Consider the following 115,298-nt stretch of genomic DNA (forward strand, 5'->3'; position numbering starts at 1 on the left):
CTCAATAAAAAAGTGATGAAGAAGCACCAAATGCTACCAACAGAGACCCAGGAAAGGAGTTCTTCTGCTTAACCATGTTTGCCAGGTATGATCAGATATCCCCTCCATTCTGAGATCCTGTACATGACTGGCAGACAGGAAGCAGCGTTCCGATGGAGACGGTGCGACATGCTGATAGAGTGAGTGTTGGAAAGAGAGCAGGATTCACAGAGAGTTGATCCATATCACCAATCAATAACTACTGCACTACATCTCAGCATCCTCAACTCGCAGCGCCGCTGACAGTAGCAGTCGTTCAGATACTCTTAACCTTGTATGTGGACAGGTTGTCGGAGCCCCTGTGGTCTGATTTGAATCACATCTTGCGGTTATTCTTCCTTACAAGAATTCAGTACCGTTATCAGGCGAGAAGTTTTTTCCTGTGAAAAGTTAAGCAGCATCATAAATTTTGTCGTAGCTTCTATCTGTTTATCTTCCTTGTGTGTTTGCATTTCTTTTAGCTGCAGGGTGAGGTTTCTGACTATCATGCGTAATGATTTTAATATCTCTGTCATAACAAGATATTGATTTGACACACCATTGCCAACCGATCCTGACGTCCATTCAGTTATTTTTTTGCCTGAAGCGGTTGTCTGTTTTGGGATCAGCATGTTCTTCCACTGCATGCGAATAAGCTCTCACACCTTCAGACGGTTTTGTTCTCTTAATGTCACACTAGCAGGTTTACCAACCCTGTTGCTCTATTGTTTAAATTTTTTTATTCATTCGATGTTATAATCATTATCTGCAATGTCAAGTTCACACGATTAAAAGTTCATTTCGCAAGAGTAAGCATATTATTAAAACATGAAGCGTGGCTCCTTTAAGAGACACTCAAAGGGACAGTACACCAAAAAATGAAAATTCTGTCTTCATTTACTCACCACCTAGTTGTTTTGAATCTGTTTAAATTTCTTTGTTCTGATAAACACAGAGAAAGATATTTACACAATTGATTGTTTCAACCAAACTGTTTGAACTGTACCATAGTAAAAATTGCTTTTAAATGTCATTGTTCTGTTGAACACTAAAGAATACATTTTGAAGAACATAGGAAAGCATATTTGGTGGAACTGTCCCTTTAATTTCTTTTGCTTTGGTGTTTTTTGTGCGCTAGTAATTCAATTCAGTTTATAGAGTTTTGTTTCCTTATGCAGGAATAAAATATTTAAATAAATATGAAACCTCATAAAACTTACTTTGTTTATTTATTCTTTTTGAAAACCTCAGCTGTCCATCTCTTAGAAGAATCTGTGGCATCTGTATTTCTTTGTGTCGCTTTAGTCTCAATTGCTTCCTTCTGTTTAATTGTTTCTTCATTCTTGAATGGTCAAGTCAGAATTGTTTTATTGTTGCTGAACACATTGGTCAGTGTGTGCAGGACCTTGTGTGTAATTCTGTTCAAAGTGAGAGAAGTTTGTTTTGTTAATATGTGCACCCTCTGTCACCAATTCAGTGACGACCTGTGACGCCATTGTGCGCAAAAGCACTTGTATGTACATGCGTGTGCTTAACTTAATCCCCCCTTCGTGCTTCGGCACGTGTTTCAGAGTCGCTTTCTTAACCCTGTGACCTTTGTTTTGTTTCTACCCCAGCATGCATCTGTGAAATAATTGAGGCACACTCCACGACTTCTTTTCCCGTGTTTTCTCGCTCTCTCTTTCCTCAAGTGTGCTTTTAGACTCCTGTTGTTCATCATGCATTGCTGCATTTGTAAGCTCTCCACAACCATCATAAAAAGGTCAGGCAGGGTACAATTGAACAATATCACCTCGGGTTCACAGGTTCCCACCGTGCGACTCAAATCCTGATAGATTTATTTGTGTTTCATGTACACGGCTGATTATCGTAGATTTTTTGATGAAAAAATAATGTGAATGTGAGGGATTCTATTGCTTTTAGAAATTGTGAGAGATGCACAGTTTAGTTGATCTGTTTGTGAGAGCTGCTCATGTCTGGCTGGTAAATGTGTTCTGTAAACATGATTTTCTTCCTTTATTAGATGCGAGACCAGCTGCAGGTGAAGCTCGTACATTTTTCTGTGATGATCATACAGGCAACCTTAGGTCAAAGTGCATCCCAGGGTTTAGACAGGGAAAAATTCAATTTTATTATACTCACACACAGCTTTTAAAATGTCGAATTAGATCAAATTACACAGTGGTTTCACTGCAAAAAAATGACATTCTTGCTAAGCATTTGTGTCTTGTTTTTAGTAAAAAAAATATCTAAAACTTCTTAAATCAATATCCTACTTGACAAGAAAAGTGACCAAAGATATTAGGTCTTGTTTTATGAAAAATTATGTAATACTAGGTAAGTTAATGGTAAAAATAGGCAAAACAATTTGCCCATGGGATGAGAAAAATACACTTAGTTTGACCTTTTTCTCAAATACCTAATTAAACCCCATTGGCAGGTTAAACATCTTAGGTCACTTTTCTTGTCCAGAAAGTACATCTTGATTTAAGAATGTTTAGTTAATTTCTTCTACAAAACAGACAAAAAAAGAATTCAATGAGGAATGTGTTAAACTCTTTGAGCAAATGGATTATATTACATCTCACACTGTCCATTAATACTGTGATCAAACTTAATAAAAATAGCGAATTATTGCCTCACCCTGAATGTGACTTGAGTCTAACATTATAGCTTTTGACATTTTTATTGCTTTTCATATCATTCTCACCTTTTCATTTATTCCTTTCATCTTCTACGTTTCTCAAATCACTTAGAGGAAATAAAACTAAAAACAAATGATACGATTGTTTAATACATGGAGATGTAAAATGAATGTAGATTTGTCAAGGTAAAATAATCTGGGTACATTTGGTGAGAAATGTTTGAGTTCATATTGAGATCTTCAACAATATTGATTGCAGATATGACACATCTGAGCTCAGTTTGAGAGCTGAGAAACAAGAGAAATATTGGAGAGAATCTGTTATCAAAATAATGTTCTTATTTGATTTGGTTCCCTCATCGGAGGCCGTAAAGGAGTTTAGGACAATGTTATTAAACCTCTGTGTCTGCTTGTCTTTCTCTATGTGGTGTGGTCAGTAGTTGAATTCACAGCTTTTCATTACTGATGGAGAAGCTCTCAGGGCAGAAAGCCAGAGGTCAGATCGATATATTTGGTCTGCAGTCCCTGTTTCATTCATCTGACCTTCCAGCTCATGCACGCATACGTGCACCTCCCCACAGTGAGATAGACAACTTCAACACTCTGTGAATGTAAAGCTGTCTGTGGTTGAAGTCCATCCCATCCGTGCAATAAAGCAACTGAAAGCAATTACAACAAATGCAAAAAACATAAATGTATATGCTTTATAAGACAGAAAAGCATTTGTGGATTTGATTTCTCACTCCTTTATTTGTGAGAAAGAAGTTAAAGTCTCATTACGTGTTATACTGACAGTGTTTGATCATGTTGTAATTTGTAATGACTTCTGTCTTTTCTTTTGTCCCGAACACAGTTTGGGTGGAACGTTTGTCATCTAATCTGGTCCAAAGCAATGTGATTTTTTCTTTAATGTGTAGTTCCGTTCCTGGAAGCTGATTGGTTTATTCAGGAAGCTGCCAGGATGGTGTTTAAATCCGTCTCTGGTGATCACTGATCAGGTCACATGAACTAAAGGTAAAATAAGGTGTTTAAAGGAACAGTTCACCCAAAAAGAATACGATTTATAAAGCAATTTTTCCCACTAAGGTAGTCAAGGGTGGACAATAACCGTTTGATTACAAGCATTTTTCCAAACATCTTTCCCTGTGTTTATAATAAAAAAATATACATATTTGAGACAACTCGATTGTATATAGCTGGTTGTGTGGCCATGTAGACTTTGGACACATCATCATTTTCTCTATTCATTTTGATTTTGTCATTAATTGTGAAACTCATTTTGTCAGAACTGCTTGTTTTGGTCATGTTCGCAATATATTTGATTCTATATTGATTTGAGTCTGCTGTACAGTGACCTGAAAGTAAATTGGTTTGACTGAAATATAAAAGCCTAGAGCTTCATTACATAAAGATCAAAAAAGAGATATTCTTTCCCTATTACTGCTGATATTCTTTCCCTATTAACTTCCAATTAATGAAATGCGTTTCTTCTCATCTGACTTCTGTGAACCGCCTGAATTGAAGATGAGTCGAAATGATTTGATCAATTCAGCCTCCAGCCACGTCGTGTTGTGTTTATGAGCTTAATTTTTACTCCAGTTAAAGACCTGGGTTTAGTAAAAAGGCAAATGTTTTTTTTTTACAGTTCATATTAATAAACGTTTCTGTCTGATCTAATTAGAATTGGTCTTCTTAATGGCATTTATTTTATGGGAATAAGTCGATGTTTCTCTCTCTCCACATCCTTACATATAGACATTTCAACTGATGTAAAAATAATGAAACCAAATGTGTGAATAAAACCAAGATCGGGGTTTGATGTGCTGGAAAAATCGACATCTTCAAATTCACGCTAGTTTTTTGATACATCTTATCCACAAGGTTGCACCTCTCAGTCGTGTGTGAGTTTATCCATCACTTCGTTACACTTATGTCGAAGTGTGTTCACACCAACAACCATTTAATCACAGGGGTCTCGGCATTCCTGTTCGGCTGTTTCAGGGGGAAGATGACACAATAGTTCCGCGATCTACTCTCTCATTGGTTATCTCAGCGTTGCATCACCTCTCATTTGCATAGATCCGTGTTTTACTTGTTGTAGCACCATGATACCTCAAATCGCCAGTTCAAAATAATCTGAATAACAGTGACTATAAAACTGGGTCTCTCCTGATATCAGCAAAGCTGTTTGACACACAAAGTGTAGACTGTTGATTACAAGCCAAGGAACGTAGTTGTTCATCGTATAGTTGTTGTGAAAGTAAAAGTAGGGGAGATTAGGAATAACGTGCAACATTCCACAGAATACAGATACGATTGTGTGATTTATCATGTATTTCAGAATGCAGGTTTAAATGTGTTTTATCTTCTCTCATGTGTTGAAGATTTGACACCTTCCAGGACAAGCAACTGGATGCTCACATTTTTTAAATGACAAAAATGACAAAAATGGGAAATATGAAGAAGTAAATGTAATTCTGAAGTAAAGTGACACCAATGCAATGAATACCTACAGTATATGATTTGTGGAGATTTTTTCTCTTCTCATCTCTTTTATTTTCCTCTTGTCCTCTTGGCTTCTACATTTAATCATTTAGCAGACGCTTTTATCCAAAGCGATTTACAAATGAGGTGAACAATGGAAGAAATTGGAAAACATAAGGACAACAAAAATAAGTGAAGTAAAACTGGTCTTATTTAGTCTACCAAAGTATACACAGCTAAGTTTTTTTTAAGGATTGAAAGTGTAGAAAAGAAATAGAAGACAGAATTAATTGGTCAGGTGTTGATGGAAGAGATGTGTTTTCAGTCGACTCTAAAAGATGGCTACAGCGGGCAGATCGTTCCACAAATGTGGAAGTAATTCATTTTTTAATTAATTAAATTAATTCATTTCTTCAAATGTACAAAAGTTGCTGCAAAACAGGACTGACCCTCAAAAAGATTGAGTGGGTCCTGTGAGAGGAAAAAGTGTGATATTTCTTCTTTAACTCGCAATCTTTCAATACGCCCCCATTCTCAGGCTGGAAGACTCCTGAGAGAAGAAGCAGAGAGAGAGAGAGAGAGAGAGAGAGAGAGGAAGGAGCTGAGGCAGAGGAGCAGGGCCCTCCCTCCTACCTGCCTCCCACACAGCGAACACTTCCTGAAGAACTGGAGGAGGTAGAGGTGGAGGAATCACTCCAATCTCCATCTCTTTAAACTACGCTAATAACCTTCTTAAGCCGACCATCACAACTATTTTTAAGTATGAGTACATCCTACTCCCGACCTCCTCATTCAAAAGACTCACAATGTATGGGTTTTGCAGAAAGTGAAATGCTTTAGGATAGCCTGCTATTTTTCTAGCACACGACAAGAATTTAAAGTCATGGGCTTTCATACTGTAAGCAAAATCAGCTTTGGCCAAGGCTGAATTTGGTTTAAGACTTTGCTGCTATTTTCAAAAGTGGCCTTTTAAACCAATCCTTTTCAATCCATGTCTCTGCGTTCCCTCTCAGAGGGTGAAATAATTATTTTTGTGCGGTAACTGACGCTAAATATTAGTGATGAATCAAGTCTCATTTGCATTTTGACCACACAAAAGTCAAGTACTTTTGTTGGAATGGCACTGTGTCCGTCTGAAATGAGTTCAGTCAGGCTGACAACCTAAAATCATATTTGAAATGGCTTGAAATTAAAGCAGCGTGATTTTCAGCCACCAGAACATTATAAACATCACATCCACAATCTTGATGCTTGCGACGGCAAAAGGAAAACCAATGTTGTATTGACATCTCTAAGTAGTTTCCAGGGCCATTTTTATGCGTGTCCATCACAGCATCACAGCATTGACTCATTAACTGAATGTTCCTCGCAGATTTCACTCAGTATTCACAGGAATTTATGGGAAAGACTCATTTCACCATCTGCTGCCTGACAGGGATTTTTGACACTCTCTCTCTCCGTCTCTTTTTTCTATTCTCACACTTTTTTGTCACTCTTCTTTCCCCAGCAGGGTTTGATGGACGTGTGGATTCCTCCATCTTTTTTTTTCTGCTGCGCTGAGATCCTGACAGGCCGAGACACGTAAGTGTCCCCTCCGGCCCCCATTCAGCGCTTACAATTGGAGAAATATGTTAATTGCGTTTGGAGTCATCTCTGGTTAGGCTGACTTCTGAAAGGTTGTGATTTTCAGGCGTATGCTCCACCTGCGCTTTTGAAATTTAATTAAGAGACGGCTTTTTCTCAGCCTGTAATGAGGGGAGGACCTCAAACGCAAATGTCCGCGCCGCAAAGAATAATTGAATTTTCCAGCAATGGGTTTCCTATTTTTTCATTTTTCTGTAATGAATTTTGCAGACGCAGGGAAGAATTTCGTGTCCTTTTGAAATAGGGTAGTATCATTGTAATTCATTTTTAAAGTGAGAGAGTCAAAGCCTTTTTAAAACTGGCCTGTTAGTAGCAAATATGTTCTTAAGGTCTTTAAGGTGCCATACACACCTTTTAAAAATGCAAAACCAAATGCCAGAGACCACACTAAACTACAAGTCTTAACCTTCATCATTTTGCTAGAGGTGACCACCTACACCCTGTGTAACAAAGACAGTGAGTCGCTCCAGGAGAGATGACACAACGCAGCTGTATTTTTTCCATGCATTTTAACTTTCTAAGAATGTGTCAAATAAAGTTTGATTGTTAGTGGTCATCGAATCTTCAAGCTTTTCAGCCCTTTCTTTTCACTTGCTCATTTGAAAAGTCTTTCTGAACGCAGTCTCTCAATTAATATTCCTCCAAACACAGCATGCAAATGAACTGGGATAGGATGAGAAAAGTGCTGTTTGAGAAAAGTGTTGGATGGAGAATGTCATGTGACACTGGGGGATCTGTCAACTTTCCAGGATAGGTTCTGCCACAAGACGCATTGCATTCAGTTTATATCTCATTTTCAAGGTTTTAATGTACATTTTCGTTCAGCAACTAATTTGACTTTACATTTTTTTATGACCGTCCATTCCGAACTACGTCTAGCAAAACAAATTTACCAAATTAACAAAGTCACAGTTTATATACAGTATGAATATTTTGATTGTATACCATTTCGCAAATTGACATTTTGATTCTGTTGGATGTGTTTTGTTCTAGCATTTGTCTAGTGGTAGGAGAGGAGAGGTCGAGTTTGGTGGATTCATCTCGTCTCATGTCTCATTTCAACCGAGCACTCGTGCAGGGCTACGAAAATGGGAAAGGGGCACAGGAGAGAGAGTGAGATCATAAATGGAGAGTGCCAAGGGGAGATGGGGAAAGTCAGTGAGACAGTTGACCTTGTGAGTACTCTCTGCCTATAGATGCCATTGATTTGTTTACCTGAATTGAGCTGACAGCTCCTCATTACGGTTTCCTTTAGAGAATGAGAGAGAAAGTGTGAAAGAGAAGAGAGAGAGTTAAAGAGGCGAAAAGGAGGAAAGTAGATCAATGTCTGTGATAGATCAGGGCTTGCAAGATCATTCTGTTTGAATGGTCGTTTAACGGATTGGTGTGTGTGTGAACCAGTTGCATTGGATTAAATAAACGTATAAGCTGCAGACAAACTCGACAAAGCCTTACAACACTATATTTGGTTTAACCCGAGGGAAAATAAACACAGGTGTGGAGGGATTTCATCACACAGTGTATTTTAATTGCAGAACATGCAAAGTGCTGAAGACACAAAATGTTCAGTTTTCTCACAGATGTCAGATTCCATATGTCTCTCATCTTGTTGCTGAATTGCTTTGCTTGACAGCAGTGTTCTTTCACGGTAACTTAATTAAACTTTGATATAATTGGCTTTCATTTACTTTGTCCAAAGTCCAAAGTGTTTTTGCATCAAATAAATAATTGTTTTCTCTTACAGGTGTACGAGATCTTCATATTGGCTGCAGCCTTTAAGTCATCTTGGGAAGTTTCTGCTTATCATTGAGGATGTTGGAATTTCTGTATAGTGCAATTAACACGTGAAGCAATTTGTCTGTTCTCTTTTACAAATAGACCCTACATTTCAAAAGAACTTATACAACGAAAACGTATTAATATGCATTAGCTGTGCAAAGCTTTTTCTGTATTTTATCAGTCTTGTGTTGTTGCAGAGAATGGTTCACAGACCGGCTGTCTGGCAAACAATACCAGTGCTCATCCGCAGTAGCCTACACAAACCGCTTTGAAAAAACAGGGGTACAGTCAGCAATCACGTTTACTTCAGATCATAGGGTCGTCTTTTCTTAAAAATCGAATTATTGCAACATGTCTTGCAGACAGCCTAATACGTCTAATTGATTCACCTCAGCTTTCCTTCAAAGCACACTCGTCATTACCTCTTCTGGCCATAGGGAGCCAGTGTTGTCCCTTCTAAATTCCTTCACTGACTCTTCTCGCGTGCGCTTTAATGCTATAATGAGCGACTTAAATCTGGCTTTACGCGCACCGAATTCTCTCGAGTCGTGCGCGCGTTAACGGATATAAAAGAAGTCACGCTGTCTGTTAGGTGTTCCGGTGTGGTGGTAAAACTACAATTATTTGCAGAATATATTACAGCACTTCTCACTTGAATGAGACGCGCAGGATGTGAGGAAATATGTGTTTTCCTCGTCGAAGTATTCGTGTATTAAATTTAATAATGCAAATTTGCAAAACAAGACAAGACGAAGTAAAACAAATCAGATTCATTCAGATTCAAAAGACATTATTTGTGCCACATTACATTTATCCCAGAAAGCACGCACACTGGTGCAAAAACCTGCAGATGTTTAGCTTTTTGTTAAGGGGACACAAAGATTCACAACACCTCAGGGCGTCAGTCATTTCCCCTCGGCTGTGTAATTAACGCGCAGTTTACGAGACGGATATTAAATGAAGAGTTTCATGGTATCTCCCAGGCGCGCTCTGGCGCGGTAACGACCGGCGCGCGCGTCCACCGGGACAAATTCCGTCTCTGCGACCCACCTATCATAACCAACAACACTAACAGCAAAGTTTATTTATCGCTTTATGATGTGATATATTGCAATTAGGAGCAGGATGTAAAGACAAGCGACCATTAATGGAGCAGATTTATCTTGTGTCGAGACAGTGAAGAACATCACCAGATGGCAACCATATCTATAAATAAGTCATGTTTCAGAGGAGATTAGTGCTTTTGAGCTCGTTTTTAATGGTCCCTTGCTGAGATTAAACCATCACCCTTAAGCCACGTTAAAAACTTTTTCTCTTAGTGGAAAAGTTGTGTAAACACGGGTGTCATTTTTTCATAGATAACCCGAATGTTCTACACGCTCCTGCTGTTTGTTTTATATAAGCAGAAATGTTAAGGTGATGTGAGCCACCATCTCTACAAAAAAATATGTTTTACATCCCCGACCTGGCATACTGTATACATGCAACTAACTGTCTCCATCCCTTCTGTGCTGTTAACTTTAGCTGTTCCCAGAACTAACCTCTCCATATTCTCAACCCACTGCTTTCTATAAATACAAATTTCATCGATCGCTTCAAGCTGCCCATTCCACACAGTAAACATGCAGCGCATCATCTCGAAGTTTGCTGTGGACGAACATAAAAGTGCTGATGTTCTTTTTCCGGTCTCAGAACCCTGTATGAGGGTTGGTGAAGACGGAGCGAGTTTGGCTCATCAGAACTTTGACATTCACTGTTATGCAACTTTCGCTTAGTCTACAGTCCATACGCCCACCTAAACCTCCACCTTTGCGTTTTCCATCATAAATACATTCAAATAACAGAAAAGAGGAAAAGTACAGTATAGAATGAGAGAGTCAACTCACATTTTCATATTGGTGATTGATTTCATCTTCATTTCTTCCAACAGGTTTAAAACCCCCCCAAAAGAATTCATCAACCTAATGTCATTTGCATCTTTGATGAACTGTGTGTGTGCTGCTCCTAACTTGACCTCCTCACCCACATCTCCTGCACCCCTCCCGTTCTGAATATAAAGAGGGCACAGAGGTGAATAGATTTTTTCTCTTCCTTTGGCTGTATCTCTGTAGGGACAGCAATCTGAGAGCGCTTTTACCAAAACAATCCATTTTTCAATGACTGCATCTGGGAAACACACACAAGAAGCAAACCAGTGTCGTTTTTTCCCCTCCGAATAAGCCAACACATACACGGTGCCACAAACTCAATGCACTTGATAAGTGAGCCGATGGTTTCCCAGTGGAACACTAGCAGCATCTCCATCCGGCGCTCAATCTCTCGTGTTACTCGTGCATGACCTCATCAGGAAGTTCTGAGCTGGTACCAGTATTTTACACATTCATGACTCTCTCAGAGTTACGTTTAGACATCCTCGGGCAACCTGTGGAGAACAGGCTTTATTATAAAATGTAGAGATCTTAATTTTAACATATCTTGCTTTTCTGCAAATCCAGAGCATGCTTCTGACACGTCCCTTAAGGCAACACACATCAGATCTGACTGGCACTCCATCTTGCCCTGTTTTGACATGGAGACAGAGTAACCCTGTGGTTGGTAGGCCTGCAGCTGTGCGACCACTTTGACCCTACTTGGTTATTAATGTTGTGGGTTCCATAGAGATGTAGTGGGTGAAAGTGATGCCCAACAAAGTCTTGGCACTATATTCATACAAGAAAAAAGGACCAAGAGAAGTTTTGTTGTGCTTGGAGAGCAAACTTTCAGCTTTGGGAACAATTAAAAACTTAAAAATATTTTAACAGTTGTAGTTAATCTATGCTTTATTTCCTGCAAGCTTTTTGTTTTTCAATGCTTTATTTAATTAAAACAATCTAAATAAACGGACTCAATTAGAAACAAATAAAACCCAAATTATCAAAAGTGCTTTTGTTTTCACTTTTGCCAAATAATTTTGCAAATGCCTTAACCAAGTTTAATGTTGTCACCATTGTATATGATATTCTCATGGTGTCCTTAAACCCGCCGGATCATTAAAAGCAAATATCGTGCAAATATCCCCATCCAGACATCCCTTTTAGCCACCAGTAGATTTTTTTATTTTGTCTCTGGAGTCATTAATATCCATGTTTACCTGCAGGGAGGGATACACAGATCCCTTATGTTATTACTAACACTCTTGAAATTATGCTTTCCATATGTACAGAGGTCTCCACAGATCCCCACATTCTCCACAAATTGCAGCACCTCGGACAATTCCACCCGCGCCCCGCCCTCCGGGAATGATTGACATCTAGGTATCCGATATCTCGCCAGCCGCATCCAATCAACGGAGGATGTGGGACTTGCCGCTGTTGCCTGTGGACACAACAGGGGGAGCTTGAAAGCGCTTGTTTAATGTGGAGAGCGGCATTCTGACCGGAGGAGACGTGTGTGACGGACGCATTACCCGCAGATGGGATAAAAGCGAAGCGCATGGCACCAGTTATCCACAGCGTCGCTACAGACAAACACAAACTCCTGGTTTTGTTGTAGATGCTCATCGGCTGTTAATAGAACCTTTGGGGTTTTCCATTTCATGACTGGTACGTGTCTGGTGTGCTTTAGGACAAAAGAAGGATATCTGTCGTTTCGGCTTTGCCCGCAAGCTTTTTACTGGACCGGACGCACTGGTGAGATGGATATCGAAAAGTACCTGCCACAACTGATGGCGGAGAAGGATTCTCTGGACCCGTCCTTCCAACAATCCTTGCGGCTTCTGGATCAAGGTTTGTCCCGCTGTATCCCCGTCAAACTACGGCGCACCTCTTTTACGCAGTGTTTTGTGTATTTCGCGTATTACTGGCTAAAATCTAAAATAGTAGATGACGATTTTATTACCGTGTTTGCAACATATTTTATATTCGCTTCCATGAATATTTTAACATACGGTTTGCTGAACGTAATCACCAGTATCCTGTACCTATCCGTTGGAATGCATCAAACTAGAAGTACATGTACATGTTATTTGGATACATCGTTTGTATACAAATGCCTGTTAAATACACACATGTAAATGTAATCGACAAAGGCTGTAGTCAATATACTTCTATTACTCAATAAGTAAAACATACAATTCTGAAAGATTGAGACGCTGATAGAGAATATAATCCCTTTTTGAGCAATTACGCGTTTTCATTCCTCAAGAGCATGAGCTCATTCGCGCGTCTATTAAGAAGGGGATCAGATCCGAATCCAGTGAGACTGCAATCATTAATTAATCCTATTTAAGAGCGTCGCGCCAAAACGAGATCTGTCTGAAGTCAGATTGTAGCTCGCGCACTCGCGTCTCCGCAATGAAAGTCTTTCGGGTATTTCAAACAAATGAACAGAGGACGCGTTTAATCCGGTCCTAACGTTGTAGTGTTGGCCTTTTAAAGTATTAACAGCATGTAGATGGAGAGAAATGAAATGAAACGCAGCTGAGGTCTCCAAACTGGGGATTTCAAACTTTTGGAAAAAACATTAGGATGAGATCTGGGAGTCCTTTTTCTTCATTCCAATAAAGGACTTAGAAACCTAAACTACGGTTTTATTATTGTAAAACTTTACCGTGTTTTTAGTTGTCAGATTTAGATTATTTGAATTATGGTAGTTTTACTACAAATACCAACTGTAGTAACCATTAACCTTACTTAAGTTAAACCATGGATCATTTCCAAATTGGTAACACTGCTTTTTCTCTTCGGGTACGGTTTTGGTTTTCTGTATAAGTAGCCATAGGCAGAACAGAGAACAGTTTGAGTCACATTTATTCATGTTTTGGTATTTGTTGAAATGATAGTTAACAACTTAATGCTGATGTGAAGTCTTTAGATCTGCTGTAGTGGTGTGAGATGTTGTGTGCATCATGGTCAGTCTTGAATTAAAGTGACAGGAGTGACTTCGGACTGTTACTTTTCCACTTTGCTCAGTGGGGTGACTGAATGTCTAGCAGCTCACGGATGTGGTTTAATAAAGCATTTCTGCAGGTTCAGCATGAAGTGACACATCTTCTTTCTGAGCAACTGCTTATATAATAATGCTGTTGTGTTTGAGTTGAGACTCTTGTTTCAGGCTTATCTTAGAGCAATATTTCACCTAAAATGGTTTTACAAGGCATCTTTTGTTCTTTTGGTTGACTGTACAGTACCTCTCTGATGGACCCGCTCTGGCCTTACAGCTCACAAAATACGATCTTGGCCAAAATGTAGAATTTTGCTTCTCGGTATGATTATGACAGTTGAGCTGTATGGTTCTTCTTTTTTCTCTCTATCTCCCTCCGAGATGCCAGGCGAAGACTATTGTTGAGATATATTCAGATGAGGAAAAAGTTCTGTTGGCGGTAACCGAGATTTCCGCAGCGAAATCGGGTTTGGTGCGAGCAAGACAGAGTGTTTCTGTCAGGACGGACAGCCGGGGAATAACCAGCGTTGAGGCAGTGCTAATACATTTTCACACTTTCACACTCAGCACTTTCCCGTCCTATCCCCCCACTTATCAATGCCGTCTCTCTTTCTTTTCAAGAAATAAGCTGGCCATTTAGCAGGGGGACAGGAGGCATGATGGCACGAGGACAGATTTTAAACATCACCATTCTTGGACGATTCCTCTCACACAAATGAGTTCTCGAACCACCACCGAGAAAGAGAGAGAGGGACGGGGGTAGAAGCGAGCGAGCGAGGGACTGCTTCACGACTTTATTCGCTCGTTCATTAAGAAAGACGCAATTTGCAAGTAATTAGCTAACATCTCTGAATGTTTTATTGGCAGAAATCAGCTCAGGCGTCCTGGGGTTTGGAGATGTTTGCGTGGCTGCCAAATCTTCAGAATAAGACGGCGCTCTTATCTCCAGCACACCACAGATGGCTCACGGTGTCACATCGAGGAGCTCTCATCTTGAAATTCTTAACTAAATTATGTAATTGGCAGAGGAAGAGAGACGACACACTTCAAATACACATGGCGTAAACACAGGTGTTCGTGCGCACGTCGCTGAACAGATCTTGGCTGGTTGGAAACGGATGAAGTGGGAGTTTTAATAAACAGTCAATAAACCCCTAAATCTCACACGGTCTTTAACTCAATTGCTTTAGAAAGTGTGGGATGCGGTAATGAGGAATTAAGTGTAATTACTCTCCATTAAATTAAAAACTGATCCATAATTGTGGCTGAAAACATTTAATTCATTAGATAATACAAAAAACTCTAGGTTCCTAAATAGTGTATTTTGTATCTCTCGCCTCTAACATCACATTCAAATTTTGACCATTTACGTAAGAGCGGGATAAAAGATATAACTAAAATTGAATCCTTTAGCCCATCTTTTGCTCCAACCCTTAAAGACGGAATAAACAAGGCGCTGAGCACAGCACGTATGACGTAAGATGTGTGTAAGATATACTGTAGATTCAGGATGACACATTGATTCCATGCTATCGTACAGAGATCTGTTAAAAAAAAGAAAAGTTTTTTTCTTGCCCTCTGGTCCGTGGCTGTATGCCGGCTTTCTAAACCACCCACCAGCTAACAGAAACAGCGCCTGGCAATGCATCAAAGCCTGAGAGATATAGAGATAGAGCGATTGAGTGAGAGAAAGGGAGAGAGATAAATTGAGAAAGCAATGGCACTTGATTGAGATGATCATGGCTGTCTCACTTGCGCTCTGTGTGGCAGCTTTCTCTTCGAGTCTGTTTGGATGGCTGATTTGAGTTCAGGTTGGTTGTTAATAATACAATGGTCACGGTGAATTTAAAATACTGAAAACTGATCTGGGGTCAGCTCTGGCCGCTCACAGGCTTGAAGCCAGGTTTCTTATCACTTCGATGCATGACGAGTTATATAAGTAACAGATCTTTTTAACCAGCGGTTCTCCAACTTCTCCAACCCAAATAATGACTTAATAATCTTAATCAAAAACATATTCAGTTACACAATGCTGGAACATCAATTCTTTAGGTCTTTTACTAATATTTCATTGCAAAAAATGATGATCCATTTCTATTTTTCATAAAATGCCACAAAATCCGGCGTATCCCCAAATCCATCTTGGGGCCACCCAGTTTGAGATCCACTGTTTTTAACCATTCAGGCTTTGAGTCCACATTTCATTCTGCTCTCGAGTGTTCACGGACTGGCTTTGACTGTTCGGCATGACCTTTCAATATCATAAAAAGTCATTATTGAGGCATCTATGATAAATCTTACGTAAAGTTGATGAAACAGATAATGCATCTCAAGATAATATACTACAATGTTGGGTTGCAAAGTATAAATGCATTGCTTTGAAAAAAAACAATGAATATATTTTTTGTTATATGAAGTGACTTTTTTTTTTTTAAATTTGTGCAACAGAGGTTTAAAGTCATTGGTATTTACACTATAAAATAAATGCAAACCAAAAGAGTGCTACATGAAAATATATGCAGTTTTAAATGTTGTATGTGATTTGAATTGTTTTGTGCATCTCTATCTGTTATATTTTATAATGACTTGGTAGAAATTGGATGCATATTTAAGTAAATGTAACGCTATTCTTTTATTTGCTTGCTCTTGCGTGGGCAGCTAATGGCAAGGGCTTTATTGCAGGAAGTGTTTCTGCCGAAAGGATTTATATAGACTTTGTGTATTGAGAGCTGTTTCCTAAGAGACTCGAATCGTTCCTCATAAAATCTAATGACTGCTTGTTAACTGAAGTCAACACATTGATTTTACCCTTAACATCTGATTAAAGTTTGTAGTCATGTCAAAGAATCGGCTAGCCATGCGCTTTGGTCTCACGGTTGTGCCAGATCGCCTGATACTTAAAATATAATTAGTGTCAATAACAACATCAGTCGTAATTCCAATATTAAATCGCTCCCGTTTCCGTTCCAAAGAGTTAACCTTGCACAAACCCACCCTGTTAGTTGAGTCAGCGTTCTTTTGTTGTTCCTTCAAGTTTAAACACTTTAAACAAGTGAGCCACTTAAACAATCACGAATCGAGTTTGTTTTATGTGTAAGACCAGCCCATGAATGTCGGGTGTGACGTTGTTGAAAGAAACCGATTGCAATTGATTGCAACGCATTGAGCTTCACCTCACACATTCCCATTCTCGGGCCAGCACTGTTTCTCAAGCTCTTCCACAGGTGTAATCATCTTCAGCAGGCCTTGCGTGATGGGATGGGTGACTTTAAAGCGCTCTCATCCCCCATAAAACGCACCGATGTGGAAAACGTGCCGCGCTTCTCATTTTCTTGGAGGGTAGAAAAAAAGAAGACAGTTTTGTGCCCGCATTTGTCAGTCTCAGCAGTTTCCGCGTGGGGGCTTTCTCAGGTCAGCTCGAAAACAAATGAGCCTGGAATCTCAGACGGCGAGCAGTGATTCGACACCACGGGTCAGGGATAATGAGCCGGAGCGTGTAACTGTGAAATACGGTCTCTGCGTGTTTGAGCAAACCAAGGCACTCCCGTCCTCCCTTCCACTCTCTCCGACTTACCCTTGAGAACTAAAAAATCCGTGGTGAGATGTGCGGCACTGTTACAGAGCAATCTGTGCTACGCATAATCCGGGTGCTGCGGTGTTTCTTCAAATCACTGAAGGGACTTTAAGCTTTCGTCCAATAAAGAAACACTTCACCAAAAAGGTAAATTCTGTCATCATTAACTCACATGACTTCAATTTTTTGAAGAACCGCCAAGCCGCTTTGTTTATAAGCCTCCAGTTGTAGGGAGAAACTGACCCCAAAGCACTGAAAAGTGTCATCTTCTGAGAAGTGTCCTGATTTTGGTTATTTTCATGCCTTTAGGAACTAGAGCTGAGATGTGTGAGGTGTTTTATTCTGTCTTGTTTCGTTTTAACGCAGCGATCAAATGTACAAATAAATAATTATGCAGAACTAAAGAACGAGCACACATAATTGAATAACTGTTGATTCACTACAAGTTAATGTTGTTTACATAATGCACGTATGCACCGGTTGCATGCAAAACACAGACACATGACTCAGTTTCACTTACTGCATGCAGCTCATGTCCGGACTGCTCCATCTCCAAATCCAGCATTATATCCACTGTTTATATAAAATTCCGCACCAATATGCAGTGAACTAACAAACACAGCTAACATTATTACAACAAACGAAACGCATTGATGGGAGTGCTCTTTCTCCCGCTCTTGCTGGTTGACGTGAGGGCGTGCTTTCAATAAGGGTGAGTTATTCAATAAGGGACTAAGAAAAGTTGTTACATAAGGGAATTTCATGTTCGAAAAAAACTTTTCGAAACCTATGCAAATGTTAGGGGGGTGGTTCGAGCACAAAAATACTACGTGATACGTCCAACTCGTTGTTTGATAAGTTGACGATGTTAAGCATGAGAAGCCAGTACGTTTAACATTGTAAAGAAGTCACAATGCATGAAACCCTGTTGCACCACCCCTTTAAGTGTAATAATAAACTCATACAAAACTGTAGAATAACACAATTGTATCTTTGGCAATTATGTTGTGAATATAAAAGCTGAAATAAATACAAATTTAGATGTAAGCGTCTTCAGATTTTCCAAAAAAGTTATTTAATCAAGCTCCTTCTTGTGGTCTTGGCCTGAGATGCTTTTATAGCTGTATTCTGACCGGAATTCTGGTCTCTTATTGGCTGATTTTGTCAAAGTCATTTATTCCAAAAGTAAATGTTTGGTTTTGTAACGAAAGACGTTTATATGTTTTAACATTCAGATTTATGCTCTGGGACGGATTAATACCTTTATGTGCCCTGGGCATGGATGTTTCAGAGGCCTCCTTGGCAGCACATATTTTACAAGAACAGTGTTGCACCTATGCCGAAATTCACAGCACTTAGGAGTGGTTTGCACAGAACGCATCGCTCAGGAATGGTTTGAAAAAGCTTGTGGCACTCTTTCGGCACTCTTTTGATAACAGTAATTGCCATATGGCAAGTTGCTATTGTAACTGAAAGCTTTTGACACTTGTCCCACCTTTTGGGACTTCTGATTGGCCAACTACTGTAACTGACATTGATGAGCTGCGCTGTGTGTAATTTTTTCTTTCATTATTTCAACTTGACATAGCGTATTAAAACCATTGTGCTTATTAAAACTGTATAAAAATTGTTTTCTGTGTAAAATGCACAAAAAAAACTCACAAATTGGGTTAAATTTATATTTCAAAGTACTCAACACCTAAAAAATCTTCTGACCTCTCCAACTCATATTACATAGGAATAAATGTATGCATAATTTACATTTCCATATTAAGAAGACGTGCATTTAACCATCCATGCATTGCAAGCAATATCAATCACCAAACCATTTAACGTTATCTTAATAAAAAAGTTGGTTTTAAATTAGCTGAGAGGTACTGTATCTTTCATGATTTCCTCAGAGAAAACTCTTCCACAACTTAATCCAGATCCAGCTGTCTCACAAGACTTCATTCAATGGCCTGTTAACTGTCAGAGCCCTTATTGAGCCTACACATGAAAACACATGTAGGAATTTAAATGGCGGTAACTCATGAATTCTTTGGATTACAGACTTACGGTTGGTTTTGTTTGAAAAAAGAAAAGTAGCTGATTATTGCAAAAAATAAAATATCACACACACAAAAAATTAAAGGTATGTTGTAAGGTTTATTGTAAAATAATAAATGAAAAAGTTTGATTAAAAAATACATTAAAAAAATAAGGGATAACAACAAATCTGATCAAACTCTTTATAAAAAAAATAATCAATTACTCTCCATACATAAATGATAAAAAACCCACTAAAGAAATCTGTATTCTAGAGTCATAGACCTTTCCAACGATATATAGTTTGCCATGATTCGATTAGAAATTACATGCACAATATTGTCGCATGCTTAGGTGTCCCGTATACGGAACGGGTGACAGTTAACAGGCTACAGACATTGAACTGAGATGTCTTTGTCGCATTTCTGTGGTTTTAAACTCATTTTTGTATTTTTTTCCATGCTACACAAGACTTCTGCACGCTTATAGTACACAGTGTTTTTTGACTCGCCTCTAGATGTCCCTCTCAACATCGTGGATGTATGCATTAGGATTATTTATTTGATTTGTTTGTTGCTACGGTTAATACTTCACAACTGCAAAAATAATCCCTTTATTCCATAGTATTCAGCGCTTCTTTATTGATAAAATAAAATAAATTAAAACGTACACACATTAAATTTTCCAGGTCCCCCTGCTGGTCCACCGGTCACGTCACATCAAATCCGTCACATCAAAAGGGTTCTGCGATCATGAAAAACAGTCAAGTGACAATGCAAAATATCTGCAGATGTCTGATTCTGCTTATGACTTCAGAATATTTAAAATTCTTTCTAAATGATGCAATTTTACTTTTGGGTGAACTGTTCCTTTAAATAATGTCCAAGCTTCTTGTTTGCAGAAGGAAAGGCTTTGTACCAGACCGGACATGGGCTCAAGACAGCTCAACCGTCCTTAAAGCTAATCTACGCTGAGGAGTGTTCAGTACTTACAATAGTGGACTGTCTGCTAACCCTTCAACCAACAGCACACCGTAACGTTAATCTAGGCCACCAATCCCCCCCTGCGGTGCTTCTCTCCTCAATTATACAGTATTAATCTTTCACCGCTGCAGGATGTTAATGCATCGCTCAGAAGAGCACAGGACAGTACAACAGCAGCCCTGGATAACAGACGATAAGAGAGAGAGAGAGCGAGAGAGAGTCTGTTAATCAGTATGTCTTTGTGCTCCGGGCTACAGTTTGAATAAGGCCGCACTCCTCCGTAGGGAGAAAGTTATTTATGAAGGGCCGCCACCAAATTAAATTTCAAAAGGAAGGGAGAGAAGGCAATAGGCTGGCGAAATGGAAGAATGAAATTGGAAACGCAACGGATGAAAGGATAGCGGTAAACGGCGAGAGGGACACGGGCAGGATGTATAAGGGACAAATAAAGAAATAGACGAGGAGGAGAATATGACAGTATGTAAATTGGAGGGCTCTTCATAGTGTGTGTTGTTGGACTGAAGATGGCTCTCGGATGCAGATGGCGGGGTGCAATTGCTTCTGTCAGGAGGAGAGAGAGGATTGCTGGCGGACAGGCTGGATTTGTTGGACGGGGTATCACTGGAAGGCGGGACTGATATGGGTGTGATTGAGAGAAATCTGCGATCTTCACACATTAGGAGGTGTTTTTCATGTTCTCGCAACGCAGGGTGTTCCTCAAATCCAACGGCTTCCACTTGGGATGCTAAAGTTGCCCGCTGGAAGCTCAGTATGTGTGCGATTGTCTCTTAGCGGGTGTGTGTAGAGATGAAACAGAAATGCCTGTTACAGGTACTCCATTTGAATTCAAATCAGGATTCAAATGTGAACCTAATGAAGTGGAATCAAAATGAAATTAAACTCCAAAGATATACTTATAACTGTGCTAATATAATACCTAGAAAGAAAGAAATGTAAATTAAAGCTGAAGTTTCTCAAGGCAAAACTTAGCATGCTGTAAAGTTTAAAAAGAGTTTGAAAGTCAAGACATACAGATGGACTGATAAGTAGATCGGTTGGATAATTCAACCAAAAATGAATGATGACTTTCTTCTTCAGAACACAAAAGACGACATTTCGAAGAATGTTGGGAACAAAACAACAGCGGCACCCAATACCTTGCATTGGTTTTGTGTCCATACAATAGAACTAAATGCATCATTGTTCGATTACTAGCATTCTTCAAAATGTACAGCATTCTTCAATAATCATACAGGTTTGAAATGCCAAGAGGGTGAGTAAATGATGACACAATTTTAATTTTGGGGTTAACTGTCTCATTTTAATAAATGTGTACTGCCGGATGTTTGTTTATACTGTATGTCGGATGAAAGTAGATGTCTCCGATTGGTAGAAATTGAGTAAAACTAAGAAAATGTTTCTTGGTTTGTGGATTTTGTAGGTATGTCATTTTCCCGTTTTTCGTGAGCTAACTTGAGCTAATTTGAGCTTATTTGAGCCAAAGCTATTTCATAAAAGGCCCAAATGTTCAAAACCCAATATTGACAAATTGAACGTATTTTCCTTTTCTTGTAATGGTACAAGTGGCTTAAAAGTTGTCACAAACAATACCAAACAAAAACAAACCTGTTTTAAGGATGTTTAGACAAATACTAAATAAATACAAATGTGTTTCTGCAGGAACGCACAATATGTTCACCTCCAGGATATCTAGAGTAATTCAAGTTCTATGAAAAACCTGTAATGTCTACGCTGATGATATCATCCGGATGTGCTCTCTTATTGTATAATCCTTGTAATGGTCAAGAACGGCCTTTGAAAAAACATCAAGCTTCTCCCTCTGTCTCCGTCTCATACGCATTACTTTCAGCGCATTACTAAATAACTTCTTTCTCCAAAAGCCTGAAAATCCACTTAAGTTTCATTTACCGATATCCTGTTTCTTCGCTTCTGTGCTATTAAAGATTCATGCCCGTCATAGCCCTGCTGGATCTTCAGTTTTTCCCCCATTATACCCTATAACGCTTCGTGTGTGTGTGCGTGATGCTTTTTCTCTTGTGTATGGAGGTCTAAAAGCTCTGTGCTGGGAGCTTTATGCTTTTACTTATTTATTTTTTGTACAAGCATGCAAAGAGGAGGAGAGGCGCTTACACCAATCGGTTCCAGCGGCTCCTGGGGGTCTGCCTGATTCTGTTGTTAAAACATGATTACGGGGCATTTTCTCTCTATAACGCCAGGTCAAGACACATCTCCAATAATTATTGCAACAATTATACACTTAAATTGTTGGCTTGAGTAAGTGAACAGCATGTGCTGATGCAAGACTTTTTATTGCTGATGAATTATGGGTAATCTGTATTCCTTATACTATGCAAAGGAGCAGTGTTCTACACTTTTACAGCATTTTGTTTTCACTTTGTATTTCTACTTATGACCTTAGACCATAACAAGTGGTTGTTATTTAGTTTTTTATAACCACCTTCTCTCTGACCCTTTAATTGATCAGGTCATGTTGGTATAACGCATGTAATTGTAAATGACCTTGGTCTAATCTCGCTTGTTTACACTGCGTAAACTGTGTTGCTGAATTTAAAGTCTTGATGTGTAAAAGTGGGCCGTCATATGTTGCTAATGTGATATCGTAACCTTGTTATTTGAAACATTTGCAAACAGTTGTTTTTAATGAAAGCTGCCGTTTGTAATGTTCCCCCCATCACTGTCTCTTTTTGAAACATAAAATTATAGGTTCAATACATGAAATTATGGAAAACATCAACAATCTTCATGTGGGTTGAAGTTAAATGACGTTACCCATGAATTCCGACAGCTCAAATGATAAATCATCAATTTAAGCTCCCCTGAAAGCATAAATACATCTGGAAGACCAAGATGTCTGCACCACTTTTTTGATTGTTTGCTCATCTAAAACACATCTCTGGGACGTCTTCTGTCAGATGTCATATACAGTATAAATCTAGAAGATGTCTGTAATTTGTTTATGATGTTAAACTGCTTTTTCTAAGACATTGATCAGACGTTTCTGCAAAGCAGATGTTTTCCACATCTCCACATCTTTAGGAGACATCTTTCAGACGTACATGTGCTAGTAGTTTGGACCTTTAGTTTGTTTCTGTGTAGTTCTTTCGTTCATTGGTTCCCTGTTGATTGTCTCCCAGGTGTGTCCGGTTAGCTCTCTTAAGTTTGTGTATTTATTAGGGATGGGCGTTTAAAGCAAAAATAATATTCGCAGATCGATCTGAACTATTCGAAAATTATTCGAAATTCGCACCCCTCCCCCACATGGACGCATTTACAGCATACACACAAACCGAATGAGAGATAGAACATTTAGGCTTTAAATCCGTAGGACGGCACACTGCTTTATTTATTATGGAATAGGCACATCTTACATCAAGCTAAAATTACGCGCTGAAACATTAATATATTCACAACCGAATGACTGCACTTAACAGTACGTCGTGAAAATATGGCGATTTTTTTAAGATCGCACACACTATTCGAAATTCTATGATTAAATAAACTAATTGAATATTCGAAATTCGTGACTCATCCCTAGTATGTATACCCCAGGGTTTCTAGTGTTCAGTGTTGTTAATTTTATGTTGGTGTCTGTCTAGTTTATTTTTTGGATGTTTTGTGATTACTCTATGGATAATGTTTAAAACCCCAAACTGGATATGGGTCCGCTCTTTGTCTTCCCTTACTGCAACATATCAATTGTGAAGCGGGGTAAGATAAGGATGCTGTTTTGAAATGTAAAGAATTGTATCTTTAAAGCAGCAAAAAAGTCAAGATTTTTTGCAATGCAGGTTGTCTTGCCGATCCAGAAGCTTTCCCCTATGAAGCTAAGAAACTCTCGCAGTGTGTTTGTTTGTGTAGACTAAAGCGCACATTTCTTGTAATTGCAGATTTAGTCTGATTTACTTGCTGCTTTGTGTAAAGATTTGGAAAACAAATAGCCTAGCTGCTTTTTGTTGATTTCCCTAAATCTTCTCCCCATGTTTACTGTCAGAACATCTGGTGTTTTTTTATCATTACACTAAGAACATATTTCTTATGTGTTTTAGTCGAAGTGTTAAATAAACACGCATGGCTGTAGAGCTCAGAGAATGAAATCTCCGCTTCATTGTCTGCAGAGTTGACAGTTCCCAGCAAACATCTGTACCCTGTTTTTTGTAATACATGGAGTTCAAGGTACCTGCTTCACTTTCTATCTGCATTTTTCGTCCCGTTTCTTGGCTGTAAAATGCAAAACGGGAAGTCTTTTTAAAAAAATATGTGCTGAATTAAATAAAGAAAAGGGCAATTTAATAACAGGAAATGCATTTCTTGGCACCTATGTCGTATACGTTTTAAAGTCACTTTGAGCAAACCTTTAGTTTAGTGTAATTGCACATAATGTATAGTTGAAGCTCGACGTTAAAGAGAGAAAGGCCTGCTTCATCTGTACATTGATGGGCTTTGTTTGAAAGGTCAGAGGAATGTACAGCACTAACAGGAGCTACCAGTCAAATGTTATTGGATACAGCAGATCGTATTGTACTCGTCTGGCTTTAAGCACTTTTGTATGTAATATTCTTCCTGTTAATTTTTTTTGTGAGTCTCTAACGCTTGACTTCTGTCTCTCTCGCTCTCCTTTTTAATAAAGCTCATTTTGTTCCCATTGTTCGAGCTGTTTGCGTCTCATCGCGCTGTCGGACTTCAGTGCTTGTTAAGGTTGGCGCGGCCGTCGGAGCCACGAACAGGTTTGAGATGTGCAGCTCATTAAAGACGCCCGGCCCTCCCTCTCGCTGTCTGTTTTCTTTCCTCCGCCTGGAAACTTTTCACCGTGGGCAGTCTGTTCTGCGCTCATTCTTTGCCCTTCCCCTTTTGTCTGAAAGGCCATTAGCTGAGATGTCTTGGTGGCCGGCGAGGGCTCTTTTCACTCCGTTGCTCAGTTAAAGTGATTTAGAATCACCTGCGAGAAAATTCAGAACTGGAATTATATTCGGTGTAGAAAATCCCATTTTGTTCTTGACTGTCGGGGTTTTTCAATGACCACAAGCTGAAAAGCAGGACAGCTAATGACCGATACAATGCTCTGTGTAATATTTCTCAATGTTTGCATGCTAAGGCAACCACTGGAATTACAGTATCAAGGGATTTTGCAGTTATAATGTGACATTTAAGCCACCAGCATTGTGAAAATGTTGTAACCAGTTTTCCTGTACAAACTTCCCATCTGCAATTGGTTGGACAAACAGAAGGCACATTGTCTTAATCTTAAATTATTTGCTTAAACCAAAACTCGACACTAGAAATTAATAACATCTACGGGTCTATAATTTACATAAGTGACCCTGGAACACAAAACTAGTCTTTTATTTCCTCTTTTATTTTTTGTGAGTAATATGCTATGCATAGGACTTCATTTGTATATCTTTAAAGGCGATTTTCTCAATATTTAGTATTTTTTTGCACCCTCAGATTGCAGGTTTTCAAATCTCATCCTATCAATGGAAAGCTTATTTATTGATCTCTTAGATGATTCAAAAATGTAATAAAAAAAAATGCAGGGTCACAAATTATACTCATCTGTTATTTTTATCTATTTTTATCACATTCAAACTTACATTGCACATATGAGCTCCATGTCCCGGTACATTACCGTTAGGCCAGCATCAAATTAACATCAAGACATTCATTTATTGCCAAGTTCAATCACTAACAGTCTGTCCATGCTGCTGTTAGAAAAGAAAAGAAAAGAATTGATGCGTTTCATTGAAAGGATCTGAAGTGTCACATGTCTGTGTCTGGAGACATGATTAGAGTGATCCTGCAGTTGTGGCAGTACAGACACACAGCAGCAGCCTCCTGTGAGAGCAATGCAAGTGAGAGCTTGCTGAGATAAGGGAAATAGACACCGGTCTGCTTATAGATCTGTGGTTTAGAGGTGTTGAGACACTCGTTCTAATTGCAGAAGAGGTGAGATATAACTTGTGCTAAGGATGCTGAGGACACGAGGAGGAGAGGGAGAGAAGAGAACAGAAGAGGAGGAAAGGAGAGGGTTGGGAGATGAGGGTTGGCAGTGAGCGAGAGGAAAGAAATAAAGGTGCTTAAAGGGTTCTTTGATTCAACAGAATAACCTTTTTTTTGTCTAAATGGTTCCACAAAGAACCTTTAAAGGGACCCTACACCCAAAAATGAAACTTCTTTCATTTTTTCAAGATGTTTTTTAAAACATAACAAATATTAAAAGCTAAAACAACACAAAAATAAAGAAAATACTTTTTTATTGGTGTTTTGTTTTTTCCTTCGGCATAGAAGAGGAAATGTGATGACGTCTTAGTTCTGTGTTAGGGCGGAGGTTCCCTTTTTCATCCAAAGAACCTTGATTTCACAAAAGGTAGTTCAGATTATAAAAAGGTAAGAAAGAGTTGTTTAAGGAACCTTTGACAAAATGGTTCTTTGTGGAACCAAAAATGGTTCTTCTATGGCATCGCTCTGAAGAACCTTTTAAGCGTCTTTATTTTATGAGTATAGAATACCATAGTAGAATAAATGACAACAATGGTGGTCAAATGTTCCCCCGAACTTTTCGCTCTCCTACATTCTTCAAAATATCTTCTTTTGTGTTCAACAGAACAAATACATTTATAAGGCAATTTGTCCTACTATGTTAGTCAATGGTGGCCAAGAACTGTTTGGTTACAAGCGTTCTTCCAAATATCTGTCTCTGTGTTCATCAGAACAAACTAAAGAAATATATACTGTACAGGTAACATTTTGGGTAAACTGTTCCTTAAATGTTGCATATGTGTGTGTGGGGTTGAGTGTTTCATTGGTGAACTGATACATGTAGCTATTCTGTGTACGATTGTGCTGGAAACACTAGATGAGAGTGATAGTAAAGAGAAAGTCTGTGTGTGTGGTGTGTTGTCCGTGTTCTCCCCGCAGTAGGATCAGATAAGGGCTTTCACGGTGGAGATACGAGCTCATTTTACACATCCAGACACACGAGCCCAATCCACAGCGATACACAAACACTCGAGAAGATTGAGTGTCCGGTCTGAGGCCGAGAGCGGATCAAAGAATCAGACCCGCGTCTCAGAGACACGAACCAGACGAATGAGCGTGAATGTGTATTTGTGGCTGTGAGAGATGGAGAGATAATGATTTAAAGAAAGTGATGGATCAGCTCAACGGGTGGACACTGTATGAGAAATCAACCCAACGCTGAGATGCTGCTTCTGATGTCGTACGAGAGGATAACACACTGAGATAATGCGAGAGAGAGTTTTTGAGATGTGTTCACAAATGAATGCATCTTTCATGTTTCTTAGCTGTAGAAATGATGCGTCATTGCCTGAAATGGTGTCTACTTTATTTGGTAAGTCCACTATTTGGAATATGGATTGTAAAAGGACCCACCTACTGTCAATCAATCACCCCTCACAAACTCCCCTGAATGTACTGTATCCGCAGTATTTGTTCTTGGTATTAACCAATTTAAACATCCTAAAATTCCACTATCGCATTGACAGCGCGTGCACACGCACAGCTGCAGCTCTAGACGGCCTCTGCCGTGCGGCGCGCAGACGTTCAGCCGGAATCCCAGCGGCATCCGTCAAACAAACCTCGCTGTCGTTCAGCAAATATTACCCGAGCTGTTTATCCAGTCTTCCCCTGCCTAAAAATAAACAAGAGCCGATTAATTAATGACAAACACACACAGAGATGAGATGCAAATAAACGTGCACATCCAGTGAACTAACGGACGTGCGCACACGCCCATGGGGTTCTGCACTCCCGTCTCGGTTTAATTTGAATTGGCATGCTCGGAAACAGCTGGGCACAGCTCTGTCAACCAAACACAAATAACAAACAGCCGTCCCCATAGAGGGCTGAATTATCATATTTATGGTGTCTCGTGACCCTGTGAGTTCCGTAATGAAATGTGCCGATTCTGATCAGACGGATGGTTTTCATGCAGAAGTTTGCTTGTCCCTTCACTTTGGGAAATCCAAAAATGAAAAAATTGTCATCATTTATTAACCCTCTGTTCATTTCGTACCTGTTTGACTTCTGCAGAACACAAAAGAAGAAACTTTGAAAAATGTTGGTAACCGAACAACATTGACCCACATTGACTTTCATTGCAGGAACGAAAAACCACTGTGACATTTCTCTAAATATCTTCTTTTGTGTTCCACAGAAAAAAGTCACAGACAGATTTGTTTACTACAACAAACACACTGATCCTTGTAAATCCCATGAGCCAGATTCTGTCCGGTACACTAGATGTTTGTAGAAAAATAGCATTTGACTTTAAACAGGTCGTATACAATATAATATTGACATTGCCGATGAGAATGACCGTATTTCACTGTCCAAAGCCTTTCCGATGGGGATGTGACAGGAAGGGCGATCCATCAGGGATAAAGTGTTCTGTTATTGAGGGACGGTATTGAGTGGGAATTCAGCTGAATGGAATCTCTGGCTAGCTCATCTGGGATATTGATCCGGCTCTGGTGAATTAATGGTGACATTCCTGCAGTTTGCACAAAGGGGAGAGCATTGTTGTCTTTGCGGGATCAATCACCAGTCAGAGCGGCTTGTCAATAGGGAAGAGTGACCGGTTTGGCATGGATTTAGAGATGTCAAAAGTGTGCACACACAGACACTTAAGTATAGCAACCGCATCATCAGTTTGAAACCTAGAAACAAACTTAAGTTAAGTGTCAAATTCTCAGTTGCATGCAAAACAAATTGCATTCCAAATATACTCACGTATTTTATCGTTGTACATTTTATGCACAGGTAAATGCAGAGTAATTTGCACTGCTTCTCTCCAACGAAAATATGAATGTTTTTTTATTTTTTATGACTTTGAGAGCATAATTCTCCAACGTTGTTTCCCAAATGAACGAGCTTGGATCTTTCAGGGCACTGGCAGTAAGGATAGATGACGTTTGTCGGGACGTGTTTACCAGTGTCAGACCGTTCGTGTTTCAAACGCTCCCCAGTTCGCCGCTCCATAAATCCCGAAACTCCTACATAATAAATAGATGTTGCACACACTTTTTTACACAGGCGGGTTTAAAGCCTGTCGTTCTCCTTGTGTTTTCCCACCATGTAAGCAAACACGGCATGCTTCAGAATATGATTTACAGCGGTGTTTCTCAACCAGGGGGCCGGGGCACACTAGGGGGTCCAAAAAGCTTCCAAGGGGTCCTCATGATGTTTTTTTAAAACATAACAAACATTAAAAGCTAAAACAACACAAAAATAAAATAATGTATTGCTGTTTGTTTTTCCTTTGGGGAAGAGCAAATGTGATGACATCTTAGTTCGGTGTAAGATACACTGGACCTTTAAAATAATAATAATGTATAGAAAATAACGCAGATATAGAACGATTTAGCTCATAAATAAATCCTATTCTTTTATGCGTTTTAATTTTGGTCACAGTAAAGTTTGACTCAAATTGAGGACAATACTACTATTGTTTAATACTAATAGGAACGTATTAAATCTACAATATGTTACTAGCAAAACTACAGCAGTATGAATATATATACTGTATGTATATCTCTGTTCACGTCTCAATAAACGTGAAAGTGACTCAAACTACTGCTGTGCTGGAGTGCTGGGCTGCTTCTCTTCTTCTGAAAAGCATGTATGATGAGTGGCTTGAATTACCCAGCAGCACTTTTGCTCTAGTCCGTCCCTTTTGCTCTAGTCCATCCTATTTTCAAGACTTTGTTCAGTTTATCTCTATTTTCTGACTCTGAAAACGCGTTACATGCGTTGATGCTTTGAAGCTGTTTTGCAGGTTATGATTCAAAACTTGTAGCTTTTAAACCACAGTGACTGCAAATACGTCGCAGCACGTTAGTGGTTCTGGCTGGTTTTGCATCAGGACACAGATTTTTTCCATGGTTACTTGCATTGTTATTTGCATTTAATATAGATTTTCCAGCTGTCCACAACCAAAACATATCAGACCCATGCCCTAGCGGCTGATAACCACCTTATGTTACACAGACGCTGCGTGTTAAAACACGAGTCTATAAAACCGAAGACCATAAAGACAAATAGGAAATAAAGCCTGTGATGTTCCAGTGCTATTCTTTAAACACTTTATTTGCTTGGCAGGCGCTTCGCCCTACAGTAAGAAAGCTCTTCCAGCACCAACAGGCTTGTGGGTTTAAATTTCCAGATTGGCACGAAAGCGATGAGAGGGAATCGGGCAGCCCCGGGCATCCCTACGGTCATTAAACTCCCTCAAAATGTGACCATTCGCACGTCCGAGGATGATTTGCTTGTAAATGTGCAGAATGAAGAGGTGATTTTGTATTGTTTTACTACATTATAAGCTCTCTTCATGCTGATTTGAGTCTTTAGGTTGTTTGCAGAAGATCATCAATGCTGCAGATGTTCAGATGAAACGTACAGTAAAAAAACTCCTGGTAGAATCAGACGCGTCTATTTAAAGACTCTTCTAAAAGGTCTTGGAGGAAAAAGCAGGTGGGCGGCAGACTGTAATTCATCTCATTAACTTCATTTAACAAGAGGAAATTACTGCCACACTGCTTAAATGTTTATATATACAAATAAAAAGGAATCCGTTTCTGTTAAGAACAAGAGGTGGTCACACAAGACCTCATGTTCCATAGAAGCTTCATACAGACGGGTTCATGTTTCGTTCAGGGTAATCGGTGGGGAATGATGGATCTGGCCCTGTGACAAGGGGCCCATTAGGGTTCTCATTATAGTATAGTCTACTTGTTGGGCTCATAAAAATCTTGGCCCAGATCCCAAGAACCCAAGAAACGGCCATGCTATGTATCAAAGCTGAAATGAATATTGCACCAAAAATGGACATCTACTCATCCTCACACCCCACAAACCTGTTGTAAATACTGTAAGCAATGCAACCTGTATGACTTACTTTCTTCTGTGTCACATAAGAGGATTTTGAGGCATTTTTAAACATTTTGGGCGGTGCTGGGGCAAAGTTCTTCGATGGTATACGTCAACATTTTAACATTGTGATCGTAATAGTAAGTCATTGGACCGTAATGCATTATAAAAACCAGAGCTGTGACATCATATCCTGTTGTTCATATACCGTTGCCAAGGCTTTATGTGACCTAACCTTTTTAAGAACCTGGCTCACCTGTATATGGGTAGTTGACAAATAAACCGTGCCATGTGTCCTATGGTGTGACAGCAAAAAATAAATTATTCATATTTTTTTCCAAAAATCATGCTTTTTAATAGTGCATTCCAATAAATATCAATCAAACTGCACATGGGTTGTTTTGATTAAGTATTTAACACCTAAGAAAATTAAGCGACACATAACACAAAAAAAACATTTTATAAATCTGTTTTTGCAAATTCACTTAAAATCCAGCTAATAATTCTAAAGTCAGGAATGATAAGCTTTTTTCCCACTAATCTACTCCATAAACTGAATCCACTCGCCTTGCTTTCCTTGCATTCCCCTTCATCACAATTACGGTTTGACTTATTAAATGAGAATATGAATTGAAGACCACATCGCGTCTGAATTGCGAATGTGATGTACTACCAGTGTAGCTTATATCTCAGCATCTCTTCATAGCTCTAATTCACATCAACAGCACAATAGAGGCGTGTAACAGAACTGAGGATAGTGAATCTCTCTTTGTGTGTCTATTGTCAGAAATAAATCCAGATTTCACTGAGATTAGTGCTGGGTTGATGCTTTAGATTAGCAGTGGCGGCTTTTGAAGCGGTGGACTTGTTTCTCAAACGCTCTCTGTTAATAATAGTGTCTGTTGAGATATAGAACCAGAAACACCTCAGAGGAATTGTGTGTTAGCTTTTGTTGTATAGCCATGTGAAATATTCCTACTTTAGTTGTCTTCATTTATTTTGCTGAAGTTTCAATTTTGTGTAACTTCCTTCAGTGTAACAAATTTTTTACTTGAGATATACAAAACTTAGATTGCTAATAATATTCAAAGTATAATTCCCTTATAATGGAATAAACCAGAGCTAGACAACTGGCGGCTCGCCAATCATTTTACCATTTTACAGCTTTTCTGTAGCTCAGTTGTAAAAGCATTGGGTTGACTTTGCAAGGTTGTGGGTTCGATCCCAGGGGATTGCACATACCTATGTGTAATGCAACAAACAAAAAAACGGCATAAAAGTAACACAATGCAGTACATAACCGAAATACAAAATAATAGAAGGAATAATTATACGGTAATAATTCTGACCCTCAAAGAAAAAGTAGTTGAAGACCCCTGGCGTAAACTGTCGTTTTAGGGTAAAATACAGGAGGGCGTTCAACTTTTTGCAAATGCTCTTTTAAGTTTGCTGTCGACTGCGCAGTTTGTGGTACCTTTCAGTAAACTTTCGTTTGGCTTTTGGCAGGTTCAGCTATATACCGTAGGTGGGTATTAACCGCACGTCTGTTTATAGCTGTTTTTCTGGTAAATTTGGTTTTGACTGCCAGCTCTACACAGGAGACATGTCAGAAGACCCAGCAGGAGAAATATCTGTCAACCCAAGGGTATTGAGTTTAGATCTGATGATAAAAGATATTAAAATTTCTTATTTCGGCTCCAATCCCCTGAAAGTACAATCTCAGTGGGTTGCGTGATATCATGCGGAATGAATATTTTACATGTTTGTTCTTGTGCGTATTTTGAAAATGATATTTGTGTCTCATTCTTTGTCTCGCACTGTAAAATTTGCACAAAAACACATAAACATGTTGGCTCAGTCCTAAAAACGCGTTGCATCGGATGCTTTTTTGCAGTGCAGCTGGCCGCAGTGCATTCTGGTATTGCTGCCTTGGAATCAGATAAAAAGATTTCTTAGTAGACAGTATTATTATGATAGGTTCTTTATATCACCGTCCACATCTAATGCCTTTTTCGCTTCTACGTGTTTCTAGGAACTGTCCCTTTAAGCCCGTAGATTTCAAGGTCGGCGAGTTTATCCGAGTGTGCGTGAAGCTCTTTATTGGCCAGCGTGCGGTCAGTTAGGACGTCTCTACATCAGCCCAGCTGGCTGGAGGGTCGTGCTTTCATCTCAAAAGCGTGCGCTCCTCAGACTCCTCCAGGATTCCCGGCACAATGCCTCATTATCCAGAGGGAGATCATCCGCTGGCCGGGTGCGTGTCATCTCTCAGCAGCTCCAGTCTGGGCTGAGAAAGAAGATCTCCCTCTGCAAATTAAACATGACTTCTGTAATGTAAGATCTCATATAAATGATGCCGAGCTAAGCAGCTTCCACGGGATTAGGGCTGAAATCAGATAATTACTTTGTGCTATGTAAATCTTAAGCCGGTGTAATTGGAGGCCTCCGCAGCGGAGAGAAAGCGAGGCCGAGACGGCCGCAGGTGAGTGTGGCGCAATGCTGACAAACACAGTGATATATTGTCCGCGTCCTTCTTTGTTCCGCACACGCACACAGAAACAAAGACCTCTGTTCCAAAAATAGGCAGCTGCCTTGTAAAACATAATCTAAACGAAACTGTCCATTTTAAAGGGGTAGTGCACCAAAAAATGCATTTTAGTAAACTTTGTGCAGTGCATTGTGGGATTGTTTTTCTCTGTGCCATGCAGCTTCAATCTTTGTCTTTAAAATGCTGGTTTGGATCATCACTTTCTCTCTGGTGGCTCTGGTTGGTGATGGATTCCTGAGAATACAATTTATGTTGCGTGTGTGTTCATGCGTTACAGTTGTATCCTTGTCTCAGCACCTGTGTGCTTATTCAAACACTCAAACGTGCAGATCCAGGGAACAGGGACCTAATGGTGAGCCTGGTTCATTAACAAAAAAATCTTACGATCAGATTAGTCAGAATGAACCCACAAGGAATTTGAGTTGTTTTGGAACGGCACCATGACTCCTGCACGCTTCGGCATATCAGGTGTCCTTCTTGGGTCTTTGAATCTCATTTGTGTGACGCATAATGCATTATAACAAAAGATAAGCTTTAAAAGCTGTTTGTGGACAGAGGACTGTAAAATTGGAAAGGATCGGTTTCTAAAAGTCCTCCGTAATTTGCTTTTCGGCTGCGGCTTTAGTCGATTTTTAAACATTTTTGCTCTCTGAACGGTAAACTTTGTAACTCTGTAGTGCTTTCATAATTGGTTTTAGATATAGGGATATAAAAACAAGATTTCTTTTTCTTGCAGAAATGTGATTAAAGTGTGATACTGTGAATATGCAGGTCCTTTGATACATCACATGCTAAAACTAGAAATATTCAGATCTATAGATGAACAGAGGTGTTATGTGGACATGTGAGGTCACCGCTTATAATAGTATATGATATTTCAGTGTTTATCATTTGTCAAAATGTATTCCAGATGCAGATGTTATCTTGCATGTATTCGTGAGTCAGAGCACAAGCGTTTAGTGATTATCTGTGAATAAAATTTTATTTTTTTGAAGTGTGTTTGTGAGCGTACAAAACATGTATTTGTGCAGTTGTGAATGGCATCTTGGATTTCTGCAGTCTTGACACTGTTGCCGTGAATACATTAATGTATAATAAAGTTAAACTTGAACTGAAAAGTTGATTATAAAAAATGTAAGGTGGGGGCAGGCTGTCACATTTTTATTGGGTCATGTTTAATATGTACATTTGTATTCTAATTATTACAATATTTGAGTTCAATGAACTGCAACTTTCTTCATTGCAGTATGTTATATGGCTTTTCATACCCAATTCTTTAATCTAAAAATACCTATCCTTAGAAAAGCCGGCTCTATCTACACGTAGCCCCGTTCAATTCTATTAATGTCAAATTGAAAGCATCATTTGGTCGGTCAGATTGATCCCATACGACCAGTAATAATTTTGATCTCATTGATTTGATCCCCTGATCTCATGCCGTCTTGGCGATGACCAAATGTCATATCCCACCAGGCCGTGCGTCTCCCCTCTCTTCCTTGCGGTTGAGCAGAGTAATGGCCCGTGTAGGTGGTGCGGCCGAGAAAACGAGTATAAAAATATATGAAAACAATACTGCCATCGCTCCTCATAATTAGTGGGCAGCCGATCGATGGCTGACGGGATGGTCTGGCTTTCTGAACGATTTTCTGTAGCTTCTGTTAGTGCTCGATGGGATCGGCAATCAGTGGTTAAGAAGGAGGGGGTGAGAGACTCTGGCTGTGTTTCAAAACCTAGTGAGCTGTCTACAGAGGCAACAGATATTTAAAGCATTTCTAAATTTGAGGTTTAAAAAGGATGCAAATAATGCATGAAGATATTATAAAAAGTGTATGTGCGCAGAATATTCCAGATCAAATGGAAGCTGTTGGTGAGAAATGGACCATTATTTTCTGAGTTAGATGCATGATCAGGATTTTCAGTTTCTTTTGCCGTCATTACTCATTTTCTATCTATTCGTTCATTTGTCGTACTTTTAATCCTAAATGCTGTTGTCAGTTATCCTCAAGTTTAGTTTTTCATCAACCTCAGCACCCCAGAAGAACATCAAATCCTCAAAAGAGTACTGACAGCTCAAAATCCACTTTGAGTACACTTCCATCATTTACTAAAAGTGTTCTGTCATCACACATTATTTTTTTAAACATGATTTAGGACAATATGTACAAAAAAATGTGTGCGATAGAACATTGTTAGTACATTATGGAAGTGTGTATATATATTAGTACTTCTTTTCGTAGTGTTTTAAAACGACAACAGTTGAGTACACTTAAATGTCCTTAAGTGTATCTTAAAAAAGTGAGAAGTGCTCAAATCTTTTTGTATGTTAAGTACAAAATAACTTAACATTTTTTGAAGATTATCCACTTTAAATTTATTGTAATCCAGTTTTTACCCGGGAAGAACCTTAAAACCTCAAAAGAACCTCTATTCCCCAGAGAAACCTTGGACCTCCTATAGGACATGAAAATTCAAGAACTTTAAACTCTCATAAAACCTTTAAATCCCCCCAAAAAACCCAGACTCCCAGAGGAACTTCTAACACTAGACAAATCTTAAATGCCCATGAACCGAAGAACCCCGGAAGAAATGTGAAACCCCAGAAGATCCTCAGAGACCCGGAAGAAATGTAAACTCCAGAAGAACCGCAGAACCCCGGAAGAACCACTAAATCCCAGCAGAACCCCAGAAGGATATGTAAAACCCTAAAAGAACCTCTGAACACCAGAATAAACCCAAAACTCAAGAAGAACCTCAGACCCTTAGAAGGAACCCAAAACTCCAGAAGAACCTCATAACCCCAACAACAGGAAGATCAAAAGGTCCTAAGAACGTCAAAACCCCAGATGAACCTCAAATCCAAGAGAAAATGTAAAACCACATCAAAGTTAACACCCTAGAAGAACTCAAAACTCCAGAAAACTTTACAACTTTTGGTTTACAAGGAACCACCAATGTCATATTACCTTTTGCAACTCCTCTCTCTCTCTCTTACTGTTCAGTCTAAGCTCACAGATCAAATGTACTGTAACATGTACAGTAAACCCTCTAGTGTCATGTACATGAGGCCTGAACTCTACAGGAGACCATGATTTTGTCTTTCACCTGACAGACGGTTAGTCAGGAGATAAATGAGCGTGCTTGTGAATGCATAATCCGACAGAGTTGCTTTGCTGAATGTCTATATTGGATCAGTTTCCTGGACACGGGGGGCATTTACAGTCTGTGCCTCATTAAACATGAGCTGTGTCCTGTTCCTCCATGCATTCCACTCTATATTTAGAGTCATTTGTCCTGTTTCTCATTAGAGAGTGAAAAGGAGAGATAATTCTGAGTCCTATTAGCCAGAAGAGAGTTTGTATATCGTGTATCTATTAAGAGGGATCTGTTTCTGTAAGAAGATCTGCTGTTATTGGCTGAATGCTCAGTTCAGGAGTTGGCTCGCATCAGATCAAAACCAAATCAAAATGTGCATCAAACTAAAGAAAATGTTCACATTTCCAGTCTATTATTCATTTTTTATTCTGATGGTTACTGGATTCTGTTAAATGTACATTGATTTAGTCATTTTGACAGAGTTGAAGTTGATGTGATGTAGTTGCTTCAAAAGGAATTTGGACTTGAAGCTTGAAAAGTTTCTGCAATAATAGTTTGATATTTTGATATCTATTGCATTGACATTCTTGTGACAAGTCGTTTTTTATACCTATCAAAGTATTTGAAGCTTAGAAAACAGATGTTCATACACACTTTAGTTAAAAGTTGAATCAAATTTATCACATGTTTGGTCTTTTTTTAATACAAAGATCTAAAAAATCTTTAAATAAAAAAGATAGTTTCGGTTTTTTTTTTAAACAGTTGCTAACAACTTGGGTTGTTGTTTTTCTGAAGAAAATATCATCTGAATTAAGATTTTTTTTTATATTTGTACTGTAAAACAAGACAAAAACACAAAGTAATTTTTTTTTATTTCCAGTGTTGTTTTAGGCATTTGCTGATATCTTTAAAATAAAAAGTGTACATACTTGTTCCCCAGAATAGTTTTCTAGGATTCTGTCAAGATTGCAGTTTAGACTCCAGTACATACATTGGACTCGTCTGATAAAACGTCTGATATTGTGGACATGAAGAGACATTATCTTGAGCATATCTCCTTTTAGAAATACAGATTATTCTTTGGACTCCTGCGTCTCTTAAATTGTTTTTTAGCCAGTTTAAAGCAGATGTGGAAGAACTGTCTGCATTATTATTTGAAGTGCACTCGTAATTGTATGTCAGCACTCAAAATATGTCTTATAAAGCGTAGGACATCATTCCCCTTCCATCGAATTTTGATCACTAATGAAAAGTCCAGCTCTCGACGTGAAAGACGGTTTTAAAGGGGTCAAGTGCCTTAAGACGGGAGGAAATCTCCATGGCAACCAAACATTCCTAGAACCAGGAAGCCTGTGAGATCTCACTCCTCGCATAAATATTTAATACATTTTACATCTTATACTAATTATATTTCTGACAGCTCATTACCGGCATGTCCTAAATAGAACTTTGTGGAAATAGTTCATAGCAGCTTTTAGACAGCCGTATGGTTTAATTACACGGTCCTTTTGATTAACTTTTCCTTTTTTTAATTATGTAAATTGTATTTATAATGTATTAGATTTCAATTTAATTGAAAATGGGATTTATATATACTGTACATAGGGATGAACTGTTGGATTACCTTTGTCACAAAAAATACAAATATTTCACAATGTGAGTATGAAAACTTTAGAACAAATGTGCTTTTTTTTACCAGTGGCTTTTACTATGGTAACAGCACAGATTTTAACATTTGGTGGTTCAAATACCCATGTGAGATCTCTATCAACAACGGTTCAGTAAAATCGTAACAAATTCATTCTCTGAGCATTTTTATGTCACGTCCATAATGCAAAATGTCACGCCAATAATGCTGGAATGGCCCGGTTGTTAAATACAAGAGACACTTTTTTAAATGATATATCCAGTAAAAATAAGTACATTTTACCTGATCTCTCATATTGTTCTCATCTGTTGAGCGGACATGAAAATACACGAACCATTTTCTCAGTGGAAAAATCGGGGAAGCGGGAGACTTAAGTGAACGTCTCCATTCGTTCTCCATTTTAGTTTCATCGCTGTTTAGAAGAGACAGTTGAGATAATACAGAAATCAATATTTGTTGTTCTTTGATTTTACAGATCACACTTTTCATCTCTTATTGAAAGCTGCGTGTGTTGAGTTCACTGCATTAGTGAGATTGTAGGAACAGCGAGATCTCTGTTGGCTCTCGTGTCTCTTTCTTACCCTGCACACGTTGTGTTGGTCGTGCTCTGCTCCCCGAGCACGACGCCCCGGTGTCTTGAGCTACATTTCACGCGTCTGACCTCCACTTAATCAAGATGTCTTGTTTTAACGCCGTGCTTCTGGTTAAGGATTGTGAACACATGGTATTGTGCTCCCCAATGCCTCTTACTCTCATTCTTCTCCTCTCATGGTCTCTTTTTTCCTCTCCCTTTTTTTAGTCCCTGGTCCCTCGCTTATGGTTTCATCTTAAGATTTTATTAGGCGCTATATATTCTTGAAAACAAGGAACTGGATGGATCTTGTTAAAGGGTTTTGTGATCATATTTTACCATAAAATGAAGAGATGGGGACTTTGATGTTGTGTTGTATGTGCTTCACAAGTATAATAATAGAAATACGTTTAAAACACAATTAAAAAATTGATCGTTGGATCAAATATGGAAAATATGGAATTTTTTTGCATGTTTACTATTGGCAGAAAACAGACAAAATGGACCAACAATGCATCATAGAAACGTTTTTTTTTCTTTAATCAAGTCTTACTCATCTCTGAGATTGGACAATTTAACACAGAAAATTATGCACTTCACCTTCAAAGAATCTTTCAGCTTGTTATTTGGATGCAAATATCAAAAACGGGATATGATTACTCCGAGCTATATTGAGAAGCAAAGAGTCAAACTATAAAGCATACACGCAGAACCGAGAGCTTTTAAAAGGAAACCACAGACCATAATGGCGTCCTATAGCTGTGTCATCATTAACTTCAATAATGAGTCCCGTCCATACGAGCCGTTCAGACCCTCTACTGTTACCAGAGCTTGCTTTTGTTCATTAGCTCGATCGTGACCGCCTTCATGAGTATATATATCTGGAAGAAGCTAATGAGATTTTTCTCATCAAACCTTCATCTGTTCGGCTTAACAATCACCGGTAATGCAGTCTTCTCCTGTCATCTCTCCTGATCGTCAGAGCTAGCGGGTCATTTCTATAATGCATACTCCAACGTTTAAAAAATTCATATCTGTGTGTTGTAATGTGTCTTTATTATAAAGTGAGATAAATTGTATATTTAATCTTAATTTAACACAGTGGGAAGATACATGATGAACACAAAAGCACGGCATATAGTAAGCAGAAGAAACGAGATGACCGCTTTTCCAACTCTAAAAACCTGCTCTTCTTTTCTCTGTTAGTCTCCGTAAAGGTGAAATTGGCAGAAATTGCTGTGCTGGACTTTTATATATTCACGATTTCCCAAACGTCGACTGCTTTTAGGGGTGCATATATACAAGGTATTTTCTGCCTCATATCACCCATCAGTTTAATAATCTTTACCTGGAGATCTGAAGATCGAGACTTCGTGTCTCTCCTTTCTGTCATATTATGATAAACGCTGACGCTGTGTGCATTAGTGATTAAAAGTAGGTTTGTTCTCAATTCCTTGAAATGGTTGTTTTATATTTATTTTATCATTCATCAAGTGTGTAAATTATTTTAAGTCAAGTAACTGGGAGATGAGTGAACTAAAGAGGTGAGGAATTGATGCATATTGTCTATCCAAATACTGAAGGTCTGGTGATGTTGTTGTGCTGAGAGGGGTCATGTCATGGCTAAACAGGATTTTACTTTCACTTTTTTTGCAATGCGACATGTTTTTGCATTCCTAAAGGAAATAACAGCCCTCGCACTGCGGCACAAGAATGTTTTTATGAAACTTTTATTTAGGATTTCATGTCCTGCGTTAATGAAATGTGGCCAGCATCACTGTTGTTATGACAACCAGCACAGTCTTGTTTTTTAGGAACAACGTGATGCAGGTGATTGTAGATGATTTAAATGAAAGATAGGAAACAAGATATTTTTGCGTGATGATGATTTTGTCGGAAAACATGCTTCGTGTCTATTAGAAGAAAACCTTGCCATCATCTTTCTGACAGTGTTTTTTTTTTCAATCCTTTCAAGCTGAAGTTTATCCCGTTTCTCATCTCCCCCGGATTGCTAGTTTCTTCTAAAGTTCGAGTGTATTATCACCTGGCTTACTCTTCCTTCGTTTATATTATTGATCCCCGTTTTCCCTTTCTCAGCAATTTCTGTAATCGAGCAGATCCGACACCATCTTTCTGCCGTTGCCTTCATATGACAGCGTCGAGCAGTCGCAGTCTATTAGTGAATATGAATTATTAATCCGGTATTGCGAGAGGGGAAGAGGATATGCGCATGCAAAATCCATATTAATTATGATCTATTGTGTCGGCCTATCACGGCGGAGAGACAGAATAGATCAGACAGCTTCGCTATAACAAGAGCACTCTGAAGTTGTGTCTTCAAATGAAACGACGTCGAGCGTTGACATAATGCTTACTAGACACAAAGGAATAACATAATGAGCTTCAGTGGTATGGAGAATTATATAGCTGCTCTATCGCCAATTCTGTATGAAATGTAAATACAACTATGTAAAGTAACCCGCAATTTTATGTTTTTCCCATGAAATCGAATTTAGCACACCGTTGTAAAATAAGGAGACCGTTTTGCACTGATTTTTATGTACTTGCGTAGTTACTGATTTCATTTATTTAATATTACGTAGCTATTAAAATGCTACGTAATATTGTTTTCATGACTTTAGTTTACAGTCTGTACACATATGATGTACTGTTTTTTATTATTAACTATGCTGATTTAAATAAAATGATATAAAATTGCACATATCATTTAATTATATAGATATTTCCTCTTATCTATTCAAAAGATACACAAGTTGTAAATGGTTTTATATTAGATTTATAATACATATGTATATATGTATGTCTGTTGTCATGACAACCACGTGTTGTTTTTTGGCATCTTTTACGAGGATCAACGCACCATTTGATTTTAGTACTTATATGGTGATTTATTTATTTTTTAACAATTTTTTATTTTATCTATATAAAAGATACAAATTTACATTAGATTCATGTATTAAAATGAATCAATTATTCAATGTAAATATTTTATAAAATTTATGTATATACATTTTATATTAATATTCCTTTTTTATATTATACATATATATATATATATATATAAAAATATAAATATATATATATTATATATATATTTATATTTTTATAATTTTTTATCACAATAGTGATTGCATCTTAAAAAATAGCAGGAAAAAGGTTGATGAGAATTATTGAAAAAAACAGTATTTGAGGTCCTTATCCCAGATTTATGATCACAGACTTTTGGGGTCATTTTCATCTGTCACAATGATGAAGACAATCACTTTTTTTCCTCTGTTTATATTTATTTCTGTTTAGAAGAAAGCACTGAGATACAAATGAGACCATTATTGTTATTTCCTCTCCTTTGTACCGTAGCTTTAATTGTTAGTCTGTTGATCCAGCAGTTCCAGTCAGACGGGTTGAGGCGACATTGAGCTCTGTGAAGATTGAGGTCTGGCAGTCTGACCTTGGAGTGAAAGCTTGCCTGTCTTACCTTCTCTGTCTGGACTGGCAGCTGTTTTTCTGACTTGCGTGAGAAGGTCTACTTGACATGTACCAGCAACTGTACAGAGATTTCTCCTCACCTCACTCTCTCTCTTTCTCTTTCTCTGTCTCTCTTATGGTTTCTCTCACCTCAAATGTCCTGTGTCACTTGCATGAATAATGAAGATTGGTTACAGCCACATTCTTGCTTGGGCGAGACAACAGTTCTGCTCATCTGCTTTCTTTTTCCTTTTTGAAACCAACAAACTTTAAATTCTACTTCTCTTTTTGTTAAACCGCTGATTCTGGTGTTAAGAGATAAAGCGTCTACAAGCGCAGAGATGTTGTGGATGGTTCTCACTGCATGTTTACTGCGTCACCTTAGTTGACAAGCGAACAGAATTCTCTCTTCCCTCAGATGAGTGTGGGGAAAGTCTGCTATAGCGCTTCGAGAAAAGTGCGAAAATAACAAAGAGGGTGACAGGAGCTTTAAAAATACAGCGGCGTACCTTTAAGAAAGCTCTCTGACAGAATCGCCGCACATTTAACTTTTCTTTGCATGACCTTGTGAAGTTTTAGTTGTTACAAAAAAAAGTTCCCTCATTTGGTTATAAACCTGTACGACTGCCTCTCTTATAGAATGACTGAGTGCTCTGTACGTACAATGAGAGTGAATGGGGACTGGAGATGTCGAACTTCAAATAAGGACAAAGACTTGATATTTTAAAAGGCCAGTCACACCAGGGATGAGAACAATAACTATAAAGAAAAAAAATTAAAAATAATTTTTAATTTTAGAGAATAGAATAGTAAATATGGTTGAGATCGCTTCTAGAGCAATTTTTTCCCAAACTTTGATCAACAAAACATTGACAGCCAATTAAAATGCATTTAAAATTTAAAGCGCGTATACATTTGCAGTGCAAGTAAAAATAATATTTGTTAGCGTGGATGCTAATATTGGTATCTTTACAGTTACTGTCTTTGGTGTGGAAAGGCCTTTAACTTCCAAAATTACAATATATATTTAAGTCATTTTTTATTTGTATTTTTTTCCACGTACAAGGGTTCCTGCTTCATTCTTCATTTTCGTTCGCACTCTTGTATTACGAGTTAAAGCCCGAGGCCGACCACCTCAGCGCTGATGTTATTGACAATATGATATTTTTGAACATTTGGATTGCTCCATTTCTCCTTTAATTCTCATCCGGCAGGTGCATTTATGGGGTTATTGTTTCTAGGACAGCACGATCCCCTCCCCTTAAACTGCATAAATGCACCTTTTTATTCCACAATGACCTTTGATATGATTGATGTTGGCCATTCATGTTTCAACCAAATTAGTTATTTGCTTTCGATAAGAAACGACAAGGTCCCAGCCAGATCTGAACCCCAGCTGCCACTTAAGTGTAATACATTGTTGACTTCCTTAGAACAACACTTTGTTTTTTAATACTGAGAGTTGATGTTGGTCTGAGAGACGCTGATTCTTATACACAGTCGCTAGAAAATCGTATACTCTTAAAAATGTCATTGGATTCATGTAGGACAGGAAAATCATAAGATAAAGCAACAAGTTTATTAAGTTTTAAGTGCTTAAAGTGAAGTTTGTTGGGTGTAAAGCTCTACTTCAGTTTGTTTGCAGATGCCACTTGGTTCAATATTTTGCAATGATGCCACAAGTGAAGAGCAGACATTTTAAGTTTCATCAGTCTGTCTGCACAAGCATGTCACTGTTTTCAATGTCTTTCCTCTGATGCACAAATATGAGATGCCACTTGAAAGGTTGACGTCTGTTTTTGCTTTAAAAGTTTAATGTGCTTTTAGTTTCTATGAATTTAAACATTCATTTGATGTGAGATGACATCTTCACTGTTGGTTTTGTAAGTAGGCAATCTTTGGAGGTGTGGCTTTGGCTCATGAATAATAATGACATAAGTTGATGTTTCATCTAAACTGATTTCCTAAAAGGAGGTTGGGACAGTTGGTGAACGCTTGCCATAGTTTGCTATTACTATGTAGGATTACTATTATATGTGGTGTGGAAATGTCATTAATCTATGAATCTACTCAATAGTTTTGACTCAATTAAATTTTTCAATGATCTTAACTTTGATGGAAATGCTTATACACGGTTCCAGTTGTGTCATACAGATTTGACTGAACAATAATAATATCCAAGCTTTTGACTGGCACACTTTATGGCGTTTGCAACCCAAATCGTTTCATTTTTTTGATCTTTTTTTTCCCAGATAGCTTGCAAATCTCCACGGCGAAAGAGAGAAACGAAACGAGAATGCTGATATAGAATTAGTACTTTTTACAGCCACACAATGAATTATGGAATATATGATGAGCAAGCCAGACGTCTGGTGGAAAAGAGAGCAGATGCACATCTCATCTCAATCTCTCTTTATCTAAGGGTCTCTCCCCGCCTACCTTTTTGAACAAGAACGCACACAGAGGCCGGTCAAATATGAAGTAATCAGGTTAGATGTGAAAGCCTTACACACACAGATAGTTTATGAAGTGTGTGTGTTTTAGACAAGTGCAGGAGTGTTTCGCTCCAGTTTTGTTGCAGGAAAGAGAATATATGATTAAAACTAGACTTAAATAATACATAAGGTACTCTCTTTCACTTATATAAGATGTCACACTTCCACAAACACACTTGTCTGAGAGGAATATGTTTTTCTGTTTTTATTTATTGTGACACCAACAAATCTCGTTCCCTTAAACAAATGTTTTCTTTTCTATTGTGTTGGACATTAAATGTGAATGATTTAAAATGACTTTCGAATGGTTAACATTCAAGTGAGCGATTCATGAGCACATCAAAATAGGATTGTCAAAAATATTAGCATCTCACATTTTGTTTTTCAACAACCTATGAATTCCTGCCTTTTGGATAAATCTCCAAATAAACAACCAAAGGCATCAAGCTGCATAAAGAGCAGCGCACATTCCTCCCTCACAAAGATCCATTGTAATGGCAGATCATTTCGCCACTGGATGCCCGGCGGCATTATAATATTCATGAACGAATGGCGTGTTAATGTTTGCGTTCCAAATAATTAGCATTTCTCATATCCCCTCGGAGAAGATTGTCTCGCATGTCGTCTTATTAACACGTACGACTCCTCTCGTCGCTTAAGAGTCGGACACAACTGTTCACAGATTTTTCAGTGGCGTAAATAACCTTCAGAGGACACAGACGATTTCGACCGTCCTTTGTGTTCTCCGTTCTGAGCCGTGTTGATCCGGGAGGCGTCGTGGGGCGAGATTACGGCCTGCCGTCTCAGACTCAACCCGCGGCTTCTTTATTCGGCCTCTGAATGGGACGTTTGTCAGACAGTAAAGACGCAGGGCTTAATCTCGCCAAGACGCGAGCTGGAGATGAGACTGGAAATGTGAGTTGCACAAGGTCAATGCTGGAATGTTGCACTTCAGAGAGAGAGGATGGGAAAAGGAGAAAATCAAAATAATATTATTATATTATGTCTGTAATACAGATTCTCACACATGCATACGCATATTTTTTCCAATTGAAATTTTTTCTGTAAAGAGGCATGTAAACAGTTGGGCTTAATTATTTATTTTCTCTAATAATTGTAGTTTTTTTCACTGCTCGAGTGTTTCCCTAAACATTGTGTAGTCATGTCTGCAGATGAGTTCATTTATCATGTAGACTTCACCACTGTACAAACCCATTAAACGGTTAGTGTTAAAGGGCAGTCTGACCTCTCTTAATGACATCCCAGCGCTCCACACGTGCTCGATGTTTTAATCCGGTCGTCCACACCACGGGTGAAAAGCAGCTTTATGAAAAGAAGTTCTTATTGAAAATCTCTCAGGTTTTTGAGTTGAGGTCAATTCTGTAATAAGACAGATGGTGTATTTTAAAGAAAACAACTATTAGTCAGATAGCGCAGAATTAAATTGTTTTCACAAGATCCAATTAAAAGTAAAAAAATGTAAATGTACATACTGTAAATTATATGTTTACTCAATGTGAGTAGAATTGCAATACATAAACAACAACAAATGGGGTCAAAGGAATAGTTCACCTTCAAAATGATTTCATTTACTCACCCTGTTGTCATTTTAAACCTGTGTGAATTTCTTTCTTCTGCAGACACAAATGATATTGGTAACAGAAAAACGTTGGTCCCCATTGACTTCTATGGACAACATCCAAAACCAATCCAAGTCAATGGGGCCCCACGGTTTTCTGTAACCCACAAGTTTTCTGCTGAAGCAAGTCATAAGGTTTGAAATGACCGAATTTTCATTTTGAAGGTGAATTGTTCCGTCAAGTATAAACTAGAATATTTAATAGCCTACTAAAGTCTAAAGCAGAATTGAACCAGCAGGCACAGAACTTTATCCCCTGTAGTACATTCTCTTTGACTCTTAAAGGTGTCATATGGCACGAACGCGTGTTTTTCTGTTTCTCTGATGTGTTATAAGTTGCCCATGCATGTATTAGACACGTACAATTCCTAAAATCAATGTGTCAAAACAAGATGCATTTTATCTAAACGCGAATGCTCACCCAGACCTGTCTGATACACCATACCTCACAAATCTACGTCAGTTGGTGGTATGATTTGACTAAGACCGCTCAAATGTATAAGCAGGTCAGGAGGGCATACCTATAAGTGCAATTGCTTTGGAACTTGATGGTCCAAATAGGGTCAGAGGCGTTACATTTACGTCACATGCTTGCATTATTTGACCAATCGCTACGCACTGGTAATCTGGCCAATCATAGCACACCTCGCTTTTCAGAGCGATGAGCTTTGTAAAAAATCTGCGTGTTTCAGAGATGTGGGGCAAAGAGGAGATACAAACATGCACGGAATGTGGAAAATACAGGGTTTTTTTAACCTTAAATCGTAATACACATTGCATTATATCTAAAAAAAACGATAATACTCATTTGAGCCGTATCATATGACCCCTTTAAAGGAAAATAAGGGTCTGTGTAACACATTGAGATGGTTTATCATTTCAGAAATGTGCTAATGCCTTTATAGACCTGAGAGAGAACACAAGGCATTGTGTTAAATGTCAGATAACGTGAAGGGCTGTATAGGAATAATGTTATGGTTTGTTCTGTTCATGCTGAGATATACAGTACACGATGTATGTGTGGGCACAAATAAATGACATGGTAAACAGACTGTAAGAGCATGTAAATACTGTGTTGCTGGTTATAAACCTTAAGTTTTTATACAAAAATGTGCATGGTTATCGATTAGAAAGAAAGATATGTTTTGTGCAAAAGCACGTGTGGTCATAGGGGAAACCCATGGGATCAAATGTGAAGAACATATGAAATTCATGTGGTTTTTCTGTGAGAGTTATATCAATATATTGAACATCATCTAAAGTATTTTCAACAATTATATATTGTATAAATCGTCTTGCCATAACGTTTGCGTGGGTCAAGAATAACATACAGAATATTTATGTCTGTTTTACTCTTTTGATGTGCGTGTATGGTGAAAACTAAAGTGCATTTATCATCCATTCACCTCCATGTTATTCCAAACCTGTGTGATTTTCTTTCTTCTGCCGAACGCAAAAGAAGATATTTTGAAGAATGTTGGTAACCAAAGAACACTGGACCTCATTGACTTCCAGACATTTCTTGAAATATCTTTTGTGCTCCACAGAAATTTTAGTTTTGGAATGATATGTGGATGATTGCATTATAACAGAATGTTTTATTTTTGGGTGAAACATCCCTTTCACTGTATTAAATAAATCTGTTTGCAGTATAGCCATTTGGATCTGGATTGTATAAATCTGATCAGAATTCATACAATTGTTCATACTGTACATAATGTTTATATTCAAATGCTGTCAACATATTGATATTAAACGTTTTACTGTCCATCCAAATGCAGGAGTGCAATACTAATGTTTATTGTAAATCTAATGACATCACGTTGTATTGTCTAACATTTGCTTTTATCTTACTAGTGTATTATATCAGGGCAGAACTACATACACACACACACACACACATTCTCAAAACAAGAGACAATAGCACACAAACAGGTCGGGTTCTGAGCAGAATGTGATTTGTACAGTAGAAAATCATTAGGTACCGTTGACCTTTGAGGCTCTTAGAAGACATGAGACCACACTGAGACCAAACCAGATTGAGTTTTTTTAATTTGATCAAAAACGTTTCTGTAGCGTTTCGTACAGCAATGAGATACTCACTATATTATAAAACACAGTATTGAGTTATTGTTTTAGAATTTTGTGTTAAAACTGATTAATATAAAAATAAGTGTTTGTTAAAACGCAGCAGCTGTAGAAAGTGTGCGTGGATGTGTGCGTGTGTTTGTAAGACCTCCCCTCAGCATCGCCCTGTGATTTATCCGCTTTTCATTACGCCTTTGCCTGTAGATACAATTGTTTAATAATGAAGAAATATATTTTCCCTCCGGTCTCGCATTCATTTGGTTTACAATCCAAGTGCATTATGGGAATGCTGCGTTGGTGGGCGAGGGAGACGGCAGAGATTATGACACAAAGACATGCCCTGAAGAACGTATTGAATTAGTTAAATGGGAGACGGGGAGATATTTATGTTCGTCGTGCCCCGCTGAAATACAGCCACACGAAAATTGCAATGAGAAACAAGTATGTCTGTGTGTGTTTTGGAGGGGACAATCTCTGTCACTCTTCAACATATCACATCACACCGTGCTTTTCCCAGGAAAATAAAATAAATCTGTCGGTTGTCATGGAAATCGATGGCCATTTTTCTTTGGCTCCCAGCGTTGAACAGAGCTGAGTCCAGGGGGAAGGCTGCAGGAATGAGATGTGGGCCGGGTGACATGGGCCGATGACAGCGGGTAGCCGCTGCTATTGATCTGCAATCCGTCTTGCCAGCCCACTTTTGAAAAAGCTCTAAATTGTTGCACAACACGTATCTTATTTTTTATTTTCCCCTGCCTTTCAATTCGCCCGGCTGACAGCTTTTGTGACGCATGCACAATTTGTGTTACGTTTGGATATCAATAACCACCCTAAAATGTCCCTTGTGTTATTTTGAGAGCTTGTGTTTTTTCTGTCTGAAAATTATGCGCAGCTAAATTCTACAAAACTCGGTGGTTGAAGTCTATTTCATCATACCTGGTTCATCTCTGGCTTTCATTTATGCTATAGTGAATAGATTCACCAGCTTTAGTTTGCCAGGTTAACACCTGTGCGGCATGAATTTTCACTTTCACATCGGTTGACATCGCGGAGGTTCAGATTCTCTGCAGAATAGTTTTTTTATTGCCGGTTTGTGGTAAGATTGTACAAAAATGTAATGAAAAAATGAAATGTTTTGTACTTAGGAGACTAATGTTGGACATTTGTCAGCTGTGTTGTCGAGTGTGACTGGTGTTAGTTTGGATGTTTGACACTTCTTTTGTTTTTTTTGATTGATAGTTTCTCTGTGATTGAACAAAATGTGAGGTTGTCATGATTTACTTTTTTAGATTCGACACTGCACCACCCTTCCAAAACTATCCTCGCATCGCAAGGCAATAAGTTACTGAACATGTCAACATCAACCGCAGAAATGTAAACTGCCAAACAATGTAAACAATGCAGCCATTAATTATTCATGCCCCAGTGCATGCTGGGTAACGGGGTCATGGATCTGAAGCATTTTTAGGTTTAGTATCTAATAATATAAAGCCGCATTGAGATGCATCACTTGAGTTCATGCACATTGTACATTGTAGGAATATTAAGTAAACTGTGAGATGTTTGCAGGTGTGCAGGGATTTCCCGTGTTTCATTAAACATGTATGCGTGATATAATAAAGGCAGATGTAGGTCACATCCCAGTAAGCTCATGCTGTGTTCATACTTTAATGGTGTGCTGATGTTCTACTTATTTCTGCTCTTTGACCTTCATTCCGGCAGCCTTTGCTTTGCTCATTTAGACTAAAACTGCAACCAGCCACTGTTTTAATTGATCTACTAGCATAAAAAATCTTGTTCTCAAATACTTGTTTGCTTATACTGTATTTCTTAAATTGAGGTACATTTAAGAAGCAAAATTACTTTTAAGTCTTTTTATACCCCTTGTTTGAATGCTTGATTCTGATTGGCCAGTCGCAACATTCGCAGGTTCGTTATTCCCAGATAACAACCTCTCAAAACTAATAACACACGGTAACTTGGATATGCAGCTGGCAGGTTTTTAACAAATTAATTTTTTACTAAATTAAATTTCACTTTTAATAACATAAATGACATTTACAAATGATTAAACCAAATAGCCTGTTCGTGACATCTGAACGTCGTTTCCAACCTTAAACGTTTTTTCCTAGATGATGGTCTGCATTCGGTAAAAATCAGCTAACAAAATATTTCAAGTTCACATTTCACGTCCAGTTTATTTCTAATGTGGCAAGTCGCCATGTAATAAGCGGGATAATGTACAAGCAGCCGGCTGTTATCGTGAAATAAGCCCGATCGGTGTGATCCTCCGCTTTGCGTTGGGTCCTTATCACACTGTTGGGGCTTATTTCTGCAATAACAGCCGGCTAACTGTACATTATCCCTTACGTGTTTTTGTGAAAGACAATTTCAGAATGAAGTGATTTAATAAATAAAACAAGAAACATATTTGCCGTAGCTTAAATACAAATAGTTTTTATATATAAAGTATTTTGCTTCTCGAAAACGGGAAAAATATAAATACCTTTACTTTACTCTGTACAGTATTTTAAAGCAAAAAAATGCATTACTAAGGGTTTTAAACAGACCTTCTGCTCTACAAGACCTCTATAATAACATGTAAATCAAAAATCCGTTCTCGTGTAGAGGCGGTCTTCTCGTTTAACGGGCTTTTCCAGGATTCCACAGCTCTTTCAGTCTCTCAGATCCTCAGGCATTATTGTCTATATTCCCCTTCTGGCATGTTTTTTGTGTAGCAGGATGTGAAATCGGAGGAGTTAATGCAGTGTTTTCTGGCTCCTCTCTTCTGCTGGAGTCTTATGAGGGAATCCATAATCTCGTAAAACATGCCAGTGTATGATATTTTAAATGGAAGGATCTAAATCTCACTTTCTTTTCAAATTGCATAGAGCGTAGAGAGACCTCATCTTGTCATGACAAAGAAGGCAGAACCTTTGCGTCACATGCAACACGTGCTGAAATAGTGCTACAACATATCACATCCACTTTGCTGCAAAACAAGCCTTTTTTCTGTTGTAATGAGATTCACAAAATCTAGTGCTATTTGCCTGTCAACATCTCGCTATTAGGTGGCAAACAAGAGTTAAAACTAAGTAAAAAGTTGTTTGTGTGCATTTTTGTACCAGTCATGGCAGTCGTAGCTGATGAAGTCAAAGAGACGAACATTATAATTGGTCGTATATCCAGATGCACAGTGCAGTCGACAGTTTTATAGGAGTTTTAAAGTCGACTTAGGTTTCTGGATTGCTGTGGTGGATTGATGCTGTGCCAGTAGAGTACGCTAGAACACCATGACCTGTGAACTTATATACCAAACTTTGAGAACTGTTCTTGTTTTGTAAATTAATTGCGAACTCCGTATTATATATTGTGTCAAATCATGAGTTTGTTATATCCTAATAGTAAGTTCAATTTAACTCTTGGAGCCCATCAAACCCATGACCACTAACACAATACTTTGCGAATTAAGCTAGAGACCACTTTGCCAGATGTGAACACTGGTCCACAAGCGGTTTGTTTCGTTTCGTTTCGTTTCATTTTTTTTTTTTTTTAATCTTACATTTATAATTAAATCTTAAAGATAATTGTTGAACGTTCTGATTTGGATATAATTGGCCTGTTGCTTGTATTCTGTTTGAATGTCTTTGCAGTGTTAAAAACTGAAAGAGGAAGTTTTGTTGGACCAGCTTTATTTGTTTTACAAAGTGGTCTATAGAAAGACTACCTTGCATACATCTTTTAGTGATTACGGTGCTAAAACAATTAGACCGCATGATTCACAGACATGAGTGGCATTTTGAATGGGATACGCGTGTTAAATATTTTGTCAATTTATTAGCGTAATGTTCACTTTAAGCGTCCGCAGCTATAACAATGCAAAAGCCAGTCTTCCAAAGCGAAGATTTGTCTGTAGGTCACAATCCTCTGAACTGCGACTCCTCTGGGATGGCCGCTGGTTATCTTAGGAGGGAAATGATATTTTTCACAGTATTCTCATGGGTGTGTTTTGTGCCCCTCCACTAGCGGAATAATGAAGCAATGAGATGAACCGCAGCCCAGTGAATCGTCTCTCTCTCTCTGTGGACGTGTGAAACTAGGAGTTGAAGGCCTGGAACGTTTGGTCTTTTTCTCCTGGTGAAGCTACACAAGCGTATATATTACAACTCTATATTTTCTAATAATGTGTGAGACAGAATTCGTATGGGAAAGGCTTACCCCTGCCTAAAGGAACATTTTATTGCTCAAATGTTGCTCTTTCACAGCTCGGGAGTCTAGTTTTGTTCTCAGTTTCTGATGCAAGTGGAATGAGGCCACATTTGCCACTAAGTTATTTTAATTCTAACTCTTTGGGTAGAAGGGCTTTCCTTAAACTGGATTTATGCTCTAGAAGCGGACCTACGTCATAGCCTACGTATTGGTTTTCATTTATACTTCTACGTCGTTGTCTGTGTCGACAGGCAATGACCACTAGACGTCAATCTCCTCTCGTGTGTTGCTGAAGGAGAACCAGCTCTCTTGAGAAGCATTAGCAGTTATAGCAGCTAGTAAACATTGACACTTGTTGCAGATTTGAGATGTTTAATGCATAAGCACAAATATTTTACTTGGATAATTCATTTGGAAATGTGTTTGAGGTATTTTGACCTGAGGGAGGTGTTCAAAAAGACCAATCCCAGCGCTTGCGGTCCGCATTGAGTTGACGCGTTGTCACATTTTTGGAGAGGTGCGTGTCAGGCTGTGAGTATAAATAAAGCTTTAAGTCTTGGGACAGACGAATGTCTTAATTTTGCATAAACTGTCGTCACCCAAACACAAATAATAGAATCGCGCGTTGAATATTAAAATGCAATAAGCATCAAAAGATGACAGATTGTTAAAGTGATCATCAGAAATTCGTTTCATTTTTAAAGTGTTGTGAAGTGCTCTAAATATCATTAAGAGTTAATGGGCAGGTTCTTAATGGATAAATTTTATATCCCAAACGACGGGATTGACTGAGTAAAGAGGTCCTTTCGAATGCTGAAATGCGTTAACTAGGCCTGAATATCAAAAAACTATTTATACAGTATGAGATGTTAAATTAGTGAACCCTCCCACCAACTTCTAAGTCTACTTGACCACAATGAAATGTTTCCTCTTACGGAAAAAATAGTAGATAGAGTCATTTTAAAGCAAATACTTACATTTCTTATAATACACGATAATAAGGTTCATTTTTTTATCTGTATATTTCCCATCTTTACTGTCCATCGTCCCTGTAATGCGGAATATACGCAAGTACCCGCAGAGATTATACCACCCACACACGTATAGAAGAATCCATTATGTGACTAATATCACAACACCCCACTGTGTCTCAAAAAAACAAGGGCTTGTGTGCATGCATGATCCGCTCATTAACACACTTTAATGTCTAATCACACAACGTTTGCCACGCTGACAGAAATATCCACCAATCACTGAAAAACGACTATGATATGATCTCCAAGCATATCCAATTGAATCAAAGCGTGGCCAATAGAAGCTATTTCACAGTCCAGTGATCATTCAAAATGCGGATCGTACAGGGACCAACGACAATTAGCACGTCTGAGATGATAAAAAGGAGAAACGTTTGAAAGATCTTAGAAGTTGAAAATGTGTATTCATGTTAATTTGAAGCATTTTTTTATGTTAAAGTTAATATACTTTTATAATAATATAATTATATATATATAAATGTGTGTACAATAAGAAATGATTGTCTTTTTTTTGCCTTCTTTTTTATCCTTATTTATTATTAATATTAGCACTATTATTTTGCTATATTAAAATCTATTTTAGGATTGATTTCTATTTACTCAGTTTTACATATATTTCAGTTTCAAAACATTACACCGATCATTAGGGTTCATAGGGGTCGTCTCAGTTTCATGTCTTCAACCATGTTGGTTTTGCTACACTGTCACTCCGTATGAGTCTTTTAATCTCATTATTAATCTGGACAATTTTTTCATTTTTGTCTCCCAAATGACTGGGCAGATGCTCACTCTGCTGTAAACATCAAGATCAGACTAACTCTCTCTCTATCTTTCTCTGCAGAAATTGAAAAGTTCCAGAAAGATGAAGACAAAGAGGATGAGAAGTTCATTGACGTGGTCATTAATAAGAACATGAAACTGGGCCAGAAGGTGTTGATCCCAGTAAAACAGTTTCCCAAAGTGAGTATGACGGTCTATTATAGTGTTTTATCTGGTATATATGGCATCATACGGTATCGACCGGTTTCTGTTATTCACTCAAACAACAGCTTTCCATGTTTTATTTTCATATGCATGTAAGTAATCAGTTTGAATGTGCATCGGACTGAGGAAGCTTCCCCAGTTGACCCCAGTTCTTCCTCATCTACCCTACTTAAGTCGTTTCAACAGTATACATGATACAAGACATTTTTTACATGATACCAATATGGAACTTGACAAAAAATGAAATGACAGTTCATAAGCTGTTCTTTGCCAGACGAGATTGGTTTGTTCACACATGACCGTTATGGTTAAAGCTTTATTTAATGAAGTGTTGAGCACTTGATTTTGCAGCGGTTGCAAAATCTTTGATTTCTTAAAATCTAGATGACTACACGCAGTGCGGTGTAGGTCCATAATGTGATGACTCTGTAAAATCGAAGCAGAAATCCTTGGCGTATGTCATTGCGGAGGGCACGTTTCTTTTCGCAGCTGATAGCCTTTATGTCTTTCATATTTTCCGCTCATGCAGTCGTTCAAAGGCATAAAAAGCACTTCACGGCACAGATGCATTTTAATAGCAACGTGATTTCGATATTGAACGAGACGCAGGGCGATTCCAGCAAATGGTCCTAATTTCCATATTGTTGCTGTCGAGTGTGTTATTTGATGACTTTTTTCGTTCACAGATGTGGAGGTGATCGTGACCTTGATGGCGGAATACCACATTATCATGACTGTGTGTGTGTGTTCTCCAATCGTAATTTAATGGATTTTTTGGTTTGGATGGTTTTTAATTCCTGTTGTTGCAGAGAGAGAGACATACAGGAAGAGAGAGAGAGAGAGAGCAGCATGTGTTAATGTCAGACTCGGAAAAAATGCTTTCTTACATAGTGAAAGAGTTTTAGATAGATATGATTTAAACAACGTAAGTGTGAGTTTGTTTTTCAATGAAGACACGGAGAAAGAGAGTGAAGGGGAAATAATAATATAACATTATGAGAGAAAAGAACACACATTTGTTTAATCATATCGCAGACCTTTCATTACCTTCTGTTGTTATTATATTGAGCTTGTGATATTTTCTGCCCCTGAAACGAACCCTCAGAAACCCTTTCTGCTGCTTAATATCTCCATTGTTTATTATATTTATTAAGCTGCTTGTCTTATGGGGGCCGTCGGCTTCCCACAATGTAGCTGATTTCAGGTTTTACTGCACATGTGGGATCATTTGCTTCTCACAATGTTGGCAAAACCCGTCCACAAACACGTTTACTCGCTTGTTAACTCATCGCATGTTCACTTATGACTAGCGGACTGTTTTTCAAGGACAATTACTGAAGGATAAACTCCCATAACACCAAACCAGTTTTAACAAATAAATTAGCTTATTTTTCATGACAAAAAAGTGAAAAGACACGCACACACATTTAAGCGCACACTGTTAAATCACATTAACATTTTAACCCACAATTCGTGCCCCAACAGTGACAACAGATGGACCGAATACACACATTTGTGCACGTATGCACACAGTCGCACACACACGCACGCACGCACGCACGCAGGCACATTCAGAAAGTGATAATGTGTGTATGAGCTATTTTTGCAGAAGGTGTGTAAATGGGTTCTGGGATCCCTGAGGGAGTGTGTTGAGGAGGGTAACGCATTAAACACACACAAACTTACACACAATATCAAAGCCCCACCAAAAATACACACAAACACACTTTACCCCCACATTAGAGGTCTGTTACCCATGAACTGTGCACAACAAGACCAAATAAACGGGTACACACACACACACACAATTGGGTTGCGACTTGCATCGCTCAGAGACAAAAAAATAGAAATGGAGTACCATGGTGCTCCTGCAGGATGATTGCGTACTAGACAATTTGAAATTCTTGTCTCTTTATGACTTTCTATTCTATTGGAATGTAAAATGGAGATCCTGAGAACAGTGTTCTCTCACACGTCCTTCTCAGTTTACCTGCTAAGCCACCACTCCTCCGCTAACGCACCGGTGACATTTCTGTGCTCTTGGCGAGCTCAGGTGACGTCTCCCGACCTCAGCAGTGACTGACAGCATCTGCTGATGCGTCGGGTCTGTCATAGCGATACAATTTAGGACAGCCGTTCGGCAGAAAGATTCCGATGTCAGGTCTGGTAAATGAAATTTCATCTTGGAGCTAAAGGGGATGTCAGCGCGCAGGAGCCCTCGCCGCTACGCCGGCAACGATCGGCCACTTCAAATAAAGCAATTATCGGCGGCGGAGCGAGAATGCCAGTGTAATGTCACACGGCGTCGCGCTAAACAGATTGTCTTTGACAGCTCTGATGACTGTAGACACTAATGCGCTGTTTAGGGCTTCAGACGGCTACTGGGGGAAGACAAATTCAATTTGTCCGATCTGACAGGTGGATGCTGAGAGAGATGGAGGGGGGTGTGATGAATCTGATTGGAATAGTTTTACTTCTTAACATCACTTCTAGCTCTGTTTATACGGCATACGAGTTCATAAGAAATAAACACTTGGTTGGTCGCATACTATACAGTTGCTGGTTTCAACTCAAGGACTTCGCTTAAAGGAATAGTTCACCAAAATATTGAAATTCTGCACACGCCTAAACACACATCTTGATCAAACAAACAGAGCAAGACTGATATTTCCATAAGATAAACAAAATGAGTTAAATATATGACACATGGGTTCCTTTGTTTTTGAGAAAAATGTGATTTTGCATTAGCATCAGGACACTATCAGCTAAAGGATCGGCAAATTGCCCTCATTACCTGATGCAATCTGCAATTAAAATGAATTTATAATGAATGTCATGGAGAGATATAGAAAAATACACCCGTCGGGTACTTTGTCCTCCTTCCATATAGGCTACAGTAAGCATTAAAAGCTTCCTTTCTACATTAGCTGTGTTTTATCAGATAACTGTTATCTTTTCCCTGGGGATGTTTTTGTCTCAAGACTGTATGATTTACCTCCACGATGGTGATCTTTTTGGAAAAAATACAATTTATACTTTAAACTTTAAACAAACCCCCTAACCAAGCGACCATCAACACGGAGAAAAAAAAATAAAATTACAATAAATTACAATAGCTTACGCCTACACCTACCCCAACCATAAACCTAACCATTCAATAAAAAAAGCTATTACCTTTTGTCAGCATAATAAAAAATGTGCGATATTGAAGTGCGCATGCCCAGTGGAGGTAGCTGTATCCCTTCTAGCCACAACAGGTTTATGCACATGCTCGAAGTCTTTCTCCATTTTTAGTGTAACAGAATTACAGCACCTTATACTGATTTGGCATGTAGGCTACATCGTATTGATTCGGTTTCGTGTGTACGCAGGTGCTTCTTGAGCCAATGCCGTGTTTATGGAATTTAAAGGAAAAGCTCTGGCTTCGCATGGATGTGCCCCAAGTTTACTACTGATTTCATAGTGATAGTTCCCCACAAAATGTGAATTGTTTGGAAAAGATCATTGACGAACCCGTGTATCATTCCAAACGTACATATGACTTTCTCCCACAGAAAACAAAAGAATATATTTTGAAGAATGTTGATATCTGGACCCCAGGTGCCGGCGCTGTTTGGTGACCAAAATATCTTCTTTTGTGTTCTGCGGAAGAAAGTCACACAGGTTTGAAATGACAATTCATAAATGACGACAGCATAGTCATTTTTGGGTGAACTATCACTTTAAAAATCATGTAAACGCTTCCATTTCTTTTAAACCTGTGTATTTTTGTGTCTACACGCAGCGTGTCGATTTCATCACTTCTGTGTGAATTTTATTCAGGGATGAAGAGCACTGCGTGTTTTAATGTCTGTGCGAACGCTTTTGCTAGCGTTTGAGTGCTTTAGAGCTTACGTAAATCCTCACGCAGCTCGCCGCTGTGTTTAATGTTCAGATTAAGGCCCACGCTGTCATTTACAGGCCTTAATATCATCAGATTACACCATTAAAGAGCAGCTAAACAAAACTGCCTGTAAATAACATCCGTCAAATGAAAGCGGCTAATGAAACAGCCATGGACTGCAGCAGGACATCTCACACTCCTAAAGCACTTTTTAGAGATAACATGCACCTGAAAATACACAGAATACTAGCCCCTAATGAGAATATAAAGCAGGCACGTGTCTCGGGTGATGCATGTCACATATACAGAATAATTCCTCATGCTTCTAGTTTCAGATAGAAAATGTGTCAAAAGTCAAATTTGCAAGGATAAATCTGCAATGAAGAGTTGGATTTTTTTATATTTAAATATGACATATAGAACTGTTATATATATTAATTTAAATGACTATTATAGAGATGCTTGTTATTTTGAGCTATTTCAATGTGATTTCCACTGTATTGCCAGATAATATCCTGTCATATAACCCTAAAAGTTTATTAAACAAAGACTAATTATGAATAAATAAGAAAAACATTCAAATGCCTACATATATATCCAAAAAGCCTTTCTTGAGGCATCTGTGATATGATTTTATAAAAAGTGGTCGTACAAAACATAGAGTATATTACGAATTATGGTAATTAATAAGGAATAATAATAAATACCATAAATCATAGAAAATGTAAAAATCGATAAATTGTGCTGTATATAAACTTGCCTTGCCTTGTACAGACGTTTAACCGCTCAAAAAAAAGAGGCAAAGTACATACTTTGTTTATTATGTGAATTAGATTGTGGTTTATCATTTAATGTAATTCTGTATTTGTGATTTTAACATTCACTATCAACCGCAGTCTCTCCGTTTATAAAGCGACGCTTTGTGGTTGAGGAATATCTGGAGCGGGTCACAGGTTCAGTGATGTTTCTCCGAGGTCTTTATGGGTGGCAGGGTTTGATCTTCCGCTCAGCGGTGAAATCTCTAACGAGTCCGGACAGCAGGAACAGCTGAAGCGTTTTAACAAGAGCAACACAAAAGCCCCTCACCTCCTCTACCTGCACTTTACCACAGCCTCTCTGGGCTTTTGCTTAAACCTTTCCATCTCATTTTTCTTCCTCTTGTGTCTTTGATCTTTGCCACCCGTTTCCACGTGAGCCTGACACACAACCGTCTGTGCGTCTGATTTAGAGCTTGTCGTGTGATTTCAGCGAAGCCTCTCGCACAGATGCGACTCTTTCAAGAGCAACTTTGGGTTTATGTGCCCTTGTATAAAACACGAATGCTTGGGGTTTGTGTGTCTTAGTTGTTCATTCTGTTTAAACTACTGACGTCCATTTAAAATTAATTTTCAACAATGAAAAAGCCAATGATAAGACAAGTGTTCATAACTTACAATTTTACTCGTATAATCGAAAATGTAATTAGAAAACGGAGGGTCATGAGTAATGGAATTGGTCGAGAAAATGACAATAAACCGATTTGATAATAATTAACTTTTCGTTCTTTTTTAAATAATTGAAATGATGGACAGAATAGTAATTAGAAAATATCATCACAAAGTTAAATTCTCTCTCTCTCTCTCTCTTTTGTCTGCAGTTTAATTTTGTGGGTAAACTCCTGGGTCCCCGAGGGAACTCATTAAAAAGACTACAAGAGGACACACTGACCAAGATGTCCATCCTCGGGAAAGGATCCATGAGAGACAAAGAAAAGGTATTCTTCTTTCTCTACATTGATGGACTTTTATTTAAGTATAAGTTTCCTTTAAAATCCCTCTGTGCTGTTAATCTATCCGCACGGCTCACAAACTGATGGACACAGGGGCTTTTGTCCTGTTTTCTAACTCACTGTCTCATTGTCTCTGCTGTCACCGGTGAGAAGCAATCTGAATGATGTCAACAACTGCTCGATTGATGGTTTCTGATGGGCCCTGCCTCGTCCTGGAGAGAGGGATATAATAATAAAAATAATGCAAAGCTCAGCATCCTATCAGACGGAACAAAACAGGAAACACAGGGCAGAGAAACAGACAAAGAGACGTCACTGTTACAGTATGCCACTAAATCAGCATCGAATTTAAAGTGACAGTTCACCCAAAAATTATATCATAATTTATGCACCCTCCAGTTGTTCCAGATCTGTATACATTTTGTTGTTCTGATGAACACGGAGATATTTGGACGAATGCTTGTAACCAAACAGTTCTTGGCCACCATTGACTACCATATTAGAAAAAATGACAATGGTAGTCAATAGTGCCCCAGAACTGTTTGCTTTCCTACATTCTTCATAATATCTTCTTTATAAAAGAAATTCTACGGAACAAAGAAATGTATAAAGCAATTTCTTCCTACAAAGATATCATTACAATCATGTTTTTGATTTTCTGATTGTGTGCGTGAACAGTTGTTGGTTCTGGGATGTTTCTAAGTGGCTCTTCCAGCGGTCATGTAGATACGTGCATGTATTAGCACGCTTGCGATTCTATCGACTGTTTACACAAGCGCTCCTTTTCCCTTCAGACAGCTCGTACAGAACTTGGGATGTTCTGGAAGGTTTTATCTACTAATTGGCCATGTTGTTATTGACTGCTGCACTGCTCCGGTCCTGTCAGAGTTTGGTGAACACGATCTCTGGAGGAGAGAGAGAGAGAATCGTGGCGTGTAAATTGGATGTGTTGAATTCTGATTCGCTCACCTGTCTGCTGGGCTTCTCACGAGTTTCCTCTGCGATGTTGCCCTGCAGCGGAGAGCACAGATTTGCTTAAAGCAAATCATTCCCTTTGATGTTCCAGAATTCGCTGAAACAAATTTTACAGAATATGTCAAACATCATTGATGGTAAACATACGTAAACATCCTAAACCCGGAGGGCACTTTTTGGAAACCGTTTAGTGCGTTTTAGAAATATACACAGGATGGTATAAAAAATATGAGATCATTTTGAAAATTGGGATTTCAAAATGTTATTAAAACCCAGAGAAATATGTAATGTTAGCTTGAGTGCAAGCTGTCAGAAAGGGGACATTTAGTTTTCATTTTTCAATGCATCTTTCTTATTGTTTTGCTGATTTTATACAACATTTAAATTTTTGAAGTGCAAAATCAAAGCTTTGTGTATACCAGTGTAAACATTTGTGTTTATAGAAACACTCTTACATTTACTGATCGACAGCTTGGCAGTGACGGAGAGGCTCAGAGATGACATATTTTTCTAGGCTGACCTGGAAGTAAGCGCCACGCTGGTTCTGTCGACCGAAAGCCAATACATTTTCCCCATAGATTTTTGGAAGATCACAAAAAAGTTTAAAATGTTTACACATTTTGATAATCTTAACAAATTAACAGAACATTTGTTAGTTTTGAAGCGAAAAAACAATCGGCAGAAGTAAAAACTAACAAAATGCAATGTAAACGGACTACACTTCAGTTAGCTCGAAATCAACGTCACCACCACCAAGCCTCCGACAACTCATTCAAACTTTATTAAAAATGTGTTCCCTGGAATGTAATTACTCTGTGAATGAATCCAGATATACGTTTTAAGAGATTTGTGCCCTTGTTGCATATTTGCGAGCTTTATATGCGCGATGGTGTCTAACGTCCCAGCCAAAGGAGTCGCTTTTAGCAACTTGTTAGCAACCGCAGTTTTTAAGATGCAATAAGGCGTTACAAAATTGGTGTGTTTTATCATGTCATAGAATAAAACGTGACCATATTGAGAAGTTTTGTTTACCACAGACCTTAGTTTGGGGGATTTACCAAAAACCCATTTAAAAAACTCTGGAGTGATGGAACCGGAAGTCCTAAAATGCTAACTAGCTTCCGGGTTTTGCATACAAAAATACGTCATCTCTGGGCCTCTCCATAGTAAGCAATATTTTATTTGAAACCTTTTTTTTTACAATTCCATCATATGTGTACATGGAGAATATTGACATTTGATCTCCATGTCAGTAAGTGGGATGTGCTTCAGGAGAGAAGTCCTTAAAGGGACAGTTAACCCAAAAATGTTAATTCTGTCAACATTGACGCAACCTCAAGTTGCTTTAAATGTAAACATTTATTTATTCTGTTGAACACAAAAGATATTTTGAAGAGTGGGAGTCAATGGTGGCCCAGAACTGTTTGGTCCCAAACGTTTTTCCAAATATCCTTCTTTGTGTTTAGCATTACAATATAATGTATACAAGTTAGAAACAACTTTAGGGCGAGTGAATTATGACATGTTTTTCATTTTTGGGAAAACTATCCCTTAAACATTCCGCAGCAAACTCGCATATACATCTGGGCGCCATTCTTTCCAGCTAATTTATGGTGAATACAATTAAAATTCTGTCCTATATATTTTTTGAATACCGTCTTTAATTCTTGTGGAAATATGTCTCACACACAAAACAGTCCATTACTACATCTGCACTGTGTTGACCTCCTTCAACAAACGGCAGATTTCAGGAGGAAATTAGCATCTCATTTGCACAACAGCGACTGTCTTAAAGAGACATGATTAACTGCATGACATCAGAGGAAAAGCAGGAGACAAAAATAGCACATTTACTCCAAATGAGAAACTTTACAGTGAAGGAATCTAACACTGCTGCTAAACAAACAGAAAGCATTGACACCCCTGCACAGAGGCGAGCTGTATGTCTGACAGGTGGGCTGATGTCATTACGTCCTATGTGTCTGTCTCACTGTGCTCGTTAAATTCCGCTTGTTTTGCTTTCCGATGGCTAGCGCTGGATACACCCCCCTTCAACCAGACTTACTGGCCACGAGTTAATGGAATTGCATTTGTAATTATAATTTTAATTGAATTAAATATGCATGGCGTGAGCTGTTTAATCATTTATTCTATGTGTTTATTCACATCTGGGATGTATGTGACATTTCAAAAGTGGTATATTTAGAAATCATTACAAAAGAAATGAGCTATTTCCGTTCGGGAGATTTTTTTGGTCATTCAGGTTAAATATTTAAAACATAATTAAACATTTTAAAGTCTTCAGCCGAAATATGGAAGAAAGATGTATTACATGTCAAAAATGTATTTTTAGTTACTTCATAGCTTCAGCGGTAGTGGTTGAGCACAGCAGGGGCAATGCCAGCGTCCCGGATGATTACAGTGTACTAGTAAAGGGTCAAACTTAAATGTGCTGTTGCCAAATGTATATATGGTAATGTTTTTTCATTTCAAGGAGGAGGAACTTCGAAAGAGTGGCGAGGCAAAGTATCAACACCTCAATGAAGATCTTCACGTTCTGATCGAGGTCTTCGCCCCACCTGCAGAAGCATACGCTAGAATGGGTCACGCGCTGGAGGAGATTAAGAAATTCCTTATTCCGGTACATCCGTGCATATGGGTCCTCAACCTAATGCCAACAGGCCATCATCGTCTTATTCTGTATACACTTTAACAAATTATTTAAAAATATATATTTTATTATAATATCTAATTGATATTTGAATAATGTTAGTATATATTTGTTAAAATGTATTTAAAAATACTATAATTTAATATAATAAATACAGAAATGCATAGCAATTTATGGGCAATTTCCAATGTAAGGATTGTTTTTCACTACACCATCCACCTAATGCTAGCAGTGCATACAGAATGTGTCCTGTTGAGTTAAATTATGTTTTGGTTTTGCGTGGCCATATTGTTTGTCAATGGACCATTACATCACGTTACAGCTCATTTACTAACGCTCGTGTGTTGTTTATCGTACAGGACTATAACGATGAGATCAGACATGCTCAACTACAGGAACTAACGTATCTGAACGGAGCCTCGGAGGACGCAAAGGTTCCCGCTGTGAGAGGAAAAACAAGCACGCGTGCACGAGGAACGCCAGCGGCAGGCGCGCACAGGTGCGACAGCAATTTTGCGCTCAAAATATGAGTGTATATTTGAGAAGTATTTTTTATCCACTTGCCACCTGCGATACAGATTAATGCCATTTAATTATGCAATTGCTGTTATTTAAGTGCAGGCATGAGCACGCCTTCTTTTTTAATGTAAATGAGGCTTATTATAGATCGTGCCGTTATTCTCATTACTGTTTAGCTTGGGTAGTTAACGCCTACAAAAGCAGGTGGTACATTTTTTTTAAATAGAAGAGTAGGCCTATATTGTCTATTGCTAATGACAACAGTAAGATGGTGTTCCTGTTGAAAAATATATGTTTTGATGCTGGTTTGACCAGCTTAAACCAGCTAAGGACCAGCACATGACCAGCTTAAACCAGCACATGAACTGCTTAAATCAGCAAACCAGCATCAAGACATACCAAACCAGCATATGCAGTTTTAATGTCAGTTTTAATCTCTCTAGCTTCATGAAATGGGACCTAGGATGCTTTTAGCATCCCATGTGTTGAAGAATACCGTGTATGTCCTTTGTTGACTGTTATTCTTATTCTACATGCCGTTGTTTTCATAGAATGGTAATTTTGCTCCTCCATATACAGTTATTGCATTTTTGTGCACAAAACTAATTTCCTTCAGATAAGCATTTGCCTTTAAATCACTTATTCTTAACGTAAGGAACTTTATCGTATACGTGTGTCTATATTTTAACTGTGTTTTGTAAATGTTGAAACATTAGCTAAAGTGTCTGCTTCGCAGGGGTAGGGGAGGGGTTCCTCCTCCTCATGCTGCTGTTCCACGCGGGGCGGCGCCCAGAGGAGCTCCGCCCAGCAGAGTTCCGTCCAGCAGAGCCAGGGGCGTTCCCTCACAGAGAGCGAGAGGAGCTCCGCCCCCAGCAGGATACAGACCCCCCCCTCCGGCGGTACAGGATACATACAGTGAATATGTAAGTGCACAAGCGTTCGTATCTCCGGAGATCGTTTCCATGTCATGCATTATCCGGATTTATATTTTATGTATACGTTTATTCACAGACTGGTACATACAGTGTGCAAGAGCTGAAATAATTCAAAATGATTGTGTGTTAAAATGCCAAATGCACACAGATAGCATTTGTGCAAGCTAATATTTCCCACAACCCCTTGCGATAGAGATAAGAGTTTATTGATGTAGCATCAAGACGCCCTTTGGTATGTCGTAGCTAATACTGTATGGTTTTTGGCATTCTACTGATCTCATTTTGGCTGGATTTTATTAAGTAAGCCTTCATTGATGCTGAGCCTTTTGGATTTTATTAGGATTTTTTTTCACTCTGTTCATGGATCATAAAGGTGTGTTTTGGAAACCTGTTGGCATTAATGCATTCTGTTTGGTGATGCTGCTAGAGATGAAAAGTTCCACTTAGATTAAGTAATTACTCTGCCCAGACAGAAAAAAGTGAACTATTATTTATGTCTGTAATTTTTTTATATTGTCGCCATTTTTCAAATCCTTAAATTACATAAACAAACACAACAGCCGCTTATGGAACAAACAGTTTTCCAACACTACAGTCATTCATCAGTCGTAATGGAACAGTACGTGATATGACCGCCTTTTGGAATCGTCCTAAATCATTTCATCTGCTTGATCTACTTGTGTTTTCTTTCCAATTACGTGAAAGAATTGTCTTATTTGTTTCCAGCGTCTGACACTGTTATAGATTTCCTCTGCTGGGAGTTTTAATTTATCAGCGAGAGTTGCAAAACATCCGCTTCGAATACATTCGGCGCTTATTTGAACGCTCGCCAAACCCACTCGACGTTGTGCGTCTCTGTGCTCTTTTGGTTCGGTTGTGGCATGTTTAACAGATGGCGGGCTCGGAGAGGTGGGTGGAGCTGGCGCAGTGCCCTGCAGTGGCCATATCTAACCAGATCTGACAGGTTTATTTAGAGGTGCCCATTCCTACGCGCTCGGGTCAGAAGCAACGACTTCACCACCAGCTGTTGCCCATCATTCCGGCCGTCTCGAAACAGGCGTCTGTGCAGGAACCTGAAACATGGGAGCGATCGGAACATCTGCGCGATGATAAATCTACATCTGACACTGTGAATCAGTGTTAACGTGATCTGCAAGAAAGACTGAATTCTTCAAAATAAAAATGAGTTTTTCTCAAAAAGAAAATGATTAGCATCATGAGACGTCACTAAGAGACCTTGTTTACATTTACACTATCCAGATCCTTTTATATTTTATGCATTTATATTTACCAGATGCTGTTTTATTTCATAAGCTCATCTTCTTTTTCGGTTTCTAGGTTTACAGCGGCTAGCCAATCAGATCTGTTCTCTGCCAGACAAAAACTGCCTGATTAATATATCTGACCTGAACGCAGTCGCATCTGGATCCGACAGCCAGTTGATCAGATTACGTTTCTTATCATGTTCTGGGAATTAACCGAGGTCCGCGCCAATAGCCTCTTATGCGATTTTAAAAACAGCTTTATCAGATTACCTGCGAATCAATGAGCCAAAATACATTTTCCAGTCGCGTTTGGGGACGCAGGGGGTGGATCTGCTCGTCCTTAATGCGGAGTAATTGCATCTGGACGTCAAGTTGGTCGGTTGGATGTCTTGGGTGCTGCGGCGATACCCGAGTCGCTCTCAGCGGAGGCTTGTAATAATTTTATTAAGACTTGTATTGTATTCTGCTGGTCTGTGTTTCTTCTCATGGTATCTCTGAGCTCTTTCTTCAATGCTTGTCGCTTTGGTTTAGTCTCATTATTACATAGCACTAGACCGTCTCTCCTTTCATCGACTTCCATTCTGACTGTGGTGTGTTATGAATGCGATGTTTCTCAAGTTGACACAATATGAACCTGTTTTTAATGTGGCTGCAGGGTGAAACATATGGACCATCTTTAAGCTTGGTAAAGTTGCTCCTCTGAGCTTTTTTATCAAGAGAGGCCTGCAGTTCTTAAGATGTTGTTCTGGGATCTTTTATGACCTCCGGGACGAGTCGTCGTTGTGTTCTTCAAGTAGTTTTGGTAGGCCGGCCACTCCTCGGATGGTTTACCACTTTTCTATGTGTGGCAAGGGGGGCGTGGTTTAGTGACGTCTGCACCGGACCTGGGAGAGACACGGGAAAAACGGTAAGCAAATGGGTCGATCGCAGATTAAGATCACCTGCCTCTTGTTTCAGTGATTGGCGAGGAGACTGCTTAAAGGCTGGCAGTCTCAGAAGAGAATTTGAGAGAGACGCGGACTGAGGGACGTGAAACGAGTGAGGAGAAACCGGAACCCGGAAGTGAATCTCGCGGTCTTCCTGCTGGGCCTGGACCAGGGCTTGGAAGCGCCGTTCCTGGTCTTCCCGGAGGCTCAGCAGCGCTTGATGGTGTTCGCTGTGAAGACCGGCGAGGGATTGGATCACCTCCGCAAATGGCGAACCTGGCACGGACATGGCGGCGGCACTGGTCCTTCCTTCCCGGGTTTCGGTTTCAGTGTAAGAAGGTTCTTGTGTGTAAGGAAGGAAGGAGGCAGGGTCGGCGTGACTTGAGGGACAGAGTCACTTTTATTTCAGGACTCTAACACAACTTGGCGCAACAGCGCTCTCTCAAAACATTCACAACAATAAATAAAGTTCTTATCAATTCTCCCGAGATTCACTTCCGGGTTCCGGTTTCTCCTCACTCGTTTCACGTCCCTCAGTCCGCTTCTCTCTCAAATTCTCTTCTGAGACTGCCAGCCTTTAAGCAGTCTCCTCGCCAATCACTGAAACAAGAGGCAGGTGATCTTAATCTGCGATCGACCCATTTGCTTACCGTTTTTCCCGTGTCTCTCCCAGGTCCGGTGCAGACGTCAATAAACCACGCCCCCCTTGCCACACTATGCTTTCTCATTTTGAGGATAATGGCTCTCATTGTGGTTCGCTGGAGTCCCAAAGCCTTAGAAATGGCTTCGTATCCCTTTCTAGACTTATACATTTCAATAACTTTGTTTCTCATCTGTTCATCTGCATGATTGCTATTTGAGATCTTTTAGACTCCTTCAGTTCGTCAGACAGGTTCTACTTGGGTAGGTTTCTTGATTCAACAGGTCTGACAGTATTTAGGCTTGACTGTGGCTAGTGATATTAAACTCCGTTATTCAATTCATCACAGTTAATTCAAGATTTACCAAGGGGGCAACTACATTTTCAAATAGGGTCAGAAATGTTTGGATTGTTTTTTGCCTTAATAAATAAAACCATCATTTATAAACTGCATTTTATATTTACTCGGGTTTTCTTCGAGTAATATTAAAATTAGTTTGATCTGAATCATTTAAGCATGACAAATATGCAAAAAACAAAAAAATGCGAAAGGGGGCAAATACTTTTTCATACCACTGTATGTGATCATATCTCTCATAAAGGGTACACAAAAGTGAAAATTCTGTCAACATTTCTTCATCATCATGTCGTTACAAACCTGTATGACTTTTATTAGAACGCAAAAGATATTTTGAGATTTTTTGAGTATTTTTTGTGTTTATGCAAGATAAGTGAATGGAGTTTGATGTTGTTTGGTTTTTAAAAAATCTTCTTTTGTGTTCTCTAGAAGAAAGAACGTCATGCTGGTTTGGAGTGACATGAGAATGAAGAAATGCTAAAATTATTTTCATTTTTGAGTAAACTCTCCTTGTAAATGAAAGCAATTTGTTTTGAGCTCACAATTTAATCCACAATCACGCACAGGTCATTATCTATTTGTAATAAATTGAATGAGCAAATAAATTCTGAACCGTTTGCATTTGTCTTGTAAAATATTTGCATTTGCTGATACATTTTTCGAGACAAATGCAAACAACTCGCATTCATTTGCGCATTTGAGCAGATTGTGTTCTGATGACCAAACGCTAGACGCTGCCATAGAAACGTTCACAATTTACATAGTGAGTATTACATCTAATACATGAAGCATTTCTTATCGTATAACAAGAGAGAGAGGCAGAGCATGAAATTTCATTAAATAAATGATGTCGGCCGGGTTTCCGCCTCGTAGATTCCCTCGCACTAACGGAATAACCATAGATCACTTGTGTTTATGCGCTTTTTCGCAGAGCTCCGTGATAGCTCGTGCGTTTACGACTTCCCTCAGTTTGATCTCCGCGGCCTCCACCAGCCTTGAGTTAATTGTAGTCAACACCCTCGTGATGTTGTTTGGTTCTATCCACCCTAACGCCGGTTTATTACTTCAGAATTTTCCCAGTTCCTCAGCATCTGTCTGCTTCATATTCCTGGGATGTCATCTGATTGTTGTTTTTTTATGTGCAGTTTAAAACCACAGAATAAGTGCTTTGATGGATGGAGTAAAGTTGCCTCCTCAATCTTTGGCCTTATTTATGCTTTTGTTTGTTTGTTTTCCAGCCTGAAAAAGGTTTTTTTGAGACAGCGAGTGCTTGCTTAGGCGTAAGCTCACGAGTTTGTGTAAAACCTGAAGTTCTGTGTTGTCTGGGTGTGATTAATAATGATTTCAACAGCATATTTTGTGGAAGCAAAGAAATCTGACGTTTGTATACAAACATCCCCATGGTGAATGTCTCAATTTTCTTTTGAAGAGTTTTTAAAAAACATTTTCAAAAATAAAAAAATCAAGCTTTCCAACACAATGAAACCATGGAGTTATTATTAACTAATCAAAACAACCCATCCGCAGTTTTATTTAAATTCCTTTCAATGCATATTAAAAAAACATGTGAAAGCGTTTCCAAATGAACTCTTCTTTCGTTTAGTGACATATTTATTTTTTATGTTCTGTTTATCTGTATCGTCAAGTTTTGTGTAGATGTTAAACGCGAGTTTGAGGTTCTTTGTTTTTTTACCCAAAAGGATCCAAAATTATAAGTTTTGTTGGACGGGCGCGACGGGACTGCAGTTAACTTTTGGCTAGTGTCTAACGATTTATATTTGATTTGATTTATGTTAATAATTTATATTATTATTCTACGGTATAATAATTGTAATTGTGAATTTTGTTGCATGTTCACTTTATTAAATAAATTTTTTTTGAATGGGTCCTGTTTGGTCGCATTTAAAGAAACCGTATGGTTTCCCTAGCGGTTGAGCTTGGTATTGCAGTCTAAATTAAAAATATAGGAGAGACAAGTTTAGCCAAGTGATGGTTCTTCTCCGTCTCTTTTGATTGTTATCAGAAATAATCTACAAGCACTCTATTGTTTGTGAATGTGTCCCGGAAGTTAAGTTACGCCCACGAATGCGCACATGCGCAGTAACGTGTGTTTGTTGTCACTTTGAAAGCGTCTATACATCCAGATACGTCAAGAATAATTTGGATACACAGGAATTTGGATGCTCTGTATTCCAGCAGTGAATCTGGTGAATTTTACCTTTACAGTTCGGAGCTACGAAACTAAGAAATGTGCCAGAAAAGCCAACAGATGGAGTAGAAATGAGCAAGTGGGCTGGAGTTATTCAGGCAAACTGCATGCGTGTGTGTGCGCCGGTGTCAGTTTCTTATGTTTGCTTCATGTAATCTGTTTGTGCCCTTTAAAGAATATTGTTGTGTACTTTGATATATACAATAGGTCTGAATCATTATTATTTCTTACATTCGAAAAATACCATCTTATTCATGTAGCTCTTCCGATCGATTCCCAATACACACAGTGTCTGTCATTTTGGATCTGCACACACCATGGTACTGTATATTTTAGTTTAGCTTTATTTTACAACATTAGGCGTCTTTGTGGCTTTATCTTTTCTGGCAGGTCTTATCTTTTCACAACCTGCCTGTCTCTTTTTCTCTCTCATTTAAGCTGTACTGTGTGTGTATTTTTTAAGCTGTGTCAATGTTTCCATCATGTGGTTTGTAACCTTTGTTGGAGAGTAACAGAAATACAGTTTTTCGTAGCATGGTGCAGTTAAAATCTAGAGTAACGTACTTGAATTTGTTCATTCATTTAGAAACCGTCGTGTGCTAGATAAATACAGCTCGGTTTACATTATAAATTATACTCCTGAATGCTTAATGTATTTGAAAACGCATGGCCCCCTATAAAATGCTTCTGTGCAATTAACTTTCAGTTGAGACACCTGGCTGCTTTGAATCGTGAATTTCTCATAGCTTGACAAACATCAGTGTCTTTCTCAATACAGATTGTAATCTCTGTGATCTCAAGACCTTCATACACGGATGTAAAAGCCCTGTTGAGTGTGAAACATCAGAGATTTTCACTCAGCTGAAGACCGTTGTCTGCATTGTGTCGAGTTTTCAGAACAACGTCTGCTTTTGTCAATTCTGAGCACACCTGTTTGACAAAATGTCCTCGTCGGAAGGGTCTGTGCTGGTGGATCCAAGTAATCTCATGTTGTGTGTGTGTGTGTGTGTGCACGTTTAACAGGTTAATGTGTGCGCGACTGCACTTTTGTCAAGGTGAATGTCTGTTTGAGGTTTTGGTATATTTGTGAGGGACAAATGTCAAGACACCAAGTCAACCAGATAAACAGGCTTACAAGTTGACCAAATCATGTTTTTTCTAATGTGATGAAGTAGTGTATTTGAAATGAGAGGTGACGTTTAGAGAATATATAATGTTCATATAAATATAGTGAAAACCAAACATGCATCATATTTTTGAAGACATAACTTGAAGTAGATGTTCACGTAATTTAAAGGTCCATTGAATGAATTTTTGCGGCATCTAAATGTTAGGTTGCGAATTGCAACCAACGTCTCACTCCCCCCTTCCTTTCGAAGCACTACGGCGGCTAACACAGAACTAGGATGTCATCGCGTTTTTGCTTCTTTGCCAAAGGAGATAACGTATTTATCGAACACGGTTTCTAGTGCAGTTTCTTCGTTGAGGGCTACTGTAGACACAACATGGAGAATTCCCAACGCTTCATTATGTAAGGTCTTTATGCACCTCTGAACAAAGTTATCTATAATATATTGCTTTTCTGTAAATATATAGGTGTAATTTGCAGGTGGGACATGTCCCCATTACTTCTTGGAAGAAATACTTGAGTTGTGGATTGCTTAGGGGCTATTAACATCTAAAACTTGTGAAAAAACGCAGGGCCATCCCCCGTTACTCACAATCATAAGTTATATACGCAGATGACAGAGAGCAACGACGAAACGCTGCCAGTATGAAATACATGCATCGTCCGCGGATGGTTGTCTATCCAATGTCCATCACAAAAATGCTTAAACAAGTGATATATTTTGCTATGGGAATAAACAGCTTTTAAGTGTAATGCACCGATACAGCCATGACACTATCCCCAACTGGTTTGCATGATAAAAAGTACAAGAGATGTGAAATGGTCTGTTTCCTGACAGGGCATTCAGTTTTCCACCATGAGTTTGCCTGGTTTGCCTGTTTAGATGCTTTCATTTACTAGATAAGTTTGTGTGCGTGTGTCCGTGTGTGAATCTAAACACGGTAGAGTCTAAACATGATTGAGTTTGTCTGGGTGTCTCTAATGCAGTCTTGGCGCTGTGCTGGAGAAGGTATATGTAATGTGATTACATGGCTTTACTTCAGTCTAATAGAGCTCTCTCTCTCTCTCTCTCTCTCTCTCTCTCTCACTGTTTACTCGAGCTCCATCCAGGCGAGCTCTGATCGTCTCACCGCTGAGACCCGAGCTGGCAGCATTAAATCAGCCTAAATGAAGCTCAGTCGTCTCGTCGCTCATAGATCGCACCTGTAATGTCAACAGCGGGTAAAACTGAGTTCTCTCAGATGAGATCGGAAACAGGATGAACACTGCCGATACAGAAGCATTTGAAAGCTTTTCTGCTGATGTAACCGACGAACCGCTTTATTACAAACTACATTGATTCTTTTTTTATGGAAGATTTTTCTTGATTTTGTGTGAATGCACAAAACCACTGTGCAGCTCTATGATGTTCTGTTTCTCAGTTCATTTGATCAAATTCCGTGTGAAAATCTCAAAATACACAAACAAAAGCCCCTCTCTCAACAAGCAAAGGCTTCAAACGCTCAATATTTCTATTAGGCCTATTTCAAATCATAGCGAGAAAGGCGCTGAGAGATCTTCAAATACTTCTGTATCGACGGCATGAGCGCAACGTCGAGTTTGCTGAACAAACAGCGAGCTTTCACATCCCACGGAAAAAAGAGCGCACGAAACCCGTTTGTCTTTTATTCAAAGCACAGCTGTTCAGTCACACGTCGCATTTCAAGCGATCTGACGTGCCACGCAAACAGAGATTTCACTTCTCCCAACCGGTGACATACGCCCGTCTAATTTCAGCGTCTTGATCAAACTCGAAACACCACCAGGCCTGACTTTCAACTTCTTTATACGAGTTTGTCTCCTTCGAGGAAGTTGTTCTTTTCTCTTCGCGCTCATGCATAAATGTGCAAAGAATGATTTGCGCTCTGTAATGTTGGCTTGTATTTGCATGCGCAGCCGGATTCACGCCGGTTTCTGTGTTGCATCTGTAATGTTGTGGCATGGTTTTGCTGGGGCCGTACAGACCCCTGAAGCGGCATTTTGAAATGCAGAAAATGCGCTCAACATGCCGCACGGCTGGATATATACCCAGCTATAACATTCTCATTATTTGATGAATAAATGCTGTCGTGATTAATAATAACAATGCACAAACATCGCCTGTCATTAAAATTCAGATCAACTCCTGCTTTCTACAGATGGCAATAGCCTAATGTTAATTGCACCAATTGTGAATAAGATGCAATTCATAATAGGTGTGATTTATAGGCGTCTTTGTGTGGCAAATAATGACGTTTTACATAGACATGGCTAGAATGCAATTGACTAAACGGAAGATTTCTGAATAGATTTTTTACCTGAATGTCTCTCTCTCTCTCTCTCTGTTTTTTGTACGATTTATTCGATCACAACCTTTGCATAACTAATCAAGCAAAGCAACTGTGTTTTTCTCCTCAAACTGTGAGAGATTTTCACTTTATGATATATTCATGGTCTTGCAGAACGATTTCGTTGTCAGCCGCGACCGCACAATGGAAATATCTTCAGTTATAAATAGCTGAGCGAGTCTAGCCCTGTTTTGGCTCAGATTGAAGATGAGTTGATGTTTTCATTTAAAAGGGATTTTTTTCTGTTTAAATGCTGAAAATCTTCACTTTAAAAAGCAGAGCAGAAAGATGCACAGCTTTAGATACTGATGGTTTGATTTCAGTCCATTTGCATTTGGATAAAAAGTGTTTGGCCAGAAGCTTCGGGGAAAGCTTCATAAGGAGACGTCCTGATCCGCTCTTATTGGTCAATTACATCCTTTTGACCTCATTTGCGTGCTCATTGGACTTACATCAGGATACAGGTATTATTTTAATGATTATTTAATATTTATTTGTCACATGTTCCGAATTAGCCTCCATAACCTTCGTGAGGTTTTCATCCAGCCCTCTTTTGTTTCACAAAACTTCATTCTGAAACAGTTTAAATGGCACTTTGCTTTCGGATTAAAGATGAAAGTCTGAATGGCTGTGTGCCTGGGATCGGACAGTAAGCTTGAAGACTTGGAGAGAGGGTTTTCCGTCTTTGTTTCCTGTTTGAGGGGGATTTTACGAATGTGAATGGAGGGCAGATGGATTTGAAACTGAGCCGGACCGGGGGAATTGAATCAGGGAGGGGTCAGACTATGTCTATCCCTTGGAGTACATCTATCCAAAATGATCAAGAAACGCAGCAAAATTGAGGTTTAATGTCCAGTGTTGTGTTGTTGCCGTCGTGTCCCGGTTTGGCCATGCCTGCTTCGTTGTATCACGTTGTATCTGGCGGCGCCCTGTGAGCCACACGTGTCATAAAGCAATCTGCGACGTGTCACAATAATAGCTACATTAGATATTAACCCCCATGAAGTTTCAATTTCCACAGTTAAAGGGTTATTATGCGATGATAATTACAGTGTCAAAATCATATCAGCCTTCCTCTTAATGAAACGCTTTCACAACCTCTCATTTAAGTGAAGAGCATTTCAGTTTTATGAACTCCACTCGCCGCTCTTTCTGCTCTGGATATGAGTATTAATATTGGATCGGGTTCAACTGAGTAGATTAACCTCTCGGCATAATCTGGAGGTGTGTGTGTTCGTGGATCCAGGAGTCTAGATGCTTGATCATGAATTCAGATCTTCTGACCGTGATCTAATAAAATATTTTCCATGGAGTCTGGTCAAAGACTCTCTCTCAAAGCTTAGGGATAGTTTACCCAAATGCTTTCTGATCAATTCTGATGAAATTGATATGACTTCCATTGTTTAGTTGAACACATTTACTTCAAAATGTCATCTTATCTTTTTCTAGTATAATATATATATTAGGTTATTTCAACCCAGCATTGGGTCAAAAATGGACAAACCCAACCGTTGGGTTATAAATTAACCTACTGTATGCTGGGTTGTTTCAGCCCAAATGCTGGGTTTTTTAACCCATTGTTGGGTCAAATTTAAACATTCTCTGTCCATTTTTGACCCAACGATGGGTTGAAGTAACCCAACATGTTTTAGTGTTTTAGTGTTACCAGTTGGTGACAGATTTTACAAACTAAACGATATAACATAAAACTGAACGAATGAAATGAACATAATGTATATATTCATTTTTTTGCATAAATTAGTTTTCTCAATTTTAATATTTTCATTTATTTTTAAGGTTAAAATGTTTTTTCCCATCCCAGTGAAATATGAAGGTTTAATATGCAGTTCCCCACAAAATATAAAAAGATATTGCACTATTTTATTTTCAGGAAACCTGTCGGAGTCCGTCATTATTCAAGCTTTTTGTGATGCCAATGGTTCGGCTCACTTTAGGCCCTGAATTATGAAATGCTTCACAAACAAAAACTCAGGAAACACAATAAAATCCAGGTAAACCACTGCAAAAATATATACTGATATATACTTTCTCCTCTGTAGGAATACGATGATGGATACGGAACGGCTTACGATGACCTGGGATATGATTCATATGACAACAGCTACAGCAACCAGGCACAAAAGTAAGTGTGTGTGTGTGAGCGTGTGTGTGATTGTACAGCTGTATCTCCAGATCTCTTCTGAAAATAACAGTCTTTTGTCTCAGGCTGTTATCTGAGCCTGTTGTCATCGCAAAGGGCATCTCTCAGTGTGCTTTTGTGTGTTTGTGTATTCACATGTAGGTCACTTCACACCTCTGTGTGTTGAAGAGGAGGTTGTGTAGGTCTGTATTGAGCTCTACCACATTGGAAATCGTTCAGGCTAATGCAGGGGGCCAGTTTTGCACGTCTCTCAAAGAGAAGCAGGACTGCAGGGCATTTTGCTAATGAATGAGTCCGTTCTCTTGCCTTTTTCTCTGAAAGAACATCTTTGTCTAGTTGGGTATGTTGGACGGGATGGTAGAGTTATTTTAAATTATAAAGTAAAGGTGCACATCATGATTAGGTGTCACATGATTAATCGCAGTCAGTGTCGGGGCTCGACATAAAGGACCGCCCGATGGCCCTGGGTCACCATGGGAGATTTTCGGGCCAGTTGAGAGAACAGTCACTTGCCCGATCGGGCCAGTGCTGTATCGTCATGGGAAATTTTAATTGAATTAAGACTTGTCTATTTAAATATTTCCAAGAAGATGTAAAAGAGGACTGTATTCGGTTCTCAGTTGCTGTTTGAGAGAAGCGCCCGGCCGGAATGCAGCATCAGACAAAGCGCAAACTACTGAATTGAGTCCTTAAAATACTTGCCTTTAATCAGACACAAAATTATGCCAAAATGCCAATATTACCAAGTATCCTTGTAAAAAGTAATCAATGTATAACGGGAACAAAACGCGTGTGTTACATTATATAAGATCCGTGCGTCTCTTAAAAGGGAAGCAAATACAAAAACACCCACTACTCTTTACGGATTACATTTTAACTTTACTAATGTTAAATCAATATTATATTTAATACAGTGAAGACTCTAAAATATTTACATTGTATAATTTCTTTACCGGATAACTACTATTATTAGACCAACTTAAAACCCCTTGAAATGCACTGATTATTTGTATGTTTGCTTTATTACATTTATCTGCGCTATTGCACATACTTTTATTACTTGATCTTATTTTATTACTTACTGGTAAGTTGTCTTCAACAATATTTGAAATTGAGTTATACGCTAATAGTTGTATGGTTTCATACCCTTATTTATCACGATTACGGTGGGGCCAGTGAAAATTTCGGCAGGGCCAGTAAAAATTGGAATCACTTGCCCGACAGGGCTAGTAAAAAACATCCTTACATTGAGCCCTGAGAGTAAAAAGTTTGTGTTTATATACTGTGTCATTTTGTATTTATAAACACATACATGTATGCATATTAAGCACATTTTCCATATATTTGTTTCTATTAACCAGTATTTTATATTATATAAATGTTTGTTAATTTGTTTCATTTTTCGTTAATGTATGCATGCATATGTGTATGTTTTTATAAATATAAAATTAATATGCACAGTACACAAACATATATTATTTGAACACAAACTTTTGTTCTGTGTGCGATTAATCGTTTGACAGCCCAACTCACCCAGTTATGTTTGTTGGAAATATGATGAAAGAGGGTTATATTATTATAATATTAAGTTTATGTTTAACAAAACATAACCAGTGTAAAACAACAAATTATACAAATGTACACCTGAAGAATGAAAACGCATATAACTTTGATAAAAATAAGTTTAACATTCCATTCCATTCCATTTTCTACCGCTTATCCGAACTACCTCGGGTCACGGGTAAGTTTAACATAAGTGCTAATTAAGTTTAGCATGATTGAAAAATGACTCCATACGTTCAACTGCTCCCCAAACTGACCTTGACGATATTTCTGAAATGTAATTTAATGGAAATACAGCTCCGGTCCCTCTGTGAATTTGCAGTCCATGCAACTTTACACTGCATTGTGACCTGTTACCGTGCAGCCAACGGTAGCCTGCTGTATTTTTATTTAAGATGTATTCCTTTGATCTCATCGTTTTATTCTGTTCTTCTGCTCAACTGAATTCTTGCAGTAGCAGTCGTGATGGGAAGCAGACTTATCCGTGATTTGCCTCTGAGCTTGTTGCTGTAAAGCAAAACACAAATTAAACTGCAGCAAACCAAAATATGCCAAAATACTCTCCTCATCTCACTCGGGGGTGTGCAGAGAAAGATTTGGTTGAAAGGCGTGGGCCAGGCGATTCTTTTAGCATTGGATGTTATGCCATAACTGGACCTCAAGGACCACTCGGTGAGCCTGGTTCTCTGTGAACTCTTGGATTAACGTTGATTCCTGTTTCCGTTTGGATCGTACCCTGCCTGTTTTTTAAAAGAGCCGCATCCAGGAATGGCTTCCCCTGGTTTAACTTGAATAAACCAATATTTGAGATAAACCAGACCTTCTCGCAGATTAAGTTTCAGATCGCCTGTTTGGAGCTTGTTTCAGGATGACGTCCGTGGCTCAAAATGCATATATTTCCCCGCAGGTTGCGGAATGGAGTTTTTTGGAGCTGGAAGTGTTCCTGCATTGTCCAAACTCACAATAACCGCAGTCTTTGCTTCCATGACTCATTCAAAGTCTTTTTACCTTTAGAAACATTTTAATAAAGGCCTGCAGTTCTGTTTCCAAAACCCTTTGAATTAAAATCAAAGCAACAGAAATCAGGTCATGAGTTACGTTTGTGCTGTTTAGATCAGATGCTAAATAAAATCTGAAATTCTCAGAGCAAACCAGAAGACTCAACTGACGTCAACATTAATTGTTCAGTTGCGTTTGTAAAGAATCCATTGAAAATACAATGTTTTTTAGATAGTTAGTAGCAGACAAGTCACAATGTAATTCCAACAATTGTGGTCCTTGGATTTTTTAAACATATGAGAAATCACAAATGTATGATTCGGACTCATTGGAAACCTTTTCACTTTTCTTACTACGATAGCACAAATACATCTCTGTGACGTCTATTCGATGTCTGCATTTACGTCTGCAACACGTCATTTTTTATTGTTTGCAGATTTCATATAGACATAAAGTAAAATGTTTGATTTAGAATTGATGTAAAACTACCTTTTCGAAGACGTTCATCAGATGTAACATAGCATGTGTTTTCCAGATCTTTACCAGACATCTTACAGACGTAGCTGTGCTATCTGGGTACTGCACATGCTCGGCTTCATGTTTGTTCGAATCTCGATCTCAAAATATTAAAGGGTTAGTTCAGCACAGACAATAAAGTCACAAAGAGTTTGAATGACATGATGAAATATTTTTGGGGTGAACTTCTTATAGATTTTGTCGTCTCTAAATGAATGATCCCATCAGTCACATAGCTTATTGAAGAGAGCTTTGCTTTTGTATTCGTATGATTTGTATTTCTTCTGGAAACGCAAAGTCTGTTTTTATTTCCGCAAGTATCACCGTTCCCGGCATGGAATTTGTCACTGTGTGTACAACAACAATAGACGTCGTGGTCTGAAGCATACATTTCCCGTAACAGACTTTGTAATGAAAGCCTTTTTTTTACTGCATGTCTATGGCAGGGCTCTTTAATCATTTCTCCTTCATTGCAGGTGTTTAGAATAGAGAGAGGCTAGTGTTTGCTGAATGAAATAGAAGAGAAATTTCACCGGGTTCATCTCAAAAGGGTGAAAAGTTTTTTTATGAAAAATCTTTGTGTGTGACAGTCACATATAGTAAATTCTCGTAGGTATTCTTGTGTTTTGGTCCTGCGTGTCACAGGTCTCACACGCGTGTGCGTGCTGTGGTCACACATTTTGTGGAAATGCTCTGGAGTGGGTGAGGGTATCCCTTTTGAGAGACACCCTTATAACACACACACACGCACAATGTCAGAAGTATAGGCCTCCGAGGAGCTGTGTGTTTGGTAAATGTTAGTGCAGCGGGGAGTTGTGAGACTGTGTCTTTTTAAAGGTTAGCACTGCTTTAAGAGCCAGTTTAGATTTGGAGGGGAAAGAGCAATTCTAGTGACTGATAGAGATTCTCTCTCTCTGAGGAGATTGATTGATTGTTTCTTATGGAGTTTTTCTCCTGCCATTGTCACCTTTGGCTAGCTCGCTTTTCACCCTTCAATATGTTATTTTGCTTTGGAAACATTCTTTCTTGGTAATATATTGATATTTGCATTGCGATGTAATCATCATGACAATTAAGTTCATAAGAAATTATGAAGCATTCACATTTAGTTTTTGCATTGGTTTCAGTGCTTAAAATGCTGATTTAAAGGGTAAGTTGACCCAAAATTAACATTCTTTAACCATTTAAGGAAAAGTCCACCCCAAAATGGTCTCTATTGGTCTATGAACTATGGTCAAGTCAATGGGAACCATTTTTGGGTGAACTATACCTTTAATTCACCCTTACGTCATTTCCTACCTGTATGACTTTTCTTTCTTCTGCTGATCACAAAAGAAGAAATTTTGAAGAATGCTGATAACCAAACACTGAACCCCATTGACTTTCATTGTATGAACACAAAATCACGAGACATATCTCAAAATATCTTCTTTCGTGTTTTACATTCAAAAAGAGTTGTAAACAATACGAAGGAAAAAATAATGGCAGAATTTATATTTATGTGCGAACCCTCGAAATAAATGGATTCTATACAGTCCTTAATGTTTTTATATTTACATCTACGTTTGAGTGTTTTTCAAATACTTTAATCCAAAGCAACTATGGAACTACTGGAAAAGGTATCTGGGTTATTCTCCCCTGGATCTAAAGGTGTTTGTTTCTCACCGTCGTCTCGATCTACGTGAACACTGTCTGTTGTTGAGCAAGGACTGTAACGGGTAGAAACGAAATCTAGAAAAATCCACATCTGTTTGTTTTACCATCTGGTTTACTGTAAATAAGGCAATAAGTCACTTCCCAGTTGTGTGTGGGCCGATGCGGAGTTCTGCTCCATCTCGGCAGGCGCGAATATCATGATTGATTTTCCTCCGTTCAGACCTTCAGATTCACAGGGTTTCTCTCGCTCCTGCACCTGTATCTCGTCTGACTTCCTCTCCTCGCACTTCCTGTCCTGTGCCCCATTTTGTTCCAGCTTCTTCAGACAGACGCCGTGATATTTATAACTTCTTTCCAGTCTATTTTCGAGGTTTGGTGTCTTCGTTCTGTGTTCGCACGTCTCTGTGGACCTTTGGTTCAGTTCAGTTGGGGAGACGAGAAAACTGTCACTCTAAAATTAGATTAATTTACATCTCTGAGAAGAACAGACTGGAGTATTTTCTTTTTTGTGTGAAGTATCTTGTCTTTCGTATAGCATGTATGCAGAACATGATAAAAACTAGCTGTTTAATGGAAAATACTATATGATGTACTTCACGTTGTGTTTATTTTTAGCATTTACTATTGTATTTTTGATTTGGTATATAAAAGGATCTATATTTATTCAGATTAGGTTGTTCATTGAAAATCCGCATTCACATATGTGTATATATAGTCAGGCTTGCTTATGAGAAATCAAAGATGTTTGTGTGAGCTGGATTTATTTTTATTCTTTGCCAAACTAGTCTGACAAAACTGTGTGAGCTATTTGTAAAAAACAATATATTGAACATTGCGTGATGTTTATTCTTACTTTGAGCGAGAGAGAGAGAGAGAGAGAGAGAGAAAGAGATAAGGGAGTAATTAGTGATCAGTAATAAAAGCCCCTCACAGTAGATTAGACCAGTGAGGCTCTTCACAGACGCCGTGCTGCAGATTTACCAGCTGTGAAAACACAACGAGAGAACCAGAAGATATAGAGCTCACCTGGGAGATGTAGTACATCATTCAGATTTAACCCCACCATATGTTTAACCACGAGAGAGAGATAGAGGCCTACAATGAATGTCAATAAAGCGCACACTGACTTCATTCATCACTGCTCTGATTATTGTGTGATTGTGTATATGTTGCGGAAAAAGTGTTGTGTGCGACCCGAGTTTGAATCCCGGCTTGTGGTCCTTCCCCAGCTCCTGTACCCCTCTCTCTCGTCCAATCAGTTACAATGATTGTCTACAAGAATCAGAAGTCCACATTGAAAATTTTTGTTAAATGCTGTTTACTTTTATAGCATGTATATTTGCAAATACATTTAATATTTTTTATGCACACACATTCTATATATATATATTTAATGTTTTATATATTTTCTTAAGATTCTAAAATATGAATACTGTGTTTGACATTGACCTTGTTAAAGGGGGGATGCAATGGTGTTTCGTGCACTTTTTTTACAAAGTTAAATATGCTGGCTTCTCATGGTCAACTTGTCAAAGAATGAGTTGGACGTATGACGTGGTATTTCTGTGCTTGATACACTCCCCGAGCAATCCAACAAAGTATTTTATAAGTCTGCATCCTATTCCTCTTATTGGGCAATTCTCCCGGAAAATCACAGCAAGGCAAAAGACAGAACCAACTGACGAGCGAGACCCGCTTACCATCAAGATTGTCTGTGCTGCGTCATGATTGGCTGAGCTGCAGCTCGTAACTCTTGCTTATTGTTTGAAACTGATAGATGGAGTGGTCCCAGCGTTAAAATATGCCGGACATGAACAGCATGCGGTAAGTGAAACTAAGTCACATGTTTGTGTTTTGTTGGCAATCGGCGCGTACGTGCATAATGTAAACAACTCGAACTTGTAGTGGATCAACAGTTATGGAGAGATAATACGATGATGTAGGCTATCGTGTGTTCGTGATTTAGTTCCTCCCCCCGTGCATCCCCAGGACGTTGTATTTTTCCGGAAATAATCGTACAGCTGTGTCTATCTTTTATAAATGTGATCAAACTAAATATTCTTCAGGATACACAGTATGCAATACTACTATAGGTACTCAAGATAAATATGAGATTGGTAGAAACTCCGTGTGTTATGGCAGCTTTAAATCCTAACAGTTCAGTTTTTCCACTGACACAAGTCATTCTGGAATTTATCGATCATAAGATTTTCACTCAATTTTTTGTCCTAATAATATATTTTGACAGGAACATTTTTGTAATTATTCGCTGAAAACGAAGCATTTCGTCGCTGTCCTTTTTAAACGCCAGATGTCTAAATTCACTATTTTTCAGGAAATGGAAAAAACACTTTACATTTACATTTAGGCATTTAGGCATTTGGAAGAAGCTTTTATTTAAAGCGACTTACATTGCTTTATCTTATACATTTTACATAGGTATTTGCAATCCCCTGGGATCGAACCCACAACTCTTACCACTGAGCTACACTGAGTGTACTTGTTAAAAGATGAAAATACTGTGTTGTCAAAGTTGACAAGCCCTTTTCAATATTTGTTTTGGCTTGATATTTGCAAAACCCAGTGACAAACATAAAGGGTTACTAATAATAGCCATTTATGGTAAAAAATCAACATCACAAAATTTGGAGATACGAGAGTTCAGAAGGACACAGAACATTATTCCCTCAATGTTTATGGCTAGAACTCATTCTGCTATAGCTGGTCAACCGCTTTAAATTGTGTTTCAAAGGATAGTTAACCAACACCACAAATTCCCCAAAGCGTGTGATCGATTTACCCAACAGTGGTGTACACACAGACACATTTAAGTGTTACAGGAAAAACCCAACGCTGGTTTTAACAAGCCCATGTGTTATTTAATCTGTTTATAGAACATCGGATACAAGCCTACAGAATTAAGTTTTTCGTCTGGCTATGCATCGCTCTTGTGTGTGTCTTTTGTTTCTCATAACTGTTCATTATTTTGTGTGGTTGTATTGATTGATTCTTTTCATATTAATAGACACTTATAAGAAAACTAATCACAAATGAGAATGGTTTCAATGGTTTCTTCCAGATGAGAATGCTGTATGAGCTTTGAAACAGCAAGCACAGAGAAGTCCGATTTCGCTGCAGGTCGATTGTTGTCATTTATTTGACTGTGTATACACGTGTGTGTGATAATTGGAAGGAATTGAACTGCGTATGACTGAAGTGCATCAGTGTTTAACACTGTGTTGAGTCGAACGGGGTAATTGAGTAGAACAGAGCGAGCCGAGCGCTGGAGAAGAGAGCGAGAGTGAAAGCGGAGTTATGGGAAAGTGGAATATTGACGACGTGTCAGGGTTGAAATTAAAGGTTTCTAACTAGGTTTGGAGGAGAGAGAGGTCCTGTATGTGTGATGGCATGCACACACAGGTAAAGTAAAGAGAGATGCATCTTGCTGCGAGTTTTGAAGTTGACTGATGTATTACTGAACACAAAAGCTTCAGGTCTTTTCAATTTCACCTTCATGCACAGTGGAAATGCTGAATTCCATCACACAATATAAAACCTCCCTCCGGCTTCGTGAGCTTGTGTGGGAATCGGGGAAAATAGTGACCGTAGTTCTGGTCCACAGGCCTCTCTCTTTCGCTCGCTCATCCTATCTTCCTCTCCCTGGCGTGCAGACACATTTGTAAGCGTGAAACAAGCGGTGACAGCGGGATGGCGGTCTGCTGCGAGGTTTCATCGAAGCTTTCCTCTTCGCATAATAACATATGGAAAGCCAATGCACGCCTTTCTCAGCCTCTTCGGTCAGACTGAAGGAGTTACAATTAAGATGAGAACCACAGAGTTTGGACAACTGTAAGAATGATGTCAGGATTTGCAAAAATCTCAAGTGCGTTGAAAAAAAACGGATAGACAAAGGGAATTTAAAGGTTAGGGAATAAGAGCTTGAATGTTTTTCACACCCCCGTCGGTGCTGATGGCAGGTGTGTGCATTTATGGGAGCTGGAGATTCGGGTTTCATTCAGCTGTGATTGACACTGGAGAGCTGAGCCGAGGGCCTATGGGAGAAAAACTCAAATTGGAGGCAGAGAGGGACAGAGACCTAGGAGCCAAACTTCAGAGAACACCAATGCAAGGCAGAAAATAACTTCTCCGATGGCTTCTGCTTTGTGTGGATGCCGAGATGTTGCTTTATCAATTTAAATAGGGAGCAGACAATGTCAAACAAGCGGGCACATGCCTTACACTCTCCCTGCCTTCATCTCTCTCTCTCCCCCTTCTAACTGTATATCCGTACATATGTATTTGTGTGTGTGTGTAAATATAGAAAGACACAGTATGTACAATGTGCAACCACACAAAAACACCTTTACACCATCATTTAAATTGCATTTTTTTCTCTTTAATATATATATATTTTTGTTTCTAGTAGAGAAACTAGATGAAATGTTATTTAAGACTTTTTCTTGGATATCAAGCTGTGTTTATTTGAGATGAAGCTTCCAATATTCACAGTTTTTAGAAATCTCTGCGATCTCAATATAAACGCATCAAATTCAGTCCAATTTTGTCTTCATTCTTTTACATTCTTTCTATTTCCATACAGCCGTGGAAAAAAAATGGGAGACAATTTTAAAGATGTTTAGGTAAAAGTAGGTATACGTATAGGTAAAATTACCATTTTTGTTTTATTCTGTGAACTAATATCAATATGTCTCCCAAATTTTTTTTCGATTTGCATTTATATTCAGAAAAGAAAAACTGAAGAAACAGGTGAAAATAATAGGAAATATGCTTTGTATTTATTCAGACCTCAAATACTATTCTTCACATGACTTCACATTCACTCTTAAGCTGTACAACAGTATCATTTGTTTGAGTATTTAGGAAAAGTTCAAAAAGTATTTTTTATGTGATAAACTGGATCTTTACCACAGTTATCATGTTGCCGTGCTGTGAGTCTTTCACATTGAAATTAAACCCACACTGCACTGAAATGAGCACAGTACGTCTACAAATGCTGATTGAAAGTTTGGAATGGTCTCCATTTTTTCTGCGGCTTTATATTTAGTCATACTATGTATGGTGATGAATTTGACAAATAAGATTTCCATTTGAAACTCTTTCTTAAGCCGTGTTATTAACACAAATTCTATAGCCCAGTAATGTTTATCAACAACGGACTCATGTATAACTATTTCACGTTTGACATTTTTGTTTAAAATATTTACTTCACTGGAACAGCTGAGAGCATTGCTCATGCTAAATCAATATCATTAACCAAACATAAAAAGACTCTTCTGAACGTCTCTTTCATTTCTTTTCACAGTGCAGAGGATTATTATGAATACAGTCATGGCATGAGTGGAGAATCATATGAATCTTATGGTGAGTGTGTTTTTTGAATTATTTACTTCATAATCATGTGAAATGAGTAGAGACTTTCCTACCGGACAGTCGATTGGCCATCGTCGAGAGATACAGCCGTCTAATTGCTTCAGACCCAGTACGTTGAAAGGCCTATGGGAATTTCTACAGTATTTCATCATCCTATTTTCCCAAAATTTCGCTCGATATTCACTCACCAGTGCAGTGAAGCAATAAGCCATGACAGGCACAGCATAACAGTGATTTTTATCACGGTAATGGGATGTAAATAAATGTATCTCTTAACCAGGGAAAAATCGCTGTAAGACTCCTTTGAGTGGATTATTTGCAGATATTATTTACAAAGTTTTGTGGCTTATCCAAACAGATCATCATGTGTTTTATAATGCATCTTTGTTTACAAAACAAACCCCAGGACCGTTCCTTCACCCAGCACACACAGTTCCTGCTGTACGGACGTTTTTATAAATCCTGCTGGCATTGCAGAGCTTTTGCTTGCAGTATATATACGCCTCGATTGTATTCGCGTGAACAGACAATTACAATGAATAGCGATGTGAGATGGGTCCGGATGCAGCCAAAGATCCAGAATGCCATTGGACGCTTTCAGTCGCGCAAGACGAGTTCTGCGGAAGGCAAATAAGGTCGCGCTCATGCACACCAGTCATGGAAGTGCTCGAATATAGCAGTGATATCTGAAAAAGCATTGCGGCGCTCTGAAATTGCTGATGTTGCTGATGTCAAGTCATCGTCCCAGAAACAGATAAGAAGCACAATTATGTTTTTTTTTCACCAGATGGAATATTAATGTGCGTTTACTGAGTATTCACAAAGGCATGTGCGGACAGTTGTGCAGATGTAAGCATTTGTGTGTTTGTTTATAAAAGTCAAAGCAGATTCAGCGAATGGTTTTGTCTGCTTTAAATCCTCGATTTTATTGATATCAACCAGATTTAAAGCCGCAAACCGTGTCATTTTTGGGCTCAAAATAAACATAAATCTGTTATAGCACATAAATCTGTGTCTCCATTTACAACACATTAACAAAAGTACGATTAAAAAAGAATGTTTTAGAAGTTGAAAATGATGTGTAAACGCTTTGCATTTTACATTTCTTAAGTCTTAGAAACATTCAAAGTCGAGTCATGCACGCACTTTACACACGTATACGCAATCCTTAACATTTCAGTTAACACTTTTCCGGGTGGCACGAAACACAGACAGCTTGACAGTTCAAAAGCGAACTCCCTATTATTCGCCTGATACACACCCTTGTTCTGTCTAAACGCAAGGACAGTGCAGCTGAAGCCTTTGCTTTTAAGCCAGTGCCGAGACTGACAGCTCTTTAATTAAAGATTATTGGCTATTGCTCTCCGTGTGAAAAACGAATCGCCGTGGAGTCGCACCCTTTGTGCCTTCTGCTCCTTAGAAGAGCGGGACGGGTGCGAGATCACACAAAAGCGTCCGTTGATACCGCCGGCCGTTCATCGATGCACGCCGCGGCGAATGAGCTCTGCTGTTACGCTAATGGCCGCGGTAACCTCTCGCCTGAGGGCACTCCGGTAAAACCCTTTCAAGTGGCCATTTGATCCGTGGATGCAATTAGATGTGTTTTGTTCTTTCTCAGGTGAAGGACAGAAGGTTTGAAGGCGTTTTCTGAGGGGTCAGTTTTAGACCATTACTAGATTAATGGTGGTTTTTCACACTAAACTGGAAATTGGTGATGTTTTGTAAAAGCTGCATGGAAATGTGATTTGGTTCACACAAAAAGAAGCATTCTGTCATCATTTATTCACCCTCATGTTGTTCAAAATTTTTATTAAATTCTGCAGAACACAAAAGAAAGCATTTTGAGAAATGTGTCCGTGGATTTGTTCATAATGGAAGTCAATGGGGATCAATCTTGTTTGGACTTTTCTTACCTCTCCATTTCTACCTTTGTGTTTACTTCTTTAGGCCCGGAGGAATGGACAAACGGCCGTAAAAAGGCGCCACCATCAAGAACGAGCAAAGGTGTTTACAGAGAGCAACCGTATTCCCGGTTCTGACCTGCTACACTCCTTCCCGTGCCCCCCCACAAAGTAATGGATTTTCTATGGACTCGCTTTTCTTTTTCAAATAAAATGAACCAAAACCACAAAAAATATAAACCCTCTTGAAGAAGTCGTTTCTGTGGACCCGTTGTTATGGACAATCCCCACAAACAGAATATTCTGGATCTGTTCACTAGATTTTAATCCGACACCCAATCAGAACTCGGATAGAGCCACATATGTCACAAGGGCACTAGCGGTTAGGGGCGGAGTTAGGCTATATGACGTGTACCATGTTTAGATTTAGCCAGGTGGGTTTTTGTAGATACTTTTTTTCAGAGGGGTGATCCGCTGCAGTGTGTACATTGTACCTTTAATGAAAATTATATAAAAAAAGAAAAAAATAATCTTGATGCACATATTGTTGTTTTCCTTATTTTCTCTTTTTTAAGTGGAAAGTTCAGCGTTAAAGGGCTTATAGGAGCATGTCGTAAGAACAATGTGCAGTTTCAGTTCGGATGAGAAAAGCCTGCGTGCTTTCGACTGATTTTCGTGTCGGGCATTTGAATCCTTTTCACGAGCTTTGTAATGATCGATGTTTTCTCTTAGTGAGTCACTGTCAGGAGCTTCTGAGTCCAACAAGATTTCCAATGTTACTCTAAAATAAAGTATAAGACTAAAATCTTCAATTCAAGTCAATGAGAATTTATCAAGCAGAGGCTGTGACACTTTGCTGTGCGGTTCTAATGTACTATAAACCCATTTAAATCGAATTATGGCTTTTCTTAGACTGTCCATTAGTATGTCATGTGCTATATACAGTATACAGTAGCCCGCAGGTGGGTAAGACAGCATTTAAAATAAAACCAAAGCTTCGCTTGTGACAGTCTAAGACATTTTATGGGAGATTAAGCAGTTTGGACAAATATTCTTTGAAAGTTTGAATCCATTTCAATTGCACATCAAAGAGTCACCAGTCATTTCTAAACCAAATAAAGTTTTAATTGACTGAACTTTAACTAGACGTGTTTAAAAAACTATTAAAAGCAAATTAATTGTCTCTTGAATTTTAAAAGATGATATTTATGAAAGTGATTGTGTTACTGGTGGTGGCAGTTAAATACACTTCTGTTAAGAGCTATAATCTTTGTAAGCTTGTGTAAGCCCTTTAATTCTCATCTCAGTTGATTATAAAATAAACTTTTTAAAGGAAAAAAACGTGAACATTTTGTCTTTATTCTTTTGCAAAACTACATAATCTAAACTAACATCTGTGTACATTTTGAGCAGATAACCATGCTGTAAGAATTAAAGCCACATAAATGTGAAAACAAATACTCGCCGAAAAAGCATATTAGTGGCAACACTTTTTAAAAAGCGTCAACTTTTATTATATTTTCTAAATTATTCAGATGCATGTAACTGTTTTGACATGAATTACTACTGTAGAGTTAAATGTAATTACAGCCTGCATCATTAAATTCACACTCTTTTGTTACACAACACACCCTGAAGATTATCTCGAAATTAATTTGCAATTATAAAGCCTTGTTATCTTTTATAGTTCTCTACTTGAAAACGCACCAAGATGACACGTCTTGTGCTAAAGCATCAAAAACCTCTTTATAAAAGTTTAACGTCTAATGACACATCACTGCTATTAATTTATTAATGATTTTACTTTAATTCTGATGGAATATTGCTTAAGGAAAATCCTGCACCTGGACAGTGATGCATCACATTGTCATTGTTGATAAACATTTTTATTTCAAGATTCAATAGTGTATAAAATATCTTGAATTTGGTTCTTTTCGGGGATTTTCCGCCTTTTCTGCTTGCTGTTTTTGCTCTTTCTTCCCCTTCTGGTCAAATGACCGTCTCTATAGTCCACTAAACAGCCCGCCCCCACATGACCTCTAAATGACCCCAGCTGACCTCAGAGCTGATGGCTGAAGGTGGTAGCTGTATATACAGGCCTCCGTTACACAAGGTAAACAACCGTCACAATCTAATCTCATGATTAACCTCTTACTCATCTAAACTAGCTCTTAAACTGGATAAAAAAAAACAAAAAAACATGTTAATTTAACACAACTTGTTTTGGCTTTTGCTGGGCAACTTAAATTAGAAGTAAATTTGTAAAAAGATGATTAAATAGTTGCATTAAAAAAAACTTTATCACTAAAATAAAATGACTTCTGTGATATGGTTTTGAATCAATGTATGATGAATATTTTCTTATTTAGCCAAAGCAGGATTGCAGATATTTGTTTGTTTTGTTTTTGTGTAATAATCGATACATTTTCTGTTTTAATGTTTGTCTCTTTCTTCAGGTTGTCGTAGCTGGGCCTGGAGTCATGAAATCCAGTAAAACGTCTCAGTTTGTCCCAAAGTAAGATCGCTTTTTAGGGAAAAAAGCTATTTATGTTGTCAAGCTATATTTTCATCATTTCTATTTTATTACAAAGTCCAGAATCAAAGTAATATGGCGCTTGCATCTAGTAATCTGAAATCTATCGAAATATATTATTAAACTGAAACCTAACAAATCTCATTTACATATTATGTAAATACAATCGGAATGCAAAAAAAACTAAATTTATGTGATTTTCATACCGATTTTAGTAAAGACAGTGATGGAGAAGCTGTGTTAGATTGAGTTAGTCTGCCCTTAAATCCCACACTCAAAAGGACACGCATGCTTTGCTCCAGCAGACAAAAGCTTCTACAGCCGAAGAGGATAAACAGATGAGGTGTTGAGAGAAGGGTACCGATCCTCTGGCTGTCTCTGTGTCTGATAACTGCGGTGAGTCTGATCATCCTCTGCCATAAATCTCTGCAAATGTATAAGATTATCGGCACATGCCTGCCTGTCCATTTGCATATGTCCTTCATGTTTTCTTTCATTGTTGTGTTTCATGAAGGTTTGGTCCTGTTATCTGATCTTGAAAACGCACTACCTGACCACCAGCGTGAAGAGCACACACTCAGCACGAAGAACACAAAAAGCCCCTTGTGGTCTAGGGAGAAGAACAGCGCTCCGCAGGGAACACTGGATTTTCACTGGAACTGTCTCAAAAAGGCTCCTGAACCTTTACAAGGTCACGAAGTGCCATACTAAGAGCGCTAATGTTGCAATAACAGAGAGATGATTGGTCAACCTTTCTCTCGCTCAGGAAATGGAGTTCTCCGATCCTCTAGGGAGAATGCGATGAGGAAATAGTGCTTTTCGCAGCTCGCTCTATAGGTTCTTACATGCATTTTGCAGCAGGCTGTACTGATGGTGAACCCACTTCTAAGGATTATGGGTAATGGGGGCATGTGTGGTACGCCAACACATTAATAGAGGAATTTTTTATCCGCTCAGGAGAACTACGTAGATGATCATTTGGAATGACACGGATGTCTTCTACACTTTGAGTTTTTCTTGCAAATCCCTGCGGACCAAAGCTTTTGTGTTTTTATTTAGTATGCGCAGAGCTAAATGCATGAAATGTATACATCCTGTAAAATCACCGACAACAGTTGTTGTGGAATTGATTACTGTGTTCATGTAAAAGCATTGGACTGTACATTCATGTACTGTTATGCCATAAACACTGGCTCATTTTACTTCTGCTCTGGTTTCCATTGATCAGTCTGAATGTTTTGGATGATCTTCACGTTGTTCTGAAACGGATACAGTAAGTGTGTTCACTTCTCATCCAGTGTTACTGGTTTTATGTGGTCTCATAAAACATTAAGAGGTGAATTTGAGAATCTGCATACGCCAACAGCCCACATATCAATAACAACCTTCAGTTATAATCTCGAAGTCAATATGAAGTCAAAATTGTCCCTATTTACTTTCCTGAAATGATTGATTATTTAAATTATCAATATTTCTTAATATTTTATCTAAATTCACTGCCTTTAAAGGGGTCATATGATACGGCTAAAACGAATATTATCGTTTGTTTTAGATGTAATGCAATGTGTATACACGATTTAAGATTCAAAAACGCTGTATTTACCACATACAGTGCATGTTTGTATCTCCTCTTTGCTCCGCCTCTCTGAAACGCACATATTTTTTACAAAGCGCATCACTCTGAAAAGCGATGTGTGCTATGATTGGCCAGTTAACCAGTGCGAAGTGATTGGTCGAATACTGCAAGTGTGTGACGGAAATGTAACGCCTCTTACCATATTTAGAACATCTGGTTTCAAAGCAATTTTACTGACAGGTACGCCCACCTTACTTGCATATACATTTGGGTGGTCTTAGTCAAATCAGACCACAAACTGAGATAGATTTGTGGGGTCGAGGTTACACGAGGCATTTCATGCAGGTCTGGGTGAGCACTCACTTTTAGTTAGAATCCATCTTTTGTTCGGACACTTTAATTTTTGCAATTTTACATGTCTAATACATGGATGGGCAACTTATAACACATCAAAGACACATAAAAACATGTATTCGTCTCATATGACCGTTTAAAAAAAAAATTAAATTAATTATTATTTGTTACTTTTTCCTGTCAGTTAACAAAAATGATGCAAATCTTCCCAGATATAGATACATTTCTGTCCCTTTAAAATTGTGGCTGACACTAATGTAAAACTATTTTTTTTGTACCATTCATAATAACATTTAAATCCAGTTCTTTAACTTAATAGATTTCATCACTTGCCCTTTCAGATCACTCTCGTTTTCACCTTTACTAAACCTCTGTGATCAAATGTAAAAGTTCCTCTGTGTTCCTAAGCCATTTTGATTTACAAAGATCAATAAGATCTTTGGTCGAGTCTTTGAAGTTGATGTCCTGACAGATGGCTGTTTGCAGAGGTATTAAGCCCGACGCTGTGGTGCATATGCAAATTTACCCAGCGGCAGGTCTTCTGTGTCAGTCAGAGGTCAGCTTCAGCCCTGAGTCATGGTTTCATCCGTAATAGAACTGGTTTTAGTCACTGCAAAATTTGCCCTCTGCTTGCTATTGCCTAAGCACACAATGAGAAAGGTGTGACAAGGGCTGAAACAATTATGAAAATTGGACTTAATAGCATTTAAATGATTTTGATTATTTGCATAATGTTGGTAAGTTTTCTATCTGATTGTATCCAGTTGGGCGGGAGGGTGCTTAAATGCCATGTAAATGTCACAATGACAACATTTTTTATAGTTCTTAAGTCTTCTTTATGCAAAATATAATTCCTTAATATAAATATTTTATATATAATATTGTTGAGGCACAAGTTGTTTTGAGATCTTGTTTTTTAAACCGTTCAGCACCATGGACAGCATCCATTGAACACTCTACTGTTCACTGATTGGCTAAAACAGTCAAACGCACTATTGGGTTGAACATTTTAAATGTGGTTCATATCTCTTCTAAGTCTGACTAATATGTTGAATAAGTGTTTAACTGTGATTTACAGCTATAGAACATATAACTTACAGGCGCGGAGGTTTATTAGTTGGCATCGAAGGTGACAAATAATTTACAATGATTTTTACCTTTCAGTGGTTTAATAATATGCCATCAGGTTCAATTTTGAACCACCTCATTGTGACCCCCTCATGTATCTTGTTCTCTGCCTCTTCTGTCTGTGCTGATAGTTATTTTTCTTGGAGAAAAATAAATGATTTTGTAGTAGTTTTCCAGTGTCTGGGTTTTAAAATATTTTCTGTAGAAATTCAAGAATATCCGTGAGTGCTTATATTATGCTCTATTTTAACATCTTGTCTTCTCTCATTCGCATGATGAAACGAAGTTAGAAGTATAACTTCCAATGTTTAAAGATTATGAGCTAAGATTGTGGAACTAAGTGCCTTGTGAGTCACTATTCATTTATTAGAATGCATTCCATTTAAACCAAATAAAAAATCAATGTAATTGTTTAACACTCTCATTTGGGATTTTTGTAAAATGTGCAAAAGGAAAAGCAATTTATAGCAATGTTTTATTACAGTACTCACTGTATGTTGACCAACAGTCTCAGCACAGGTCACACTGAAAGAGCCACTGGAAATGATTTGGCCAGTGACTTAGATAATCTGACTGTCTTTCACAAGTGCTGTTTGACATTTATCACGGCTGTTGTAGACATGACCATAGTGACATTTCAGTTATCTTGTATAAATCTATTCTGTGCTTCACGAGGAAGAGAGCTGAAAGTTAAAAACAGTTATAAAAATGTTAGGCCTAAAGTACAACTTTTTGTATCATGCAGAATCACAATAAGCCAGGAAATACAGAAGAGACTGTGATTGTTTTACATTATAACATAATTAGCACTTAGTTGTTTAGTCTGACACCTTACAAATCACACATACTTTATTTCATTCATTACTCTCCGACATAATTTATTAATTTATCGTAATGCAAGGCATAAATAAACCGTGAAAAAGTTCCCAATCCCACATCATTAAGCAATTACGTTCCCTACCTTTCCTTATATGGCATGAGCCAGTAGTACTTCCGGCTCAAAGTTTATGGTAAACAATGACTTATATTTAGTCCGCTACCTCGCAAAAAGCTATGATGTATCTTCATTATACGTGTAATTTTGTCTGATGGACCCTATCCCATGGAGTTTATCTCTGTTTAGAGGCCATAACTGAGGGAAAATAACAACCTTTAAACGACGTGAAGGCAAGTAAATGATGATATAAATGTAATTCTGAATCGAAAGAGCTTGGATGTAACGCCATATTTGTGTTGTTTCAAAAACTCGCGAATCAACTGAAGCGTACTACATAAATACAACAGTGGACATATTTTAAGTTGTTTTTATTCCCTAAAATGATTAGATTTTATGACCCGACGAATCGCCGATGCCTAACATACGAGAGCCTTCTGAAGTGTATGGCCGCGTGCGCATGCGCAGATGATCTGCTCAAGAAACATAATAAAAAGTAACATAGAGTCAAAATACAATAATATATAGAGCTGCCTTGTTTATCAGCCTTGTTTTCTGAACGAGAATGTCCTATTGAGAATATTTAATTACATTTTCTTTAAATGCATTGAATGACAAACATTCAGGACTGTAACCTTGACAGGAACATGTGTAATGTTAAACACTGTGCTATTAAGAGTTTAAATGGTGTCAGTGTATATTCTCTGAAATGCCAAATTTGCCGGCTTTTGTTTGCTTTTGGTCTCAATGTTTTATTGGATACCTCCGTAAGAATAGCCTACTTATTGCTTGGCAAAATTTGTTTTATTTCCCTGTTTTCATGTAATTGTTTTAAAGTGATACTTCACCCAACAATTCTGTCATCATTTATTCACCTTCGATCTGTTCAAAATGTGTATAAAATGTGTTTGTTCTGATAAGCACAAAGATATTTAGAATAATGCTTTTAAACAAACAGATCTCAAAAGTGCCCTACTGTTTCCTGTCCTACATTCTTCAAAATGTCTTCTTTCGTGTTCAACAGAACGAAAAAGTAATAAAGTAGTTGTTCCTACTATGTGAGTCAATGGGTGTTGACATCTATTTGGTTATAAGCATTCTTCCAAATATCTTTCTGTGTTCATCAGAACAAAGACATTTATACACATTTGGAACAACTCAATGGTGAGTAAATGATGACGGAATTAAAATTTTTGGGTGGAGTTTCGCTTTAATTAGTAGCCGATGATGATTCAATTTAAAGAGAAAAATTGTCATCATTGGTCCATCAGAATGTTGACATGTTCGGATGTAATTATGAAAACACTGATTCGCTGCATGATGGACTATGATGGAAAAGCATTTGGCCAGAGACCCCTGACCGCCTTTGGACCCTATAGACGCCAACCTTTATTAAAACAAAGGAACATTATGATAGGGAGTAAACTGAAAAGAAATACAAGAACGACTACATTTGTAAAAATAACTTATTTAACCCACTGTTTGATTCGACGAGTTCACTTTGCCAGAAGCTGAGAGCTAATATGACAGTAGCATGGAAAAAAAAACAAGCCTGAGTGGCATTTATTCTGAAAAAACTTTTACTGGCGAGAGCTTAGAGGTTGGAGCTCTAACTGCCCTCCCCTACAGCTACTGTTCCCCCTCATCAGCGTCAGTGACTGGCAGTTCTGTTTCAGTCCTGCGGGTTTGGTGTGGGGGGGTTGTGGAGCGTCTCTGGAGAGACCTGCACCGATTGCAGGGCCTAATTGGGACCCGAGGATGAGGGGCCATAAGCGGCACAAGCTGCAGCTGTTAAGACAGAGGGACACGAGACCAGCCACTAAACCATCGCAGGTCAATGATTGAGATGAGAAGAGACAAGACAGAGGGTAAGAGAATAACGTAGATAAATGAGAAAAGACGATATGCAGTTTGACGACAAATGACTAGACTGGGAGTGGGAGGAGACAAAATATTATCAATGCTGAAAGAAATCTGAGGAAAGCGACAGGAATAAAAACAATGCATTGAAGATTCTGTTTTCTTATCTCTGTGCCTGCAGGTCATAAAATGGAAAATCAAATAAGATGGTTTATATATGAGAAATATGACTGGATTTGTGTTCTAGTTTTATTTGTGTCTCGCTGAGACTTTTCACGCATTTATGACCATTATACTTTCTAAAAAAGGATTACGGCTATCGGAAACGATACTCAATTGAGGCCGTCATTATTTATAATGAAAACTGCAGCTTCAAATGGAAGTCATTTGAATTCGAAAGCAAGAGGGAGCGATTTTTAACCAGAGTTAATGAAGAAATGGTGAGAAAGCGTTCGCCTGCTGAATTACAAAGGAGTGAAATGAAAGATGAAATGTTGAGAATTCGAGCACACAGGGCCGTTTCCTAAATTAAAATACAGCTTTGATTTTCATATTTGCTGTGTTGATTTATTTCCTGGCTGTTGTGTGGTTTGTTTCTTCACGCATTACGATAATTTTGAGTTAATTTTAGTTGTAGATTTGTTTTTCTTATGATCATTTTAAAGGATCTTGAACTTCTCTATAGTCCGCTTGTGGCTTTTAACACGATATCAGTCCCGTTTCACTGCGGTAAACCGGGGGCTTACATGTTCTTTGCTGTCTGTGACGGCGAGTCAACAATGACAAACAGGAACGTTTGACATTCCCCTTGACCAAGGACTTGAAAACCCCTGGAAAATATGTACACTACACCACACACACACGCACACAAAATTTGAAACCCTCACATTATGCTGATTTCCCCCAGCTATCATTTCCTGTTTTTTTCTCTCCCGTTTCTGGTTTTGAATATCACTGACTAACAGCATTTAAGACCGGCAGAAGAATGTCTAGGTTATACGACAGCAATATAAATGCAGATTTTTTATAATAGTGCCTATATGTTATTCTATTAATAAGAAATATTAATGTCCATATGCGTTATGCTTGGTTTGTAATAAAAACATATATTAAAAAAGATTAGGATAAACAATCATAAAAATGATTATTTCAAGCAAGCTCCAGTGATGGAGAGTTAATTTGCTTTGCTTTCCAATCACATCACAGGCTGTATTTGATGTATGCATATCTATATATCTATCTACCTACATATATATACAAAAATCTTGTTTTTTTTATTGTGCATTCCAGTTTATATCAATCAAACTGCAGTTGGTTTGTTTTGATTAAAGCCACAATAACTCAAAGAATACAGCTAACTAACACAATAAAAACAAGATTACAATATAAAAAACAAGATTTTTGAAAACTCCTTTTGGATCCAAACTCTACATATATACTTTCTTTAGAGTAACTTGTGCACTACTTTTAATAAAAAAACTACACATTTTGTATTTTGTTTACTATTGAACATCTACTTAAAAGTAACCTGATGTAAAAATAAATATGTTTACTGTATCTCTAAAAGCTGTGTGTGAAGTAATATCGTACACAAAAACCATCTCAGAACAAACACGCTGTGAGAAGGACAATGCTGACAATGCTGTCTTAAATTGAGTTCACACCCTCAATATAAAGACCTTCCTTCTCTATTTAAGTGTCTGCACTCAATTTTACATGTTGTTGCGTCTTGTCTTGAGATTTGAGACATATTTGATTATATTTCTATGCAAAGTAACAAGACTGCGAAAAGGCAATTATAATTGTGTCTCTGAATACTTTAAACACCTTTGCAATATTACTGATTTCTTTTACATGATCTGGACTTTTGGTGTTTTGATGATTTTGCAGTTGTGATGAAGATCGTAATTTATGACACACAAGCTATTTTCTCTCAGGAAATCGCCATTAATTGTATCCATAATAAAAGTGTGAACACTGCATATTCATTTTGTATTTATGAACACAATATTTAGGTAATATTTTGATGTGTTTATTTATATTTACCGATCATTTAAATCTATAAAAAACGTTTTTTATATATTTGACCCTGGACAACAAAACCAGTGTTATGGGTCAATTTTTTGAAATTGAGATTTACATAATCTGTAAGATGAATAAATAAGTTTACTATTGATGTAAGAGTTGTTAGAATATGACACTATCGGGTTGAGATACAACCGTTTAAATCTCAGGAATCTGTGGGTGCAAAAAATCTAAATATTGAGAAAATCGCCTTTGAAGTTGTTAATCAGGGGGACTGTGGCATGCCATCCACTCACAAAAATAAAGTTTTGATATATTTAAGGTAGGACATTTTCAAAATATCTTCATGGAACATGATCTTTACTTAATAACCTAATGATTTTTGGCATAAAAGAAAAATCAATAATTTTGACCCATACAATGTATGTTTTTCTTTTACTAAAAATGTTGCCGCGCTACTTAAGACTGGTTTTGTGATCCAGGGTCACATTTTTTCATATTTTCTTTTGTATATGTGTTTATAAATAAAAAAAGAACATGCTCAGTACACAGACATATATCATGTTTATTACATAAAGATTAATCGTTTGACCGACCTAGTTTTATCTTTGTGATCTAAAAACGGATGAGCCTGGTTTTATTATTCGTAGAAATGTTGGAGGTGCTGTTATCTCCCCGTGCATGGCTTCTGTTTCGTCTGTGTTCTTGTACTTCCCGCTTTTTCACGAAATATATGCTATCATTCTTTTTTTTGTGCCTGGAGGAGCGAGTGAGCGAGAGATGCCTTCCAGCAGAACATAAAAACCCCTGGTTTCACTCCAGGGGCCCGCCATCTGAGAGCCAACTCTCAGATTCTCTTCCGAGAGGTCAGGGGGTAGAGTCGGACTTACCCCACGGCTTCATCTAATGTCTTCATATGATCAGACATCTTCTCGCTGTTTGATTTGTGTCTTGCGCTGTGCGTACGCTTTACAGATGTACACATCTGAGATATAGCAGCTGTGAGCAATACTGTCTGACAGCTGTCTGACACTGAATTTCAGAGGCTATGATTAGCTGTTTTAAAGCTGTTTCAAAGATGATGATATGAGATAATGTATATCAAAATCATATTTATGAACCAACATCAGAAACTACAAAATGGAAACATATCTCTTATTTTTTGGCGTTTTCTCATTGAACATAGTTTCAGAGCATATTCTATAAACAATTATTTAACTAATCGAAAATATTGATCTATATAGTGCAGGTTTGAGCTGACACATCGTATTGTATTTAAGCTTCAGGGTACTGTGCGACGGATCTCAGATTTGAGGGAGTAACAGAGAGGGGAGCGGAGATTAATGACACACAACAAGCTATTACGAGGCTCAACATAACGGGACAATCAAAGAGAGGAAATGGTCTGGAAACTCTGTTCTTCATGCTGGAGTGATTTATCCTTCGCATAGTCTTCAGACCAAACTGATCTAGAATCAGGGGGAAATGGTGACATCGTAGCTTCCTTGATTTAAACACAACTGTGATCACGGTGACCTGGTCTGGAAACAGACCTATCAGATAAGAACACTAATCTTGACTGAACCCTGATATTAAACTCAGAGTGATTATAACATGATCTTAAATACGATTAAAAACGATCATGAATTAGACCCTTGGAATATTTTGGAATATATTGTTCAGTATCATTTTTAGATCAAAGTACAACCACACTAGCATTAGGTTTGGGAATTGAAAATTATTTCCAGTTCTGGAATAGAAAGTTGGGATTGGATACTTGATATAAATTTAAATTCCTCTTTTAATCCCTGTAAGCAAATATGTGGAAATAATCTGCTGATATCTACATAAAAACCCAAAAGAAAATGAACATTTATTTAATATAGTTTACCAATGATATTATAATTTTATTGTAGTTGCTACAATATATACAGTATATATTTATATTTATCTATGTGTGTGTGTAGATATATATATATATTTTTGCTAACCAGTCAATAAGCAATTTATGGTAATTAGCATTAATAAAATTGAAAGATCGGGTATTATGTGTTGTCATGCATTCTGACTTCTTTCTACTGTTAAACGGGCTTGCTTCTCATGCTTAACATGGTCAACTTGTTAAAAAACGAGTTGGACATATGACATAGTATTTCTGTACTTGATACACTCCACCAGCAGTCCAACTTGTTTCGTAATTTTTTTTTATAATTCTGGATCCCTGTGTCGTCAAAGGGATCCTATTCGTTTTATTGACCATCCTCCCTTTAAAGTACGGTAAGACGAAAGAAAGAGCCCGCCCACGAGCGAGACCCACTTACCATCAACGTTATCTGCGCTGCAGTGTGTCTGTTTGTTCACGGCGTTTCAGTGATTGATGTTATATAAACAGTGGATATATCGCTTGATTTGGTGATCGTTTGAAACTGATAGATGGTGTGGTCCCAGTGCTAAAAGATGCCGGACATGAACCGCATGCAGTAAATGAAACTAAGTCACACATCTGTGTTTTGAGGGCAATCGCCATGTACGTGAATAATGCACAAAACACGTATGGATTAATGTGATGACGTGTTGCTTGCTCGTGCCATAGTTCCATCCTTCTCTCTCCACTAGTCGCACATCTAGCAGCTCGTGTTTTTCCGGAAAAAATTGTACCGCTGTATCTCTCTTTTATAAATTTGATCAAACTTAATACTCTTCAAGATCCGACATATGCAATAATAATGTATAGGCACTCAAGATTGACATATGAGATTGGCTGCCTGTGATGCGCCCTAAACAATGCCCAACCCTACTAGAATTTGATTTAATCTATGTATCATTAAACCACTATTGTAGTTTTTATAAGGAACAGAAGGGATTAAATGCTTAACCATATCACAGAAAAACTGCTATTTTCTTCAGTTTACTTCTGAAGGGACATCTAGCAAAATGAGTAAATATATTAATTTCTTCCTATCTCCATTTCTTATTTTTCTAAGACTTGCTCTGGGAAATTCTAGGCATTTTTTACCTTTGTGAATGTGCAGAAATGTTTCCCCCACCTTGTATCACATTAATCCTGAATGACTTTCCAGGCTTTTTCGTTCAATAATTGTTCCCTCTTTTTTCCTACAGTGTCTCATTTCCTGTTTTGCCACTGGCTTTCTCTTTCTTTTCCTGTTTTTTTTCCTCCTTAGAGAATAGTGCATTGACACAGTTCAGCCCAGGGCTGTAGCGTGGCCTCCTCTGTGCCTCACCCTGCTCAAGGTTGCATTGCAAAGCCTGTGTCTGCTTTCCCATAATCCTGTGTGAGCGGGTTGCCGGGAGCCATGTCGAATGGTCATCTGAGCTCTGCGTCCAGTGTTCCTCTCTAAATCACTTCATTCAGTAAAGGTTGGTGTTGCGCTGTAGTTAAAGTAGTGATCTTTGAATTATGTGTATTGTGTTCTTGAAAGATGCCTAACCTGAGGTTTCTCCGGAAGAATATGGGTGCTACTGTGAAGTGGTTTTGGGTGAAAGTGTCATCAAAATGAAGTAGTCGGGCACCAGATGTCCATCTCTGGCTAGACTTACAAACTGACTAGAGAAGGGTAGCACAGGGATGTAAAGGTTAAAGAAAAGTAGCAGACTGATGTTAGACAGCTGAAGTTGTGGCAATAAGAAGTGACTGTATATGAACAAACAGGTCACCATTTATTCAGTGATTTCCCTCAGGCGAAGTTAGTGCCTGACAATTTCTGTCACTTCACTGTTCCGAACATATGTTTGGATTTTGCGGCAAATATAACAGCATGTTCCAGAGTATAGCCATGAAACAATGACCCTGTAACTCGCATGAGAAAAAAAACGCCTGTTATCATAGTTCACCCAGAAATATTAATATAATATAATTTTCTGTCCTGCACCAAAAATGACCAAATGATGCAGAACTCCACACGATTTCTTGTATTTCATTTAATGAGCGATTCCCTTAAAGCGGTTAAGTGTAAAAGCTGTAAAACATAATAATAATTTTGTTTACAACAGTAGAATATTTTAATACCACAGTTGTCAAAACTGTACAGTTATTAGCCAACTCTGTCTTTTAAAATGTAACTATGATCAAAGTTTCTCACAATGTTTGAGGGTGTTTTCATAATAATTTATTGTACAGACATTGTTGCATACATTTTGGTTGAAAAAGCTACAGTAAAATCTTACCGTGGGATAGTTTGAGAGACATGGATTAGATTAAGACAGGACTAGGCCTTCATTAAATTAGGACATTTAAGTAGTTTTTACACACATGCCTTACAAAACAACATTACTTGTGTTAACATTTCATTTACATTTATTCACTTGGCAGATGCTTTTATCCAAAGCGACTTACATTGCATTGTACTTTACATTTGTTTCCAACTATGTGCAATCCCCTGGGATCAAACCCACAACCTTAGCGTTGGTTGCGCCATCCTCTAGACACAGAGCCACAGGAAAGCGGGACTTGTGTTCATTTTGAGACAAAATAATGGCTCTAATGTATCTAAAGATGTCAGTCAAAGCCGTTTTCAGGATAGACAGATCTAACATTTAGCTCAGGGCCGGCTCTAGGCATCGGCAGGGGTGAGCTGAGCCCACCTAAACGTCTGTCTTACCCACCCAATGAGAATAAAAAAAACTGCCAGACATTGTATCGACTATTGGCTGAAAGCAACGCCACGCTTCACTCACAGAGCGGCTTTAGTTTGTTAAAGAGAAGCATGATACTTGCAACAGGTGGAAGCAAAATACTGTGCAAGGCGCACATATATTGTAGTGTTTGTTGAATTCCAACAAAAGCAAACCTCAAGAGCGACTGAGAGCATGATTATAAACTCATAAAAAAATTCAGTGTTATTTCATAAATTATATTTTTACTTTTTCTAATATATGTACAAACATTAGTTTTGTGTTGTTTAAAACTAAATATGAACTTTTTTGCGATGTTTCAGTTTTAAAAACGCAGATCATCTTTTCTCGTTGTTTTGTCCAGTTCATTTTCTGCAAATAAAGGCAAACAAAAACAACAAAAAGGTTATATTTACCAAAACACATCTTATCAGAAAAAAGTAGAATATGAAATGGGCTCATAATTTTTTCTGCGGCTATATGCTGTCCGTATGGTTGGGGTATATGCCCACCCAGGATATCTACTAGCCCACCCTTCTGCACCTGGCAGGAACCATGCCTGATTTACCTTTGTCTGGCGTTAGTCGTAATACTAATTTGAATACGTTTAATACTATTAGTATTTCTACTTTAATACTATAGTTAAAAAGCTATGATAACTCGATATTAGCCATCCCTGTGTTTCACCATTTAAATAGATGATGAAAGATTTGGTGTATCTCTCAATCCAATTCTGACCATTTCTTATGACAGCCATCATAACTGCATAATTTTTTAGGTTTGTTTTCAAAAGATGAATTTTATGCATTTTATAGCAACTCAAACCCCATATTATGAAACTAATTTATTTCGTGTTTTTAAGATGTTTTGCCCCTCACGCTGTTTACAGTTAAACCTTTGTCCTAAATTCTGAAATGCCTTCCACAATCTTTGCATCTTTCTTTTATGCGGGTCAAAATTCCACATCTAGAGATATTTTTCTCTCGAGGGCAGATGGGGGCCTACGTGTGTCTCCTGAACATCAAAACTGTTCACACCTCCTCTAGAACTCTTGCTCTGGGGGTTTTGCATGCGTTGTTTGTTCTGTCTCTGCTCTTCATCGAGGTGGCGAGGTCTTCATCTGCTCAAACCGATGGATGGCATGAGAAGAAATGTCTAAAGGTTGTACACAAAGTCTAAAATAAAATAAATCTAGATGTCTTTAAGCAAAGCTTAGCTAAAATAAAATGTTGAAGAAAAATGTTTAAGCAATAGTTATTTTATATGTGTTTAGATTCAAGGAAAGGTCCTGCACAACAGATTCCAGAGTGTCAAAACAAATCCTGATCGATGAAATCAAGTTCAGCCCTAGAAAATCTTTAGAAATCTTGTTTCCCATAGAAAATTCTTGTTTTTTGGAGGACAAATGCATTAGAAAAAACATTACATGTCGACAACAGCCGAAGCATCAGACGTATTCAATCTACTAAGCTACACACAAAGTTGAGGAGGTAAATTTAGATCCCTTCTCTAATTTTGAAGATTAGTATTTGTTCTAATTATTCTACACTAAACGTTCTCTGGAGGATTGATAGACTTTTAATCGCACGCTCTTCATTTATAATCCGTGCACACTCTCAATCTAGATATTCAATTTAGATTAAAGCGTGCGGTAAAACCCATTATCATGACTTAATAACTATCAGCTTGCAATGGGGTGTGTTTCTTATACTTTTTGTGTATTGTTGGATCTGTGTTTGTGAGAACTGTGTATAATTGGTTGCTTATGTGTGTGCGATTTAAAAAAAAAGATTGAGTTTTGTTTTCTGTCATATTCGTATATAGTCTGTCAAGAGGTCTTTCGGTTTTGTAAGGTCGGTGAGATCTTAAAAACCAATATATATCATTGGAAAAGGTTGATTCATTTATGTGGTTTGGTTCTGTTTTCCAGGCAAATCTGCCAGTAGTTGTTAGATGTTTGGTTGAAGGTCTTAGGCTGTGGAGGATAGTAGTTTTGTATTGCAATAAACAATTTGAGCCCTTGCATTATTTCAGTGTAGTTAAGGCTGACGTTGTCTCTAAATTCACATTTCTTTTGGTAAAAAACTATAAAGCTCTGCTTTGACTGGCTTTAATAAAACTATGGCAACAGCAAAATGATGTAAGCAACAACCAATTTGCAAAAGAAATTGATTATCAATGCAAAGAATTTTACTGGCAAATAATATAGTTAATTTGTGTTTGTCGACTATGTTAGAGGCTTTAAACATCTCATCCGGTTAGACTATGTTTGGAACTTCGATTCAAAAATATATTTTGTATTCTTTGTCACAGGCTTGCTAAAATTATATCCACAATGAGATTAAATTAAAATTCATGAGGTTAAACGCATTTATTGTTTATTTGAGAGCTGTCATGATATCAGATTTTCACTACACGTTTTTCTTAGTCGATAGAATACATTATACTGATATAATCGCGGTATCTATTCACATTTTGAAGGGAAACAATACCAATGTTCGAATTTCACTTTAATTTTAAAATGTTCTCGTTTTGGACACTTAAACACAAATGTAGTGAGGCAGCGAGAGAGAGAAAGTTGAACTTTTTCACATATTATAATTATCATTTGTTTAAAACTAATACGATGCCGATAATCGTGGTTCTTATATCGCGGTTCTTGCTGCAATATTTAAAAGTATGACAAATAATCTTTAATATCACTCCAAGCAGTCAATACCTGCTGAGATGGCAACAGATGCAGTCGGCCAGCACGTAAACACATCTTCTTCTAGTTTCTGTTGTGTCTGTCATAGCGTCTCATCCGTGTCTCGAATGACATTGATGTGCCCTATGCAGCGTGAAGATAGTCACGCCGTCTTGTGACCTCACTAACCCCGTAAAACCGATCTCAGAGTGGTCGTTCTGTCTTCAAGATTCTTCATTTACAGAAGCGGCTATGATAACCTCGCCGTACGTAACACTCAGGGTTGCTTTTCCCCCCAGTAGATTGGTTATTGATTTCAATTTTTTTTCTCCGCTTGTACTGCTCACTGACCAATTTTCTTCGCCCCTCCCCTACGAATCGTCCGCCTCTGAGACTGACCGTACATGTCTGGTCTGGACTGTTATCCCATCGCGTGACATATGCTAAAAATAATTCGCCTTGTCATCTTGTAAGCCGTTTTCTCATAAATAACAATCATTATAGAAGTCAGCCCATTGAGTTTTGTAAAGCAATATTTTCTGAAGCATTTATTTCACGTTTTCTCTGGACCGCTCTCATTTATCATGAGCCGCGCAGGTAGACGGCAACAGAAACAGTCCAGCGATATTCTGCTCCCAGAAAAATTGTTGTCCCCTCGATGTTGGCCCTATTTCAGGCTCAAGTCCAATGTGAAATAGAAAACAGCATTGTTCTTGTGATACTCTGGTGTGCAGTGAGGGAAATTAATGGCTGATGCTTTGTTTTTGGGAACCTACGCTTGGAAGGTAAAGTCGTGAGGGAACTCAGTTTTTCTCATTAGTGTCTGCAAACCAAGAAATCTGACAGAGTATCCTGAACTCATCTGTGACTGGACTCTCACATCTGGGGATTACAGTGACAGGTTTTGTGCCTCTTAGTGCTAAAGTGAATAAATAAAACTGAGGTCAGATTCTGTAAGTGCAGTGACTGTGACAAGGTCCAGCAAATAATGTCTGAATGTGTCTGTCTGCTTGTTTCAATCTTTCTTTCCGTCTGTCTGTCTCTATCCTCCCTGTCTCTCTGTCTGTCTGTCTCTCTCCCTCCCTGTCTCTCTGTCTGTCTCTCTCCCTCCCTGTCTCTCTCTGTCTGTCTCTCTCTCTCTCTGTCTCTCTCTCTCTCTTTCTTTATTTCTCTCTCTCTCTCTCTCTATCTCGCTCTTGTAAAATTCATTTATTTTTAACCTTTTTTTTCTTCTTCTGAATCTGATAGAAGATTTGATTTTGGCTGGTGATGTTTTATCTTGTGGGACAGTAAACGGAGACCTTTTCCCCAGAATATGATCTTAAAATAATCTGTCTGGTTTTGATGAATTTACAGCATTGGGTCTGTCATTTATGATCGTATTACCACTGTCATGTTTGCAATGGCCAGATATCAAGTCATCTGTAAGAACCTTCTAAGTGACATCTGAGGACATTTCTGACATTTTGTTAAAAAAAATCTAAAACACTCAAATCCCAAATTTAAAAAATGTAAAAACATTAGAGTAAAGCAATTTTTATTATTATTCTTAAAACTCATATCATAAAGAATTTTTTAACGGTCTAGCGATGATAGTTGATTTGGAAAGGGTACTAACTTTAGCCTGCTAACTCAAAAATAATAATCCCAATCACACTTCCTCCAAACACATGTGAATTCACATAACGTGTTGCATGTTCCGCAGGAAAGTTTGGTTACTGGTGATGTCCGCCATTCTCCCTTCATTGACATGGCGGACGTGAGCGCGTTGATGACGTATGATGTCTGCGTGAACAGTAGGCTTGGGTACCTTTCACTTTTTAGCCGGTACCGGTAGCAATTACTCTCTTTGTGAAAAAAAACATTTATTTCAGTGAAAGAATCTCCAAACCTCTCCATTCAAACATTCTGTTGAAATTTTACACAAAAGAAATAAAGATTATAGAAATAACTACTGCATAAGTGTTACAACCAGCTTATATTCTATTTCCTCATCGCACACATAATCATTTATTTATGCAGTTTGATAATTTACCTAAACCATGCGGCCGCCACTATTAACACACCATTAGATAATATAGAAAAACAAAACTTGAAAAGTCTACAAAACTATTTACATTAACAGCTTTGCTCTCTCTCTCTCTCTCTCTCTCTCATTCTCTCATTCTCTCTCTGTCTCTCTCTCTCATACCTGCTCTCCAGCACCCGATCCATTCTCAGATACCTGGCACCGATTGATTTAATGTGAATCGATACTCGTTAGTATGGACGTAATTCGGTCGGTGCCCTGTAAAGTACCGGTACCCACCCCTAACGCAGTGGGATACAAAATTCGGTGGCTGAAATTTAGACATGACCAGTCACAGCGTTCGGCCAGAACATTTTGATTGGGCGCACTTTTTTTTGGTCCATGCCTATTACAGACAATTTATAATTATAAAAATATTATTTGACCACTATATTCTTGATTGCTATCAGGATGTAAAGAGATTTCCAACCAACATGACAAAAAAACAGGATCGCCCACCATGCCTTTAACTAGAAGGGCTCAACAATCTTTAATAGGAGACATACAGTAGAGACTGATAATATAACTAAAGTAAAGTATTTAGGAGAGCTGGTGTAGAGGAAAGACAACAGGAGAATTCTTCTGAGGACATTTGACAAGCCCGGTGTTGTTTCATGATAGATCTTGTCCCTGAAGTTGCCTATTTCTAGGGCATGCCGTACCGTGGTGAAAAGCGTCCCTTGGTAAATCCCCTCACATCTCTGTTTGACACGCAGCGTGGCTCCACAACAACAACATGAGCCCTGGCATGCTAATTAAACGCTGAATTCTCAGTCTAATTGGGTGTTCAATAAAACATGAAGACGATGGAACGATCATTAGGGAAAGTTGATTACATTGTGTTGATTAATACAATAACTAATGACCAACAATGTGGGAAGAGGATTGAGGGAATGAATGAGCGAACTTTGATATAAATAAACGTGATTTTGCTGTGAAAACTGTGTTTGTTGGATGTCTCAAACTGCATATACTATTGTCAGACTCTCAAATAAAACAATGAGCTTTTTTGCGATATAGGCAATGAATATGATATGATTTATCACAAGTAATCCTGCAATAATAAATTACAAATAATATAAAAAGAACTTTAGTAAAAGATGCTATAGCATTCTTGAAATACAACATTTGCATTGGGTTTTGCAATGCATGTTGACTTTTAGAATGTTGTTCAGTTCTTAAATGTGCATTATTATGGTATCTTTTTTGCATGTGAAATATTTTTCACCCTTTGACTACAATTTATATTTTCCTATGGTGGTGGTCAATGATGTCCCAGAAATGTCAGTTGCTAACAGTTTTCAAATATCTTTCTAACTGTCCTTCCGAACAAAGAAATGGATACAGGTTCTGAAGTCTGAACAACTTGTTGGGGGTGTGGATTTTCATTTTTGGGTGGATCATCCCTTTTTTAACAAGTGAAAAGATGCAGAATGGAAAAGTTGACTTTCGTGGTGATTAAACTCTGTTGAAAAGTTATTTGTGCTAAATACACTGCAAAAAAATAACATGCTTGCTAAGTCTTGTTTTAGTAAAAAAACACCTAAAACTTCAACATCAATATCCAATGACTTCACAAAAAAAGTGACCAAAGATATTTAGGCTTGTGTTATGAAAAATGATATAAGAATTTTATGGTAAAGTTAAGCAAAAAATTTCCCAATGGGGTGAGAAAAATAAACTTGAATTTAGTTTGACCTTTGTCTCAAATACCTAATTCAAATTATTTTTTCTCACCCCATTGGCAGATATTCTGGCTTGTTTTAGCATAAATTTACTTAATTCTCATACTTTTTTCCTTAAAAAGAAACTTAACATCTTAGGTCAAGAAAGTGCATCTTGATTTAAGAATGTTTAGTTATTTGTACTACAAAACAGAGAAAAACTCTTAGTAAGAATGTCACATTTTGCAGTTTAGTTTTAATAGAATTTTTTTTTGACATCCTTTAAAGAGGGTGTAATCGCTAACTAGGTGAATATTATGTTCATGTACACGTTGCATCTGATTAAATCCATGTTGGTCATGTATCTCAATCAGACACAATTAGTCTGACACTATTCTTTCAATCCCAGCAATCCCGCTGAGCGTAAAAGGATGACACCGGCTTCATTCTGCTGCTAAACTGCACTTTGCCACGCAAATGATTCTCAGTGCTCACCTTTCCTTCGTCTACAGGCATCTGTAAATGAGAAAATATAGTTCGGGCTCATTATATCCATGTCCTTGCCAGCACGATTGCACCTTGAAGAGCATGTCACGCTAAAGTAGTTTTAATGGAGCTTAATCTATGGAAGACGCTGCGTTTAGCCTCCCAGCGCCTAGCCGTTCACAGCAAAGACGCTAGTGTTCATAATGAGGCCGTAGCTCTCTGCTCAGACGGAGGAAATATGGATATGTGTTTCAATAATTCATGATGTTGTCTGGTAGTATCGATTGTGCTCTGTGGAGAGACGATTCTTCAAACACGAAAGTCAGCGAAGTTTCATTTAAAATTGAAGAGGAGAGTCAGCTGAGAAATGAGTTATAATTCCATCTGTGGTTTCTCTTCACGGCTGAAGCGAGCCCATTTTGGGCTGTTTGTGTATTTTTTTGACAGACAAACTCTCCCGTGTTTCTCAGAAACGTCTGAAGCACTTAGACAAACGATAGCCTACGCCGAAAAGAAGCCTAGGTCTTGCTTAAGCCAAGACGGTTAAGGTTTCTTTTAACTCATAGAATATTTATGAGTCACTCATCAATACTAAAAATTGCATCGTGCATTTTAAACCTTCATGAAGTCTTCAGTTTAGTGTAAACACACTTAGAGATTGAATTTGAAACGCTTTGTGTACTTCGGTCATCAAAGATTCATATCGGTTTGCTTGTATTTGTGGTTGTATTACATGTTGATCAAACTACACAAACCTCTAAACTTAGTCTCTGATCAACTTTCAAAGAAATGTATATGAGTGTATTTCCAGCAGTCCAGCCATTTTCTGTACCCCTTTTGGGCTCGAGGCTATCCGTTCGTTGACCAAACCTCTCTTAACCGCAACATTGCCCATATTTCGTCCAGGTTATTGATCGTTGCCTCCGGAGAGATTAGCCGTATTACCCTCCTCCTAATTGGGACTTGCACTTTAAGTGGATCCCCGCAGAGGAGATTTAAAATTCCATTAACGCAGTTGACAGCGTCTCAGCTAGAGAAAGACAGGCAGGGTCTGATCGCTGTCCAAATGCTTTCTAGGTAATTGATGATAAAAAATGAGTCCGTCGCAGCGAAGTGATTGATAACACAAACGGGCTAATTACACGGTTCAGCCTTGGGTTTTTTTCTTTATTCCTTGTCATTCATGGGAGAGACACGAGAGAACTTCTTCCACATCGGGAGCTGCAATTGAAAAGAAATCATAACTTTCTCTCGGGTCACTGGATGAGAAAGTAAATGGTCTGGATTGGGTTCATTGACTCATGCACGGCAACCTGATGGATGAGAAAAATCGCAGTTACTGTAGCTACAAGAGTCAGTAAAATAACACGGGCGAGACCGCAGATGAGGTGACTTTCATGGTTATTCAGGCCGTTAACGTCACTTTTCTGACAGATGAAGAGTTTAGTCAATTACTGAAAGAGGAATTGACTAGCAAAATATCGACAATGGTTTCTGATTATAAATAGGGAATGATTTTTTAGTGGGAATAATATAGTAAACATGTTTTTTGATGTATTCATTACCATTCGCCTAACCATGGTTTTAATATGGTAACCATGTGTTTTTTTGTTTTAACCATTGTAAATTTATGAAGGGAAGGTTTTTGGTCTGTTTGTTCTTTTTCATCCAATAACCTGGATGTTTGTATATGGTTGACATAAAATGTCATAAAACTATAATCCCACGATTTTAGAAAAAGAAGAAAATGTTTGATTTACACTTGTGATGAGTACCTCATCCAATTGGATGCCGCACATTGGTGGTGCTTGTTGAGATTCCCCCATCCATGTAAAGCGCGTCGAGTACCCAGAAAATCAATTTATAAATGTGTAAGAATTATTATTATTTTCTTTAAACTGGCGGTTTCTCGCTAATTCATCTCTCGTTTGTTTGTGTTTGCATTTATAACACTTATAGTGTAAAGGGATTGGTTTTCATGACTTGTTTACCCCTGTGTTGATCAAAACCTGTATGTGACTCTTTCTTCCGATACATAAGAAGATATTTTGAGAAATGTGTCAGTGGTTTTGTGTTCATACAATGGAAGTCGATGGGGTTCGGTGTTCAACATTCTTCAAAATATCTTCTTTTGTGTTCTAAATAAGAAAGTCAGTCATGCAGGTTTGGAATAAATTGAGGGCGAATAAATCCTGAAAGAAGTTTCTTCTTTCTGTGAACTGTTTCTTTAACATCATGTTGGAGGTTGCCCGACAACTTGGTGTTTTTTACAGTTTCTAAGACATTGCTCAGGTGTTCTTGTCGGTTGCTAAGGTGTTCAGAAAGGTTGCTACTTGCTACATTGTTGCTACATTGTGAAAAAAGGCTCAATCTGATTCTGTAATCCCTTGACAGGGCACTTTGTTAATATACTGTATGTCTGTTTTTTTATCTTTAATAACCTGCCTCATTTCAGACATCATTTGTCCGTTATGTGAATAGTACGAGCCAAGTTACGAACCAAAACGCTGTGTGCATATCATATTAAAGATACAAGCAACACAACAACAATCGGTCTAAGCAAGCACCACAGAATCTTCTGTGGGTCATCTGGCTCAATTTAGTTTGATCTTTTTATACCTCTACGATCCGGTCTTCAGCTACCCGTATTTCTTCGCTTCCAGTTTGTGAGCTCTTTGAATCGTCTTTTTCAGCCGCTGTCTTCAACTGACCAGTGCACAGTACACAGAGACCTTGCCATACATATGTTGTAAGGAGTGAATCATACCTCATTTCCACCTCACGGAGAGAGAAATATTGCACTTACACAGCTGTTCAGACTGAAAGGTTATTAGACTGGCAACAGCAATACAGAATCAACAATAACCTTTTTTTGAATTGTTTGTTATAAATGGATGTTCCTGTTCTTGTTGTTCATGATTCATCAGCGCATACGGTTTGAAGTAATAAAGATGTGCATTCCTCCCCCCCAAAGTAGTACTTTCTTCATCTGGTGCAGACACATTCACACAGGTGGGAAAATAATGTTAACCAATGATTTCATCCTCTGACATTTAATACAGATGGATATAATGTTATATACAATATTTTCCTTCTAATATCCTGTTGAACTCTTTAACATTATGGAAGTTCAATATTTTTTATCTTAAAGATCCAGTGTATGAGATTTAGCGGCATTCAGTGGTGAGGTTTGGAGTTGCAACCAACGGCTCTCTCCACCCCTTCCCTTTCGAAGCACTACGTTGGCCGACAAAGGACTACGATGTCGATTTCTGTCAATAGATACTCCAAAAAATGGACCTTTAAACACGTAGCTTACTAATATGAAATGCACAACATTTAGCACAATGAGCGTTGCTTTTGCAGGTCTGTACAGGAGAGAGAGTTTCATTTCTTCAGCAGTAATGTGCTTCAGTCGAGGTAAATGCACATCTCTTGTCCTTCTCACATTGGGCTCCTCCCTTAGGATTCCATCTAATCATAAAGACTATATTACCATTTCTCCACATCATTTCTATGTAAAGGGTCTCATTATAGTCATGCTGAAAGCTAAATTTCTTTAACATCTTTGGCAGCCGAAAGTCAGGTTCATTTAGAGCACTGTTTCACTCTCCATTACCCCCAGTTTCCTTACATGGCCCCGCCCACCACATAACCTACCACAGTCTGATTGGCTAGAGAAATATTTAAAAAAAATCTGTTTTGGTGAATGAACGTGGGTTACGAAATGAGAAGGTGAAATGTTTCATTTTAGCGAACAAACTTAAAAATTATGGAAAATTTGATTATCTTCTAAGATTTATGTCTTGTCGCACTGTGAAAACTGAAGTTTGATTATTTCGGAAAGTAACACACTTTTCACCTCTGAGAGAAATTTCCACCGACAAGAACAAGCGATGGAAATTCAGCGCTGCAGATTTCAATGCATGAAAGATTTATATCTGTTTATTGAAAAATAAAACTTATTATGCAGGTGCAGAACCCAGACCGTGAGTTTTCCAAACTGTAACCCTTGGCTTATCTCAATCACGGGTATCTCAACACAACATGCCTCCACCACAAAGTCGCCATGAATAAAACAGCCGCCAGCTGAAAGATTCATATGCCGAGCGCGTAACGCTAACAGTCTTAGCACCATGACATGTCACAGCCTAATGAGTCTGAATGGGATTTTTGCACTTGTCTCTCTGCATTTGGCTAGTGCCTGTCCTCTATTGTCAGGGTCTCTGGTCCACTGAAAGCTTTCTTGTGTCCGTCCTCTCTTTCTGTCGGTCTCTGTCACATGGTTAATGTGTGTTGTGGCAAACATGCTTTTTTTAAGGGAGTTTGTATGAACGGCAGAGAGAGAAAAAAGGATTGTGATGTTTTGCGAAGGGCATAATTAAAGTAAATTACACAGTGTGTTTGAAGGAGGGCGATGCCGCACTTTTCGTACAGCGTCAGATTATACTGACCCTGTCTGTCGAACATCAAATGGACTAAAAACCTACAACAGACTCAAAGAAGGCCATGTGGCTCAAAGCAAGCTGTTTCGGATGTGAATCCAGGACGGTAATCATTTCAATTGAATCATTGAAATTCTTTAAAGGAAGCTATGAATCAATTTTTTTATTTCATTTTTTTAAAGCTTAATCTTAATGCTGTCATGGTAGAAAAATGGCTTTGTAAAGATTCCTTGTAAATGTGAACTATGTCAGATTTGTTGTGTTTTATACATGAAAAATTATTA

General features: G+C 38.3%; 1 protein-coding gene across 2 annotated transcripts; it reads left to right on the top strand.

Annotated features, from left to right (window-relative positions):
- The first annotated feature begins 12,006 nt into the window (after positions 1–12,006).
- On the top strand, positions 12,007–90,082 carry khdrbs3 (KH domain containing, RNA binding, signal transduction associated 3). Of its 2 annotated transcripts, none has more exons than XM_056741552.1 (9): positions 12,007–12,333; positions 54,650–54,768; positions 60,312–60,428; positions 63,913–64,059; positions 64,449–64,588; positions 65,345–65,531; positions 76,497–76,579; positions 86,655–86,713; positions 88,670–90,082. In XM_056741552.1, exons 1-9 carry the CDS (start codon positions 12,144–12,146, stop codon positions 88,759–88,761), a joined length of 1,134 nt encoding a protein of 377 aa, XP_056597530.1. In that variant the 5' UTR covers positions 12,007–12,143; the 3' UTR covers positions 88,762–90,082. The 2 variants fall into 2 exon arrangements, with proteins under 2 accessions (XP_056597530.1, XP_056597531.1); XM_056741553.1 differs by having other exon boundaries at positions 65,351–65,531.
- The last annotated feature ends 25,216 nt before the right edge of the window (positions 90,083–115,298 follow it).

The sequence above is a fragment of the Triplophysa dalaica genome, chromosome 25 (assembly GCF_015846415.1).
Source record: "Triplophysa dalaica isolate WHDGS20190420 chromosome 25, ASM1584641v1, whole genome shotgun sequence".
NCBI lineage: Eukaryota > Metazoa > Chordata > Actinopteri > Cypriniformes > Nemacheilidae > Triplophysa > Triplophysa dalaica.

Coding starts and splice junctions, on each gene's coding strand:
- khdrbs3 (XM_056741552.1), top strand. CDS start 12,144: ATGACTGGTACGTGTCTGGTGTGCTTTAGGACAAAAGAAGGATATCTG. Junction 60,429..63,912: donor CCATGAGAGACAAAGAAAAG/GTATTCTTCTTT, acceptor TTTCATTTCAAG/GAGGAGGAACTTCGAAAGAG. Junction 64,589..65,344: donor CCAGCGGCAGGCGCGCACAG/GTGCGACAGCAA, acceptor TCTGCTTCGCAG/GGGTAGGGGAGGGGTTCCTC.